General features: G+C 46.2%; 3 protein-coding genes across 10 annotated transcripts in view; 1 reads left to right on the forward strand and 2 right to left on the reverse strand.

Annotated features, from left to right (window-relative positions):
- Nucleotides 1–986, forward strand: part of bcl2b (BCL2 apoptosis regulator b) — a 19,759-nt gene extending 18,773 nt beyond the window's left edge. For both annotated transcript variants that reach the window (XM_062993746.1, XM_062993747.1), the window contains one exon: nucleotides 475–986. The gene's annotated coding sequence lies outside the window, so the exon portion shown is untranslated. The remainder of the gene's footprint in view (nucleotides 1–474) is intronic.
- Nucleotides 987–2,747: 1,761 nt separating this feature from the next.
- prkag2b (protein kinase, AMP-activated, gamma 2 non-catalytic subunit b) lies at nucleotides 2,748–23,595 on the reverse strand. 3 transcript variants are annotated; one of them, XM_062993750.1, is made up of 16 exons: nucleotides 23,353–23,594; nucleotides 19,413–19,484; nucleotides 15,645–15,894; nucleotides 13,289–13,512; nucleotides 12,406–12,460; nucleotides 12,113–12,213; nucleotides 11,860–11,941; nucleotides 11,154–11,212; nucleotides 10,419–10,464; nucleotides 10,229–10,283; nucleotides 9,665–9,791; nucleotides 9,424–9,589; nucleotides 5,723–5,760; nucleotides 5,320–5,466; nucleotides 4,408–4,501; nucleotides 2,748–4,305 (listed from the first exon to the last, which is right to left on the reverse strand). In XM_062993750.1, exons 1-16 carry the CDS (start codon nucleotides 23,440–23,442, stop codon nucleotides 4,253–4,255), a joined length of 1,659 nt encoding a protein of 552 aa, XP_062849820.1. In that variant the 5' UTR covers nucleotides 23,443–23,594; the 3' UTR covers nucleotides 2,748–4,252. The 3 variants fall into 3 exon arrangements, with proteins under 3 accessions (XP_062849820.1, XP_062849819.1, XP_062849818.1); XM_062993749.1 differs by having other exon boundaries at nucleotides 9,424–9,791; nucleotides 13,304–13,512; nucleotides 23,353–23,595; XM_062993748.1 differs by having other exon boundaries at nucleotides 9,424–9,791; nucleotides 23,353–23,595.
- Nucleotides 23,596–29,319: 5,724 nt separating this feature from the next.
- On the reverse strand, nucleotides 29,320–121,564 carry kmt2cb (lysine (K)-specific methyltransferase 2Cb). 5 transcript variants are annotated; one of them, XM_062993752.1, is made up of 61 exons: nucleotides 120,886–121,564; nucleotides 111,215–111,376; nucleotides 105,058–105,137; nucleotides 102,276–102,438; nucleotides 100,865–101,014; nucleotides 95,254–95,351; nucleotides 94,370–94,479; nucleotides 92,179–92,341; nucleotides 89,703–89,868; nucleotides 89,079–89,193; nucleotides 88,801–88,958; nucleotides 87,254–87,525; nucleotides 87,007–87,081; nucleotides 84,713–86,211; nucleotides 81,903–82,010; nucleotides 79,014–79,130; nucleotides 78,242–78,349; nucleotides 77,308–77,412; nucleotides 76,420–76,601; nucleotides 75,132–75,296; nucleotides 73,241–73,350; nucleotides 72,582–72,668; nucleotides 72,230–72,442; nucleotides 70,358–70,477; nucleotides 66,019–66,138; nucleotides 63,804–63,946; nucleotides 63,549–63,723; nucleotides 62,235–62,339; nucleotides 61,941–61,988; nucleotides 58,803–58,934; nucleotides 58,680–58,712; nucleotides 57,216–57,365; nucleotides 56,910–57,048; nucleotides 56,564–56,820; nucleotides 56,029–56,102; nucleotides 54,731–54,937; nucleotides 51,783–53,534; nucleotides 51,383–51,696; nucleotides 49,781–51,285; nucleotides 49,581–49,692; nucleotides 49,409–49,487; nucleotides 49,254–49,317; nucleotides 48,941–49,173; nucleotides 47,364–48,857; nucleotides 46,287–46,484; nucleotides 43,712–43,888; nucleotides 43,486–43,627; nucleotides 43,257–43,404; nucleotides 41,982–42,160; nucleotides 41,112–41,242; nucleotides 40,812–41,031; nucleotides 40,592–40,731; nucleotides 40,407–40,505; nucleotides 38,989–40,132; nucleotides 37,073–37,209; nucleotides 36,846–36,976; nucleotides 36,564–36,735; nucleotides 34,263–34,379; nucleotides 34,075–34,148; nucleotides 31,776–31,884; nucleotides 29,320–30,469 (listed from the first exon to the last, which is right to left on the reverse strand). In XM_062993752.1, the coding sequence occupies exons 2-61, from the start codon at nucleotides 111,373–111,375 to the stop codon at nucleotides 30,377–30,379; spliced, it is 15,072 nt and encodes a 5,023-aa protein (XP_062849822.1). In that variant the 5' UTR covers nucleotide 111,376; nucleotides 120,886–121,564; the 3' UTR covers nucleotides 29,320–30,376. The 5 variants fall into 5 exon arrangements, with proteins under 5 accessions (XP_062849822.1, XP_062849823.1, XP_062849821.1 ...); XM_062993753.1 differs by having other exon boundaries at nucleotides 40,818–41,031; nucleotides 43,712–43,891; XM_062993751.1 differs by having other exon boundaries at nucleotides 43,712–43,891.
- Between the last annotated feature and the right edge of the window lie 9,299 nt (nucleotides 121,565–130,863).

Consider the following 130,863-nt stretch of genomic DNA (forward strand, 5'->3'; position numbering starts at 1 on the left):
TTTATTATTATTTTATTATTAATTTGATTATTATTTCATAATTATATTATTAATTTCATTATTTTATTATAATTTCATAATTATTTTATTATTCATTTTAATATAAATTTATTATTATTTTATTATTAATTTTATTATAATTTCATTATTATTTTATTATTAATTTATTATTATTTTATTATTAATTTTATTATATTTCATTATTATTTTATTATTCATTTTAATATTAATTTATTATTTTATTATTATTTTATTATTAATTTTATTATAATTTCATTAATTTTATTATAATTTCATTAATTTTATTATAATTTTATTATTATTTTATTATTAATTTTATTATAATTTCATTAATTTGATTTTAATTTCATTATTAATTTTAATATACATTTTATTATTAATTTCATTATTAATTTTATCTTTTTTTAGAATGCCTTTATTTATCATATATATGTATTTTTTTGCATATTTTAGCTTGTTTTGGAAGCCGGGGTCAGAGTTCATGGTCAGCCGTTATACGGCACCCCTGGAGCAGACAGGGTTAAGGGCCTTGCTCAAGGGCCCAACAGTGGCTGCATTTCAGAGCTGGGACCCAGGCAACACAGACGAAGCATCAAAACAAAACACAAAATAAACTTAATTAATGAAATTGGTGGCGATCTGGTCTCACTGTGGTTTACAAGATGTAACATAAAGCATCTACAAGAGGGCGTCTGTGTACAAGTTTATTTAATCATTATGAATTTTCTCTGTGACCCATTTTTTTCGGCTCTGTTCTAAACTATCACTGTCTCTAAAAGATGATTTTACTGCTCCATCCCTCGTTCATTATTTTATTTATATTTTAACAGTCCACATTATTACAAACACGATGGATTCTGTTCTGTGCCGACGTATTTGTGCTGCTGTTTGTTTATTTTGTGTTAAAGTCACACGATTAAATAAAATAAAAATAAATTTAACACGAGCAGCCTGGTGCAAAAGTTTGTGGATGCCCCTGATTTCATTCTGTATCATAATACATGGACAAAAAAAACATGCTAGTTGGTGGATTGAAGCGCTTTTTCTCTGGGTGTGAGTCAGTGGAAATGAGTGTAATCGTGATGCTGTGATTGACTGGACTGTTTCTGACATTGGCTCCAAACCCACCTTGACCCTGATCAGGATGCAGAACCACATGGGTCCTGGAGAACATGCAGAAGGTGGATTGTAGGTGTGTGATCTCATTTAGCCGTGTCAGTTCCAGCTGAGTATTTTTGGATGCCCGTGGTGGTGGTGCCACGTTCCTCTGAAGATCAAAGGCGTTCCCCCGGGCGACGCCCCACTTCCCGTGTTCTCTCTTTGATCTGTCGCCATGGTGCCCTGAGGAAGGTGTGAAAAGTGCCAGAAATGTTCCCAGAGTTGCACAAACATCATCAGTCCTGCTGGGTAAAGAGTTTAGGGAAGGTCTCATCCTGTCTGTTATACAGTCCAACGTTTACATACAATCACAGATCTGAGATTCCTGCAGCACTTCTGTGGCCTTCATTCATCTATTCATCCAACCAACCAACTATATATTCATTCATCCAACCTTTTATTCATCCATTCATTCATCTATTAATCTATTCATCCAACCAACCATTCATTCATTCAACTATCTAACTATTCATTCATTCATCCATCTATTGATTTATCCATCCAACCGTTTCTTCATCCATCTGTTCATCCATCCATCCTTTTATTCACCCATCCATCTATTCATTCATTCATCCATCTATCCATCCAACCTTTTATTTACCCATTCAACCATTTATTTATTCAACTATCCATCTTTTCATTCATTTAGCCAACCTTTTATTTATTCACCCATCCATCTATTTAACTATCCAACTATTAATTTATTCATCCAACCATCAATCTATTCATCCAGTTATTCATTCATTCGTTTATTCATAAATTTTTTATTAATCCATTAATTTTTTCATACATTCATCCATCCACCCTTCTATTTATCCATTCATTCATCCATCTATTTATCTATCCAACCATTCATTAATTTATCCACTCACTTATTCATCAATCTGTTTATTTATTCATCCATTCATCTATTCATTAACGCATTAATTTATCCATACATGCATTCCTCCATACATTTATTTATTTACTCATCCATTCATATATTTATCCATCCATCCATCCATTAATTTATTTATTCATCCATTAATTTATTATTTCATTCATTTATCCATTCATATATTAATCCATTCATTTATTCATCCATCCAACCTACCTACCTAACTAAACTGAGTGGTGGACTTTCTCATTTCATTCTTCTTCTTCATTCTGGATTTCCCCCCCTTTATCTCCCAATTTAGTCATATCCAATTCCCTACTGTGAATCCACTGCTGATTACAAAACCATTAATCTGATCAAAGTGAGTCAGATCACCCCCCCAATCTGTAGCCGCTTCTCTTTACCTGCCAGCATTGGGTTCCCACACAGAGCCCGGCAGTCACATATATATCACAACGGCAGCGGAAAGAGAGCCCCGCCCGACCCTCCTCCCTCAGACACGCCCGGCCAGGTTACTTAGTGAAATTTCCTCTCTCCGTCTGTCACATTATCACATGATTACTCACTGAACTAAACTGAGTGGTGTGGTTTCTTCTTTCCTTCCTTCCTCGTCCTGTCACAGAACACGATGAAGTGGTGAGTTTTACAGCGCTGAGACGCGTTAAACAACCAGCTCACACACACACAGATGTGAGGAAAACGTTTGTTTATTTAAAGTCAAACATGGTAGAAAAATAACTTTAGGAACATTAGTGTCGCCCCGCCGGAACATAAAGAGCAGCTTCCTGATTCTCATCCCAAATCAGAGTAAAATTACAAATAGAATTAACTATAGAACAACCGTTCTGTTCACATTCAATCGTCCACCGGTCTGGATTCAGATCAACACACACAAACACTGTCTAGATTCCGATTCCACAACGTAACCAGAGCTCGATCGGAAATAAAGAAAAATAATCACATCAGAATCACATTTACATTCTCATTCAAAGCAACTTACAGTCATGACTGTATACACTGCAAGCAATCGAGGGTCAAGGGCCTTGCTCAAGGGCCCAACAGTGGGAACCTGGCAGGCGTGGGGCTTGAACCAGCGACCTTCTGAATACCACTGCCCACAACGTCACAATCGCAAAACAATCACACAGTGTCCAGGCAAAATTTAAACGAGTCAGGTGGATTCGGCCGGATTTCCCCCCCTTTTTCTCCCTAATTTAGTCATATCCAATTCCCCTGGTCCATATCTCCCCTCCAGTGCTGCAGACCCCCCATCAAAATACGTGTGACCAGAAAAACCGTCTATAACAGAACATCTTAGAGAACCGCTGGAATTCCTTGAAGTTTAGAGAACTGTCCTGACCTAGGCAGTGTGGCTGGATTTTCTCCACCTCTGAGGTATCCTCCTACATATCCAGTTCCCTCAGTTCTCTCAGATGTTCCTTTCACTTTATTTTGGAACAGATCGCTCGGAGCTCATCGATTGGTCGGTGAAGACGATTGGCAGCCGTGTTACCAAAAGTATGTGGACACCCCGTTCCAAAACCACGAGCACTAATATGAAGTTTAGAACCCTCGCCCCCCTCCTCTAGGTGGCAGCCTCACGTCATCTTAGGGTGTTCCGATTCACCCTAACGTTGGTCAGTTATGGACACGGCTTTATTCCTTCTAGGAACGTGGTCATTAGGAGGGTGTCCACATACTTTTGGCTATAGTGTTAGCGCACATATTACCTCTGCTCAACAGCCATACATAGAAGTACGCGACAGGATACGATTGGCTGTTGTTTTATGGTTCAGAAATAGGCTTACTGTTTGATTCGGTTCTCTCTGAGCTGTTTCTGAGGGATATCAGCGCAAACCCGTGTGTCTAACACCCACCGGCCGGTCGGGCGCCTACACACAGACATGATCGGAGGAAGTCGGGATTAGAAAAAAAGACCCTGATCAGGATTGATTACATTCATGGTCGTGGCAAGCAGACGTTGTTTACACAGCACAGGTGAGGATTCTGTCAAGCTGAAACAGTTTCTCCACCGGGGGGCGCTGTGGTCACGTCCGAAAACTGTTATAATAAAGTCGGACCCCAGAAGCGCCTGATTAGGTTCTGAGCGGCGACCCGGTCCGTAAATCAGAGCAGCGTTCAGTCCCGGAGTAACGTCCTTCACCCTGAGCACTCAGAGCGGTGTGCTGACCTTCACTACGTGGTGGTCATGGATGGCCGTTCCAGCTTCTCCTCCCTCCTGGAGATCCCTGAGAAATCAATCAACACGAGTTAAAAAAGGCTGGAGGTATTCAGGTGGTCAGGGTTCGAGTCTCGGCGGTGTTTAGCTGGGATCTGAGGAGGCTTCGTACCTGCAGGAGCGAGGACCAGAGCCTGGAGGATGTCCGACAGCGAGACGATTCCCTCGATACAGTCGTTCCCGTCCACCACCACCAACCTGTGGACCTGCACCCCACAGAGAACATCAGAGAAGATCAAAGAAGATCAGAGAACATCACAGAACATCAGATATCAGAGAACATTTCAGAACGTCAGAGAGAACACCAGACAACATCACAGAACATCAGAGAACGTCAGAGAGAACACCAGACAACATCACAGAACATCAGAGAACGTCAGAGAGAACACCAGACAACATCACAAAACAACACAGAAGATCACAGGACGTCAGAGAACATCAAAGAACATCAGAAAGAACATCAAAGAAGCTCAGAGAAGATCGGAGAACATCAGAAAAGATCAGAGAACATCAGAAAAGATCAGAGAACATCTAGCACAGAACACATTTGGTTCTAGACCTGTCCGGGACTCCTCTGACCTAGGCAGTGTGGCTGGATTTTCTCTACTTAACTGAGCCCTGAGGTACCTCTGAGGAACCCTCAGTTCTTTTAGATGTTCCTTTTACTTAAAGGTAAATTTCCTCTCTGTCCTTTCAGACCTTGGTGAGAGACTACTGTTCTACGTACACTACATGACCAGATGTATGTGGACACCCCTGTTATTGAACGATTCCGGGTGCTTCAACCCACCACTGACCACAAAGCACAGAGTCCAGTTCCTGGACCCAGCGAGCAGCTTGGGGACGAATCGGAATGCTGACTGTGAGCCACGTTTTTTTTTTTTTTTATCTCACAAACGCTCTAGATGGGCACAAATTCCCCACAAACACTCCAAAATCTTTCTAGTTTTGTAATGAGGTGTCCAGCAAGCTTTAGGTCAGGTGTCCACATACTTTTGAGCGTGTAGTTTGAAACTGTCCTGACCTCGGCTTTAGCGATGCGCTCCACGATGGTCTCCAGCGTCTCGTGTCGTTTACACTTCATCACCCCCTCGAAATACTGCGAGCGGTGTCTCAGCGCCTCGGTCACCGTCACCTCCAGATTATTGTAGGTCTTCTCTGATGCCAGATTCTACACACACACACACACACACACACTCGTAAAAGCAGAAGTTATCATGATGCTCCCACCACTGTACTTCGCTGTGAGTTTTGCATTCTCGGTTCTCTGTGCTGCATGTTTTAAGCTAATGAGTTCAGATGATGGTTCTCTGTGTAACTGCTGCTCCTGCTGCTTTCAGCTCGTCCTGCGACTCCAACTTTTCAACAAATGCATCAGGTGACACAAAAAAAAAAAAACTTCAGGAGGAATAAAGTAAAGAACTTACTATGACGTCAAATTTGGAATAAATATCCACGACTTTTCCTGTGTGGAGGAAAAATAACAAACGTCAAAGTCACACTACGACCGTCTAACAACACTGAAGCACAACAATCAAATTAAAATCAATTTAAAATAAGAATTTCACACAATATTTGTGGATATTCACACAATAGACCAATGTTACACCCACGTTACACCCATATTAAACATGTTACGCCCACGTTACACCCATATTAAACATGTTACACCCACGTTACACCCATATTAAACATATTACACCCATGTTACACCCATATTAAACATGTTACACCCACATTACACCCATATTAAACATGTTACACCCATGTTACACCCATATTAAACATGTTACACCCACGTTACACCCATATTAAACATGTTACACCAATGTTACACCCATATTAAACATGTTACACCCACGTTACACCCATATTAAACATGTTACACCCATATTAAACATGTTACACCCATGTTACACCCATATTAAACATGTTACACCCACATTACACCCATATTAAACATGTTACACCATTGTTACACCCACTTTACACCAATGTTACATCCATATTAAAAATGTTACACCCACATTACACCCATATTAAACGTTACACCATTGTTACACCCACTTTACACCCATGTTACACGCATATTAAAAATGTTACACCCATGTTACACCCATATTAAACGTTACACCCACTTTACACCAATGTTACATCCATATTAAAAATGTTACACTCATGTTACACCTACGTTACACTCATGTTACACCCACTTTACACCTATATTAAATATGTTACACCCACATTACACCCATATTAAACATGTTACACCCACATTACACCCATATTAAACATGTTACACCCACATTACACCCATATTAAACATGTTACACCCACATTACACCCATATTAAACATGTTACACCATTGTTACACCCACTTTACACCAATGTTACATCCATTTAAACATGTTACACCCATGTTACACCCATATTAAACATGTTACACCCATGTTACACCCATATTAAACATGTTACACCCATGTTACACCCATATTAAACATGTTACACCCATATTAAACATGTTACACCCATGTTACACCCATATTAAACATGTTACACCCATGTTACACCCATATTAAACATGTTACACCCATGTTACACCCATATTAAACATGTTACACCCACGTTACACCCACGTTACACCCATATTAAACATGTTACACCCATGTTACACCCATATTAAACATGTTACACCCATATTACACCCATATTAAACATGTTACACCCACATTACACCCATATTAAACATGTTACACCCATGTTACACCCATATTAAACATGTTACACCCATATTACACCCATATTAAACATGCTACACCCACATTACACCCATATTAAACATGTTACACCCATGTTACACCCATATTAAACATGTTACACCCATATTACACCCATATTAAACATGTTACACCCACATTACACCCATATTAAACATGTTACACCCAGATTACACCCATATTAAACATGTTACACCCACATTACACCCATATTAAACATGTTACACCATGTTACACCCATGTTACACCCATATTAAACATGTTACACCCATGTTACACTTATTGTTACACCCATTGTTATACCCACATTACTCCAATGTTACATCCATAATAAAAATGTTACACTCATGTTACACCTACGTTACACTCATGTTACACCCATATTACACCCATTGTTACACCCACATTACATCCATATTACACCCATGTTACACGCACGTTACACCCATTGTTACACCTATTGTTACACCCATATTAAACACGTAACCTGGAACACTACAAACACAGCCACATATATCTGTGTGTAGACACCTGGCCGGGCAATAGCACTGTTGGTGATTCGAACCCCTAATTCCAGAGGTTGTGCGCCACTCAAACGCACTATGTATATTATTACAGTGTATCACAAAAGTGAGTACACCCCTCACATTTCTGCAAATATTTTATTATATCTTTTCATGGGACAACACTATAGACATGAAACTTGGATATAACTTAGAGTAGTCAGTGTACAACTTGTATAGCAGTGTAGATTTACTGTCTTCTGAAAATAACTCAACACACAGTCATTAATGTCTAAATAGCTGCAACATAAGTGAGTACACCCCACAGTGAACATGTCCAAATTGTGCCCAAAGTGTCAATATTTTGTGTGACCACCATTATTATCCAGCACTGCCTTAACCCTCCTGGGCATGGAATTCACCAGAGCTGCACAGGTTGCTACTGGAATCCTCTTCCACTCCTCCATGATGACATCACGGAGCTGGTGGATGTTAGACACCTTGAACTCCTCCACCTTCCACTTGAGGATGCGCCACAGGTGCTCAATTGGGTTTAGTCCATCACCTTTACCTTCAGCTTCCTCAGCAAGGCAGTTGTCATCTTGGAGGTTGTGTTTGGGGTCGTTATCCTGTTGGAAAACTGCCATGAGGCCCAGTTTTCGAAGGGAGGGGATCATGCTCTGTTTCAGAATGTCACAGTACATGTTGGAATTCATGTTTCCCTCAATGAACTGCAGCTCCCCAGTGCCAGCAACACTCATGCAGCCCAAGACCATGATGCTACCACCACCATGCTTGACTGTAGGCAAGATACAGTTGTCTTGGTACTTCTCACCAGGGCGCCGCCACACATGCTGGACACCATCTGAGCCAAACAAGTTTATCTTGGTCTCGTCAGACCACAGGGCATTCCAGTAATCCATGTTCTTGGACTGCTTGTTTTCAGCAAACTGTTTGCTGGCTTTCTTGTGCGTCAGCTTCCTTCTGGGATGACGACCATGCAGACCGAGTTGATGCAGTGTGCGGCGTATGGTCTGAGCACTGACAGGCTGACCTCCCACGTCTTCAACCTCTGCAGCAATGCTGGCAGCACTCATGTGTCTATTTTTTAAAGCCAACCTCTGGATATGACGCCAAACACGTGGACTCAACTTCTTTGGTCGACCCTGGCGAAGCCTGTTCCGAGTGGAACCTGTCCTGGAAAACCGCTGTATGACCTTGGCCACCATGCTGTAGCTCAGTTTCAGGGTGTTAGCAATCTTCTTATAGCCCAGGCCATCTTTGTGGAGAGCAACAATTCTATTTCTCACATCCTCAGAGAGTTCTTTGCCATGAGGTGCCATGTTGAATATCCAGTGGCCAGTATGAGAGAATTGTACCCAAAACACCAAATTTAACAGCCCTGCTCCCCATTTACACCTGGGACCTTGACACATGACACCAGGGAGGGACAACGACACATTTGGCCACAATTTGGACATGTTCACTGTGGGGTGTACTCACTTATGTTGCAGCTATTTAGACATTAATGGCTGTGTGTTGAGTTATTTTCAGAAGACAGTAAATCTACACTGCTATACAAGTTGTACACTGACTACTCTAAGTTATATCCAAGTTTCATGTCTATAGTGTTGTCCCATGAAAAGATATAATGAAATATTTGCAGAAATGTGAGGGGTGTACTCACTTTTGTGATACACTGTATATATAATCATAATAAATATATGTATGTAGTGCTCGATCAAAAGTATGTGGACACCCGTCCTAAACACTGTCAAATGTATTGTCTTTGGGATGAATCGGAATGATTGCTGTGAGACACGGGGTTATGGTCAGCCGACTTGTACCTGAATGATCCACGACGGGCAGGGCCGACACCCTCCTCTCCACGAACACACTCAGCGCTCCGCTGATGGGCGTGTCGGGCCGGATGTGGGCGATGTTGGCGTACGTGCCGACGCCCAGCTCGGCCAGCGTCTGCTCCATGAAGGCCGGTTTGGGCATCTGAGAGACCTGTCGGAGATCAGGAGAGTTCGGTGAGCCAGACGTTCCCTCTGTGAGTGGGCACTGGACATGACTAAATCTTACGTTGAGCTGGAGGAACTTGAGGATCCTCTTGTGCGTGAGGATGTACAGGACGTTTCCTGAGACCGGGTCGATCACGGGCAGCCGGTGGATCTTATTTCTGATCAGCGAGTAAACGGCGTCGAATATGCTGGAAGAACAAACACACACATTCATGCATGGCTCAGGGGTTAGGGGCCTCGCTCAAGGGCCCAACATTAGACTTGAATCAGCAACCTAAACTATATGAGCAAATTTATTTGAGTTTCAGCCACAACAGTCGCTCATAGGTGTAATAAATCAATCATATAAAGGAAATCACATGATTCCAACTTTGCAGCAACAGTTTAGGGAAGGTCCTTTCCTGTGCACTAAGCCATATACGTACAAATGCGGGCACAAATTCCTACAGACGCACTCCAAAGTCTTGTGAGAAGCTTCTCAGAGGAGCTGTTGTAGTTCTAACTGACGTTCTACACAGACACGATCGGCTACGTGTCTTAAGGGGGTGGTTTCCTGGTGGAACTGGACCCCCTGCGACCCTGACCAGGATAAAATGAGTGAACAAAGGAAGAAGCAGGTGATCACCTGGCATCAGGTGAAATGTTCACCAGCGGCCTGAAGGTCTCCTGCAGGTACAGCTCTGTTAAAGGAAGAAAATATATATAAATATAGATCTATCTATCTATCTATCTATCTATCTATCTATCTATCTATATATATATATAAACTATTTATTTATATAAGTTAATTATTAATACTAAAAATTAATACGAACCTCGCCACGTTTCAATCTTGTGCTCCTCCAGCTCATAGATCTGCACCTGTGAGAACATCACAGACATCTAATAGATCCCTCACCCTCACACGCACCATCAGATCCATATCTAATAGATCCCTCACCCTCACACGCACCATCAGATCCACATCTAATAGATCCCTCACCCTCACATGCACCATCAGATCCACATCTAATAGATCCCTCACCCTCACACGCACCATCAGATCCACATCTAATAGATCCCTCACCCTCACACGCACCATCAGATTCACATCTAATAGATCCCTCACCCTCACACACACCATCAGATCCACATCTAATAGATCCCTCACCCTCACACGCACCATCAGATCAACATCTAATAGATCCCTCACCCTCACACGCACCATCAGATCCACATCTAATAAATCCCTCACCCTCACACGCACCATCAGATTCACATCTAATAGATCCCTCACCCTCACACGCACCATCAGATCCACATCTAATAGATCCCTCACCCTCACCATCAGAACCACATCTAATAGATCCCTCACCCTCACCATCAGATCCACATCTAATAGATCCCTCACCCTCACACGCACCATCAGATCCACATCTAATAGATCCCTCACCCTCACACGCACCATCAGATCCACATCTAATAGATCCCTCACCCTCACACACACCATCAGATTCACATCTAATAGATCCCTCACCCTCCAGATGTGTGTATGTAATCTTTTGACCTACTAGAGGGGACCTGTAGTATCTGTGCAGGATCCGGATGAAGTCGGTGATGGTCAGCATCCCTACAGCAGACGTACAGAGAAACAAATCCATTTAAACATCGCTCACCACCTGCTCGCTCAAAAATATGTAGACACCCCTTCTAAGAGTAGAAATCATGGTGTAAAGCACAACACTACAGGACTCCCGAGTGGGGAAAAAAGGAATCTGGACGTCAGGCGAACAAATGTTGACGTTACAGACGTCAGGAGAACCCTAGTGCTGTTAAGTACGGTGGAGGAGGTCTAATCCTTCTTGACCTCAACCACATGTCAAGCCAGCAATGCTTTTGCGTCCGAATGCAAGTGAATCCCATCAGTCATGTTCTAAATTCTACTGAAATGCTTCGCGGAAGAGTTACCCACTGACTCCACACTTACGATGCTCATGATGTTCAAACTGCACATTGTGTTTCACCTGAACACCAGCTTGTCCATCCCACTGTATATTTTGCAGCAATAACAGCCTCTACTCTTGTGGGAAGGCTTTGTGTAAGCACCCGCTCAGTCGGAAGAGGCCTGGCTCACAGTCTACATTCCAACTCGTCCTACAGTGTTCAGGTCAGGACTTTGAGCGGAACACACTCAATAATTAGGAGGGGTGTCTACTTACTTTTGTCCTTGCATGTGTGTGTGTGTGTGTGTGTGTGTGTGTGTGTGTGTGTTCTCACCCACGAAGCTCTGAGTTTTGGATTCCCACAGGGGTGCAGCTCGTACCCCGTTAGCCACCAAAGCGAAAAATGCTTTCTTCACCTGCAGCACAGATCAGCAGTGTTACTCCTCCTCCTCTCAGCACCAATGGTATTAAATAAATCATAAATAAATAACTAATATTTTATATTATATAATGGTAAATATTCAGAAACGAGGCCCACAGGGGCCCAGGCGGGGCCCCATCATCCACAGATCAGCTGGAGTTCCCACCTGCAGCGCGGTGTCGAACACCACGAGTTTGGAGCTGGTGGGGATCAGGTCGTAGCAGCGGTGTGATCTCATGAAGCGAGTGTAAACGGTGCTGCCCAGCTCTGAAAGCACAAAAACAACCAGAACGTCACAACACGAGCGCAACAGAGCCAAAAGTATGTGGACACTGAACCGTGAACACGTTAGACATCCTGGTCAAAACCACGGAACCCCTTTACAGCTGTAAACGTCTCTTCTTCACAAGTTTTCTGGTTAAAAAGGTTCTGGTGCAGATCGGAGGTCCGGACTCTCACCATCATCATCGAGGTGAAGCTTCTCCAGCAGAGTTTCAGAGGAACCACCGACGTTCTGCAAAGAGGAACCACGAGAGGTAAGGAGAACATCTACTGATTCAGACCTGAGCATCTTCAGCCCCGTTTCTGCTCATTATTATTATTATTATTATTATTATTATTATATTTAAATAAAAACATCAAACATTAAAAGAAAAGATGTAGATAAAAAATAAAGAAAAACAAACATGAAAGAGTGTAAGAAAAATGTAAAAGCAGTCAGATAAAGAAAAACAAGGGTGAAAACAAAACCCAAAAAGAAAACAGAAGTACAATAAAAAAAAAAAAAAGAAATAAAAAAATAAAAAAGAAATAAAATTTTAAAAAAGAAAAGAAAAGTAAATAAGAAAAAAGAAATAGAAAAAAAAAAAAAAAAAAAAAAGAAATAAAAAAGAAAAAGAAATTAAAAAGAAATAAACAGTAAGGATAAAATAAAAAAAGAAATAAAAAAATATAAAGAAAAAGAATAAAGATAAAAAATTAAAAGAAAAAGAGGAAAAAAGAATTAAAAGTAAATAAAAAAAGAAATAGAAAAAAAACCAAAAAAGAAATAAACAGAAATTGAAGAGAAAAATAAATTAAAATAAAAAAAAAATTATAAATAGGAAGATAAAAATAAAAAATGAATAAATAAAGAAATAAATAACAAAAAAGAAGAGGAAAAATAAAAATAAATAAAATATGGGAAACTTGAGGAAAGCTAAATAACTAAAAAAAGAAAAGATGAGAGTAAAATGTAAAGATTATAAAAGTCCCTCTAATTAAAAACTAAATACTAAATGTTAATAAGATCAAAGAAAAACAAAATAATAAATGATCATGAAGAAGTTCCCAGAGTCCTAACCGAACGCCGCTGTACCAGGTAGGACGGCGGGCTGTAGCTGGAGGGGGCGGGGCTAAACAAAGCCGCGGTGGTGCCGGGGGCGGAGTTTGGTGATGTCACGCTGAAGCGCTGAAGGCCCGTATCAGGAGGAGAGGACAGCGAGCGGAGGCGTCGTTCATCCGGAGAGAAAACCGGAGCACCGGAGGCCGGAGTCAGGGTACCGGGCGGAGACGTGGGTCCAGAAGCTACAACACACACACACATGAGCATGCAGAAGGTGGATTAGCTGCTCTACATTTCTTCAAGAACCAAACAGTGTCCACTTATTTTTGGTCTCAGTGTTTATAACTGTAGGTTGGAGACACAGCACCACCTAGTGTTCAAAACCACACAGGCTGCACAAAAAATAAATCCTTCACTTCTACACCTGGTCAGGGGTGTGGTGGGTCCAGGACTACCCAGAAACACTAGATACAGGGCAAGAACAAAACTAGATGTACCCCTCTGTACCCCTCAGTCCTAATAATGGAGGCGTATATTTTTTCTTCTCTCCGGATGCTAGCGTGTGCTAGTGAAGTGCGTATCACGCAGCCTCATGCTAACTGTTAGTGCAGCGTGAAAAATGGCACCAAGGTACTGAAGGAGGAACAAAAAACGTCCAACCTAAAACCCAGCGACCGGGTCAGGTTCAGATCCCGGAGTTTGGAGGGAAAAGATCCGGTCCAGCCACACACACACACACACACACACACACACACACACACACACACACTCACTCACACACAAACACACACACACGCATATGTGTGTGAGTGTGTATGTGTGTTTGGGTTGTGTGTGTATGTGTGTGTGTTTGGGTTGTGTGTGTGTGTGTGTGTGTGTGTGTATGCGTGTGTGTGTGTATCAGACAGATAAATGTTAGTCTAAGCAAACTTCTCTCACACACTGTGAGACCTTGAGCAGAGCTGTGAAAACCACCACCCCATTCTGGTCAGTGTCCCAGTGGGTCTGATTTATCAGACAAAATGCAGGAACAACCCCAGACAGGTCGCCGGTTCATCACGGGTCAGTTTCTAGTAGCTTCGATTGTCCAGACAGAACGAACCCTGGACACCCAGCTTGAGAATCAAACCCATGTCCTTCATGCCTTACACACACACACAACCCAAACACACACACACACACACACACACAGTAAAAGTGTCCTTGTGCTTAATCAGCCGAGTCTGTAGTACGCTTCTTCATTCCTGTGTCGAGTGTTTCCAGACTGGGGTATAAATATGAGGCGAGTCAGAGATGAGACGCCACTGTTGGGCCCTTGAGCCACGGCCCCTGACCTTGTCGGCCCCAGGAGCGCCGTGTACCAGCCACATTTTTATCGACTTACAATTATGATTTAATACAGTTAGAGCAATTGAGGGCCTTGTTTAGGGGCCCAACAGTGCCAACTTGGCGGTGCTGAGGCTTGAACCAGCAACCTTCTGAAACCAGTACCTTAACCACTGAGCTACAAATTTGCTTCTATTTGATGTAATCTATATTTTTTTAATAATGATTTCTGTATCTGCGTTTGTCCGACCAGCTCGTGCTCAGGCGTCCACATTTTTCGAACCCCGACCCTCCTAAAAAAAGGGGGAACCGCCAAGTCGCCACTGAACGTTAAGTTCACACTCAGCACAGTTCGAGCCAGTAAACAATGGAAATCGTCCAAACCGCGAGTGATCTGTGCACTTCCTGTCGAGGGTTTCGAAAGGCTGACGCGGCACAATACGCGCTCACAGGAAGTTCCCGAACCTCAGCGCGCCGACCGGGGTCTCAGATACGCTAACCGGATCTCATACGCTAAAATGTAATCGGATTAACGCTACGGAGAAGGTACCACGAGGAAGCAGGCTGCCAACAGAGGAGCCGGCAATTCTGTGAGGAAGAGGCCGTGATAGACAGAAGCACGTCCACCTGGAGCGGATTAACGCTCAACAAGGCAACAACAGGTGACTGTCAGTTTGAAGGAACCAACACGTCTATCATCTGCGCCTCCATGCCCCATCTGATGGCCATATTTGGCAAGGCAGCAGGACACGAGTCCATAACCGAGTCACACTGCAACAAAAACGTCAACAATGTGGATAGTGGTAGGTCAGCGGTTAAGGTGATGAACTAGTAGTCATGAGGTTGCTGGTTCAAGCCCCACCATCGCCAAGTTGCCACTGTTGGGCCCCTGAGCAAGGCCCCTAACCCTCAATTGCTTGAATTGTATTCACTGATTTGCTCAAATGTCTCAAATGTAATTTACTTACCGTTTGATTCAGTTCTGCACAATCACTTACAAAAAATATCGGATTTATTTTTAGGTTCTGGGAGGGCCGCGCCCTCTTACCTTTGCGGGACCTGGAGAAGATCTTGATGCCGGCCGGGTTGGACGGCGAGCGGAAGATGCCGCTGAGGTTGAGGCGGTGAGGTGATTTCGGAGGAGAGTCTTGGTACGACGTCTGGTAGGGGAAGATGCTTTTGGAAGGACCGGTCCCGCTCCGAGGACGTACGGGGGCCGATATGGGGCTGGAGGGCCGGGGCAGAGAGGATCTCAGCGGGGACCCTTTAGTGGGGCTGGAGGAGAACGCCTCGTCCCCCTAAAATAATAAAGAAAGAAGCGAAAACGGAGCGAATTATGTTTCTCAACCGGGATCCAGGTGTTTGTAGCCACACCCACTGCGAGCAGGTATATACAGTCAGTTATATAATATTTTATAGATGTACAGTGTATCACAAAAGTGAGTACACCCCTCACATTTCTGCAGATATTTAAGTATATCTTTTCATGGGACAACACTGACAAAATGACATTTTGACACAATGAAAAGTAGTCTGTGTGCAGCTTATATAACAGTGTAAATTTATTCTTCCTTCAAAATAACTCAATATACAGCCATTAATGTCTAAACCATCGGCAACAAAAGTGAGTACACCCCTAAGAGACTACACCCCTAAATGTCCAAATTGAGCACTGCTTGTCATTTTCCCTCCAAAATGTCATGTGACTCGTAAGTGTTACTAGGTCTCAGGTGTGCATAGGAAGCAGGTGTGTTCAATTTAGTAGTACAGCTCTCACACTCTCTCATACTGGTCACTGAAAGTTCCAACATGGCACCTCATGGCAAAGAACTCTCTGAGGATCTTAAAAGACGAATTGTGGCGCTACATGAAGATGGCCAAGGCTACAAGAAGATTGCCAACACCCTGAAACTGAGCTGCAGCACAGTAGCCAAGATCATCCAGCGTTTTAAAAGAGCAGGGTCCACTCAGAACAGACCTCGCGTTGGTCGTCCAAAGAAGCTGAGTGCACGTGCTCAGCATCACATCCAACTGCTGTCTTTGAAAGATAGGCGCAGGAGTGCTGTCAGCATTGCTGCGGAGATTGAAAAGGTGGGGGGTCAGCCTGTCAGTGCTCAGACCATAAGCTGCACACTACATCAAATTGGTCTGCATGGCTGTCACCCCAGAAGGAAGCCTCTTCTGAAATCTCTACACAAGAAAGCCCGCAAACAGTTTGCTGAAGACATGTCAACAAAGGACATGGGTTACTGGAACCATGTCCTATGGTCTGATGAGACCAAGATTAATTTGTTTGGTTCAGATGGTCTCAAGCATGTGTGGCGGCAATTAGGTGAGGAGTACAAAGATAAGTGTGTCATGCCTACAGTCAAGCATGGTGGTGGGAACGCCATGGTCTGGGGCTGCATGAGTGCAGCAGGTGTTGGGGAGTTACATTTCATTGAGGGACACATGAACTCCAATATGTACTGTGAAATACTGAAGCAGAGCATGATCCCCTCCCTCCGGAAACTGGGTCGCAGGGCAGTGTTCCAGCATGATAATGACCCCAAACACACCTCTAAGACGACCACTGCTTTATTGAAGAGGCTGAGGGTAAAGGTGATGGACTGGCCAAGCATGTCTCCAGACCTAAACCCAGTAGAACATCTTTGGGGCATCCTCAAGCGGAAGGTGGAGGAGCGCAAAGTCTCGAATATCCGCCAGCTCCGTGATGTCGTCATGGAGGAGTGGAAAAGCATTCCAGTGGCAACCTGTGAAGCTCTGGTAAACTCCATGCCCAGGAGAGTTAAGGCAGTTCTGGGAAATAATGGTGGCCACACAAAATATTGATACTTCAGGAACTTTCACTAAGGGGTGTACTCACTTTTGTTGCCGGTGGTTTAGACATTAATGGCTGTATATCGAGTTATTTTGAGGGAAGAATAAATTTACACTGTTATATAAGCTGCACACAGACTACTTTTCATTGTGTTAAAGTGTCATTTTGTCAGTGTTGTCCCATGAAAAGATATACTTAAATATCTGCAGAAATGTGAGGGGTGTACTCACTTTTGTGATACACTGTATAGGGTTTCAGGCAGACCATTAGTCTCAACGATTTACGATAAGCATTAGTACCACACTAGTATCACTGAATCGTGAATCAAATGTAGTGAGTCGACTCTTTATTTTCTCTACCCAATAGGGAATCGACTCTTTTGGGAAAGTGATTCATTGAGATTCATAGTGGCGACACTCGTGCCCGATGCTGCCAGCTGATGCCACTCAGGCGCTCTACAGGCAACAAGCTGATGGATGTCTGATGGAGGGAGGGCTGGACGGGGGTGTCACCTCGTTACCGCAACAACAGCGACCCCTACTGTCTGGTCGAGGTACCACAGTGTGAAGGGGAAGGTCTCAGCGGGGTTGTGGACCAGCCTGAGGTTCTCCGCAGCCAGCATGGATTTGGCGAGTGAGAATCGGATATATCTAAATACATATTTTTAATGTTAATTAGTCAGAGGTTTGGTTCAAGTTCTCAGCCTCAGGTTCAAACCTCCGAAGCTCCCTGAATTGCACGCACACACACACACACACACACACACACACACAACCCAAACACACACACATACACACACACACACACACACGTTGTGTCCTCACAAACGTTACTGACGCCGCGTCCACCTCGCAATCGCATGGCAAATAAAACCCGAGCCAATAAAAACAACCTGCAAAAAAAACAAAACAGCAAAGCAACGATACGAGCTCTGAGCTCTCTGAACTCCCACCACTGGGTTAAAGGTCACGGCTCACGGGCGAGAATGTCCACGTCAGTTCCACCTGATCTTCTCCAGAACTCAACCGGATGACTTTTCGCCAAAACCAGGACTGTCGGGATTCACTGTCGGGGGGGGGGGGGGGACACCTTCTTTCTCACAGAAAGAAGGTTCTGGGTTCAATTCCCAGGTGTGTGTGAGCGTATCTGTCTATGAGTTTCCTCCAGCAGTCAAAAGATGTATATGCGTGTCTGTGTGAGCGTACCTATGTGTGTCTGTGTGTGTCTGGATGAGTGTATCTGTGTGCGAGTCTGAGTGTGTGTGTGTGTGTGTGTTTCCTGTGATGTACTGGCGACCTATGCAGGGTGTTTCCTGCTCTTTGCCCAGTGAACTGTACCCACCTTGACCCTGACCAGGATAAAGCGATGCTAAAACAGACGGTGAATGAATGAATGTGTAGCTCAAACACTTGAACTTAATAATAAGGGGGGTGTCCACATACTTTTGGCCATATAGTGAACCTACAGACCCGGGGTGTGAATACTTTTGCACGTGGGCGTGGCTCCTGACTCCAGTGACCCCGTGTTTTCCGCTTCGCACACGTTACGCGCCTCCGACCGGATTCGTTTTTTTCCGAAAACACGTCTGTTTATCACCCAAACACGGAACGTCATCCGGACCGACCCGAGTACGTTCAGGAGCGCGGGAGCTACTGGGAAGTGTGTACAGCGTCAACCTGAGACCGACTTCTTTACAACCAGCCAGCGGTGGATTCTCACAGAGAGCTGCACCACGTACGGAGGATCACACTACGCTCCAGGTCAGCGCCTCCACCAGACGGCAGTGAGGAGAGACCCGTTCCGACCCTCCTTCCCCAAGCCGACTGCGTTTCTTGAGTGCCCGGCCAGGCTGGTAGCACCGCACGTGAAGCAATCACGTAAATAATCGTCCTAACAAACGACTAATAACACGACAAATCACACCCACGATCTCCCGCCACGCCCCGCCCCGCCCCGCCACGCCCACCCCGGCCGAGCAGGTAGACGGGACGTTACCTTTGGAGTTCCAGTTTTATCCGGTTTCTCCTTTTCACCATCCAGAAGAGACGACGTGTACAGACTCAGATCCTGCAGGAACAACAACACAGAACACACCATCAGATCACCACCAGTATGACCAGTTAGTGACCGTTCCTGTTCCTGAGAGGGTTAGTAACGTTTATGGTAGTTATAGACCGTTCCTCAGAGAGTTAGTAACCAGATAGTGACCATTCCTGAACAGAATTAGTGACCAGTTAGTGACCGTTCCTGACAGAGTTACCGTTCCTGTTCCTGACAGTTAGTGACCAGTTAGTGTCCCATCGGCTTTTCATTCATGGTAAACCAGTTTTTAACAGTTCTTGGTTTACATCTGACAATCTGAACAATCTCAAGCTCCTACAGTTGCCGGACCTCGCTGGACCTTTCAGCTGGACCACGTTCCATGGTCAGATGAGACCAAAACAGAGCTTGAGGTGCGTTTGGAACCCACTGTGAAGCACGATGGAGAATCTGTGATGTCATGAGGTCGTTTACCTTCCAAAATCACTGTACAGCCTGTCCAGACACGTGGTATCACGGACTCATGGACAGATGACCTCACATTCATGAATCACGACCGTGTGAATCCATGTCCCGTGTGCCTCCACCGGTCAGCAGAGGTCACACTTCTGCAGTGGAGTTCCTCTGAGAGTTAGTGACTGTTCCTCAGAGAGTAGTGACCGTTCCTGTAAGAGTTAATGACCGTTCCTCAGAGTTAGTGACGTTCCTCAGAGAGTAGTGACCGTTCCTCAGAGTTAGTGACGTTCCTCAGAGAGTAGTGACCGTTCCTGTAAGAGTTAATGACCGTTCCTTAGAGTTAGTGACGTTCCTCAGAGAGTAGTGACCGTTCCTGTAAGAGTTAATGACCGTTCCTCAGAGTTAGTGACGTTCCTCAGAGAGTAGTGACCGTTCCTCAGAGTTAGTGACGTTCCTCAGAGAGTAGTGACCGTTCCTGTAAGAGTGTGACCGTTCCTCAGAGAGTTAGTGACCGTTCCTCAGAGTTAGTGACCGTTCCTGTAAGAGTTAGTGACCGTTCCTCAGAGTTAGTGACCGTTCCTGTAAGAGTTAGTGACCGTTCCTCAGAGAGTTAGTGACCGTTCCTCAGAGTTAGTGACCGTTCCTGTAAGAGTTAGTGACTGTTCCTCAGAGAGTAGTGACCGTTCCTGAGAGAGTCAGTGACCAGTTAGTGACTGTTCCTGACAGAATTAGTGACCAGTTAGTGACCGTTCCTGTTCCTAAGAGAGTTAGTGACCAGTTAGTGGCCGTTCCTGTTCCTAAGAGAGTTAGTGACCAGTTAGTGGCCGTTCCTGTCATGATTCTTGATTTTGAATGAACGGAACTGGACTAGTAATCAGAAGGACGCTGGTTCAAGCCCCATTACTGCCGAGTTGGGCCCCTAAGCGAGGCCCTTAACCCTCAAATGCTCACAATGTATTCAGTCATAAACATCAATCTGCAATTAAAAACTAAAATCTGGTATTAACAAAACTATTCAACCCCCCAGTGCGGCGCTCCAGATTCTGGTCAGGTTTAAAGATCTCAAACACTGAGAGGCTGCAGGTTAGAATCTGGACTGGAACGCAGGGCTGGACTGGAACGCAGGGCTGGTTTGGTTGGTCTAACAGAGCCGGACGATCACCCAGCGGTGCCAGACTGTAAAACATGAGCAGGACTGGAGGTACTGATACACTCTCATACACACATATTTTGGTCCTGGTCCAGCAGCTGGTCATGTGAAGCTGCTTTGGTTCTCCTCCAGCTGTTTCCCGCACTTCCTCCTCCTGCTGTGTGTAAACACCTCCACACGGACGCGGTGTTTGATCAGAGAACCTGAAGGATGGGATTAGTCTGGTGTTCAGGTCTGATACACAGACTGGGTTTGGTATTTACCCTGCTGCGGATCATAGTTTGGTCTGTGGTTTTACGGTGTTGAATAAATCAACACCTCAGTGTTTAATTACCTGTTATAGTTGAACTTGTGTTTACGATGTTATTAGTATCATTTTACAGTATTACACTTACCCCGAGTGTTGAATCAACATCTACAGACTTAAATTAACACCTACTAAACACCTACAGTGCTTACAGTCAACTAACAACTACAGTATTCTGCTAACACCCAAATTGTTGTATTAACACCCTTTGTGCTGTACTAACACCTACAGTGTTCATTAACACCCACTGTGCTTTATAAACACCTACAGTATTGTACTAACAACTGTAGTCTTTTATTAACACCCACTGAGCTGTATAAACACCTACAGTATTTTATTAACACGTACAGTGTTCATTCACACCCGCTGTACCATACTAACACCTACAGTCCTCAATCAACACCTACACTGTTCATTAACACCTGTGCTAAATCAACACCTACAGTGCTCAACCAACATTTATTGTGTTGCAGTAACACCCAATGCACTTTATAAACACCTATCGTGTTCATAAACACTGACTGTACATTATTAACACCAACTGTGCTTTATCTCCAAATAGTGCTTCACAAACACCTGTAGTTTTGAACTAACACCAACTGAGCTTTATAAACACCTACAGTGTTGCATTGACACCTCCTGTGCTTTATAAACACCTAGTGTTCATTAACACTCACTTTAAGTTATTAACACCTTGTGTTGTATAAACACCAACTGTGCTTTATCTACAACTAGTGCTTCAAAAACACCTGTAGTACTGAACTAACACCTGTACTGTTGTATAAACACCCACAGTATAGTACTATGATCTATAAGGTTGTAATAACATTTACAGTATTTAACCAACAACCAACCTTTATTTTCTAGTATTAACACCCACTGCTTTGTATTAACACCTACAGTGCTCAACCAACATTTACTGTGTTGCAGTAACTCCTAATGCACTTTATAAACACCCATAGTGTTGTATTAACACCCAGTGTGCTTTATAAACACCTACAGCGTTCATTAACACTCATTGTATGTTATTAACACCAACTACAGTGCTTTATAAACACCAGTACTTTTGAACTAACACTTATATTGTTGTATGAACGCCCACTGTGCTTTATAAACACCTATGGTGTTGTACTATCCCCAACGACAAGGCTTAACTCCTACTGTATTGCAATAAAACCTGCAGCACACCTTTCCAAACCCAACAACACTGTACCTACTGTTAAAATAGTGTCAACAGTATTGTGCTGAGGTTCCAGTAGAACCCAAAACATTTGGTTCCAGAAGCGTGTTAGTAGCCGTTTAAAGTGGCTGATTAATGTGTGATCAAAAGTATGTGGACACTTGATAATCCCATTTGAGCCCCCCTCACTTTGCAGCAATAACAGGAGAGTCCTTCCTCCTTGTTTGATCGTGTCTGTGTGAACTAGTCAAAAAAATGCATTTTTAGAGTCAGGCTCCAACGTTGAACCAGAAAGCCACGTTCCGATTCATCCCAAAGGTGTTCCATGAGATTAAGGTCAAGGTTCTGTGCAGTCCACTTGTCTTTATCGACGTGTTTGTGCACAGGAGCTGGAACTGCTGTCACTGAGGAAGTTTGGTTCAATAATTCAGTCAGAGAAACAAATCTGTAACAGTTGCACAAATCACTGCAGCCACAGAACTGTTCTGACATTCAGAGTGAGAGGAAAGTCTTTTCTCAGGAGTTTACACTTTAATGACACGTCATAAGCTGTTATTAGCTGTTATTAGATGTTATAATCAGGTGTCCTGATCTGATAATGAGTGTTTATGATTTATGTGGCTCAGAATGACCTGTAGACTGAACTGAGTTCACATTAAAGCAGAACTGCATGGTTGTGTCTCTGCACCAGTGCAGTACAGTGCAGTTCAGACCCTCCTGCATGAATAAATCTGATCATTAAGAGATTCACACTGAACTGGGAGGAAGTAAAAAGTAATGGAACCCAGGCAGCAGGACTCACAGGCATGTGGAGGCGCAGTGATCTCTTCTTCTTCAGGTTCTTCACCCTGGACGAGTCGCTCTTCTCTTTATCCGCCGCTGTGCTCCCCATCTCACCTCGCTGCTTCTTTATTTCCACCTAAACTCTAAAAAACTCTACAGAAAGTTAAAGTTGCAGCTCGTATTGGAGCTGAATTTACAGAAGCATGACTAAAATGGTGTCACTCCAGTTCCTTAATCCAGTTTGCGCTGTGCTCGGGGTTGCCAGATTGGGCAGGTTTCGACTGCACAGAGCACATGTGTGGAGAAAAAACACACCACCACGCCCTCGTACAAAGCGAACCTGAACAGGGTCGCTGAACCTGAACAGGGTCGCTGAACTAATCCAATGTAGGGAGTGCAGTAGGGTGGGTGCTACACATTAACATGAGCCCTGTGGACCTGGGTTCGATCCTGGCTTCCATTCACTACCTCTGACAGAAAGTACAGTGTGTTTGGGACATGTCCACTGTGATTATGTTATTAAGTGGACTGTTTAGTGAATTAAGACACGTCCACACTGGACTGATGGTTTGTGTGTGCTATATATGTTGAATATACTGTGATTTAGGACACGTCCACAGTACTAATAAAGTTTGTACCTGCGATTATGATCACCATACAATATTGAACGTGTTTGTATATTTTAGGACACATCAACTGTAAGATATTTTTTAATAAAACACGTTCAAAGTGGATTGCGACGCTAACAAGCTTTTAAAGTGTACGGATTCTACATCAATCTGGCAACACGGAATCCTCTTCGTTTACAAACAAGAGCAGCCACTGCCTTACCAGGTATGCTCACACCCCCGTGGTGGCCAGATTGGTTTGAATTCCTCTTCCCCCTCAAAACGTGCCTAAAAATCCCTCTTAACACATGTTGAGCAATGCCAGTGCCCAGAGAGGAACGTGTTGACTTTTGACCCCTGATATTTTGACTGTAAACAGCCTTGGAACTTGATAACCTCAATCGTTGCTTTAAAAAACGAGAGACATTTTTGGTATTTTTTAAACTTTCTTTAACTTTTCTGTGATGGAGTGATCCAAAAATCTTTCAAAACATACAGACAGCATGTTCAACATTTGGTTATATGTCCCTATATTTGTTTGTGTTTTGAGCAGTTAAGCTTCTGGCACAGCTCAGGTTGGATCTTTGACCGCTCTGCTCGGGTTGTTGCACCACTTTTCATACAGTCCAAAATGCGGCTGCTAGGGTCCTGACATTTACCCGAAAGTCTGACCACATCACCCCTGTTCTGGAAAAACTACATTGGCTGCCAATTTCCATGCGTATTAAATATAAAATTCTGGTCCTCACTTTTAAAGCACTTCTTGGTCTCGCCCCCGCCTATCTTACTAATCTTCTCACACGTCGCCCACCATCACGCAGACTAAGGTCGTCAGACACAAATCAGCTCTCTGTTCCTAGATTTAGGATGTCCACTATGGGCGGCAGATCCTTCAGCATTGCCGCCCCAACACTCTGGAACTCTCTGGCCTCGACTCTTCGCTCTATCTCTTCTCTTTCTGTTTTTAAGGTGTCTCTAAAGACCCATCTCTTCTCACAACATTTTCATTCTACTTCTCGAACCTATATTTCTAACCGATCCTCACACACTTCTGTTTGTTTTTGTTTTGTTTCCTCTCTCTATTACTGTACAGCGGCCTTGAGCTTGGTGAAAGGCGCTATAAAAGTTGAACTTATTATTTATTTGCACTCAAGCAATTAAAATCTGCAATTTTATGGTCTACAGTCATAAATAAGAATGACAAAGCACACAACTACTAAATAATAACCTTTGGTTGTCGCTGGCTATTTCTACGTACACCTACTGGCATTTACTTCTTTACTTTTCTTGAAGGCGAGAACATGACGTCACGTCTGTCGTCATCCGTGCATTTTAATTCCAATTTTTGTTCTCAAGGCATCGTTTGATGATTGCAACACTGGATTTGAAAGACATTAATATATATTTTTAATATTGCAATTTGTAAATATTAATACTGATAATGATCCCGCTTTTTCTTTGTCAGTTTACTCAGGATTGTTGTTTTTGTAAATAATTGTAAAAATATGTTTAATAAATCTTCACAATTTCTTACTTGGGATTTTTATGGCAACATCTTGGGAATTCTAAAAATGGAATGCAACACTGCTCCTGACATTCTCACCACGTGACCTTTACAGCTAAAAGTGACCGTCTTTAAAGTCGTCTCAATTGCTTCCACGAATGTGATGAGCTCACTGTACCTCCTAGTTTCCAGATCTGAATCTTTGGTATGTGGTGGAAAAGGAGGTGTGCAGCACCGACCAAGGGAATGTTTACCATGCCACAAAAGGTCGAGGCTGTTCTGAGAGCATACAGGGTTCTACCCAGTATTAGTATGGTGTTCCTAATAAACTGACCGGTGGCAGCGTGCAACCGTTATGCCACATTTCACATTTGTTAACCTACTTTACTTTAACAAAAGGTGGATTCGTTTCATGAGGGGTAAACTTTTGCATAAGATTGTAATTTCCTTCCTTTTTCTGTGGTAAATAAACAGATTTTTAAAAAACTTTTTAAACCTCAATGTTTAGCACAGTAGCAGCAGCATGGTAGCGCAGTGGTAGCTCAGTGGCTAAGGTTCAAGCACAACCACAGCCAGTTACCACTGTTGGGCCCCCAAGCAAGGCCCTTAACTCTTAATAACTTGAACTGTATTCAGTTATAACTGTAAATCGTTTGACATAAAGGCTTCCGCTAATACCTGGCTTGCTTCCTCTCCACCAATGCCGATCCCTGCTCTGATTCAGGAGAACGAAGCTAACCCACGCCCCCCTCCGACACGTGGGCAGCAGCCGTATGCATCTTATCACTTACACTTTGACGAGTGCAGTGCAGCTCAGCGTTGTGTACGGAGAGACACACCCTGAGAGAGAGCACTCTTTTCTCATCTCTGTGCAGGCACCATCAATCAGCCAGCAGAGGTCGTAATTGCACTAGTTATGAGAGAGTCCCTATCCGGCTTAATTCCGCCCATATCTGAACAACAGGCCAATCGTTGTTCATGTGGCCCAATTCCTCCTGGTGATTGATCGTGTAGTGTGTGCCCCCATCACCGATCAGTCGTGTAGTGTGAAAACCACAACTTAAAAGACTACCGATTGCAATAGATCCAGTCATGTAGTGTGAAAGTGGGAGGAAACTGCCCCAATCTGGCAACCTCTGAAGCAGACTCTGCGAAAACACGAGGAAAAAACAACAAAAAAAACATGACGAACAAAAACACACAAAATCCAAAAACTGGTGTAAAATATTTTATTTTTTCTGTAAATGTTCCTAAATTCAGTTCCTCAAATACCAAACCCTATAGTCGCTCTGTACTTCAAAAGGCTTCATTTTTCCAAAACTGTTGAGACCTACTTTACAACAGGGAGAGAAAAAAACACCACCGGGGGGCAAAATCGACGTATTTTACAAGACGAGAAAAATATTCAGCGAACAATTTAGTTACAGCTGTTCAAAATATTTACAACTGAGTCTTTAAAAAAGCATCATGCTCTGTACAATCTGTATCTGGAGAGCTGTGTACAAGAAACGCAAATATTCATATTAATAATAATAATAATAAAAAACTGATTTATCGTGTGAAGTGTGATCGCTACGACATGAACATTTCAGCTAGGCATGTACCGATAATCAGTTACATGATACATTGCGATATTTAACACACGCACAACGTTAGCAAAATCAAGCAGAGATATCACTCGGACTAAAAATAATGCAGCTTCGTTTATTTATTTATTTCTTTGTACACAAAATTGTGATTATCGTGATATTACGGTGGAATATCGGCACATGCCTGGTTCTCGACGTTTAGCTTCAGTTAGAATTCGTATGTACAGCGTTCTCGTGGTAGCTAAAGCTTATAAAACTGTAATTCCCTCGCTGCCTGGTCTGGTTCCTGATCCGGTGACACTTCATTCCAAGGCGGTTTGCGTAAGGGCTTCATAGAACGTCCATAAGCGCTGAATAATGCGTTCATACGACAATACAGGGCGACGCGTTCTTTACTTTTACATTATAAAATATTGAATTCATCGTTCCAATGTACGTTTTAAGACTCCTGGTCATGTTAACCAATCCAAAGTCCTCTTAAACTCCACCCACTGTCTGGGTATAGCCAATCAGAATCCGTATATAATGATACATACGCTTTGCGACGTAGTGTAATTGCTTATTAAGAATACATTTACATTTTCGGCATTTAGCAGACGCTTTTATCCAAAGCGACTTACAGTACAGTTACAGTGTACAGTCTGAGCAACTGAGGGTTAAGGGCCTTGCTCAAGAGCCCAACAGCAGCAACCTGGCAGTGGTGGGGCTTGAACCAGTGACCTTCTGGTTACTAGTCCAGTACCTTAACCACTAGGATATGGCATATAAGCTCAAACACAATACAATTAAGGTACTGGACTAGTAATCAAAAGGTTGCTGGTTCAAGCCCCACCACTGTCAGGTTGCTGCTGTTGGGCCCTTGAGCAAGGCCCTTAACCCTCAAGTGCTCAGACTGAACACTGTCACACTTCTGTACGTGGCTTTGGATAAAGGCGTCCGCTAAATGCCAAAAAATGTAAACGTAATCATGGCGCACTGGTGGCTCAGCGGTTAAGGTGCTGGACTAATAATCAGAAGGCTGTCGGTTCAAGTCCCTCCAACTGTGGGCCTCTGAGCAAGGCTCTTAACCTCAAACTGTATTGAGTTATAAGTTATAAGTTTAAGTCTGCTGAATGCAGCAAATGTAAATGACTGATCTTGGCAGACAACCATCGCTGTTCACTGATGCTATAACAGCAGCCCGAGGGACAAAATTCAGACGCCTTCCTTTGAGTGCAAAACGATAAATAAAAGTCGATAAAACTATCCGAGAAGCATCGAATGTATGAAGTACGTTAGTAAACAAGTATGTTAACACAATTTATTTCCACGTTGTAAGTTTGCGTCTGGGAACTTATTATTGCCAATCCAATTCCAATTAACCTGATTTTTAATACGGAAATTTATTACCCAACAACCTGGAGCTTTTACAAGCGCAGTGGGAGAATCGTATCTTGTAAATCGTCGGATTTGGGCATCCATAAACGAGGGGCCTGAGCTACACAAATATAATGAAATATTTTATTAGATTAGACTGGATTGGTATAAGAAGTACTGTAAAATACGCTAGCACACCAGAGCTGAGTTTCCGAATACATCGTATCGAATCTCAGCTCTGCCACCCGATTGGCTGTTGTTCATAGGGTTAGGGGCAAGTCGGATCACGGGTCACAGTCTGTACTGACTGTACGTGCCGGAGGGGGCGTATGTCAGTGGAGAGGCGTGCTCAGTCGGCGGTGGAGGGTTGAATCAGTGGAGGGGAGGATACAATCAGGGTGATTAGACACGACTAGATTAGCAGTATTTAGCAGACACTTTTATTAAAGCGACTTACACGATGAGCTGAACACAATGAGCGATTGAGGGTTAAGGGCCTTGCTCAGGGACCCAATTTTTCTCCCCTAATCTAGTCGTGTCCAGTAACCCTGATCTATACTGATTCGACCCTTCACCGCTGACTGAGCACGCCTCTCAACTGACATACGCCCCCTCCGGCACGTAGTCAGTACAGACGGCATTTTTCACCCGCACGAGTCGAGTTCATACACTTGACGGGCACCGTGTACGCAGGGCAACACCCCCATCAGCATTATTCCTCAGCCCTGTGCAGGCGCCATCAGTCAGCCAGCAGGGGCCGCAGTCGCACCGGTTATGACGACCTATGATCCGACTTTCTTACCCTCTAACCCTAAACAACAGCCAATCGTTGTTCATGCTGCCGCCCAGCCCAGTCGGAAAGGCAGAGCTGAGATTCGATACGATGTATTCGAGACCCCAATTCTGGTGCGCTAGCGTACTTTACCTGTGCGCCACCGGAGCGGCTCTAGTCCAGTATCTTAACCGCTGAGCTATTGCTGCACGTTATCTATTACGCCTGAACAATGAAGCGTTTTTATCCTCCTCCATTACTACAAAAGTTTTTCTAATCAAACCCTGATAAACGCTGTTCATAAACATGAAATTATACCAACGTAAAGATATGACTTCACTCTAAATAAACGTGTTCCGAAGCCCTCACGAAGACGTCCTTCGATTGGCGTGTGGACTCACGACAAAGAAGCTTCAATCACCCGAGTCGCCACAACAACCAGCCAGAAAAATACTGTAGTGAAGCGAAGCCGCGATTCTGTACAGACCGTCGTACGAAATAAACTCTGAGACGGGAAAAAAACGGGCGCGTCCGTAATTAAATAAGTGTCCAAAGCAGGAGGAAAACGAAGGAGGACGAGCACGTCTGAAACATCCACGTGAAGAAGGAAGGAAGTATTTGGTCGATCGTCGTTCGGATATTTCGCGTTATTTACAATTTATTTACATCACTGATGTAACAGAATCTCTTCAAACCTTCGCTGCTGTTTTGTTTGTTTTGTTTCGTCTTCCTCTCATTATTATCACATTAAAAATATTCACTCATTCATCACACTGTAATAAATACAAAACATTTTCTTACACACACACACACACACACGCACAAACACACACACACACACACACACGGAAACAACAACCGAGGATAAAACTGACTCACGGAATCAAGTATTCATTTTTTTTTTTTTTTCAGCGAGTTTCGTCCGTCTTCTTCGTTTTAGTGCAACTTGTTTATTTTTCCTTGATGCGGAACCGCGTCCGTACATTCTTCATTCAGTGATGTTCTACGCTACAGTCTCCGCCAATCACGGACGGCCCCGCCCACCTCCACAACCCATAAGGCATAACCGGCACAGTGATCGTTCTCGCGCGCTCTTGCTCTCTCGCATGGCGTCTCACACACGCGCGCACACACGCACACACACACGCTCGCATGGCACATGCAGGTTAATGAACCCTCCTCTGACACGCGTCCAGCCGTGCCGCCTCCCGGACTCAGTTCATCCACTTCCGACAGTTGGGCGCCCCACACAGACACGGCGTCTTGTTCTGGTTCTCCACCGCGGCCAGTCTGTAATCGTAGCACAGCTGCGAAACATTAAAGAAGAGCTCATTAAAGAAAGCACCACACTGCACACAGATATACCGCATGGCCAAAAGTATGTGGACACCAGAAGCAAATACTGAGCTCGGGCAATTAGCCCACGCCTATTCCAACAGAGCAGCGATTACATAGTGAGTAAGAATGCATTGTATTCCTTCCAACCTTGTGGCAGCAGATTGGGCCCAGAATGACAGCGAATTCCCACAGACGCACTCCAAAATCTTCATAGAAAGCCTTCCCACAAGAGTACAGGCAGTTACAGTCGCTTATGACTAACGCTTCGTTAGGGTTGAAACGATTTCTCGAGAAACTCGAGTAATTCGATGACTAAAAATCATCGATGCAAAATTTTCGCATCGAGGCGTCGTTTAATCCACACAACTATATACAGCTCACGGTGTTTCGGGTACTTTTCACGTACAGTTCGATGAATACTACGTATTTGGACACGCTCACCGCTCCTGCGTACTGTTCAGTGTGAAAGTGCGATTTGAACCGAAGCAGAGATGGAGAGAGAGAGAAAATATCGAGGGGCGAACAGAGGAGACCGGACAGAGAAAACCACAGAAGGTTTGAGATCATTTTCATCTGGAAAAAAAACGAAACTCAGAACAACATCCACACCATCAGAGCGTCGTGTTGATACGCCGACTTTTCTTTATTACAACCACCACAGGCTTTTTTGAAGGCTCAGGCAAACACACACGTACACACACGTACACACACGTACACACCAGATCTACCTCATCTAGGAGATACGATCCTGACAGAACCTCCTACAAACGCCACAAAGCCTCCCGACTAAATATTAAAGCTTTATGTTCTGCGTGAGCTGGAGCTGAAACTTTTAGTTCTACAAGTGGCACAAATTAGAGGCTCATGTTTATGTATTATTATTTATGATTTAGTTTTAGGTTGTCTGTTTACGTTTTAAAAGTAATTTGATGTATTTGTTTTTGCATTTCAGAAATGTTCTCTTTAAACTGTCCTGTACGCAGGAATAAAAATGTACAGTTTGTTTGAGAGACGCGTCTTATTGTATCTTATATGTTTTTATTTTTGCCCTTTATTAAAGCAAAAGTATTTCCTATCCGATTACTCGATTAATCGCTGGAATAATCGATAGAATACTCGATTACAAACATAATTGATAGTTGCAGCCCAACGCTTCATGTTATGCTCCAGTAAACCAGTAAGTTTTAATGGCCGGAAATTGTGTCCAAATGCACGAATATGAAAGGGTGTCCACAAACTTTTGGTGAAGCTCAGACTACGGTCGCTGTGCGTTACCTCTTCTCCTCTTTCGATGCGCCGATTGGAGCTGATGATGATCTTGTAGCCTCGCTCGAAGGTCACCACCTCCGCCACGCAGTTGGGCGAGCAGGAGTGATTGATATACCTACACACACACACACACACACACACACACACACACACACACACACACACGGGTCAAGTCTATATACAGTGTATCACAAAAGTGAGTACACCCCTCACATTTCTGCAGATATTTAAGTATATCTTTTCATGGGACAACACTGACAAAATGACACTTTGACACAATGAAAAGTAGTCTGTGTGCAGCTTATATAACAGTGTAAATTTATTCTTCCCTCAAAATAACTCAATATACAGCCATTAATGTCTAAACCACCGGCAACAAAAGTGAGTACACCCCTAAGAGACTACACCCCTAAATGTCCAAATTGAGCACTGCTCGTCATTTTCCCTCCAAAATGTCATGTGACTCGCTAGTGTTACTAGGTCTCGGGTGTGCATAGGGAGCAGGTGTGTTCAATTTAGTAGTACAGCTCTCACACTCTCTAATACTGGTCACTGAAAGTTCCAACATGGCACCTCATGGCAAAGAACTCTCTGAGGATCTTAAAAGACGAATTGTTGCGCTACATGAAGATGGCCAAGGCTACAAGAAGATTGCCAACACCCTGAAACTGAGCTGCAGCACAGTGGCCAAGATCATCCAGCGTTTTAAAAGAGCAGGGTCCACTCAGAACAGACCTCGCGTTGGTCGTCCAAAGAAGCTGAGTGCACGTGCTCAGCGTCACATCCAACTGCTGTCTTTGAAAGATAGGCGCAGGAGTGCTGTCAGCATTGCTGCAGAGATTGAAAAGGTGGGGGGTCAGCCTGTCAGTGCTCAGACCATACGCCGCACACTACATCAAATTGGTCTGCATGGCCGTCACCCCAGAAGGAAGCCTCTTCTGAAGTCTCTACACAAGAAAGCCTGCAAACAGTTTGCTGAAGACATGTCAACAAAGGACATGGATTACTGGAACCATGTCCTATGGTCTGATGAGACCAAGATTAATTTGTTTGGTTCAGATGGTCTCAAGCATGTGTGGCGGCAATCAGGTGAGGAGTACAAAGATAAGTGTGTCATGCCTACAGTCAAGCATGGTGGTGGGAATGCCATGGTCTGGGGCTGCATGAGTGCAGCAGGTGTTGGGGAGTTACATTTCATTGAGGGACACATGAACTCCAATATGTACTGTGAAATACTGAAGCAGAGCATGATCCCCTCCCTCCGGAAACTGGGTCGCAGGGCAGTGTTCCAGCATGATAATGACCCCAAACACACCTCTAAGACGACCACTGCTTTATTGAAGAGGCTGAGGGTAAAGGTGATGGACTGGCCAAGCATGTCTCCAGACCTAAACCCAATAGAACATCTTTGGGGCATCCTCAAGCGGAAGGTGGAGGAGCGCAAAGTCTCGAATATCCGCCAGCTCCGTGATGTCGTCATGGAGGAGTGGAAAAGCATTCCAGTGGCAACCTGTGAAGCTCTGGTAAACTCCATGCCCAGGAGAGTTAAGGCAGTTCTGGGAAATAATGGTGGCCACACAAAATATTGACACTTTAGGAACTTTCACTAAGGGGTGTACTCACTTTTGTTGCCGGTGGTTTAGACATTAATGGCTGTATATTGAGTTATTTTGAGGGAAGAATAAATTTACACTGTTATATAAGCTGCACACAGACTACTTTTCATTGTGTCAAAGTGTCATTTTGTCAGTGTTGTCCCATGAAAAGATATACTTCAATATCTGCAGAAATGTGAGGGGTGTACTCACTTTTGTGATACACTGTAACTACACAGTAGGCGTCTGCTGTCCACTAAATTTATCATTTATAAATAGGTGCATTTGGACCTTCCTTGGATCCCCCCCCCCTCCTCTGCTGCTTACCACACCCACCACATGCAGACAAACCCCATCCGACCTTCCCTCCTCCAAACACACCCAACTGTGTCTGAAATGCCCGCTGTGCCACCCGACCACATTGTCCCATCTTGGATATACTCGATTCCCCTGTGCACTCCGGTGGCCTGTGCTTGTTTGCGGCACCCTTGCTCTCTTTATCCAAAACTCAAAGTGTCCTGGCGCTACGCCGGACCGTGCTGTGGTCCTTGTGTAATTCATCAAGCCAACAGTAGGAGTCGCTGTTGCAGAGGTCAGGAGGTGATACCACTTTTAAACACGGCAGGTCTGATGAGAACCGGGCCGGTCTGACGGCACCTAGAATCCTGACTGGGTCGTGATGTACCAGCGCATTAGCGTTTTATTTTTACCTTGCAGGGCTTCCGGAGCAGGTGGCATCGATCCCGTACTCGCCGTCGATGCGGAACATGAACGACGTTCGGTTCTGAAACACAAAATCCCATCAGCCTGGTTAACATTAAGCTGGCGAACAGATCCGCCCCGCCTGCGGTGGTCTTAGGTTAGCTGTTTAAACTATGGTTAGTAGCTGTATAAACACCTTGGTCTTGTAGTGCAGCTCCTTCCTCATGGCTACTTCAGTACGCAGGATGCTCCCCAGATACTCGATCACCATCGTCTGCTTCTCAATGACCCGAGCAGCGAACAGTCCCAGACCCTGCACAGCAACCACAGCAGCGCGTTAACAAACTAAATCATTACAATTTTTAACTAACAGCAATTTTTATTCCTCTGCACTCTGGCGCCCCCTGCTGGTCACAAAGGAGGTTAATAGAACTTCTGGTAAATGAAGTGATTTATATCTGTATGAGGGAGTGAAGGGGAGTGAGGGGGTGATTTGTACCTGGATGAGGGAGAGAGGGGGTGATCTGTACCTGTATTCCGGAGTGAGGCGGGGCTGGGGGGGGGGGGGTGTGTCTGTACCTGTATTCGGGAGTGAGGCAGGGCTGAGGGGGGTCTGTACCTGTATTCGGGAGTGAGGCGGGGGTGAGGGGGGGTCTGTACCTGTATTTGGGAGTGAGGCGGGGCTGCGGGGGGGTCTGTACCTGTATTTGGGAGTGAGGCGGGGCTGCAGGGGGGTCTGTACCTGTATTTGGGAGTGAGGGGGGTCTATACCTGTATTTGGGAGTGAGGGGGGTCTATACCTGTATTCGGGAGTGAGGCGGGGCTGCAGGGCGGTCTGTACCTGTATTCAGGAGTGAGGGGGGTCTGTACCTGTATTCGGGAGTTAGGCGGGGCTGCAAGGGGGTCTGTACCTGTATTCAGGAGTGAGGGGGTCTGTACCTGTATTCGGGAGTGAGGCGGGGCTGCGGGGGGGTCTGTACCTGTATTCGGGAGTGAGGCGGGGCTGCGGGGGGGGTCTGTACCTGTATTCGGGAGTGAGGGGGGTTTGTACCTGTATTCGGGAGTGAGGCGGGGCTGCGGGGGGGGTCTGTACCTGTATTCGGGAGTGAGGGGGGTTTGTACCTGTATTCGGGAGTGAGGCGGGGCTGCGGGGGGGTCTGTACCTGTATTCGGGAGTGAGGGGGGTTTGTACCTGTATTCATGAGTGAGGCGGGGCTGCGGGGGGGTCTGTACCTGTATTCGGGAGTGAGGCGGGGCTGCGGGGGGGTCTGTACCTGTATTCGGGAGTGAGGCGGGGTCTGTACCTGTATTCAGGAGTGAGGGGGGTCTGTACCTGTATTCGGGAGTGAGGCGGGGGGGTCTGTACCTGTATTCAGGAGTGAGGGGGGTTTGTACCTGTATTCATGAGTGAGGCGGGGCTGCGGGGGGGTCTGTACCTGTATTCGGGAGTGAGGCGGGGGGGGGGGGGTCTGTACCTGTATTCGGGAGTGAGGGGGGTTTGTACCTGTATTCATGAGTGAGGCGGGGCTGCGGGGGGGTCTGTACCTGTATTCGGGAGTGAGGCGGGGGGGGGGGGGGGGTCTGTACCTGTATTCGGGAGTGAGGCGGGGCTGCGGGGGGGTCTGTACCTGTATTCGGGAGTGAGGCGGGGTCTGTACCTGTATTCAGGAGTGAGGGGGGTCTGTACCTGTATTCGGGAGTGAGGCGGGGGGGGGGGGTCTGTACCTGTATTCGGGAGTGAGGCGGGGCTGCGGGGGGGTCTGTACCTGTATTCGGGAGTGAGGCGGGGTCTGTACCTGTATTCAGGAGTGAGGGGGGTCTGTACCTGTATTCGGGAGTGAGGCGGGGGGGTCTGTACCTGTATTCAGGAGTGAGGGGGGTCTGTACCTGTATTCGGGAGTGAGGCGGGGGGGTCTGTACCTGTATTCGGGAGTAAGCCGGGGAGGGGGGGGGGATGGGGTCTGTACCTGTATTCGGGAGTGAGGCGGGGTCTGTACCTGTATTCAGGAGTGAGGGGGGTCTGTACCTGTATTCGGGAGTGAGGCGGGGGGGGGGGGGTCTGTACCTGTATTCGGGAGTGAGGCGGGGCTGCGGGGGGGTCTGTACCTGTATTCGGGAGTGAGGCGGGGTCTGTACCTGTATTCAGGAGTGAGGGGGGTCTGTACCTGTATTCGGGAGTGAGGCGGGGGGGGGGGGTCTGTACCTGTATTCGGGAGTGAGGCGGGGCTGCGGGGGGGTCTGTACCTGTATTCGGGAGTGAGGCGGGGTCTGTACCTGTATTCAGGAGTGAGGGGGGTCTGTACCTGTATTCGGGAGTGAGGCGGGGGGGTCTGTACCTGTATTCGGGAGTGAGCCGGGGAGGGGGGGGGGATGGGGTCTGTACCTGTATTCGGGAGTGAGGCGGGGGGGGGGGGGGGTATCTGTACCTGTATTCGGGAGTAAGGCGGGGGGGGGGGGGGTATCTGTACCTGTATTCGGGAGTGAGGGGGGTCTGTACCTGTATTCGGGAGTGAGCGAGGTAAACGTTGCTCCTCCACTCGCTGCTCAGGCGGCGGTACTGGGACGATTTGGAGTGGATGAAGTGTTTGCTGTGGGACGAGCCGCCCTCCGCCGGAGCCGAATTCTGGATCACACAGGAGACCCGGTTCCACGCGGACAGGATCTCCGACCTGTCAGAGGAACAGAAAGAACCCGATTAGAACGGAGCCGCTGAAACACAGACGAGGGCGCGGCGGGCGCAGCGGGCGCGGCGGGCGCGGCGGGCGATTTGGACACCCACCTTCGGCACTGCGGGTAGCTCCGGAGCTCGGACCGGGCACAGCCTGACGGGTTGATGGATAACGGAAGCTGCAACATGGGGTTCGGCCCGTAACGGAAGCGGTACCTGGAGCACGCCCCCACACCCGGCAGCTACGATCACAATCAGAACAGAGAGGGTTCACATCAGTGTGTAACAAGGGAGTCTGCCATGTTTGCGTTTGTGAGCAGTGGTGGGTTTGTACGTACGGATTCTGCGATGCGTGTTACTGCAGACACCGTGAATCCAAACAGATCTTCACCCTTCAGGTAGACGGGGAACAACCTGAGCATCCCTGTTTCTGCTCTCCTCTCAGCTACTGAGACTAGAACCTTCTCCCAGACTCCTACACACACACACATTATATAAGCAAAACAGTACACACATCATTTTACTTGCTAAATCATTCCTTTATTACAAAGACCTGCTGTATTCTGATCAGGGTTGTAGAGGGTCTATCTATCAAAAACCATCTACATCCTCCATCTACCCATCTACATAATCCATCCATCCATACATCAATCCATCCATCCATCTACATAATCCATCCATCTACAACATCAATCCATCTACAGAATCCATCCATCCATCTACAGAATCCATCCATCTACAGAATCCATCCATCTACAGAATCCATCCATCCATCTACAACATCCATCAATCAATACCATCAACATAATCCATCCATCTACATAATCCATCCATCTACATCCTCCATCTACCCATCTACATAATGCATCCATCCATACATCAATCCACCCATCTACATAATCCACCCATCTACATAATCCATCCATCTACATAATCCAACCATCTACAACATCCATCCATCTACAACATCCATCCATCTACATAATCCATCCATCTACAGAATCCATCCATCCATCTACATAATCCATCCATCTACATAATCCATCCATCCATCTACATAATCCATCCATCTACATAATCCATCCATCTACAACATCCATCCATCTACATAATCCATCCATCTACATAATCCATCCATCCATCTACATAATCCATCCATCTACAGAATCCATCCATCTACATAATCCATCCATCCATCTACATAATCCATCCATCCATACATCAATCCATCCAGCCATCTACATAATCCATCAATCAATACCATCAACATAATCCATCCATCAATCTATCTACATAATCCATCTATCCATACATCCATCCATCTACATAATCCATCCATCCATCTACATCCTCCATCTACCCATCTACATAATGCATCCATCCATACATCAATCCATCCATCCATCTACAACATCCATCCATCTACATAATCCATCCATCTACATAATCCATCCATCCATCCATCCATCTACATAATCCATCCATCCATCCATCTACATAATCCATCCATCCATCCATCCATCTACATAATCCATCCATCCATCTACATAATCCATCCATCTATCCATCCTACATAATCCATCCATCTATCTACATAATCCATCCATCTATCCATCCAACATAATCCATCCATCCATCCATCTACATAATCCATCCATCCATCTACATAATCCATCCATCTACATAATCCATCCATCCATCTACATAATCCATCCATCCATCCATCTACATTATCCATCCATTCATCTACATAATCCATCCATCCATCTACAGAATCCATCCATCCATCTATCTACATAATCCATCCATCCATCCATCTACAGAATCCATCCATCCAACATAATCCATCCATCTACAGAATCCATCCATCCAACATAATCCATCCATCCATCTACATAATCCATCCATCCATCTACATAATCCATCCATCCATCCATCTACATTATCCATCCATTCATCTACATAATCCATCCATCCATCTACAGAATCCATCCATCCATCTATCTACATAATCCATCCATCCATCCATCTACAGAATCCATCCATCCAACATAATCCATCCATCTACAGAATCCATCCATCCAACATAATCCATCCATCCATCTACGTAATTCATCCATCCATTCATCAATATTAATTCACATGATCCATTAATTCAACATCATCTGCATGATCCATCCATCAACATTCATTTTTACAATCCATCCATCTACACCTACATTCATCAATCTACATAATTTATGCTTTATTGTACCTTTAGCCGTGGTGTCTGTGAGCAGCAGGTCGTCGTGCCCCTGTTCCACCACCCTGATGCAGAATTCCGGGCGACCCTGGTGTTCCTCGATGGTGCAGACGTAGCGGCAGCGTTGGCGCCCGTGCCTCATGCTCCAGTACAGCCGGGTGGCTTCGTATCCGGGAGGAAAGAAGGCGTTCGATGTGTGAAAGTTGGGCATCAGCGTGGGAGGAAGCTGCCCCATGTTATGAAAGAGCAGGCTGCCCACACGGAAGGTGTGTCCGAGCTCGGGCCGCTGGACTACCGCCGTCAACAGGCGCAGCTCATCACGCTGAACGTAGACCCGGCGGAAAACCGAAAAACAGCGCAGACGCTGATCCTCCAGGTGGAACAGCGCCCCCGAGCCGGAGATCCTGGGGCGGTGCTGATGGCACAGCATGGTCTTGTCCTTGAAGAAGGTGCACCCGGCCTGCAGGGCGCACGTGAAGTGGTAGACGTTCAGGCAGCGGAGCCGGTGGCACCCGCTGGTGGCCCCCAGGCGCTGGCAGAAGGCGCAGGTCACGGTCTGACCGCGCTGGCGAGCCTGCTCCACGTTGATCAGGGCGCCCGCCTGCGTCTCGTACACCTCCGACGACCAGAGGGCGCAGTTCAGGTGCACCCAGGTGTCCAGGTCGATGTTCAGCAGGCGAGCGGCGCCGTCCGTCAGCCCGTCGCCCTCCTGGTGGCAGAAGCAGCAGCGGCGCCGGTCGCGCAGGGACGAGCAGGGCCGCAGGGACGACGTCAGCTGGAGCAGGAGATCCTCCACCGCCTTCTCCGGCGCCGGAGAGCCGGACTTCCGCGCCAGGATCTGGATGGTCCACTTGCGCCAGCGCAGACCCTTCCAGCGCTTCCCGGCGTGGTGCCACGGCTTCTCCTCGGAGACGCTCTGGAAGCGAGGCTTCACCATCACTTTCAGGTCCGGGGTCTCGGGAAGGTTCGGCTCCAGCTTGGGCTGCAGCGGCGCCGCAGGGGTCAGACCGGGGACGGTCGGGGACGAGGGTAAAACTTTGGGCTGAAGCTGAGCCAGACAGTGGACGTCCAGAGAGGACATGTTGTTGCTGTACTGGTGCTGAGCTTTGGATGGACTTTCTTTCACCGAAATACTGGACAGCAGAGCCACAGACGCCTAAAAACACAGTAACACCAGGATGTTCGGTAAATCACCCTAATAAACCATGTTTTCTCCGCCCTTCCCACCCTCAGACACACCCAACATGCTTCAAATCACCAACCAATGGTGGGTCCTCATGCTGAGCTGTCTCACGTACAGAGTCACGCTACGCCCCACGTAACCCCCAACCACTCATATCACAGCAACAGTGAGAAGTAACCCCCATTCGACCCTCCCACCCTCAGACACGGCCCACTATGTCTCACTACGGACAGACAGACAGACTGACCTTGGCGTCTCCGCTGGACTTGGACTGGCTCGAGGAGTGCAGGACGAGGCAGCTGTGGCTGCAGAACACCAGATCCCCGTCAGAACCGGGCCGAGACTCCTGCACAGAGAGGACGGAGGGCGTGAGACCCCGTCGGAGCGCCGAAAACAGAAGGTGCATCATTAATGTGAGGAATGATCTCGTACCTGTGCTTTGATTGGCTGATCTTTGCCCGGTTTCCTCACGCCGCTGCCCAGGATGACCACCTTACAGTTCCGACACCACTGCGGTTTGGGGCCCGGACTGCTCGCCCCCTCTCGGTACAGTTCTCTGCCTCCCATTGGACCTGATCCCGAGAAAAAAATCCGGTTAAAGGACCTGTTAGAGGACGATTTGTAGACCTTTGATGTTTTGGGGAGCACTCACTTTTACCGTGCTTCAGATGGACGTGCTGGTTCTGCTGCTGCGTTCCCGAGTGCGCCAGATTCAGCCGCTGAGCATGGAAAGGGCGTGGATCAACACCATGCGCCGACGCCCTATGGGCACCCGCGTTGGCGTGCAGCCACGGCCCGCCGCTCACTTCGTAACTGCTGGGGATCTTGACCTGGATCAGGTTGGCGATGGCCGCGACCACATCGGTGATGTTCTGAAAGGAAAAGCACGCGGTTAGCGCTCCCGCCGGCGTACCACGCCGACCCCTCACTGATAAACGACGGCCTCTCTCACCTCGGCCGCGGACGGTTTCAGAGTGATGGCTATGGAGACCAGGCCGGCGCCGTTCTGCCGCGCCCCGAACGCAGAGCCCAAGAACATGCCGGGAGGTTCGGTCTTGATCTTGCTCAGCTTCACCTCCGACCCTGAAAACACAGCAGTTTTACTGACACCTAGTGGCTGTACGTGTGAACTGACACTAAGATGTGGAGCATTTTTTAGATTTTTAGATGATTTATATCTATACATGCACCGTACACGCCCAGAACTATGTAGACACCCTTCGTAATCATCGAGTTCGAGCCTTTTGGCCACACCCACCAAAATAAATCATACGCTTTTACCTTCATGGTGACCGTTTTAGAAAGGGAGGTCCATAAAGACTCCGTTTGAGGGTTTTGGTGTGGAAGAACTCCAGAACCCTTCGAGGAGGGTATACTCGCCCATCTCACGCCCCCCTCCGACGTGTGCGAAGTCCCTTGACCCCTTCGTTTACACCCGTGTTTTAGTGGATGAGCCTCATTCTGCTAACCAGGGTCAGGGTCCTTGAACGGCGTTAGAAGACTCCGCCCACTAAGTCCGGTCTTCTCCAGTTGTGCCCACTAGATGGCACTCAGCCGACCGGTGGCAGAGCCGGGTGTTCATGATCTCTGCGTTTTTTTGACTGAATGGGCTCAAAGCATTCCCAGATGAGCGGAGTCTGTTAGAGCTGCACTGACCAACTCGACACACACAGCACTGATTTAAATATCGAACGTCCCAACCAGATTATACTCAGGTGTCCACATACTTTTGCAATACAGCGTTTTACTGTGATGAATGTAGGTTACCAATGGGGTAAAAATAAGGTACCGAAAACCAGTGGCACCGGTGAGGGGCGCGTACCTTTCCCCCTGGAACTGGGGAGCATGGGCATGATGGGAGAAAGGCACGGAGACAGGGGCTCCTGCTTCACCAGGCGCAGATCGGGGTAGCGGCTGATCTCCACGCCGACCACGCTCTCCGGAGACGAGGAGGGGACGAAACTGTCGGGCGTGTCCCTGTCCTCGCAGTGCTCCTGCCCCCTGCACAGGAAAAAAGCAATAGGAATAAACGTTAGAAATAACTGGTCTACCGAGTCAAGGTATCCAAAACATGTGAACCGGTCCAGACGTGCAGACATTCCTGCACCGATGAACCCCCCCGAACCCCTGCAGGCACCCAAAATTTATACTCTCTACCCCTGTGCTGGGACTGGAAGTTATTTTCACAACTCTGTTCTATGTAGTCCATATTTTTAGCTCTTTGTAACTGAGAGGCTCTTTTTTGGCCCGGGCACCACCCCCCTACCTCTTTTGCCCTCTGCCTCTTTGCCCCATAAGCCAAGTGAGAAACCCCCAGCCTCAGAGAGAGTCAACGCCCTTCCACCAATCATCCATCGTTCACACTTTCAGCATTTATCCAAAGCGACGTACAGTTATCTTTGAATACAATTTGAGCAATTGAGGGTTGAGAGTCTTGTCCAGGGGCCCAACAGTGGTGGGGCTTGAACCAGTAACCTTTTGATTACTAATCAAGTACCTTAAGCGCTGAGCTACCACATTACATTACATTTACATTTTCTGCTTTTATCCAAAGCGACTCACAGTACTGTGACAGCATACTGTCTAAGCAACTGAGGGTTAAGGGCCTCGCTCAAGGGCCCAACAGTGACAATCTGGCTGTGGTGAGGTTTGAACCAGCAACCTTATGTTTACTAGTCCAGTACCTTAACCACTAGGCTACAGCTGCCCCCGAATCATGCAATCTTGATTCCAAATCTCAGAAGTGCTATCAGCCAGGCAGGCTTCTTAACAGACACAACTGGCTGAGCCTGAGGGAGGGAGGGAGGGAGGGAGGGAGTCTGGGTTTCTGTTCATTACCGACAACTCGTGCAGTCGCCTCAATCGGACAGCAGAGGTCGCTTTTGTGCAACAGAAATGAAGAGAAACCCAGACTCCGAACCTTCCCTCCCTCCCTCAGGCGCAGCCAGTTGTGCCTGTTAGATGGTTGCCTGGTTGATAGCACTTCTAAAATTCGGAATCAAGATCACATGACCCACTGGCTCACAGCGTCCCTCAAAACGTGGGTACATTTTTGGTTATTTTTTTCTTTAAAAAAGCAGGACGGTGCCAGACTGACCTCAGCTCCTCTTGGTTGTTGTGGGGCGGCGTGGGTAGAGAAGCGGGCACGTCCACCGTTTTGGGTCCGTGGGCCAGAGCCCGCGCCAGGAGCTCCTCCTCGGTCTTGAACGGCACGTGCAGTGGCCTCGCGGGGAGGCCCTTGGTTACTACGTGGAAGGAAAACAGAGATCAGTAAACAAACAAACAGAAGAAAGCGATAAGAACTGGTCAGCGGGGAAGGTCCTCACCATCGTGGCTGCTCACGACGGCCGCTTTGGCCGCCAGCTCCTCGGTGGTGGCGAATCCGTTGAGCAGCTTCTGGCGTGCCACGGGCGGAGGGGTCGGGGGCAGCGAGGCCGGAGGGGTGGGAGGGTTACTCAGATTGTTCTGCTGTTAGAAGACAGAAGGGGTTCGTCTGGTCAGAACCTCACATAAACGATAAAGAACTGGATCCAGATGTTCCACCGCACTTACCTTGTAAATGAGCTGGGAGTAATAGTCCGACATGCCGTCCAGCGAGGCGCTCCCGAACGTCCCCGAGAGGCGGCTCTCGCCGTCCAGCTGGCTACCACCGTACGGCACAAAGTGGGCGAAGTTTACCCTGACTAAAGGCTCCATGAGGGGCAGGAGAGAGTTCTGCTGCTGCTGCTGCTGCTGGGACACAAGAAATGGGAATACGTTGAATTTTTGGTGTGGTAAAGGGATATGTGTGAGCGAGTCTTTGAGCTAGAGTCCGAGTCGAGTCACGAGTCTTTAGGCTAGAGTCAAAGTCAAGTAACAAGTATTTAGGCTAGAGTCAAAGTCAAGTCACGAGTCTTTAGGCTAGAGTCCGAGTCAAGTCACGAGTCTTTAGGCTAGAGTCCGAGTCGAGTCACGAGTCTTTAGGCTAGAGTCCGAGTCGAGTCACGAGTCTTTAGGCTAGAGTCCGAGTCGAGTCACGAGTCTTTAGGCTAGAGTCCGAGTCGAGTCACGAGTCTTTAGGCTAGAGTCCGAATCGAGTCACGAGTCTTTAGGCTAGAGTCCGAGTCGAGTCACGAGTCTTTAGGCTAGAGTCCGAGTCGAGTCACGAGTCTTTAGGCTAGAGTCCGAGTCAAGTCACGAGTCTTTAGGCTAGAGTCCGAGTCAAGTCACGAGTCTTTAGACTAGAGTCCGAGTCAAGTCATGAGTCTTTAGGCTAGAGTCCGAGTCAAGTCATGAGTCTTTGGGCTAGAGTCCGAGTCAAGTCACAAGTCTTTAGGCTAGAGTCCGAGTCAAGCCACGAGTGTTTAGGCTAGAGTCCGAGTCAAGTCACGAGTCTTTAGACTAGAGTCCGAGTCAAGTCATGAGTCTTTAGGCTAGAGTCCGAGTCAAGTCATGAGTCTTTGGGCTAGAGTCCGAGTCAAGTCACAAGTCTTTAGGCTAGAGTCCGAGTCAAGCCACGAGTGTTTAGGCTAGAGTCAAAGTCAAGTCACGAGTCTTTAGGCTAGAGTCAAAGTCAAGTCACAAGTCTTTAGGCTAGAGTCAAAGTCAAGTCACGAGTCTTTAGGCTAGAGTCAAAGTCAAGTCACGAGTCTTTAGACTAGAGTCCGAGTCAAGTCACGAGTCTTTAGGCTAGACTCAAAGTCAAGTCACGAGTCTTTAGGCTAGAGTCAAAGTCAAGTCACGAGTCTTTAGGATAGAGTCAAAGTCAAGTCATGAGTCTTTAGACTAGAGTCAAAGTCAAGTCATGAGTCTTTAGACTAGAGTCTGAGTCAAGTCACAAGTCTTTAGGTTAGAGTCGAAGTCGAGTCACGAGTCTTTAGGCTAGAGTCCGAGTCGAGTCACGAGTCTTTAGGCTAGAGTCTAAGTCAAGTCACGAGTCTTTGAGCTAGAGTCAGGAGAGAGTTCTGCTGCTGCTGCTGCTGCTGGGACACAAGAAATGGACACAAACAAATGGGAATACGTTGAATTTTTGGTGTGGTAAAGGGGTATGTGTGAGCGAGTCTTTGAGCTAGAGTCCGAGTCAAGTCACGAGTCTTTAGGCTAGAGTCCGAGTCAAGTCACGAGTCTTTAGGCTAGAGTCAAAGTCAAGTCACGAGTCTTTAGGCTAGAGTCCGAGTCGAGTCACGAGTCTTTAGGCTAGAGTCCGAGTCAAGTCACGAGTCTTTAGGCTAGAGTCCGAGTCGAGTCACGAGTCTTTAGGCTAGAGTCTGAGTCGAGTCACGAGTCTTTAGGCTAGAGTCTGAGTCAAGTCACGAGTCTTTAGGCTAGAGTCCGAGTCAAGTCACGAGTCTTTAGACTAGAGTCCGATTCAAGTCATGAGTCTTTAGGCTAGAGTCCGAGTCAAGTCATGAGTCTTTGGGCTAGAGTCCGAGTCAAGTCACGAGTCTTTAGGCTAGAGTCAAATTCAAGTCACGAGTGTTTAGGCTAGAGTCAAAGTCAAGTCACGAGTCTTTAGGCTAGAGTCAAAGTCAAGTCACAAGTCTTTAGGCTAGAGTCAAAGTCAAGTCACGAGTCTTTAGGCTAGAGTCAAAGTCAAGTCACGAGTTCCCATCTCTGCGGTGCACCTTCTTATTTTGATCAAGATCTTTGATCCAGGACTCGACTGATGCTTAAATGTACCTATTTGTCCAGAGTTACTTCCCAAAAACATGCAGAAGGTGGATTAGCCACACTAAATTTGCACCCATGTTTCCCCCACTCTGATGGGTTGGGTTGGGCTTGGTGGCGGTGGCTCTATACTCCCACCCACGCTCTTATCCACCTTGGCTTCAGCCAATGACGTAGTGACAAATCAGAAGCCATGAAATGTGTCCTTACACTATAAGACCAAAAGTATTTGGACACCCCTCTTTATTACTGTGTTCTGGTATTGTAGCCACACCCACACAAACCACCTATACCAGCTCCAGGCTATTTTGACTCATATGGCCCCAAAATCTTCATTCATATCAATATAAATTATTTAAATATTCAGATAGGATTTGTTTATCAATGTAAACACATCGTCTGGTCAAAAGTATGTGGACACCATGCCGATGTACGTACAACAACCTGCCGATGGAGGAACACCTCGAGCGATCGGCCTCACCTGTTTTAGGTTGGTCATCATGGGCTCGGCGCAGGAGGAGAACATGACGTGCCTCTCGTCCTCCTTCTTCCTCTTTTTGGAGCGAGGGGCCGGGCGGTCGCCGCCCTTCTGAGGCCTCTTGTTCTTCTGTTTCTTCTTGTCGTCGGAGAAGGTCCCGCCGAAGTCCGGATTGAAGGCGAACTCCCTGTCTGAGAAGGTCTGTGTTGAAGAGAGGAGAAGTTAGACCAGACGTTTACATACATGTGAGGAACATGTCTTGTATTTTTAATGGGATTTAGGGTTGAGTGCTCTGCCCAACAGTGGTCCTAGCAGCGGCAGAGCCGGGACACGAACCCACAACCTTTTTTTATGCATTTTCTCCCCCATTTTCCTCCTGATTTAGCTCATTCTGCTGCTGAGGGATACCCGATTGCATCCGAGGAGAGCACGCCGCTGCACAGCGCTCCTCTTCTTCTGAGCAACCACCAATCGTGCCGTTACATCGGTCGGAAAGCAGAGGTCGCATTTGTGCAATAGAAAAGAAGTGAAACCCAGACTCCGAACCTTCCCTCCCTCCCTCAGGCGCAGCCAGTTGTGACCCTCAAATCACATGACCCTCAAAACGTGGGTAAATTTTCCGTCATTTTATATTTAGCACATTAAAAAAGCAGGACGGTGCCTGACTGACCTCAGCTCGGCACTGGTGTGCTAGCGGAATATCCCGCTGCGCCACCTGGGCGCCTAACCCACAACCTTCCGACTTATAGTCCAGAGCTCTAACCAATGGGCTACCACTGTCCCCGGTAAGGTACTGGACTAGTGTTAGGAACTAGAAAGTTGCTGGTTCAAGCCCCACCACACCCAAGCTGCCAATGTTGGGCCCCAGAGCACCTTTAACCATCGACTGGTTGTACTTGTCTGACCACTTGAGGCACTGTAGAGCACCACAGGATAAAGTGGGCACATATACCATAGGGATAAGACAATAGGGGGGCTTAGTGACTGGTCTTGGCAAAAAAGGCACCAATACGTCAACGATTTATGAACGATGCATTTATCCAATCAAAAACCACATTTAATTTCTTCGAGATCTCTCACCCCGGTGCTGTCTACGGAACTCTGCCTCATCAGAGCCTTGCTGTCGGTGGACATCTCCTCCCCTGACCTCAGACTGTCCTCGGACATCCGGTGCGCCTGTCCGTGTGGCAGCGTCTTCCTGTTCTTCAGCAGATGCTTCAGGAGCTCGTTTCCTCCTTCTCCTCTCGAGCTGCCGGCCGGACTCTGCCCCGCGCGATGCGGCGAGACGCTTTCCTTAAACCCTTCCACTTTCACGATGCCCATACCCACGTCCAAATCGGCGCCCTTGTGACCGTGGCAGTCGCTGGCCTCGATCCTCTCCAGCTTGATGTTGGTGAGGATCCTGTCGTGCATCTCCTGACTCAGGTGGACCTCGGAGCCTCCGTAGCAGCTCCCCTCGGAGAGCTGGCGCTCCAGCTCGGAGTGAGGCTGGCTGCCCAGGGAGCCCGGGGTCGAGGAGCCGAGCTGAGAGGTCTCGAACAGCTCCTGATCTCCGAAGAGCAAGGGGATCCTGGTGGGCGTGGATGACGTGTCGGAGACGCAGGGGGTCAGCGGGGCGGTCAGGTCCGAATGGGGCGTGGAGGGCGCCCGGAGAGATTCCGAGTCGTCGTCGTTCTTCTTCTTGCGGGTCCGTTTCTTCTTGCCCTTTTCGTCCGGGATGATGTTGGAGTAGAGCTGGATCAGGGATTGACCAGAACCTGGGAAGTTCGGAGGCAAGGGCATGGAGGAGTCCGCTCCGAAAGGATGACCCTGCCCCGGATTCTGAAGCACCATGTTCGCTCCTGGAAATCTAAGAGGTCTGGGTTGGCCTTGAACGAAATTAGGTCCATGAGGGCCTACTTGGGTGTCTGACCCGAAACCTGGTCTGATGTCCTGAGGGAAGGGACCGTTTCCCATCATGGGTCCAATCCCAGGCTGTTGGGTAAACCCCGGCCCCTGCATCTGCTGCTGAGATCTATGCTGCATGAAGTCCTGAGGCAGGTTCTGGTTGAAGAACGGCATCTGTGAGAGGGACCTCGCGTTGCTCTCTTGGTTGAGGAGTTGATGCTGCTGCTGCTGCATTTCCATTTGCTGCTTCAAGCGCTGCCTCTCGACCTCCTTCATCAACTGCACCCGCTGCCTCTCCTGCTGCTCACGCAGCCTCTCCTTCCGTTCCCGCTCCTGGAAACCTTCGCTGAACGGGTTGGTGTCGTCAAAATTCACGTGAGGCGACTCCGCCGAGACTTGGACCTGACCGGGCCTGGCGAGGACCTGTTGAGGAGGCTGACCCGGCATCATCTGGTGGGGAACGACGGGACCCTGAGGTCCGGGGTGCCAGCCTGGCATGCTGGGAACGTTTGCTTGGCTGGGACGCACCTGTATAAGCGGTTGGTTCACGGGGGCGGCCGGAACCATGCCCGGGTGACCTTGCATGGGCATCACGCCCGGCATCACGGGAGGCTGCATGCCGCCCTGCTGCTGTTTGACCCTGTACTCTTCGATCAGCTCGGCGTGCTCCTTCTGCTGTTTACGGATCTGAGGAACAGATTAAAGAAACCCCGTCAATCGAGAAACATCTGCGGAGCGGATCCATACAGATGTTCGTACGGGTGCATCACCTGTTCCAGCTGTTTCTGCACCACGCCTTGCTGCTCCGTTATGAGCTTCAGCTGCTCGGCGTCCTCCTCGGGAAAATCCCTCCCGGCTTTCTTGGCGGTCCTCTGCTTGGCCGACAGAGCCTTCTTGGACTTCCGGTGGGCGCCGATCTTCTCCTCCAGGAACTTCTGCTGCATCTGGAGAAGCTTTTGGGTTTCCCGCAGCCAGTCTTCATACTGAACCTTCTGGGCGTCGTCTGGAGAGCGAAAAAAACAGGAAGTTAATCTCTGTACGCGCATATTCTGCGCCGGTAACGAGCGATTGAGGAGTACGTACTGGTAAACCCTTGACCGAAGCTTGGAGGACTTGGTCTTGACATGAACGCAGCCAGTTTGAGATCCTAAACAAAAGAAAAGGCATTGTGTGAGATATGAATAACGATAAACCTCACAAGCTGTCCAGTTTGAGAGAAAGCTCAATGCTGGTGGAACCTGTGGCATCGCCTGTTGGGGAGGAACACACACTTCTGCAGCCGGTGGCCCCTGCCCTGCTTGAGCAGCCATCGGTAGCCTAAAAAAAACAAGATAAACACAAGAATTCCAACCTGCTCTTGTAAAATGACTGGTTTTAATCAAATAAACTAGCAGTTAACGCAGGACTGACTTGTTCAGGACCATCTGCGACATCCCCATGTTGTTCTGCACCATGACTTTATTGATCCCTTTCAAGGCCACCATCTTCGCCTTCATGATAGGGTCCGTAATAGAATCGAAATCTTAAACAAGAGAGTAAAAAATACAACCTTATTAGACCGAAACAAAGCTTATTCGATAGAAATCTGACCCGTACTGGCGCACGTGTACCTATGTTGGGGAAGAACGTGTCGTTGGAGTGCTGCCGGATCATCGCCTGCATCTGCTTCTGCTGCTGCTGCTCCTGCCTCTCCTGATCCAGAAGGTCCTGCAAGAGCAGCGGCTGCTCCTCCAGGAGGAGCAGGCGGTTCTGCTGGCCCTGCTGGGACGACAGCGCCGCGCCGGGCTGCTCGGCCGACAGCAGGGCGTCCTTCTGGTCCAGTCCGAACACGGACGCCGAGGCCGCGTCCTCGATGGGACCTTGTTCCGAAGCATCGCGAGACGGGTCTGTAACCGGGCCAGATTCCATTTTCAGTGCGTACGTGGAGCTCTGAAGGTTCTGAAGGCTGCTCTGAGATGCTGATTGGCCGAAGCCGTCCTGTTTGTGCGATTTGTTATCTGGCGACACCAGTAAACTACAGAGTACTGGAGTGGCATCGAGGTGAACACCAGCTTGGGTGATGCTTGCGCAGTGTTCCTGATTCATCGCTGGATTTTTAGCTGTTTGGTTCTTGCACGAAGCCGCCTGCAGACACCCACTATCCACTTCGGTTTTTATATCTTCCTCGGCTTTTAACGGACCCTGGTTCTGAAAATCCTCGGTTTTGATGTCGCTAGGAGACACCTCCGGTTTCCCATCTCCGCACGGATCGGAGGAACTGCACGGCGTCTTCTCGGCGTCTTCGTTTCGGAGCTCGGGGCTCTGCCCGTGGTCGTCGATGGGATCGTTGAGGTCCAGGTCCTCGCTGAGGTCGAGGTCTGCGTCCGTGTAGGCGATGAGATCGAATTTTCCCGACGACATGAAGATCTCCTCCAGGTGGAGGTCGTTCGCCAAATCCAGGTCCTCCCCGTTCTCTAGATCCGTATCGACGAGATCCTTGACCTCGACGTCTTCCAGCTCTTTCACCGCCGAATCCTCTGGATCGATCTTCTCCTCGGGTCCTTCGCTCATCGGTAAAGCGTCTTCGTTCGACGCCGCAGAGGACATCGGCGCGGCGGAACCTCCGAAGGTTTCGTTCGAAGCCGGTTGGCTGAGCGACCTCATGAGTGGGACCTGATAATGCCCGGGTCGGATCAGCGCATTCGTTTGATGCATGTTCTCCATACCCATCGTGCCGTGCATCTCCGGCGCCACCGCTTGTCCTTGATTCATATTAGGATCCAAAGGTTTGGCCAAAAATCCCATTTCTTGTCCACCCATGAACCCCGGAGGTCTCTGCAGCTGTAACGGTGAAACCATTTGGTTCCCTTGCATGACCTGAGGTCCGAACGGGAGCCGGAACCTGCTCTCGGGGGGTCTGTGCCTGAGCTCGATGAATTGTTGGCCCATGATACTGTGCTGCTGCATGTGCATGACTTGGTGTGGCAGAGTCTGGAGTCCCATAGGGGTTCCTCCTAACGTCTTCCCAAGATCTATAGACATGGACCTTCTCATCTGTGGATGGCCTTCCATCATCGAGTCCTGCATTTGATGGGGTCTCATAGCTGGCGTTTGAACACCGGGCATAAATCCTAACCTGTGATTAAATGGAAGAATGACACAATACATATTACACAAGCTGGACAACATGTTCATTACACTAGATCCCATTATAAAGGTCCCTAAATACCCACCTTGCTCCCAGTAGCCCGACATTATTAACGTCTCCTGGTAACTGAGGTCTAGGAAATGAGCCGTCAGGTACAGGCCCTCGCTGATCCCCTTGGTACGGTCCGAGAAACCTCTGAGGGTTCCTCACAGCGCCTGGGCCAGGATACGGTGGCGGCGGACGGTTGAACAAGTCATTTTGCTGACCCCCGATGTCCTGACCCCACTGTTGAGAGGTTCCAGGGGTCATGGTGACATGCTGCTCCTGCGGGTTCTTGTCTTGACGGATGGCACTCTTCTGCTGCTGCTGTCTGAGGAGCAGGTCTCGGATACGCTGGCGCTACAATCAAAACGACGTAAATTCGGATTAGAATGCTTATAGTTAAAGGAAATCTTAATAATAATCTTAATAATAATAAATCATACCTGTTTCATCCTTTCCTCAGCCTCTGCTAGAGGGATAGTTTGAACCTCGACATTCTGCTGACCCATCGGCACGGTGCCATGCCCCAACCCTGGCTCTACGTTTTCAGCAAACTGGGGGTGAGAATTGGTAGACATCTGCTCAAACGGGTCATGGACTGGAGTCTGGCCTGGCTGACTGGACGGTGACCGGGAGACGCTGCTCTCATCGGCCGTACCAGGATGCCTCGGAGTCTGGGCGCCTGGAATCGCCGGGGTGGCGAACGCGTCCTGCATCAAGACCCGAGGTGGCGAGAAGGCGTCCTGAGTGGACAGAGATCCCGGTCTTATACCCTGGCCTGCAGGATGAGGCGTCCTTGGGGCTTGCGCGTATGGATTGGACACGACCGGCTGAGCATGAGTGACCGGGTGGAGACTTTGTGGCATGGGCATGGGGAATCGCTCAGGAATGCCGGGATGCGGCGTTCCGGGAGGCTGCGCGTACGGATCCATGGAGATGTTAGGCTGCATCCGGATGTGCGCCTGAGGTTGCTGGGAGGTTGCTTGGTTCATGCTGACAGGATGTGACGGGGCAGACTGGCGAGAGTAAGGTTCAGGGTCGTGGGGTCTCGGAGTCCCTGGCATTCGAGCGTACGGGTTCGAATACGCGGACTGACCAAAAGGATCGCACGTAGAGAAGTCTGGCCTTGCCGCCGAGGGCGCGTGTGCAAAAGTGGGCTGATTGGTCATGGTGCCAGGCTGGGCGAACGTATGGGCCTGAGGTTGGCGCGGGATTCTCGCTTGATTCTCATAGCTGTCGCTCTTGCCCGGATGCGGAGTCAGCGGAGGATGCGCGTACGGGTCATTCTGCTGAAACGCCTCCGAGGAACGAGGTGGCATCATCGGCCGCTCGAAGGGATCGCCCATCGCTCGTCTCGCCTGCACGGCTGTACCGGATTCCTGAGCTTGAGGAGGCGGCATGGGAGTTTTGAAAAGCTGGACGGACCCAGACTCGTTACTCCCCGGGATCGGAGCGAGCAGGGGGCGCGCGTAAGGATCCGAAAGAATCATCTTCCCTTGAGGCATTCGTTGATACGATTCCTTTCTTCCGCCTCCCCTGGAGAAGGGATCGTGTCCTGGAGAGCCGATGAGGTTCCTCCCGCCTTCGATGGCCTGACTAGGCCTGGGAGGGCACATGGGCTTGAGGAAGGGATCCGTCTGACCGCCAGGCCTGGGTGTGTCCGGAGGTTTAGCGTATGGGTCGACGCTGAGGGCTGGTGGTGACCCGATGCTCTTCCCACGTTCCTCCGACAGACTCCGGGGGGATTTCCCGGATTCAGAGTTCCGACGGTTAGCACCGGGGCCGCTCGGCGGTGGCCGGGGCGTCCCGACCATTTTGCAATAAGGATCCCAGGGTGAGGACGGCCTAGATCCAGAAGAACCTGGCGAGAACATCTGAGGGGATTGTGGCTGAGATCCCGACGAGGGCGGCGGAGGATGCGGGCGTAAAAAGACGTCGTCCGGTGAACCCGACGTCGGGGTTCCCGTGAGGTGTGGCTTGTCGACCCCGTTTTTAGAACCGGGCTGAACGGGAGACATGTTCTCGTTGCTGGAATGCGAGGAAGCGGGACTTTGGAGGCTGCCCGACGTGTCGAGGTCTGACTGACCCGTTTTTAACTGCTGCTGCTGTTGCTGCTGAAGCTGCTCGTTTTTTACCTGCTCGAGTTTCTGTGTGGCTTCGATCTTGGCTTGTTGTTTACTCTTCTGTCTCATTTGCTGCGTAAAAAAGGTTCATATTTACGATATATATCCATAAACCATAGCACAGAACCCATTTAGAGTAACATACTATGCTTTACCATGGGTTTACTAGTGTAAATCTTCTGGTTCTAGACCCTCATTAATCTTTACTAGCCGCTTTATCCCGCAGGTTGCCAAATATTCATTCAATCACACACACAGCGACTTCAGACTCGACTCGGACTCGTTTCAAATGACTCGTAAACAACAAGAGTCTCTAGCGTCAGCATGTGTTAACATTAGTTACGTGTGATAATTATATACACATATGATCCGACATCATTCTGATCGTATCATTTTCTGCTCTCTAATAATAATAATAATAATAAATATAATAATAATAATAATAACAATAATAACAATAATAATAATAATAATAATAAATATAATAATAATAATAACGCTCCGGCCGTCTTATCCCCCAACACACACAATGTGTAAATGTTCCATCCAGCTTCCAGCTTCCACTACTTAAAATTGTGGAATACCCTACGTAGTGCACTTCACTGGAACAGATAATGTGAACGGAACGCTCCTACAGAATCGGTGCTGATGGTTGAAAGACGCTTTCTGAACCAATCAGAGCTTCTGATTGTAATTGTTAGTAAGAAATGCTGTTATTTGCATTTATTCGGTTTGCGTCACACAGATGACGTGGTAATGAAACGCTCGATCGGCTTTCTAACGACTTCCTGTTTTACTTCACCACCGGGAAAAGTTTGGAGGTTTTTAATTATAAGCACATTTACAAAATAACGGATTCTGTTCCTAATGGGACGCGCGCTTATAAATGTAATAGCATCTGGAAGAACAGAAGCTAAGGTAAGCAGCGGTTATGATGTTTTTGCTGTGTTTGGGATTTTGGCCGCCGTGCCGTGATTTATCGAGCGCTTTTGTTCTGTAATGAAAACAAAACGTATCAGTTGAAGCTTTTAACTGGAACCTTCTTGTTACAGAAATTACATTCATTTACACAATGAGGAGGAAAGTAAAGACACGAAGTAAAACGGCTAAATACACTCGCTAATCTGTTGTTGTTTTTATCTGAACTTACAGATTATTTCTTTATTTCTACGCTACATTTATAATATATGTTTTGTGTAGATTATATTGACTCGTGACTCACTCGCTCACTTTTAACACTTTCCTCGGTGTCAGGGTGTGGGACGTACCTGTCTCATCTTCCACTCCTGCTCCTGCTCGGACTCCTTGTGCTTCAGCGGGTCTTTAAACAGGAGCTCCGGGTCCATGGGAGGAATGGCGGGGTCGAACGTCTCTATGGGCTGGGAGGCCTGGGGCTGCTGCTGCCTCTTGATGGTCTCGTTGGTCATCTGGACCTTGTTGATGCGCAGCGCGGCCCTGTTGTCTCGAGCCTTTTGCTGTAAACGATGCATTTGAATGTAAAACTCATCCAAAACGACTTACAATTATGACTGAATACAGTTTCAGGGGCCCAACAGTGGCAACTTGTTGATGGTGGGGCTTAAACTGGCAACCTTCAGATTACTGGTCCTGCACCTTAACCACCTGGGCATGTGGGCAAGACAAAACCGAACTCGTGTGGACGACGTGTGGAGCCTCAGTACGTACGGAGAACCTCACTACCTGTCGTACACCGATCAATCTAAGCTACTGAGGGTTAAGGGCCTTGCTCAAGGGCCCAACAGTGGCAACTTGTTGATGGTGGGGCTTGAACTGGCAACCTTCAGATTACTAGTCCAGCACCTTAACCACTGAGCTACCACTGCCCTTGAAACCTGGAAACCACCATGATGTGGGCATCCAAAACGACCTGACTGAACACAGTTTGAGGGTTAAGGGCCCAACAGTGGCAACTTGTCGATGGTGGGGCTTGAACTGGCAACCTTCAGATTACTAGTCCAGCACCTTAACCACCTGTGCATGTGGGCAAGACAACAAAACCGAACTCAGTTAAGAGACTTAGTAGTGACCACATCAATCATTGGGGTAGTTACACCCAATTTGGACTGCTTTCATTTTGACCCTCGCCTCCTCTGACGTACACCGATCAGGCATAACATTATGACCACCTTCGTTATATTCTGTTGGTCCCCCGTTTGCTGCCAAAACAGCCCAGCAACTGTGACGCTCTGCGTATCTTAACACCTTTCTATCAGAACCAGCATTAATCGGACCACACGTGCATCGATGAGCCTCGGCCGCCCACGACCCCGTCGCCGGTTCACCACTGTTCCTTCCTTGGACCACTTCTGAAAGATACTGACCACCGCAGACCGGGACACACCCCACAAGAGCTGCAATTCTGGAGATGCTCTGACCCGGTCGTCTAGCCGTCACAAGCCATAACAGGTGCCGTGATGAAGAGATAATCAGTGTTATTCACTTCACTTCACCTGTGGTCATAATGTTCTGCCTGATCGGTGTATCTCACACATAGTACTTTGTTATTATTATTTGTATACGTTTATGCTGATGGCGTGTATCTTACCACATACGGAGCTCTGTCCTGGGAACTTGCTTTTCTCCACAGCTTGGCGATTTGCTTCACTCGTGTCTGCCAGTCTGTAAAACCATCAAGTATCATATTTATTATTTATTTATTTATTTATTAAGATTTTAACGTCATGTTTTACACACTTGGGTTACAAACACAGTCATGGACAATTTTGTGTCTCCTCACTTGCACGTCTTTGGACTGTGGGAGGAAACCGGAGCACCCGGAGGAAACCCACACCGACACGGGGAGAACATGCAAACCCCACACAGAGAGGAATCAAACCCAGGACCTTCTTCTCTGTGAGGCGACAGTACTACAATGAAATACGGCGTCTCAGACTACACTTGCATGGTCCATAAGTATGTGGACTCTTGACCATTAACAACTCTAGAACCTTGGTCATTTAAGAAAGCATTCGTGAGGTCAGGTGAAGGTAACGCCGGACGAGAAAACTGGGGCTCAAGCGGCGTCCCGACCACGTCCTAATGGACAGACCGAGTTCCATCTTAGCCCGAATTCCACCCACCTGGGTACTCGTCTTTGAGGTTGGGGAAGTTGACGTTGGTGTAGAGGACGGGCGCCACGGTCGCCAGTTCCCCCAGCGTCTCCTCCTTCTCCCACTTCAGCATGCTCTTCTGAGCGGTGGATAAAGAGTCCGTGTCTCCCTCGGACCCCGGAGCGGGGGACGGAGCCGGGCTCGGGACTGAAACCGATCCTGGACCCGGTCCCGCGGCGGACCACGGACCCGCTGCGTCCCGTACCATCGGGGCGAACGTCCTGTCCCTGTTCGATACGGGAAATCAGAAACGTGGAGGTCAGTACAAGTAAAAGCACGGAGGGACGGACGGACGGAGCAGAATTTCAGGTCTCACCTCGGATTGTCTGAGAAAGGTGCCCGCTGCATGGGGGGGAAGTTTCTCGGCACTCCTGCGCCCGACGGAATCTGCGATGAGGGGAACTGCTGATTGGGTGGCATCATGCCGTTCATCACCGGCATTCTGGGAAACATTCCTGAGCAGAAATAAAACAAGTTAGAGAGATCAGTGGTCATACTGGTTAGTAACGATGTCCTCGCAGGTAGGTGGCCTCAGGAAGGACATCCAAACACCACCATCCAGAGTTCTCTAGATATACAACAAAGCCGAGTTATAGGAACTGAGAACGGTCCGGTACAGTACCTGAGTTGATGTGTGAGGTGTGAGGACCCTGACCAGGATGTCCATGCAGAGGGTGTGTTCCCTGGGTCTGAGGAGGAACCTGAGCCGGCTGGCTGGTGCTGGGACTCAACACGGCTGTGAACAGATCTTCGACGTCCTTCCCCTCCAGTTCTGCGCAGAGACACAGAGTTCTGTTACGTACATTTATTTATTTATTAGGATCTACACACTAGACTTTCTATTAAGACATACACCGATCGGCCATAACATTATAACCACCTCCTTGTTTCTACACTCACTGTCCATGTTATCAGCTCCACTTACCATATAGGAGCACTTTGTAGTTCTACAATTACTGACTGTAGTCCATCTGTTTCTCTACATACTTCACCCTGTTCTTCAATGGTCACTCTATTAGACGCTCCTACCTAGTCGGTCCACCTTGTAGATGTAAAGTCAGAGACGATCGCTCATCTATTGCTGCTGTTTGAGTCGCTCATCTTCTAGACCTTCATCAGTGCCCACGGGGTGCTGTCGGCTGGATATTTTTGGTCGGTGGACGATTCTCAGTCCAGCAGTGACAGTGAGGTGTTTAAAAACTCCAGCAGCGCTGCTGTGTCTGATCCACTCATACCAGCACAACACACACTAACACACCACCACCATGTCAGTGTCACCGCAGTGCTGAGAATCATCCACCACCTAAATAATACCTGCTCTGTGGTGGTCCTGTGGGAGTCCTGACTATTGAAGAACAGGGTAAAAGGACTACAGTCAGTAATTGTAGAACTACAAAGTGCTTCTATATGGTAAGTGGAGCTGATAACATGGACAGTGAGTGTAGAAACAAGGAGGTGGTTTTAATGTTATGGCTGATCGGTGTATGGCAGGGTTTTTTATCCAGGGGGTGCAAAGATATATGAAAACACAGCACTAAGGTCAACAAATGTGCTAAACATGCACATATGTAAATAGAGATGTAAATAAATGTTTAAATTGCTGTACTGCACTACTGGGGGTTTTTGCCGTGATCGTATAGCAGGACTCTGTATATAAAAATGAAGCATAAAACACAGAGAAAAAGGCGAGAACAGAGCGAGCCTCCCAACAAAACAAAGCCGATCGCTCATGTAAGCACAGAGAGAGAGTTGTGCGCTGACCAGTGGACGATCACTGAACTGCAGGTCTCGAGACGCTTCGATTTTCCAGATTCTGTCCATTAAATTAGATTGAAATCCTTTAAATGGAGGTCGGTTAAACCAAGGTTACTCTGTACAGTGGTGTACAATTAGGTTTAGCTTCTTCATGAGCACCGTACACAAGGCAAGGCCAGTAAAGACACGGTCTGGGTCAGTTTAATGTGGAGGAACATGTTAAACAAACGCGAGGTCAGGTGTCCACATACTTTCGGTCGTCTGTTATCTATCTAACTGTGTTTGAGACGAGTTAAAAGCTGCTTAATGATTGTGAGGATTACGTACGTACCTGGAATTTTGTACAGGCGGCTCAGGATGGACTCTGGAAAAGAAGAAGTGGTTTCTTTCAGCGTGGCTCTTGAAGTCAAACGAATCAGAATTTTGGGTTCGATTTTTAACCATAATTACTGACCGTCCGTGACCATCTTGTCCAGCTCGGGACTCAGGATGCCGTCCAGCGGCTCGTCCTGCGATGACGTCCGGCCATGATTGGGCTGAGAGGAAACCGAAGCCTCTTCTGTGAGAGGAGCGACGTCCAGTCCGGCTGAGAACGGAACAAACAAACATGCAGTCGGTTTGGGACAAGCAAACTATCTAAGTGGGCTAACAAATCTAGTCTAACTAGTAAGACATGCTAGTATTTTATTAGCTACCAATAACACGTGAACTAGGAGGAACCTCCATCGGCCCAACATCTATTAGACCCCTCACGCTCACGTGCACCGCTGCTACCAAAATGGCACCAACATGCACGTGGCATAATGTGCACTAATAAGATTATTTTATTATTATTTTGATTAGTCTTCTTAAACTAGGAGTGTGTGGCTCCGGTCCTGGAGGTCTGGGGTCTGGGCAGTCTGGTGCTCTCATGTTTCTGACCTCTAGGACCGGAGCTGCCCACCCTGAATATACACAAAGGCGCAGAGCTCGGGGGTTCTTGGTGATAGAAACTCGTGGTGATCAGAGATGTTGGGTTGCTGTCGTTCTGCCTCTCCTGTCCGATCACTCAGGTTTGATGATGGTGGTGGAGGTGGGCGCTGATGCCCTGTAAAGCCTTCATTACTTTGCTACCTGCTCGCTCTCCCTAGAACTGACATTTTACTCTTAACGATTTCACATTTTAACTCCATCTTCTGTTGTTTTACCCCGAGGTTAAAGACTGCACGTCGAGACTGCAGTGCCAACAATGCTGCTCCTGCTAGATGTGACGGCAACCTGGCTTGTTTGCACCAAAAATGTCAAGAACTCACTACAGACTATCACAGACAGATAATAAAGAACTCCAATTATTTTTTGCTAGTTATAACTTTTAGTTCATTTTAATTTTGTGTGTGTATGATTTGTGTAAATCCTATTTATTCAAATCACCCAAAGAGGACGGGGATCCCTGCTGGGTCTGGTTCCTCTCAAGGTTCCTTCCTGTAATTTTAAGGGAGTCTTTCCTTGCCACTGTCGCCCTCGGCTTGCTCAACAGGGGTTTTTGGTCTGTCGGTCCTGGATTCTGTATAGTTGCATTGAGACGACGCCCATTGTAAAAAGCGCTATATAAATAAATTTGACTTGACTTGATTTGAGTCGTCAGCGTGGGACGCTTCCACATGGAAACGAGGGCGGGAAAGTCAGACGCTGCTCTACTGACCCCTAGTGTCAGGCTGTCACATCAGCACAAGCAGTAGGTAACACAGAGGGAACATCGTGGTTCCTATACATGTTCAAGCTTTCTGTAAGGAATCCCGACTGTCTGGTGACAAGAAGCGGCTGGTGGATTTATGCAATGGGAAATTAAACGTAAACAAATTGGAAGAAAAAAAAACCCAGAAAGGCCTCAAGCAGCATTTATAAGATGAAACCACCAAAAACATCTTTCTTTTAAACCTCGGCTGAATCCGAGGCTGCACGCCGATCGATCGTCTCTATAAAACCTCGTTCTGCACTAAACCCAGCAGACCGAAGCGGAAAATATAAGGACGGCTCTTTTCTCTCATGTTTGCTTCACGGCTTTTAGAAATCGTCCTTGGTCACGCTGTTCACCGCGTCTTTCGGGAACGTGCTGAATGCATCAAGGCTGGATGGGTGTATCGGTATAAAAACGCGCGCGCGTGTGTGTGTGTGTGTGTGTGGGCGAGTCTGAATCCGCACCACAGAAATTCGAACCTTGAACGAACTAAGCTGATTAATTTGATGGTGTAGAAACATCCTGGTTGTGATTCTGATGAGGATCGACTGTGCCTACTTAAATAAGGCTGGTTTGATCGGAACCGTTGAGCAGTACGTGGAACAGTGGTCTCTTTGCCGGGCTCGGAAAGTAAACCCTAACCGCGAACATGGGTGGCTGCTGTACGTCAGCACAGGATTACAAGCACGTTCCATGTCAAAGCTTCGATTCACTGCCACCTAGAGTCTAGATACTTGAATTAACACCACGATGGGTCGAGTATTTAGACGTGTGACAATTATATATATATATATATGACCCAACATCATTCTGATCGTGTCATTTTCTGCTCTCTAATAATAATAATAATAATAATAATAATAATAATAATAATAATAATAACACTCCGGTCGTCTTAACCCACAACACACACAATGTGTAAATGTTCCCGCCAGCTTCCGGCGTAGTGATGAAGCGTCGCTCCCTACTCCCTCCCCTTTGGATTGGAATCTCACTTAAAATGGTGGAATACCCTACCTAGTGCACTTCACAGGAACAGCCGGGGTGAATGGAACGCTCCTACAGAATCGGCGCTAATGATTGAAAGACGCTTTCTGAACCAATCAGAGCTTCTGATTGTAATTGTTAGTAAGAAATGCTGTTATTTGCATTTATTCAGTTTGCGTCACACAGATGACGTGGTAATGAAACGCTCGATCGGCTTTCTAACCACTTCCTGTTTTACTTCACCACCGGGAAAAGTTTGGAGGTTTTTAATTATAAGCACGTTTACAAAATAACGGATTCTGTTCCTAATGGGACGCGCGCTTATAAATGTAATAGCATCTGGAAGAACAGAAGCTAAGGTAAGCAGCGGTTATGATGGTTTTTGCCGTGTTTGGGATTTTGGCCGCTGTGCCGTGATTTATCGAGCGCTTTTGTTCTGTAATGAAAACAAAACGTATCAGTTGAAGCTTTTAACTGGAACCTTCTTGTTACAGAAATTACATTCATTTACACAATGAGGAGGAAAGTAAAGGCACGAAGTAAAACGGCTAAATACACTCGCTAATCTGTCGTTGTTTTTATCTGAACTTACAGATTATTTCTTTATTTCTACTCTACATTTACAATATATGTTTTGTGTAGATTATATTGACTCGTGACTCGACTCGGACTCGTATTTTGTGACTTGTGAACATCTCTGGTAGCTGTGTGGATATTTCTTACAAAAATTCACACTCAACTATCTGACTAACTCAAGAAATCTACCAAAGGTTTCCTAAATAGATCAGAGCCAATCTAGCCAAACAAATATACTGAAATAATAGTGAGAAAAAGCAGATGCAGAGAGCAGAGAGAGAAAAATGATTTGCGAATTTTTGATGATCTTACCAAACGGTGAAGGAGAGCAGTCAACCTGGAAAGGGCAAAAATCAAGACCTACAGGAACCCAAACCAAAACAAAACACAAATGAGTGAGGAAATGAATCCAGGACGAGAGCAAAATCAACTGGAGGATAAAAAAAGGTGTTTATGTCGCGGGAAGTGAAGAGTACAGAAGCCAGAACACATCGGAGTGACCGAGCGAGAGTAAGAGAGAGAAAAGAGAGAGAGAGAGAGGAGTGAAGGGTGATCAGGTGAGTGAGTAAATGATGATGATGATGATGGTGATGATGATGGTCCTACCGGACTCGTCACTCTGTTTGCTCATGTTATCGGACAGCATTCCCAGCAGTTCTGAGTCTGACTTCAGCACCTCGGACAGATCCACCAGCGGCTCCTCACAGCTCCCTGATAATAAAATATAATAGAGCACTTACCATATAGAAGCACTTTGTAGTTCTACAATTACTGACTGTAGTCCATCTGTTTCTCTACATGCTTTGTTACCCCCTTTCATGCTGTTCTTTTAGGTATTATTTAGGTGGTGGATGATTCTCAGCACTGCAGTGACACTGACATGGTGGTGGTGTGTTAGTGTGTGTTGTGCTGGTACGAGTGGATCAGACACAGCAGCGCTGCTGGAGTTTTTAAACACCTCACTGTCACTGCTGGACTGAGAATAGTCCACCAACCAAAAATATCCACCCAACAGCGCCCCGTGGGCAGCGTCCTGTGACCACCGATGAAGGTCTAGAAGACGAGCGACTCAAACAGCAGCAATAGATGAGCGATCGTCTCTGACTTTACATCTACAAGGTGGACCGACTAGGTAGGAGCGTCTAATAGAGGGGACAGTGAGTGGACACAGTGTTTAAAACCACTCATACCAGCACAACACACACTAACACACCACCACCATGTCAGTGTCACTGCAGTGCTGAGAATCATCCACCACCTAAATAATACCTGCTCTGTGGGGGTCCTGACCATTGAACAATGAAAGGGGGGTAACAAAGCATGTAGAGAAACAGATGAACTACAGTTAGTAATTGTAGGACTACAAACTACTCTATTTACTAAGAATTTCAAAAACAAACTCCATCACTTTTCTACATCGTCGCCTTCCGATGCTTTTTTCCAGCGTCGTACCAGCTGTTTAACGCCGTCAGCAAAAAAATCACTGATGCGCCGCTGCTTTCACATCATCACATGAAAATCTTCTTCCCCTTAAAGCGTCTCTGAGCGTCCAAAAAGGTGTAAATCAGATGGAGCTGAATCCGGACTATAAGCGTCTGTCGGGCACGCCCAATTACACCTCCTCCCAACCTCACCGCTTATAACCAAAATATATATAACATTAGTGCGGAGACTTTTTGAAGATCCCTTGTACTTAGAATATACACAGTCGGCGTCACACAGACCAATCCGAAAGCATCTGGTGGTCCATCGATTCCTCGCGTTTAGATTCATTTGAGATCTGACTATTCACCGAACGTTTGGTCCACAGCTTGTTTATCCCAGCAGCAGCAGCACTACTGGACCCCCGAGCAGCTTAAATTGCCCCAAGCACAAAGTAATGTGTGTGTGTGTGTTATGCTGTGTGTGTGTGTGTCTTACGTGGCGGTGCCATTTTACTAGGCTGCGGTGTCGACGTGACGACCGGCGTGTCGGATGGCGCAGGTCTCGGGACGCCGGCGTGGTGCCTGCACTCTTTATCGTCCTCGAACATCCTGGTGGTCTCCTGCCTGCTCTGCTTACTCTTATCCAGCAGGTCCTTCCCGAAGAACGCCTCCTGCAGGACACACGTACATTCACTACCGAGCTCAACGGACGTGTTGTGGAGATGGGAGTGGACGTGAGCGCGGTTGGTACCTGTAGATAAGTAGGAAACGCTTCTTCTAGCTTGGTTTTCTTCTTCTTGTAGCGTTTGCGCACCTTCACCTCGGCGCTCTCGTTGAAATCGCACATGGCCGACTTCTCGTCCATCGGCACGTCGGGCATCGGATCGGCCCATCCTGCAGAAACACAAAAGCCCACTGATCACATCGTCAATGAGTCAGTTCAGTCCTTTGAAACAGAGTCAGCGAGTCATTGATTCAGTTCAGTCCTTTGAAACAGAGTCAGCGAGTCATTGATTCAGTTCAGTCCTTTGAAACAGAGTCAGCGAGTCATTGATTCAGTTCAGTCCTTTGAAACAGAGTCAGCGAGTCATTGATTCAGTTCAGTCCATTAAAACAGAGTCAGCGAGCCATTGATTCAGTTCAGTCCTTTGAAACAGAGTCAGCGAGTCATTGATTCAGTTCAGTCCTTTGAAACAGAGTCAGCGAGTCATTGATTCAGTTCAGTCCTTTGAAACAGAGTCAGCGAGTCATTGATTCAGTTCAGTCCATTAAAACAGAGTCAGCGAGTCATTGATTCAGTTCAGTCCATTAAAACAGAGTCAGCGAGTCATTGATTCAGTTCAGTCCTTTGAAACAGTCAGTGAGTCAGTGCAATCCATTGAGACAGTCACTGAGTCAGTTCAATCCATTGACACAGAGTCACTGAGTCATTGATTCAGTTCAGTCCTTTAAAGCAGTCAGTTCAGTCCTTTGAAACAGAGTCAGCGAGTCATTGAGTCAGTTTAGTCCTTTGAAACAGAGTCAGTTATTCAGGTTAGTCCTTTGAAACAGAGTCACTGAGTCATTGAGTCAGTTCAGTCCTTTGAAACAGAGTCACTGAGTCAGTTCAGTACATTGAGACAGTCACTGATTCAGTTCAGTCCTTTGAAACAGAGTCAGCGAGTCATTGATTCAGTTCAGTCCTTTGAAACAGAGTCAGCGAGTCATTGATTCAGTTCAGTCCTTTGAAACAGAGTCAGTGAGTCATTGATTCAGTTCAGTCCTTTGAAACAGTCAGTGAGTCAGTGCAATCCATTAAAACAGAGTCACTGAGTCATTGAGTCAGTGTAGTCCTTTAAAGCAGTCAGTTCAGTCCTTTGAAACAGAGTCAGCGAGTCATTGAGTCAGTTTAGTCCTTTGAAACAGAGTCAGTTATTCAGGTTAGTCCTTTGAAACAGAGTCACTGAGTCATTGAGTCAGTTCAGTCCTTTGAAACAGAGTCACTGAGTCAGTTCAGTCCATTGAGACAGTCACTGAGTCAGTTCAGTCCTTTGAAACAGAGTCAGCGAGTCATCGATTCAGTTCAGTCCTTTGAAACAGAGTCAGCGAGTCATTGATTCAGTTCAGTCCTTCGAAACAGAGTCAGCGAGTCACTGATTCAGTTCAGTCCTTTGAAACAGAGTCAGCGAGTCATTGATTCAGTTCAGTCCTTTGAAACAGAGTCAGCGAGTCATTGATTCAGTTCAGTCCTTTGAAACAGAGTCAGCGAGTCACTGATTCAGTTCAGTCCTTTGAAACAGAGTCAGCGAGTCATTGATTCAGTTCAGTCCTTTGAAACAGAGTCAGCGAGTCATTGATTCAGTTCAGTCCTTTGAAACAGAGTCAGCAAATCATTGATTCAGTTCAGTCCTTTGAAACAGTCAGCGAGTCATTGATTCAGTTCAGTCCTTTGAAACAGAGTCAGCGAGTCACTGATTCAGTTCAGTCCTTTGAAACAGAGTCAGCGAATCATTGATTCAGTTCAGTCCTTTGAAAGTCAGTGAGTCAGTTTAGTCCATTGAAACAGAGTCAGTGAGTCATTGATTCAGTTCAGTCCATTGAAACAGAGTCAATGAGTCATTGAGTCAGTTCAGTCCTTTGAAACAGAGTCAGTTATTCAGGTTAGTCCTTTGAAAAAGTCACTGAGTCATTGAGTCAGTGTAGTTCTTTAAAGCAGAGTCAGTGAGTCATTTTGTCAGTTCAGTCCTTTGAAACAGAGAGAAGAGGGCATGTCTAAATTCTTAGATCTTTTAAACTACAGAGGCGTCTTAATTCTGAGTGATCTGCCTTATGAGCTCCATGTGTTATTAGAATCCTCTCCACTGAGGCAGCTGATCAGGTAGGTAGTTGGGGAGCAGGGCGGGTCACTAGGTTTTCAGACAGACCCTAAATCTACAGACGGCTCGTTCCCTATAGATGACGGGGTCTCCATTATAGGCCACACTCACCTTCATCTCTGCTCTGCTGGGTTTCGGAGACCGAGCCGCTGGAGTCCTTCCTGCTCAGAGCCGGTTTGGTTTTGCTTTGGCCCAGTCGGTTCCTCTGCCTCACCATGAAGCCGCCGATTCCTGCAGATACAAACACGCTCAGTAAGTCACACTTCACAGAGAAAGAGGCCAACGAGGCAACGATCAACCAAGTCAAGGTGTTGCAAACTTTATTTCATTTTTTACATGAACCAGGCAACCAGAGACGGGGACTCGAGTCCGAGTCACACACACAGCGACTTCAGACTCGACTCTGACTCGTTTCAAATGACTCGGATTGACTCGCAATAAAATGACTTGTGGACAACAAAAGTCAGCAACATTAGTTACGTGTGACAGTTATATATATATATATATTAGGGCTGTCAAACGATTAAAAATTTTAATCGCGATTAATCTCAGAATTTCATATAGTTAATCGCGATTAATCGCATTTAAAAAAAAAAGAAGAAAACAGGGATTTTTAAGTGAAATGTTACAATTAAAATGGTGAACACATTTTATGCTAAATGTACTGATGTTAAAAACTGCTGGGACAAGAGAAAACTGTAAGGGAGTTTTATTCACTCACATACTAGGCAGTAATACTATCCAGCAGAGACCCTTGACTTCGTATAAATGTCAGATTGTAGGTTAGAATTTCTCCAAACATTGTAGATCAGCGGTGCTTTAGGTGGGATAAGGCGTAGTTATTGTAACAGACTTTTCTGTGGTTGTATCGTGACAATTGATGGACGTTTCTACACGAATTGAGTGTGTTTTGACCCTTTGGGGCTTCCATAGTTCATGGACTAGCATGCTTGGCTAACGCGATGACTCCAGCTGTCCGGTACGGTAACAGAATAAGTTAATAAAGTGTTCTGCTCCCGACAACTTGTGAATATAGCGTGTATTTATTTCTTTATTAAGCGAGTGCATCACTACCACGATCGGTTACATTATGTTAACAAACCGCAAATGAAAAACGGTGGCAAGTCTCAACATGAACTACGGATGACTCGCAGGGCCAAATAGAATTTGCGTTAACGGCACTATTTTTTTAAATCGCGTTAAATTATGATTGCGTTAATGCGTTATTATCGCGTTAACTTCGACAGCCCTAATATATACAGTGTATCACAAAAGTGAGTACAGCCCTCACATTTCTGCAGATATTTAAGTATATCTTTTCATGGGACAACACTGACAAAATGAAAATTTGACACAATGAAAAGTAGTCTGTGTGCAGCTTATATAACAGTGTACATTTATTCTTCCCTCAAAATAACTCAAAATACAGCCATTAATGTCTAAACCACCGGCAACAAAAGTGAGTACACCCCTAAGAGACTACACCCCTAAATGTCCAAATTGAGCACTGCTTGTCATTTTCCCTCCAAAATGTCATGTGATTTGTTAGTGTTACTAGGTCTCAGGTATGCATAGGGAGCAGGTGTGTTCAATTTAGTAGTACAGCTCTCACACTCTCTCATACTGGTCACTGAAAGTTCCAACATGGCACCTCATGGCAAATAACTCTCTGAGGATCTTAAAAGACGAATTGTTGCGCTACATGAAGATGGCCAAGGCTACAAGAAGATTGCCAACACCCTGAAACTGAGCTGCAGCACAGTGGCCAAGATCATCCAGCGTTTTAAAAGAGCAGGGTCCACTCAGAACAGACCTCGCGTTGGTCGTCCAAAGAAGCTGAGTGCACGTGCTCAGCGTCACATCCAACTGCTGTCTTTGAAAGATAGGCGCAGGAGTGCTGTCAGCATTGCTGCAGAGATTGAAAAGGTGGGGGGTCAGCCTGTCAGTGCTCAGACCATACGCCGCACACTACATCAAATTGGTCTGCATGGCTGTCACCCCAGAAGGAAGCCTCTTCTGAAGTCTTTACACAAGAAAGCCCGCAAACAGTTGCTGAAGACATGTCAACAAAGGACATGGATTACTGGAACCATGTCCTATGGTCTGATGAGACCAAGATTAATTTGTTTGGTTCAGATGGTCTCAAGCATGTGTGGTTGCAATCAGGTGAGAAGTACAAAGATAAGTGTGTCATGCCTACAGTCAAGCATGGTGGTGGGAATGCCATGGTCTGGGGCTGCATGAGTGCAGCAGGTGTTGGGGAGTTACATTTCATTGAGGGACACATGAACTCCAATATGTACTGTGAAATACTGAAGCAGAGCATGATCCCCTCCCTCCGGAAACTGGTTCGCAGGGCAGTGTTCCAGCATGATAATGACCCCAAACACACCTCTAAGACGACCACTGCTTTATTGAAGAGGCTGAGGGTAAAGGTGATGGACTGGCCAAGCATGTCTCCAGACCTAAACCCAATAGAACATCTTTGGGGCATCCTCAAGCGGAAGGTGGAGGAGCGCAAAGTCTCGAATATCCGCCAGCTCCGTGATGTCGTCATGGAGGAGTGGAAAAGCATTCCAGTGGCAACCTGTGAAGCTCTGGTAAACTCCATGCCCAGGAGAGTTAAGGCAGTTCTGGGAAATAATGGTGGCCACACAAAATATTGACACTTCAGGAACTTTCACTAAGGGGTGTACTCACTTTTGTTGCCGGTGGTTTAGACATTAATGGCTGTATATTGAGTTATTTTGAGGGAAGAATAAATTTACACTGTTATATAAGCTGCACACAGACTACTTTTCATTGTGTCAAAGTGTCATTTTGTCAGTGTTGTCCCATGAAAAGATATACTTAAATATCTGCAGAAATGTGAGGGGTGTACTCACTTTTGTGATACACTGTATATATGATCCGACATCATTCTGATCGTGTCATTTTCTTCTCTCCAATAACAATAATAATAATAACAATAATAATAATAATAATAATAATAATAATAGTAACACTCCGGTTGTCTTAACCCACAACACACACAATGTGTAAATGTTCCAGCCAGCTTCCGGCGTAGTGATGAAGCGTCGCTCCCTACTCCCTCTTTTGGATTGGAATCTCACTTAAAATGGTGGAATACCCTACGTAGTGCACTTCACAGGAACAGCCGGGGTGAATGGAACGCTCCTACAGAATCGGTGCTGATGGTTGAAAGACGCTTTCTGAACCAATCAGAGCTTCTGATTGTAATTGTTAGTAAGAAATGCTGTTATTTGCATTTATTCAGTTTGCGTCACACAGATGACGTGGTAATGAAACGCTCGATCGGCTTTCTAACCACTTCCTGTTTTACTTCACCACCGGGAAAAGTTTGGAGGTTTTTAATTATAAGCACGTTTACAAAATAACGGATTCTGTTCCTAATGGGACGCACGCTTATAAATGTAATAGCATCTGGAAGAACAGAAGCTCAGGTAAGCAGCGGTTATGATTGTTTTTGCTGTGTTTGGGGTTTTGGCCGCTGTGCCGTGATTTATCGAGCGCTTTTGTTCTGCAATGAAAACAAAACGTATCAGTTGAAGCTTTTAACTGGAACCTTCTTGTTACAGAAATTACATTCATTTACACAATGAGGAGGAAAGTAAAGGCACGAAGTAAAACGGCTAAATACACTCGCTAATCTGTTGTTGTTTTTATCTGAACTTACAGATTATTTCTTTATTTCTACGCTACATTTACAATATATGTTTTGTGTTTATAATATTGACTCGTGACTTGACTCAGACTCAACGCATGCTACTTCATCTGGTCTCACTGTGATTTACAAGATGTGCCATAAAGCGTTTGCATACAAGTTTATTTAATTATTATTATTATTATTATTTTTCTCTGCGACCCAATGTCTTCAGCTTGCGACTTTTAGGGTTTACAAAAACCTTGTCTCCCCCCCCCCCCCCCCCGGACAACTGTGCAGTCACCCAGGCTTCTGTACACCAGCCAGTGCTGTACACCAGCAGGTTCCTTCATCACTAGTGCCAGCGCCTCCTTCAGACAACAGGGGTCGCTACTGCAGCAGCACCGAGGAGAAACCCTATCCCACCCTCACTCCCTCAGACTCGGCCGCTGAGATAAAACAAATTAATACATGCTGTAGGACTGTATGTATATATTATATATACGTATATATACATATACACACATATTAAGGTTGCAGTTGCGCAAGCCAGCCTTCCCGGGGTAATTTTAGGTCGGGTCAGATCCCCCTAATCCATCTCCATTTAAAGCTTGTCCGACAAACTCATGGTCAGTAGTCCACACACTTTTCACAATCACACAGAAGTGTGTGTGTGTGTGTGTGTGTGTGTGTCAGAGGTAACACTGTGGTATCGCTTCTCTCTTTCAACAGTTTCAGTAAGAATCAGAAGCGTGCCGGATCTAACGCGCCGGCCGTGACTCTCACCGGGCCGATACGGCTTCCTCTTCCTCTTCTTGCAGCCGTCTCCTCCCTTGTCGTCCTCTCCGCCCGTCTCTCTCTCGGGACTGGAGTCTGACTTCCCCTCGCCGACCATCAGCTCCCCGTCTGACCGAGCACACAGACACAGCGCGTGATGTGATCATATAAACTTCAACCTATCTGACAGTTTTGAGCAATCAATCATTGATTTTGGGTTTCGGACCGCGTTCCAAACCGATACGACTGACTGAATCACAGACAGTTTGACTCACACGCTGACTAGACTGCCTGAATGACTGACTCCGACTAATTCACAGACTGAAAGAATCAAATACTGACTGACTCACTGACACGCTCTTGAATCACTGCTCACTGAATGACCGAATCACTGACTGAATTACAGACAAACTTACTCGACTGAATCACTGACTGACTCTTTGGAACAGTATACCTACTGTCTTACAGACAAAACTGCCTGAATCACTGACTGACTGACATAATGTAGTTACTGACCTGTGTGGATGAAGAACTTGCTCAATGTACTGATACAACGATTCCCGACTCACTTACTGACTGATTCACTAATCATTTAACTAATTACTAGACAGACTGATCTGACTCAGTGACTCTGTTTTAATGGACTAAACTGACTCACTGACTCTGTTTCAAAGGACTGAACTGACTCACTGACTCTGCTTTAAAGGACTGAACTGACTCACTGACTGTTTCAAAGGACTGAACTGACTTAATGACTCAGTGACTCTTTTTCAATGGACTAAACTGACTCACTGACTCTGTTTCAAAGGACTGAACTGACTCACTGACTGTTTCAAAGGACTGAACTGACTTAATGACTCAGTGACTCTTTTTCAATGGACTAAACTGACTCACTGACTCTGCTTTAAAGGACTGAACTGACTCACTGACTGTTTCAAAGGACTGAACTGACTTAATGACTCAGTGACTCTTTTTCAATGGACTAAACTGACTCACTGACTCTGCTTTAAAGGACTGAACTGACTCACGGACTGCTTTAAAGGACTGAACTGACTCACTGACTGTTTCAAAGTACTGAACTGACTCAATGACTCACTGACTGTTTCAAAGTACTGAACTGACTCACGGACTGCTTTAAAGGACTGAACTGACTCACTGACTGTTTCAAAGTACTGAACTGACTCACGGACTGCTTTAAAGGACTGAACTGACTCACTGACTCTGTTTCAAAGGACTGAACTGACTCACTGACTGCTTTAAAGGACTGAACTGACTCAATTACTCACTGACTCGGTTTCAAAGTACTGAACTGACTCACTGACTGCTTTAAAGGACTGAACTGACTCAATTACTCACTGACTCTGTTTCAAAGTACTGAACTGACTCACTGACTCTGCTTTAAAGGACTGAACTGACTCAATGACTCACTGACTCGGTCTCAATAGACTGAACTGACTCACTGTTTCAAAGAACTGAACTGACTTAATGACTCAGTGACTGTCTCAATGGACTAAACTGACTCACTGACTCTGTTTCAAAGGACTGAATGGACTGAACTGACTCGATGACTCACTGACTCTGCTTTAGGAGACTAAATTACAGCCTAACTGGATGACTGACTGACTGGACCTTCTAAACAACTCACCGTACTGACCGACTCAGTAAACCTACAGGCTCAAAAACAACTCCCTAAGCTGACTCACTGACTCTGAATCACTGACTCTGAATCACTCTGAGTCGTTAAATAACAGGACATGACGGAATAACTCTCAGTGACCCCACATGCACATCAATAAAATATCTCGAACAAAAACTCAGTCATCAAGCTACACGTAAACAAACCAAATAAACAATAAATAGATCGAATCCCAGAAGGGAAACCTCGGCTGTCGCCCACGTCCGGGTCCCTGCAGAGCCCGCCGCGCGGGTCGGGCGGCGCCTGCAGCACGGCGACGCTGTTCTGGTTGATGATCTTGAGCTTGAGTTTAGGTTTAGGCTTTCTGCGCCTGGAGGCCGCGTTGGCCAGGCTCTGGAGTTGGGACAGACCCGACTCGGTGAGACACACGCCGTCCTGAGTGTAAGTCCGCGTCAGGTCTGCAGAAACGCAAAACAGAAGCGGTCCTTAGGTTGAGCCTTGTGGGAGACCCCAAACCCCAAATCACGTGTACATTTAAAACGGAGTACATTCTGTGGTTTTGTGTAGGTGATGCTGAGTAGAGGGGCGTGTTTTTACCGAAATCCCGCGGCTTCATAGCGAAATATGGAGCGGCGGGAACCTCAGGGGGCAAATCTGCTTGCGGTTTAGCCACCGGTGCTAATGCTGTGAGGGGAAAAAAAAGCACACGTAGCAAAAAATTAGGGAACATGCAGCTACATTCGTCTACATGAGAAGGAGACTTGGCTATACTGCATGCCAAAAGTATGTGGACACCCGACCATGATGTTGGGAGTGTGTCTGTGGGGATGCGTGCCCATTCCGAGAGAGGAGCATTTGTGTGACCTTTGCCCACAAGTGGTCAGCAATAGGTGGTGTCCGCATATTTCTGGCCATATGATGTATTTCGGCCAAACCCACTACAGACCATTGAAGAAAGCAAAAGTGGTATAAAGCACACCACTGCTGGACTCCTGAACAGTAGGAATGCCATAAGTGGAGCAACAGCGAGCACAACCGGAGCTGTGAAGTGTGGTGGAGGAGGAATAAAACAGTTCTACACTGACATCATGAGAACTGTGTGCTGGTGACCTTGTTCAACGGTTCGGGGAATGCCCTTTCCTGTTACAGTACAACATCAGCTCGCTTAAGGAATGCCGGGCAAGTGCAACGATCAGGTGTCCACATACTTCCGACACTCGACATGTGAACGTGCAAACAGACAGCGGACGTGGTACCTGGAGAGCGGGAGCTGTGACCTTGGCACAGGGTGCAGTCGAAGCTGCTGTCGGCCAGTTTCTCCACCTCGTCCTCTGTGTGGACACCCTGGCATGACGCGTGCATCCACCTGCAGGGGGCGGAAAGAGACGAGTCTGAAATCAGCGACGTGAAACTGGGCGTGGCATTTATTTAAATCCTGGACCGGCACACACACTGACTGGACCTGAAATGGAATCGTTTTAGGATTTCTGGGCATTACGGCTGGACAGATAAACACTCGGCTTCTCTGGGACCTGAAACTATTTAGTCTGACGTCTGCAGTCGAACTGTCCTTATTTATATGAACACAGATGATGAACACGCCCACTATGTGTGCGACTTCAGCTGTACACAAGCAATGACTCACTGAATCTATTTCAATGGACTGAAGTGACTCAATGACTCTGTTTCAAAGGACTGAACTGACTCAATGTCTCACTGACTCTGTTTCAAAGGATTGAAGTGACTCAGTGACTCACTGACTGTTTCAAAGGATTGAAGTGACTCAGTGACTCACTGACTGTTTCAAAGGATTGAAGTGACTCAGTGACTCACTGACTGTTTCAAAAGATTGAAGTAGCTCATTGATTCACTGACTCTATTTCAAAGGATTGAAGTGACTCAGTGACTCACTGACTGTTTCAAAGGATTGAAGTGACTCAGTGACTCACTGACTGTTTCAAAAGATTGAAGTAGCTCATTGATTCACTGACTCTATTTCAAAGGATTGAAGTGACTCATTGACTCACTGACTATTTCAAAGGACTGAACTGACTTAATGACTTACTGATTCTGTTTCAATGCACTGAAGTGACTCATTGACTCACTGACTCTGTTTCAAAGAATTGAAGTGACTCATTGACTCACTGACTCTATTTCAAAGGATTGAAGTGACTCATTGACTCACTGACTATTTCAAAGGATTGAAGTGACTCATTGACTTACTGACTCTGTTTCAAAGGACTGAACTGACTCAGTAACTCACTGACTCTATTTCAAAGGACTGAAGTGACTCACTGACTCTATTTCAAAGAATTGAAGTGACTCATTGACTCACTGACTCTATTTCAAAGGATTGAAGTGACTCATTGACTTACTGACTCCGTTTCAAAGGACTGAACTGACTCAGTAACTCACTGACTCTGTTTCAAAGGATTAAAGTGACTCATTGACTCAATGACTCTGTTTCAAAGAATTGAAGTGACTCATTGATTCCCTGACTCTGTTTTCTAAGGACTGAACTGAATAAATGACTCACTGACTCTGTCTCAAAGGATTGAAGTGAATCATTTACTTACTGACTCTGTTTTAATGGACTGAACTGACTCATTGATTCACTGACCCTGTTTCAAAGGACTGACTGAATGACTGACTGGACTTACTGAACAACTCACCGTCCTGACTGACTCAGTGAACCGAGTTAGCAGGTGAACCCTGTGGCGCAGCTGGTTGTGTGTACACTATACACAATCTAATTTGTCCGGGCAACAGTTTAGGGAAGGCCCTTTCCTGTTTCCTGTGCCAACACATGGCTCAGTGCACAAGGCGAGCGCCGTAACGATGCGGTTTAATGAGTTTGGTCCGGAGGAGCCTTGAATTTAACCTTAATAAAAATCTATGGGATGAACTGGAACCTTGACTGCAAGCCAGGCTTTTAAATTCATCATAAGTGCCTGACTTCACAAAAAACATCCCGAACAGGTGGTGCGATTAATTTTGGGTGTAAAACGAGTCATTCCGAAAGGACCAGAATAGGTGGAGTGGCAATACAAAAGACGTCAGTATTTCACCCCCTACAGAGCATAATATTATCAACAGATTCAAACATTCCAGGACATTTACTGTGTGTATAAGGGAAGCGAATCGGACCTGTCGCACTGGCGGCACTGCAGGATGATCTCCTCCTCGCTGTAGGTGAGCAGACAAATGGGGCAGGAGGCCAGACTGGCACACGGGGCACACTGGGTGTAATTGTTCTGCCACTCGCACCTCTGCCCGGCCGACGTGGCACCGCACTGGGTGCAGGACACACACCTAGAGTTGGGACAGAGCACGGGTAAGCACACACACACACACACACACACATACACACAAATACAGAGTCTATATCGCTATACCATACGGACAAAAGTATATGGACGCCCCTTCTAATGACTGAATTAATGTGTAACAATTGCAGGTGTAATAAATAGTGACAGCTGTACCCTAGAGGTTAAGGTACTGGACTAGTAAGCAGATGCCACTGTTGGGCCCTTGAGCAAGGCCCCTAACACAGCGCTAAATGGTGTAAGTGTACATCAATAACATAAAGGAAATGACATGGCTCCAACTGTGCAGAAACAGTTTAGGGAAGGCCCTCCAGTGGGTGGCACAAAGCCCAACAGCTTCATCATTTGGCTGAATGGGCAAAAATTCCTGGCAAGCTCACGGTCAGGCGTCCAAATACTTTTGGTCGTACAGTGTATAAAGGATGAAATATTATTCTACATGTGTGTGTGTGTGTGTGTGTGTGAGGTCTCGTCTGGACCGCAGTGGCGTTACCATTTGCACACGTGTGTGTGTGTGTGTGTGTGTGTGTGAGGTCTGTGTGTGTGTGTGTGTGTGTGTGTGTGGGTGTGTGTGTGTATGTGTGTGTGTGTGTGTGTAAGGTCTGTGTGTGTGTGTGTGAGTGTGTGTGTGTGAGGTCTGTGTGTGTGTGTGTGTGTGTGTGAGGTCTGTGTGTGTGTGTGTGTATGTGTGTGTGAGGTCTCTGTGTGTGTGTGTGAGTGTGTGTGAGGTCTGTGTGTGTGTGTGTGTGTGTGTGTGTGAGGTCTGTGTGTGTGTGTGTGTGAGGTCTGTGTGTGTGTGTGTGGGTATGTGTGTGTGTGTGTGTGTATGTGTGTGTGTGTGTGTGAGGTCTGTGTGTGTGTGTGTGTGTGTGTGCGGTGTGTGTGTGTGTGTGGGTGTGTGTGTGAGGTCTGTGTGTGTGTGTGTGTGTGTGCGGTGTGTGTGTGTGTGTGTGTGTGTGAGGTCTGTGTGTGTGTGTGTGTGTGTGTGTGTGTATGTGTGTGTGTGTGTGTGGGTGTGTGTGTGAGGTCTGTGTGTGTGTGTGTGTGTGTGTGTGCGGTGTGTGTGTGTGTGTGTGTGTGAGGTCTCGTCCGGACCGCAGTCCCGTTACCATTTGCACTTCCAGCTGCCGTTAGGGACGTTGTGCAGCGGTGGGCTGAGGCAGTAGGTGTGGTAGCTGATGTCGCACTCGTCACACAGCAGGAGGCGACCGGGGTCACAGGCCTGCCCACACGCCTCACACACGGTGCACTCCAGACAGCGCCAACCTTTACTCAGCACCACCTTCGTGATCTAAACACACACACACACACACACACACACACACACACACACACACATGATACACACACACACACACACACACACGATACATACGCATGTTCTTGGTACTGATCTGACTCACTGATTCTGTTTCAAAGGACTGAACTGACTAAATGACTCAGTGATTCTGTTTCAAAGGACTGAACTGACTAAATGACTCAGTGACTCTGTTTCAATGGGCTGAACTGACTCAGTGACTCTGTTTCAATGGGCTGAACTGACTCAATGACTCACTGATTCTGTTTCAATGGGCTGAACTGACTCAGTGACTCTGTTTCAATGAGGTGATCTGACTAAATGACTCACTGATTCTGTTTCCAAGGACTAAACTGACTCAGTGACTCACTGACTCTGTTTCAATGGGCTGAACTGACTCAATGACTCACTGATTCTGTTTCAATGGGCTGAACTGACTCAGTGACTCTGTTTCAAAGGACTGAACTGACTCAATGACTCACTGACTCTGTTTCAAAGGACTGAACTGACTCAATGACTCACTGACTCTGTTTCAAAGGACTGAACTGACTCAATGACTCACTGACTCTGTTTCAAAGGACTGAACTGACTCAATGACCCACTGATTCTGTTGACTCACTGATTCTGAAAGAAATAAAAAGGGTGTCGGGGGCGGGGGGGGGGGGGGGGGGGTTGTTGAGGGGGCGCGGCGGGGCCTTACCTTGAGGTTGACGCAGTAGGGGTGGTAACACTGTCCACACTGAGCGCAGGCCAGCAGGCGACCCTCCACACCCTGTCCAAAACTCCCACACACCACACACATGTCCTGATACACACACACACACACACACACACACACACACACACAGAAAACAACCATCAATTTGGTGTTGGGGTGCCCGGACGGTCGACAGCACAGTGCACTGATTTACTGACTTCCACAGAGAAAATGAGATACATGTCAGGGTACTGTGACCGCCGGGGAACGGGGGTCGCCGTAAAGCTGAGGGGCAGCTGTAGCCTAGTGGTCACCACTGTTGGACCCTAGAGCAAGGCTGTTAAGTCTCAATTGCTTAGATTGTTTACTGCCACAACTGTAACTGTAAGCGTCCACTAACATGATTTGAGGGGGTTAAGGGCCTTGCTCAGGGGTCCAACTGTGGCAACGTGGCTGTGGCGAGGCTTGAACTGACAACCTTCTGATTACTAGTCCAGTACGTTAACCACTGAGCTACCACTGACCGGAGGGGGGGTGCAAACTTTTGCACAAGACAGGACACAAACAAACAAAAAGCGCTTGAAGTAAATCGCTCATCAAACACCAGCGCATTCATTCATTCATTCACCTTAACCGAGCGCATCATCCTGGTCGGCAGCCCAGTGTTTGAGTGGCACTGGACCCACCGTGATCCCTACCAGTATGATGCACTCGGTTGAGATGAATGAATTAGTGCATTATAGCTGCATGTGTCCAGTCCTGTGCACCCCGGTCAGCGGCAGCTCAGTGGTTAATGTACCGGACTAGTAATCAAAAGGTTGTAGGTTCAAGCCCCTAAGTCAAAAATGCACCCTCGGCTCGGAGCGGTCGATCCACCCTCCACTCGCGAAAGGAAACCGCGCCTAGAGAACATGCTAAACTCCGGGCTCTCTCTGACCTGCTTGAGCGTGAAGGAGTCGGCGCTGGAGAAGATCACCACGGTGCTGTGCATGGAGCTCTCCTCCTCCTCGCGGAACAGATACGCCGTCGGCTCCGCGCTGGCGACCTGCGGCATCGTGGGAAAGCCAAGCGTTAATCAGGTCTCTCGACCGCAACCAGAAGTATGTGGACGCCCACATCTTTCAGCCACACCCGTCTACCAGCTGTATTCCAGCTGTAGTAAATGAGGGACACGCTCGCAGCTTGCGATAGTTTGGGGAAGGACCTTTCCTGTCCATATGGGATGAACTGGGACTTAAACAGGGGCTAGTGGGTGAGGCTGAAACACCTGAACTCAATAATCAAAGGGTGTCCACATACTTTTGTTTATGTAATGTGTTTTTTAGACTCAAAATATTCTTTGATGTATTTTTCAGCTTTTGGGGCGGGGGGCTCTACATACACCCACCGAGCACTTTATTAGGTACACCTATCTGTACCACCTAGAACCTAATAATCCCAACAACATTGCTGCACCTGCTGCACCTCCGACATCACCGTGCTAGTGTCACTGCCGTGCTGAGCGTAACCCACCACCCACACGGGGGTCTGGGGGTCCTATTAGGTCCCGTTATGAGGCCCGTTGATAAATGAGATGTGAGGGAACAGATGGGCGACCGTACAGTCAGTGATGGTATACCCACAACGAACGTACAGGTGTACCTAACGAAGTGCTCGCTGAGTACTGCCGTATTGCGATTAATGATTGGCGATCGCCGAGGCATACGTACCCCCGGCGGAGGCGCCGGGCCAACTCCGTTCTTCATCCTGGATCGGCCACGCCCGCCTCTCCCGGTGAGCCCCGCCCCTCTGGGTCTCCTCCTGCCGGGGAAACCCGATCCTCGACCCTGCGGCGCAAAACGCACAGACAAAAGTGTGGTCAAAAGTATGTGGACACCAGACCATCACATCCCTCCGCTCCTCTGGAGAGGTGCTCCACGGGATTTTGAGACACGTCCGTGCCCACTTAGTAAGTTTTAGATGTACATTTATGTACTTTTATCCAGAGCGACTGAGGGTTAAGGGCCTTGCTCAAGGGTCCAACAGCCTGAACCAGTGACATTATGATCACTAGTCTAAATAACACTGATCCAATTATTATATTATTAAGGTCAGGTGTTCTATTCCCAATCCTAACAGGTGCATACAATTAATGACACGCTCTGTGGCAACAGTTTTGGGGAAGGCCCTTGGTGCACATTGGGATGAATTGGAACATCAACTGCAAGCCATCAGTGCCTGAATTCACGCACCGTCGCTCCTCGTTTCAGTGCAGGGGCCTAAATGCCCACAGGCACACTCCGAAATCTTAAGGTGCAAAGGCAGGATGGTTCTGGAGACGTGTCCACATACTTTTGGTCATCTACGCCTTCATGATCAGACGCAGAGCGAGGCTGGATCGACCAATCAGGTGAACGAAATGCACATCAAAGTCAAAGAAGTGTTTGATGTGATCACGTGTAAATCACGGTAAATCACTCGAGATGAAGGTGATGATGACGATGATCAGCGCTGAACAATTTTATAATCGATCCGGTGATTAAAAGTTCTGCACCGACGCCCTTCCGATCCTCAGAGGGGGAACAGAGACCGGGTTCCACTTCACGCCGAGGTCAAAAGTTTACATACAGCGCAGAAGGACGTCTGGAAGAATCGAACAAGCTCATCATCAGGTGTCCACATAGTTTTGGTCATATAACGTGTCTGGGGTAACAGTACAACAGTTGGCGACTGGACCATACAGCTGTATGCCAAAGTTTGTGCACCCCGGGTCAGGTCAAATCGGCTTTCACCTCCCACATGGAGCCTAAACGTACTGAACCAAGGTTAGAATAGTTTTGGATTTTTCATTATAGTTTAGTTTTATTTCGTTGTGACTTTTTTTCTCTAATTCAGTTCGTTTTAATTCGTTCTTAGAGTGGGTTTGCTAGTTTTTATTATTTTTTTAATGCTTAGTTTTAGTTTAGTTCTCATTAGTTCTAGTATTAGTTTTAGTTTTTTCATACTTTGGATTATTTTTCAGGTGCAGGATTCCAAAAAGGTCAGAGTAAGTATTGTGTAATAAAAACTCAACAAAAGATGTAAACTGTGACAGTCCACAAGATAGCCGCCTTAAGTGCAAAATGTGTGTAACACTGCTGTGTAACTGCTGCTGAAAATAATCAATAGACTAAGAACACACATGAGCATAATAATTAGGGCTGTCACGCGATAAAAAATGTTGGGCCCCCTCAACAGATTGCAGATGCTGACAGCTGTATGAAGTTACACTTCAAGTTCAAATTCCTGCCTCTGGTATTTTTAATGCACAGTTTTAGTTCTTTTAATTTTACTTAAGGAAAAGATTGTAATATGATAATGACGACCTGGCGAGTGCAGCCAGTGTGTGGGGGGGGCGGTGAGGTGAGTGCTTGAGTTCACGTTGTGCACCTTTTGTATCTGCCGTAGTTTTTCCTGCCCTTGTAATTCACACAAGAACTATTTTTCCTTAAAAAAAAAAAGGGCTATTCTAAGAAAAAGAATGTTGTTTTCTAACGTCACACCTGTCATGTAATGTGAATTACAAATATATTGTCTGGCCCTTTAAGAATGTTAAGTGCACTATAGGGGCAAAGGGAGCGAGTGTGTAGGGAAGATATAAAAAATGACACAGTGCCGTCAGGGAGCACGAGGTACCGTACGGTGCCGGCAGCTGACGTAAAACTGCTCGAGTGGAAAAAACTCGATCTCATATCAGTTCACAGGGCTCAGAAATAAATTGAAAAAACATTTTCGTTATTTCCTTCGTTTTCGTTAACGATAATAACCCTGTACTGAACACACTGTGCTCGCTGTATTCCATCAAGCGATACAGGAACACAGTGAGAGCATAGCGTGTTCCTCAGTATGTACACCAGGGGTCGCTGTTGCACCAACAAGCAGGTCATTCCCCCATCCAGAAGGCATTTACGCCCGGTTCACACTACACGACTTTCGCCCAGATTTTCGCTCGCCGGCTGGTCGGCGCTGGATTTGCCGCCTCGGGAGCAACTCGGCTCTCACTCGATCGAGCGCTCGGTGACCGAAGCGAGATTTCTAGCATGTCAGATATCTGGATCCGAGTTGCCCGACTGGCAGTGAGCGCTATGAGGCGAAACGCAGGAGAGGAGTGTAAACAGGTGATGCAGGGGCGTCATATAGTTTATATCAGAATACATCAGCGCACACACAAGCTTTACAGTATTTCTGACCTTATCGATCTCTACAAAACACCCACGCTGCATTGCAAACAATATTTATTAACCTCCGACTCACTACAGAACAATCCATGCTGCTCGTGTTGCCAAATCCACTCAGATTCATTTATTTTTCCGCTTTGATATTACGCTGCACATCAGCGTGCATTTTTGGACGTGGCGTCATTAAACCCCTCGTCACTTCTCGCGTGTGTTCTCGTGACTAAACGTAGTTTGGGAGAGCAGAGAAGCTCGTCCGTGATTCCAGTTGGTGATAGATGGTGTAGTGTGAAATACACACCGACTTATACGACTCCCGATTACTAGAGATCCAGTCGTGTAGTGTGAACTTGGCATAAGCTGGATATTACTTGCGGATGAAATGAAACGTGTAGCTGTAGTTACCGCGCGGACGCTCCAGACGGCCATGCTGGGGATCTGCATGCTTTTTGGGGCGTCCCACACCGGGGAGGGTGAGGGCGAGCTCAGTCTGGGAGAGGTGCTCCATCCTCCCTGGGAATGAGGCGGGTGAGAGAGAAAGAGATGAGGGTGAGAATCGTGCAAGAACTTAAAAATAATGCATCAAAATGTTCATGGTTTACTGATGTAGTCTGGTTTAGTCCTGGTCTCTTCAGCCTACAGCGGTTTAGTCCTGGTCTCTTCAGCCTACAGAGGTTTAGTCCTGGTCTCTTCAGCCTACAGAGGTTTAGTCCTGGTCTCTTCAACCTACAGCAGTTTAGTCCTGGTCTCTTTAACCTACAGCGGTTTAGTCCTGGTCTCTTCAGCCTACAGCGGTTTAGTCCTGGTCTCTTCAGCCTACAGCGGTTTAGTCCTGGTCTCTTTAACCTACAGCGGTTTAGTCCTGGTCTCTTTAACCTACAGCGGTTTAGTCCTGGTCTCTTTAACCTACAGCGGTTTAGTCCTGGTCTCTTTAACCTACAGCGGTTTAGTCCTGGTCTCTTTAACCTACAGCGGTTTAGTCATGGTCTCTTCAGCCTACAGCGGTTTAGTCCTGGTCTCTTCAGCCTACAGAGGTTTAGTCCTGGACTCTTCAGCCTACAGCAGTTTAATCTGGTCTCTTTAACCTACAGCGGTTTAGTCCTGGTCTCTTTAACCTACAGCGGTTTAGTCCTGGTCTCTTTAACCTACAGCGGTTTAGTCCTGGTCTCTTTAACCTACAGCGGTTTAGTCATGGTCTCTTCAGCCTACAGCGGTTTAGTCCTGGTCTCTTCAGCCTACAGAGGTTTAGTCCTGGACTCTTCAGCCTACAGCAGTTTAATCTGGTCTCTTTAACCTACAGCGGTTTAGTCCTGGTCTCTTCAGCCTACAGCGGTTTAGTCCTGGTCTCTTTAACCTACAGCGGTTTAGTCCTGGTCTCTTCAGCCTACAGCGGTTTAGTCCTGGTCTCTTTAGCCTACAGCGGTTTAGTCCTGGTCTCTTTAACCTACAGCGGTTTAGTCCTGGTCTCTTCAGCCTACAGCAGTTTAATCTGGTCTCTTTAACATACAGCGGTTTAGTCCTGGTCTCTTCAGTCTACAGCAGTTTAATCTGGTCTCTTTAACGTACAGCGGTTTAGTCCTGGTCTCTTTAACCTACAGCGGTTTAGTCATGGTCTCTTCAGCCTACAGCGGTTTAGTCCTGGTCTCTTCAGCCTACAGAGGTTTAGTCCTGGTCTCTTTAACCTACAGCGGTTTAGTCCTGGTCTCTTTAACCTACAGCGGTTTAGTCCTGGTCTCTTTAACCTACAGCGGTTTAGTCCTGGTCTCTTTAACCTACAGCGGTTTAGTCCTGGTCTCTTTAACCTACAGCGGTTTAGTCCTGGTCTCTTTAACCTACAGCGGTTTAGTCATGGTCTCTTCAGCCTACAGCGGTTTAGTCCTGGTCTCTTCAGCCTACAGAGGTTTAGTCCTGGACTCTTCAGCCTACAGCAGTTTAATCTGGTCTCTTTAACCTACAGCGGTTTAGTCCTGGTCTCTTCAGCCTACAGCGGTTTAGTCCTGGTCTCTTTAACCTACAGCGGTTTAGTCCTGGTCTCTTCAGCCTACAGCGGTTTAGTCCTGGTCTCTTTAGCCTACAGCGGTTTAGTCCTGGTCTCTTTAACCTACAGCGGTTTAGTCCTGGTCTCTTCAGCCTACAGCAGTTTAATCTGGTCTCTTTAACGTACAGCGGTTTAGTCCTGGTCTCTTCAGCCTACAGCGGTTTAATCTGGTCTCTTTAACGTACAGCAGTTTAGTCCTAGTGTCTTTAACCTACAGCGGTTTAATCTGGTCTCTTTAACGTACAGCAGTTTAGTCCTAGTGTCTTTAACCTACAGCGGTTTAGTCCTGGTCTCTTCAGCCTACAGCAGTTTAATCTGGTCTCTTTAACGTACAGCAGTTTAGTCCTGGTGTCTTTAGCCTACAGCGGTTTAGTCTGGTCTCTTCAGCCTACAGCAGTTTAATCTGGTCTCTTTAACCTACAGCAGTTTAGTCCTGGTCTCTTCAGCCTACAGCAGTTTAATCTGGTCTCTTTAACGTACAGCAGTTTAGTCCTGGTGTCTTTAGCCTACAGCGGTTTAGTCTGGTCTCTTCAGCCTACAGCAGTTTAATCTGGTCTCTTTAACGTACAGCAGTTTAGTCCTGGTGTCTTTAGCCTACAGCGGTTTAGTCTGGTCTCTTCAGCCTACAGCAGTTTAATCTGGTCTCTTTAACGTACAGCAGTTTAGTCCTGGTGTCTTTAACCTACAGCGGTTTAGTCTGGTCTCTTCAGCCTACAGCGGTTTAGTCTGGTCTCTTCAGCCTACAGCAGTTTAGTCCTGGTCTCTTCAACCTACAGCGGTTTAGTCCTGGTCTCTTCAGCCTACAGCAGTTTAGTCCTGGTCTCTTCAACCTACAGCGGTTTAGTCCTGGTCCTATGACCATGAATGATAAAATCTGATAGCTCATGGCATGTATGAACTGATGTATGTAGATGGCACAAAACAGGCTGGGCGTGTCCCTACTCTCATCAAAATTCCCTTAAATTCCAGAAGATCCCAGTCAAACCAGAACATGGATTTATGTTCACTAGGAAAACATCAACACTGTGGCACCATCTTCACCACCAAGTTTCTTCAGATACTTGAAGAAATTTCCCCTCTGGAAAGGTCAAACCAAATCATATCACACTGGACACCAAGGGTTCCACCAACCAACCAACCCACCCACCAGCATCCCAGCACAACATCAAGGTCTAACCTGTTTAACTCTGGGCCTCCCTGGCGAGAACTTCCTCTTGGAGATGGCGGGTTTTCCCATCCCGATTTTGGGCATCAGAGGGAAGAAGGTGGTTGAAGGCACATGGCTGCTGGGCTCCCCGTGTCCACAGAAGGTCTGGGGGCTGATTAGAGACGGAGGGAAGCTCTCCGGCTGTTTCATCTGTAATGGCTTTAACGAGGTTCTTTCTTCCACCAGAGAGCTCAGCTTCGCCAGGCTGCGCTCACCGTCCATGCTGATGTCCATCTCCTCATAGAGAACGTCAGGACGTCCAGGAGCCTCCGAGTTCTCCACAGTGAGTTCTGTAGATCTTCCAGACGCTGCTGACGCTTTTACATGTTGATCCATGGTAGGACATTGAGATGATCCTTTATGTTCCTCCACTGTGAGGTCTTCATGAGGTTGCTCCACCTTAAGACCTTCAGAAGATCTTACAGACGTCTCCACTGTCAGACCTTCAGAAGATCCTGGTTCCTTCACCACGAGACCTCTGTGAGAGCTTTTACATTCCTGCATCATGAGACTTTCTCTAGTTCCCTCATGTTGCTCCAGCTCCAGGTCTCCAGTAAGAGTTTTGTGAGCAAGGTCTAGAGAACATCCTTCCTGTTTTACCTGAATGAACCTTACAGAAGAACTTTTAAATTCCTGAACTGTTGGACCTTCCAAAAATGTCTGAGAAGATGTGTTACTTTCCTCCACCCTGAGAACCTCAGAAGTTCTTTTAACCTCCTCCACCATAAGAGCTTTAGAAGTTCTTTGACTCTCCTCCACCCCAAGAGCCTCAGAAGTTCTTTTATTCTCCTCCACCCCAAGAGCCTCAGAAGTTCTTTTATTCTCCTCCATCATGAGAGCTTTAGAAGTTCTTTGACCCTCCTCCATCGTGGGAGCATCAAAAGTTCTTTGACCCTCCTCCACCCCAAGAGTCTCAGAAGTTCTTTGACCCTCCTCCACCATTGGAGCTTCAGAAGTTCTACTCTCCTCCACCGTGAGAGCTTTAGAAGTTCTACTCTTCTCCACTGTGAGAGCCTCAGAAGTTCTACTCTCCTCCACCATTGGAGCTTCAGAAGTTCTTGTACTCTCCTCCACCATGAGAGCCTCAGAGGTAATTTCCTTCACTAAGAGACCCTCTGAAACATCTCGTTCCTCCACTGTGAGCTTCTCGGCGGTTCTCTGATTGTGCTGCACTGAGGGACTCGTCTCCTCCTCCTTTGGCGCAGAACTTTCTTCAGTCTCCATTAACATTTCTGTCGTTTCAGAGACCTCCATGGGTTCCTCATCAGAAGGCTGAGACGCTCCCATATCTTTGGTGGTTGGTGTGATGGATTCCTGCTCCTCCAGGTTTGGTTTGAGCTCCTCTCGATGGAAGGCTGGTTCTGTGGATCTGCACGGTGAAGGCTTCTCCTGATGTGGATGAGGATCTGGTTCCTGCTCAGAAGGTTCTGGATCACCTGACGGCGCTGCGTCCTGAGCAGGCTGTGCGGCTATAAAGAAAAAAGTAACGTAAGTTCTACTGTTCAACAGGACCAAACCACAGGACTGAAAACACTGACATGTGGTCAAAAGTATCTGGACACCTGAGCATAAGCTTGTTAGACATCCTAGTCTAAAAACACAGACATTCATATTTTGATTATTTGTTGACATGTTCATCTGTTCACTTTGTTTTCCCCAAGGTTTCCCTTATTATTCTTATCTTTTCTTTCACCATTCCCGTTTCCCCATGCCATTCCCAGTTCCCTGCATGTTCCAGTCGTTACTGTATCTGTTCCCTTGATGTTCCCATTAACATTATTATTCCCTCTGTTTGTCTCATTATTTCCTGTTTCCCACATTACTCCCACAGTTGCCCACGGTATTCCCGTTTTCTTCATGTTTCCCGTTTCCCCACATTATTCCCACAGTTGCCCACGGTATTCCCGTTTTCTTCATGTTTCCCCACATTGTTCCCACAGTTGCCCATGTTATTCCAATTTCTCACATTATTCCCACAGTATTCCCACAGTTGCCCACGTATTCCCATTTTCTTCATGTTTCCCGTTTCCCATGTTATTCCCACAGTGGCCCATGTTATTCCCGTTTCCCACATTATTCCCACAGTATTCCTACAGTTGCCCATGTTATTCCGGTTTCCCACATTATTCCCACAGTTGCCCATGTTATTCCCGTTTTCTTCATGGTTCCCCTGTTTCCCATGTTATTCCCACAGTTTTCCCGTGTTACCGTCTCTGTTCCCATGTTATTCCCACTAACATGATCAGATCATATTGAGAAGATACCTGCAGCGGTTTCACTCGGTGACGTCTCGGTTTCTGCTGGTTGGACTTCTTCACAACCCGTATCAGCTCTCGCTTCTACAAGAGAAAACACACCGAGTGTCAGGTCCAGGTCCAGTTACAGCACTTGTGAGGCCTGGATCACTATCAACATTCCAATTCATCCCAAAGGTCCTCAGTGGGGTTGAGGTCACCGCCCCTCCTAATACGTCAAACCACGTAAATAAGAGCAAACCGATGTTGGCATTACCCGACTCTCTGTGCTCCGTCATCTCCACCTCACACCCCGCCTCACTGGAGGTCTGGACCGGCTCTGTGCTGAGACCCTGACCGGCCTCACCAGCCTGGTCTGATTGTTCCGGTTGTGCGACCGTCTCCTCCTCCGTGTGCGGCGCTTTAGAGTCTGCGCTCGCAGGAACCGGCGCAAATCCGGCGTCTTTACAGGCCGAACACGTGTACGGATCTCCAGCCTGGAGCTCCACGTGACCCTCCAGCTGCCTCTCACACTCCACGTGGATCCACCTGAGGAAGAGGAACAGACAGACAGACAGACAGACAGACAGATAAATAAATAGATAGATAAATGAATAGACAACATAGATAAATAGACAGACAGACATAGAGATAGACAGATATATAGATAAACATATAGATGTATAGGTAGATAGATAGAGAAATAGACACACAGACAGATTGATAGATAAAAAGACAGACAGATACATAGATGACAGACAGATATATAGATAGACAGGCAGATAAACAGACAGACAGACAAATAAATAGACAGGCATGCAGACAGATAAAGAGACATACAGACAGATAGACACTGATAGACAGATAGATATATAGGTAGATAGATAGACAGGTAGACAGACAGGTTGATACAGACAGACAGATTGATAGACAGACAGATAAATAAATAAACAGACAGACAGATGAATAACTAGATAGATATTTAGACAGATAAATAGACAGACGACAGACAGACAGGTAGATAGATAGACAGATATATATATAGACAGATAGATATATAGGTAGATAGATAGACAGGTATACAGACAGATTGATGGACTGACAGATAGACAGACAGATGAATAAATAGATAGATAGACAGACAGATAGATAAATAAATAGACTGACAGATGACAGACATATATAGACAGATAGGTGAGTAAATAGACAGACAGACAGACAGACAGACAGACAGACAGACAGACAGACAGACAGATAAACAAACAGACATAAAGATAGAGAGATAGACAGACATATAGATAGACAGACAGACAGATAAATAAACAGACAGACAGATATATAGATAGACAGACAGATAAATAAACAGACAGACAGATATATAGATAGACAGACAAAGACAGACAGATAAATAAACAGACAGACAAACAGATGATAGATAAACAGACAGTCAGACAGATATAAAGACAGACAGATAGACAAATAAACAGGTAGACAGGCAGACAAATAGATAGACCAACAGTCAGACAGATCGATAGACAGACAGACAGATAGATAAATAGACAGACAAATAGATGATAGATAAACAGACAGTCAGACAGATAGATAGACAGACAGACAGATAGATAGACAGACAGATAGACAGACAGATAGATAGACAGATCGATAGACAGATAGACAGACAGACAGATAGATAAATAGACAGACAAATAGATGATAGATAAACAGACAGATAGATAGATAGACAGACAGACAGATAGGTTCTGGACACAGGTGAGCAGTAAATGGGTGGGGAGAACTCCGGGTGGGGTCGGTCGGCTCTGGTACCGTTTGCAGTGGCGGCAGGAGAGCAGATCTCTGTGGAGTTCGTTATCCAGCTCTCCATCACACAGAGAGCAGATGAGAGGAGACGCCTGATGTTCAGCGCAGCCTCCACACAGCAGACCGCTGCTCCGGGTACCACACTGTACACACACCCTGCAATTCTGCAACACACACACACACACACACACACACGCATTACACACACACACACACACACACTGTGGAAGGCACGGTGAAGAGAACGTCTCCCAGGAGAACCAGTACGTGTTTACTGTGTTTACCTTGCACCTCCAGCCGTTGGTGGGGATGGAGTCCATGACAGGCTGCAGGCAGAAGGTGTGATAGCCTTTATCGCACATGTCACACACCAGCATCTTCGTGTCCTCGCCGGGGTTCCTACAACGCAACGGGACCAAATGTCAGCCAAAATAAAGGCAGGAAACACCCCGGACGGGTCGCCAGTCCAACACAGGGCACACACACACACACCCAGGTGGACTTTAGTATCTCCAGTAATCCTGGGGCACAGGGAGAACATGCAAACTCCACTCTGCTGTGACTCGACAGTGCTAAAAGGGCATGTCATGCTCTTTTGACAAAAATAGGCACAGATTCTCACAGACGCACTCCAAAATCTTGTGAATAGCCCTAAAAATGGTGCCACTCTACACTAACACACATTGTTTCTTAATGAGAGGTCCAAGAAGCTCACTGTCAGGCGTCCATATACTTTTGGATACATAGCCTATGATGGGTCATGTGTTTAACGACGCCCCTACCACCGTCACCCAGTACAACCTGGAACGTAAGTACCAGTCCATTCAGATCCCGTACTGGTGGACGTTCGATCGCGATGTGCCCGCCGGTGAGGGCGTGGTGTTCTGCGCTGTTCTGTTCCCACTTACTTGCACGTCTGGCACACTTTGCACTCGGGGCACTGCCAGCCCACCCGCTTCAGAGGAGTCACGCTGATGTCCAGACACATGCCGTGGTAGTGCAGACCACAGCTGGTACAGAACAACTGGTCCAGTAAATCTCCAGCACTCTCACACAGGACACAGGTCACCTCCGCTGCACACACACAGAGAGAGAAACGGTCAGCGGGGTCAGGGGTCACCACAGCAAGAGTGAATAATTGAATGAATGAGTGAATGAGTGAGATAATAAGTAAATGAGTAAATAAATGAGTAAGTGAAACAGTGAGTGAGTGAAGCAGTGAGTAAATACTTAAATGAATGACACAGTGAATGAATTAATGAATGAGTAAATGAGTGAGTGATACAGTAAAAGAAACAGTGAGTGAATGAGTGTACGAATAAGTGAATGAATAAATCAGTGAATGAATGAGTCAGTTAATGAATAAACAAGTGAGTAAATGAGTGAGACATAAAACAAAGTCACTGAATGAGTAAATGAATAAATTAGTAAATAAATAAGTGAATGAGTGAGTAAATAAATGACTGAATAAGTGAGTCAATGAGCACATAAACTAATGAATGAATGAGTGGATGCGCAAATGAATGAATGAGTGAAACAGTGAATGAATGACAGTAAGCAAAAATAGAAAGAATGGATAAATGAGTGAGTGAATGAATGACTAAATGAATAAATGACTGAATAAGTGAGTCAATGAGTGAGACAGTAAAAGAAACAGTGAGTGAATGACAGTAAATGAGTAAATGAATAAATGAGTACTTAGTAAATGAATAAGTGAATGAGTGAGTGAATGAATGACTAAATAAGTGAGTAAATAAGAACATGAGCAAATGAATGAATGAGTAAAAGAGTGAATGAATGGATACATGAGTGAATGAATAAGTGAATAAATGAAAAAAATGAGTAAGTGAATAAATGACTGAGTGGATGAGTGAGTGAATGAATGAGTGATTGAAACAGTAAGTAAAACAGTGAATCAATACATGAGTGAATGAACGAATGAATGAATGAATAAATGAGTAAATAAAGAAGTGACAAACAGTGAATAAATAAATGAGTGAATGAATGAAACAGAATGAATGACTGGATGAATGAATGAATAAGTGAATGAAACAGAGAATTAATGACTGGATGAATGAATGAGTGAATAAATGACACAGAGTAAGTAAATGAGTGAGTGAAACAGTGAATATATGAATGACTGAGCAAAAATAGAAAGAATGGTTAAATGAGTGAGTGAATGAATGACTAAATGAATAAATGAGTGAATAAGTGAGTAAATGAGTGAGACAGTAAAAGAAAGTGAGTGAATGACAGTAAATGAGTAAATGAATAAATGAGTAATTAGTAAATGAATAAGTGAATGAGTGAGTGAATGAATGACTAAATAAGTGAGTAAATAAGAACATGAGCAAATGAATGAATGACTAAGTAAAAGAGTGAATGAATGAATACATGAGTGAATGAATAAGTGAGTAAATGAAAAAAATGAGTGAGTGAATAAATGACTGAGTGGATGAGTGAGTGAATGAATGAGTGATTGAAACAGTGAGTAAAACAGTGAATGAATACATGAGTGAATGAACGAATGACTGAATGAATGAAGAAGTGACTGAAACAGTGAATAAATGACACAGAATGAATGACTGGATGAATGAATGAATAAGTGAATGAAACAGAGAATTAATGACTGGATGAATGAATGAGTGAATAAATGACACAGAGTAAGTAAATGAGTGAGTGAAACAGTGAATATATGAATGACTGAGCAAAAATAGAAAGAATGGTTAAATGAGTGAGTGAATGAATGACAATGAATAAATGAGTGAATAAGTGAGTAAATGAGTGAGACAGTAAAAGGAACAGTGAGTGAATGACAGTAAATGAGTAAATGAATAAATGAGTAATTAGTAAATGAATAAGTGAATGAGTGAGTGAATGAATGACTAAATAAGTGAGTAAATAAGAACATGAGAAAATGAATGAATGACTAAGTAAAAGAGTGAATGAATAAGTGAGTAAATGAAAAAAATGAGTGATTGAATAAATGACTGAGTGGATGAGTGAGTGAATGAATGAGTGATTGAAACAGTGAGTAAAACAGTGAATGAATACATGAGTGAATGAACGAATGACTGAATGAATGAAGAAGTGACTGAAACTGAATAAATGACACAGAATGAATGACTGGATGAAAGAATGAGTGAATAAATGACACAGAGTAAGTAAATGAGTGAGTGAAACAGTGAATGAATGAATGAATGAAAGTGGATGAGTGAGCGACACAGTAAGTGAGTAAATAAGTTAGTGAATGAATGATTTAATATATAAATAAATAAATAAATGGGTGACTGAAACAGTGAATGAATGAATGAATGAGCGAGTGAGTGCTGCTCTGTGATGAAGTGGTGATTATTATATGCCCCGCCCCTCTCTCTCTCTCACCTGTGCCGGTTGCCAGGTGCAGGTGTTCGGTGCAGAGGACCGAGAGCTTCCTGAAGTTCTGGAAGGTTCCTGCTCCCCCCGCACACGGATAATGGTACGAGCGGCCGCACCCCTCCTCACAGCACTTAATGGATGCTCCAAGGCGCTTGCAATATGCACAGTGCTACAGAAACAACAACAATCACACGTTCATTCAGTACAGGGGGATTATACCGGGGTATCCAAAAGTATCTGGACACCCCTGTCAGATACCACATCTGATCAGGGGGACACGGTAAATAAGAAAGGACCGGTCACCCTCGTACCAAACCCCGGTTCTGTACCTCGTCTTGATCCAACCCTCAAAACTACTCGTACCGGATGCTGTACTGTAACTATGGGGAGCTCTTCTCCCAATTTTAGCACAGCCGATCTAGCTGTCTGTACTGCCGACTGTGCCCACTTGGGGGGCGCCCAGTCGCCCGGCAGCCGAGCTGAGACGGTACCAGGGTTCCCAGAAGGGGAAGTGGGTGCGAGTGTATTAAAAACAGTACTGCCAGACGCTCCTGATGTTCCTCTCCCACAGGCACCGGTTACCATCAGCTTCCCCAAAACCATCTCCGCGTTTCCCCTCGGCGGAGCATCACGGCTGCACTGTTCCCTCTTTCAGCTCGTCTCCACGGTTTAACTTCCTTCCACTCGGAGATTAGATCGACCCTCAAAAACGTGCAGCCATAACATTAAAACCACCTCCTTGTTTCTACACTCACTGTCCATGTTATCAGCTCCACTTACCATATAGAAGCACTTTGTAGTTCTACAATTACTGACTGTAGTCCATCTGTTTCTCTACATGCTTTGTTAGCCCCCTTTCATGCTGTTCTTCAATGGTCAGGACCCCCACAGGACCACCACAGAGCAGCTATTATTTAGGTGGTGAATCAGACATAGCAGCGCTGCTGGAGTGTTTACACACCGTGTCCACTCACCGTCCACTCTATTAGACGCTCCTACCTAGTCGGTCCACCTTGTAGATGTAAAGTCAGAGACGATCGCTCATCTAGTGCTGCTGTTTGAGTCGCTCATCTTCTAGACCTTCATCGGTGGTCACAGGACGCTGCCCACGGGGCGCTGTCGGCTGTGGACTATTCTCAGTCCAGCAGTGACGGTGAGGTGTTTAAAAACTCCAGCAGCGCTGCTGTGTCTGATCCACTCATACCAGCACAACACACACTAACACACCACCACCATGTCAGTGTCACTGCAGTGCTGAGAATCATCCACCACCTAAATAATACCTGCTCTGTGGTGGTCCTGACCATTGAAGAACAGGGTGAAAGGGGGTAACAAAGCATGTAGAGAAACAGATGGACTACAGTCAGTAATTGTAGAACTACAAAGTGTTTCTATATGGTAAGTGGAGCTGATTAAATGGAGGTGGTTTTAATGTTATGGCTGATCGGTGTACCTACCAACCCCTGATAAGCACTGCGCTTATTTGTTGGGCGTCCACAAACTTTTGGCTATATGAAATAAACGTGAAAGATTGTGTTATTGTTCAATCGCAGTAGGGGAATTGGCATTGATGAAATCCTATATTTATGGACACCACGTTGTGCCTAAAGGGGCAGGTGTACCCTGGCGGCTAAGATACTGGACTAGTAATCGAAAGGTCGCTGGTTCAAACACCACCACTGCCAGATTGTCACTGTTGGGCCCTTGAGCAAGGCCCTTAACCCTCAAGCCTCAAGCTTTGGATAAAAGCGTCTGTTAAATGCAAAAAATGTAAATGCAAGTCTAAAACCCCTAAATACAATTATAAGGAACCGAAGTGTCCACATATTTATGAACCTCGCTCATTCCTACACCATGGATGCTTTTATCCAAAGCGACTCTCAGTACTGTGACAATATACAGTCTAAGCAATTGAAAGTTAAGGGCCTCGCTCAAGGGCCCAACAGTCGCAACCTGGCAATGGAAGGGCTTGAACCAGCGACCTTTCGATTACTAGTCCAGTACCTTAACGTTTAAGCCTATCTTGGATTGGTATCTCACCCAAAATAAAAAGGATGCGCGAGAGGGACGCAGGTGTGAAACCGCGACCTTTTGTGAGCGGGAACCAACCTGCGCCCCCCCCTCTCCCCCGTCCTGCCCCCGTCCTAAAAGTCAAACCGCGAGACGGCTTTTCGGGAGCTCTGATACGCGGCCTCACCTCTGTGCTCCCTGAGTGGATGGCTCTGTCCACGTAGAGCAGTGATTGGTCCTCTGCCTGGCTCACGCCGTCCGACCACAGGGCGCATTTCTGATGAGCCCAGAACTGACCTGAGCACGCACACACACACACACGCACGCACGCACACACACACACACACACACACACACACACACACACACACACACACACACCAATCAATAAATAAATAAATAAATAAAAACCAATCAGCAATTTCGGCACGGTGGCTTAGTCGGTAGCACTGTCACCTCACAGCAAGAAGGTCCTGGGTTCGATCCCCAGGCGGGGCGGTCCGGGTACCTTTCTGTGCGGAGTTTGTATGTTCTCCCCGTGTCTGTGTGGGTTTCCTCCGGGAGCTCCGGTTTCCTCCCACAGTCCAAAAGCATGCAGTCAGGTTAATTGGAGACACTGAATTGCCCTATAAGTGAATGTGTGTGTGTATAATGTAAATATTATACTTTTTATTGTTATTATTTTGCACAGTTTTTATTAATATTTTATTCTATTCTATATTTTTTGCACATGTAACTGTTTGTATATTTTTGTTCTTTCTTATTTTTATTGTTTATATTTCTCTGTAACTTGCTTTGGCAATACGAATGTCCTTATTTGTCATGCCAATAAAGCTTCTTTTGAGTTTGAGTTTGAGTGTGTATGTGTGTGTGTGTGTGTGTGTGTGTGTCTGCCCTGCGATGGACTGGCGCCTCGTCCAGGGTCTTACTGTGTGCCTTGCGCCCATTGAAAAGCTGGGATAGGCTCCAGCACCCATCACGACCATGATTGGATAAGCGGGTTAAGAAAATGAATGAGTGAATGAATGGTCGCCAGTTTAAAACGAGACTTGAAAGCACAGGAGACGATACCTGATTGGTCGAAGAGAGACCGGGCGTCCACGTCTTCGGGCAGCCCGACGCGATGGAGCTCGTCCCACAGCCCGCGCCCAGCGTCATCCGCTCCAGCGCTAACGAATACAACAGAGGGTCAAAACGCTCCTTCACTTGGTCGGATCGCTGAGCTACACAGTACAGCCGAAAGTATCTGGACGCCCCTACTTCGACCACCTGTGCACGGTGCAAATGCAGTCCAGTGATCTGGACAGTTCAGATTTCAACCCTTTTAAAACAGTGGTCCCCAACCACCGGGCCGCGGACCGGCACCGGTCCAGGGGGCATTTATTACCGGGCCACACAGAAAGAATGAATAATTAGAGAGCTTCTACTTGTGTTTATGTCTCCTATCACCTCTAGGTGGAAGCAGCGTCTCGTTGCAGCAAAAACAGCTCAGTCTGTGAGCAATATTACTAAATCCTCCCTCCCACACCAATCCGTGAAATTATATCTTATATGAAACCGGTCCGTGGTGCAAGAAAAGGTTGGGAGACGCGGCTTTAGAAGGTGGATTTATTAACCTGGCCTTACTGATACTGCTAATAGCAGGGCTCTAGACTAACTTTTTGCACTGGTTGCACTGGTGCGCCTAACTTTTTTTCTTAGGTGCACCAGCACAAAAGTTTCGCATCGCATTTAACACCTCAACTTTTTTTTAATCGCTGTCCATATAGGCAATATTGACTTAAATGATTAACTAACAATCTGGTCAACATAAAGTTCCTTATTTGAAGCACAATTCTACAAGAAATGTAACTTACTGAAAAAGTGTTGGTGCTTAAAGTGCTTCACTGAGCTGAAATTTAAACTCAAGATAAATGAAATAAAAAGAAAATCTAAATTAAAAGTGCAAGTGTTTTTAGGGCTTCAAACTGAACATCTCATTTAATGATAAGAATATTACATATAATTAATGCAGTAACGAGACGCATATTATTGACATAAGCTACATGACATGACATTATTACATTTCGAGTCAGTTTGCCGCTGATATTTTTAAAGTGCCTTAAAAAAAGATGAACTGTGTGATATGACGTGGTAAAAGTGACCCGGACAGAACAAACAACGTTTGACGTGAAGTAAATCCAGTTAAACACAGATACATGTGGAGCTGTTAGACTGGATTTGATGGTTATTTCACACAGATGTTTGTTCGTATCGTGGAACTTTAATGATGTTTTATCTCTCGAGTCGAGCGCTGAGCAAATCGGTTATTTACGTCGAGAGTCGCGGTGAGAGCGAAGCACAAAACTCTTCTCACGTCAATGAACTAAAGAAAACAACAACTGAGACGAACACGTCACGTCTTCTTATCACCGATATTTGATTGATGTTTTCACATAAAAACCAACATCTGTAACAGCAGCACAGATGCTCACACATATCTGTTGATGGCGCTGGTCCCGCCCTTCACTATCTCTGATTGGTTTAGATACAGTATATAGATATGATTAGATATGGGCCTAATGTGTGTCTAATGTGAGACTTTTTTTCCCCCTCGAACGTCTGGTCGCACCGACTTTTTTCAGTCGCACCATTGAGAAATTAGGTCGCATGTGCGACCTCTAGAGCCCTGAATAGTCAGGTGTCCACATACTTATGGCCGAAGAAACAAATCCTGCAGATTCTGGCCGTAATTCAGTGTGAAGCGAGTCACGGGAAGACGTTCCAGGATTTTCCGCACATGGAATATTCCAGGAACCCTAAAAACCCAGAGGATGAGCGCTGACGAGCTGCCCGAGGTCAGAACGCGGACGGTCCTGTAGCGTTAGCCAGGAATTAAACCGCTTTCACGAGGGCGTCCTTGAGCTTGACGCGTTTACGGACCAGAAGATCCATTAAAACGTTCATGAGGAATGAACCGGGACTGGGATCTAACACGGTGGCCCATCACTGCTGGGAAGCTTGAATCTCAGCTGTGCTATCGACCTGGCTGGACGTCCACCAGATGATCAAACGAGCTTGTGGCGTCTGGTGGCCGCCCAAGGCCACGTCAAGTCGAGTTAAACGTATTTGTTTATCGCTTATTACAAATAAATGTGATCTCAAAGCAACTTCAGGGGCGCCCAGGTGTCGCAGAGGGAGTGCGCCTCGGGCCAATACGCCCCCCTCAGGTGGCATCGGAGTCCCCAACAGCGAAGGCGATCACTCTCCGTACACTATACGGGTCTCTGTGGGACCCTCTGGTGTCCCTGGCTGGTGAAAAGAAGTGGTGGCATAGAGCTGTAGATGATGTTACGACTTGACTAACAGGAATAAAGGAGGAAATCAGGACCGGGACGCTTAACGCTGAGATCTGACCACAGGGGGGGCGAAGCAGATTCGGGGAGGAACGAACCCTAAGAGCAGACAGCCAGGTGAACACCGGGCGCACGGGCGGAGACGCGACCTTTCCGGCGGACGTGAGTGGGACTTGACATTCAGCAGCTGGAGGCAGTGACTCACGACCACCCTCGTTTAGCTTCTCTTCAGCGTCGCGTCACGTCACGCATTAATTAGCAGAGGAAATGACTCACGGCGGATGGATGGCAGCGTTAGATGCTACGCTAACTCTGCATCTCATCAGCCCGTCTGCTTCGGTGTGACTGACAGGTCTGATTCACTCACTCACTCACTCACTAACTCACTCGCTCGCTCACTCACTCACTCACTCAACCACTCGCTCACTCACTCGCTCACTCACTCGCTCACTCACTCACTCGATCAGTCACTCACTCACTCGCTCACTCGCTCACTCGCTCACTCACTCACTAACTCGATCACTTGTTTGCTCACTCACTCACTCACTCGATCACTCACTCGCTCACTCACTCACTCGATCACTCACTCACTCACTCGATCACTCACTCGCTCACTCGATCACTCACTCACTCAATCACTCACTCAATCGCTCACTCGCTCACTCACTCACTCACTCGATCACTCACTCACTCGCTCACTCACTCACTCGATCACTCACTCACTCAATCACTCACTCAATCGCTCACTCGCTCACTCACTCACTCACTCGATCACTCACTCACTCGCTCACTCACTCACTCGATCACTCACTCACTCACTCGATCACTCACTCGCTCACTCGATCACTCACTCACTCACTCGATCACTCACTCACTCGCTCACTCACTCACTCGATCACTCACTCACTCACTCGATCACTCACTCGCTCACTCGATCACTCACTCGCTCACTCGATCACTCACTCACTCGATCACTCACTCACTCGCTCACTCACTCACTCGATCACTCACTCACTCACTCGATCACTCACTCGCTCACTCGATCACTCACTCACTCGATCACTCACTCACTCGCTCACTCACTCACTCGATCACTCACTCGATCACTCACTCGCTCACTCACTCACTCACTCACTCGCTCACTCACTCGCTCACTCACTCACTCGATCACTCACTCACTCACTCGCTCACTCACTCACTCGATCACTCACTCACTCGATCACTCACTCAATCGCTCACTCACTCACTCGATCAGTCACTCACTCACTCACTCACTCGCTCACTCACTCACTCACTCGATCGCTCAATCGCTCACTCGCTCACTCACTCACTCGATCACTCACTCACTCGATCACTCGCTCACTCACTCACTCGATCACTCACTCGCTCACTTACTCACTAACTCGATCACTCACTCGCTCACTCACTCGATCACTCACTCGATCACTCGCTCACTCACTCGCTCACTCGATCGCTCACTCGATCGCTCACTCACTCGCTCACTCGATCACTCGATTGCTCACTCGATCGCTTACTCGCTCACTCACTCACTCGATCACTCACTCGCTCACTCACTCACTAACTCGATCACTCACTCGCTCACTCACTCAATCACTCGATCACTCACTCGCTCACTCACTCACTAACTCGATCACTCGCTCGATCACTCGCTCACTCACTCGATCGCTCACTCACTCACTCGATCGATCACTCGCTCACTCACTCGATCGATCACTCGCTCACTCACTCGATCACTCGATTGCTCACTCGATCGCTTACTCGCTCACTCACTCACTCGATCACTCGCTCGATCACTCACTCACTCACTCGCTCCCTCACTCGATCACTCACTCGCTCACTCACTCACTCGCTCGCTCACTCCCTCACTCGATCACTCACTCACTCGATCACTCACTCGATCGCTCACTCGATCGCTCACTCGATCGCTTACTCGCTCACTCGATCACTCACTCGCTCACTTACTCGCTCGATCACTCGCTCACTCACTCACTCACTCGCTCACTCGCTCACTCACTCGATCACTCGCTCACTCACTCGATCGCTCACTCGATCGCTCACTTACTCCCTCGCTCGATCACTAGATCACTCACTCGCTCACTTACTCACTCGCTCGATCACTCGCTCACTCCCTCACTCACTCGATCACTCGATCACTCACTCGCTCACTTACTCGCTCGATCACTCGCTCACTCACTCACTCGCTCACTCACTCGATCACTCGCTCACTCACTCGATCGCTCACTCGATCGCTTACTCGCTCACTCACTCACTCGATCACTCACTCGCTCACTTACTCACTCGCTCGATCACTAGATCACTCACTCGCTCACTTACTCACTCGCTCGATCACTCGCTCACTCCCTCACTCACTCGCTCATTCGCTCACTCACTCGCTCACTCACTCACTCGATCACTCGCTCGCTCACTCGATCACTCACTCACTCACTCGATCACTCGCTCGCTCACTCGATCACTCGCTCGCTCACTCGATCACTCACTCACTCACTCGATCACTCGCTCGCTCACTCACTCACTCACTCAACATGCAGAAGGTGGAGTGGCTGAACTAAATAGCTCATTCACGATTACTCACAGCTAGAGAAAATGAAGCAGCTAATCCACCTTCTGCACGTTTCAAGAGTGGAATGAGTTCAGATTAGCTGGAGGAAACGCTCACAAGACATGATGCGGTCATGCCAAACACCCACTAACCAAGCGAACAAGCGGAGCTTTAAAAGGTTCGAACCCAGCCTGCTGGAGCTGTGCGGCACCAACGCCACTTGCCACGTCAGGCCGTTGCCCTGGCAACCTAAATAGACAGCGAGTCCCCACAGACACACTCCTCTGCTCTCCGTCTGGGTTTCCTTCACTCCCCCGAGCAGGCGGGCACGCGCGGGCGCTCCGCCAGCCTCGTGCTCCCGCCGCGTGACATCGCCGCGCCCCTCCACCGGCTCTGGAGCGCCGAGACGAATCGGGCAGCCGTCCAGCCGAGGCCAAATCCTGATCTGCCCCGACTGCCAGGCTCACGCTGGGGCACCGACAGGCTAACGGCCAACCCGCTAGCACAAACGTCGGCCGGGTTAGCGGCTCTCGCTGTCGTTCACTTTAGGCTTTTAGGCTTCGAGGACGTCCGGCAGTCAGAAACGGGATGGGCGCGGCCTAATATTCTGATAAGTTCTAATAAGCGGCTGTGCCGTGGACCGCCCGGGCGCCCGCGCACAGCTCAAAGTGTGACGCGCAGCCAGCAGGGGTCGCCACAATTCACGATTAGATTTAGATACACCCGAATCACAACCAGACACAAAAACAGCACCAAGACCGCTTACCTCTCCGGACCACGGGGCCTCCCTGATTGGCTGTCGTCATGGTTCCGGTGGGGCGGAGGCTGGTAGCCGGGCGTCGGCTTGAAGAGCTTGAGTTCCCCCTGACCGAGCAGGCTGCGGGCGCCGCGGTAACAAAAGGCACAGAGCCGCTCACTGCGGGAACACACACACACACACACACACACACACAGGAATCAGAGAAACAAACCACGGACGCCGGAGTCGTGCTTGAGCTCAATCCCACCGGACACCTTCAGGATGAACTGGAGCGCAGACTGTGAGCCGAGCCTCTGCATACGACGTCAGTGACTGACCTCAAGGCAGCTGTAGCCTACGGGTTAAGGTACTGGACTAATAATCAAAAGGTTGCGGGTTCAAGTCCCACCACTGCCACCACTTGAATGCAGAACGAGCAGAAATCCCCACAGTCACACTCCAAAACGCTGAGGAAAAGCTCTCCATAAGAATGAAGGGGTTAAGAGAACATGGTTGTGCCAACACACCTACTGTCAGGTGGCGGTGCAGTGCAGGGGAATTCTGTGGCAATCCGCTGCTGTCTGGGGAAAAGAAGCGGTCTGGGCCAGCCAGCAAAGTAGCTGGTGCCACGGTGGGGAACTGGACACTGCTAAATATTTGAAGTGTGGAGGTTCATAAAGAAGTCCCTTGACGTACGACCTTTCTTCCACGAGGCAGCGTAATCTTGAGGCAACTAACCAAGTTCCAAAGGGGACAAATAGTGGGGGCCCGGATATAAGAATCGTACTGTAATTGATGGTGAATCTGTTGCTGCTTGCACAGTCCCTGATCTGATCAACACAGATTCTGGACTAGTAAGCAGAAGGTTGCTGGTTCAAATCCCACCACTTTCCTCCGACACGTGTCTGATCCTGCGCCACTTCTCATCAGGATCGCAGTGGCTGTGGAGCCCACTGTGTCTGTGTGGATGCCCGGCCAGGTCGTCCACACAGATAGCTGCGCCACCTGAGAGCATGGACTCTATTTTTCCTTTCAAAGGTGGAACAGTGGTCGTCTGGCTCTTGACAGGGTCGTTACCAAACATCCCAAAAGCAGCACAGCCCCGGAAATATATCCGGACGTGAAGGAGGACCTCTGTGACCCAAAAATGTGCTCCACAAAGCTGAAATTAACGCTGTGCACACATGGTGTAAAGAGTACACACCCTGGACCCCTGAGCAACCTCCAATTTTAACATCCAGAGGCTTTAACCCACAATTGGTGCAACCAGAGTGAAACCAGGTCCACCCCCGAGGCTGAGCAGTACTCTTCTGACTGAACGAGCACAGATTCCCACAGGCACACTTCAAGACAGATTTCAGACAGGCTCATGCTCAGGGGTCCAGATACTTTAGACCATGTAGTGCAGTAGCAGCTCCGGTGTCAGTATACAGCTCACCTGCTTTTAGCTTCTCCCGAGGCCGCCGGCGTTCCCGCCTCCGCCGTCTCCTCGCGACCCGGAGAGAGCGCCGGCGCAGGGCGCTCCTCCTCCTCGCCGTCGGCTGAGGGAGACGCCGCGGCCGCGCCTCCGCCGTCGCCCTCCTCCGGCTGGACGTTACCGTCTGACACACAGAGCAGAAAAGAAAATGAGAAGATGAGAAGGTGAGAAGGTAAAGTGAGAGCATTAATCCAAACATACATTACAAATAAACTGACGTTCCGGTTCCACCTTAAGAGAGCCTGATCACGCCCTGCTACCTTAAATCAGATAGAACGACTTGTAGGATAATCTGCCTTCACTAACAGCTTTATTCATCCTGGTGCGCACCCTATGGTGCAGACACTATTTCACGAATGACGCCTCCACATGGTCCAGGATGAAGTCTCGTTCCTCCACGTTCTCCACAATCAGCTGGATCGATCCTATCTGAAGCTTTCTAGAAGATCTTAATAAGGTCCCTTGATGTACCCAGAGGAGCATCACATGACCAGAGAGCGTAATCTTGAGGCAACTAACCAAGTTCCAAAGAGGACAAATAGTGGGGACACGGATATATTGGTGCAGATATTATTTCACGAAAGACGCCTCCACATGGTCCAGGATGAAGTCTCGTTCCTCCACGTTCTCCACAATCAGCTGGATCGATCCTATCTGAAGCTTTCTAGAAGATCTTAATAAGGTCCCTTGATGTACGACCTTTCTTCCACACGGCAGAACCTGCACCAGAGGAGTATCACATGACCAGTGAGCGTAATCTTGAGGCAACTAACCAAGTTCCAAAGAGGACAAATAAGTGGGGCCTTCACAGTGTCCAGGATGAAGTCTCGTTCCTCCACGTTCTCCACAATCAGCTGGTCTGATCCTATCTGAAGCTTTCTAGAAGATCTGAATAAGGTCCCTTGATGTACCCAGAGGAGCATCACATGACCAGTGAGCGTAATCTTGAGGCAACTAACCAAGATCCAAAGAAGACAAATAGTGGGGGCCCGGATATAATGGTGCAGACACTATTTCACGAAAGACGCCTCCACACATGGTCCAGGATGAAGTCTCGTTCCTTCCACGTTCTCCACAATCAGCTGGTCTGATCATATCTGAAGCTTTCTAGAAGATCTTAATAAGGTCCCTTGATGTACGACCTTTCTTCCACACGGCAGAACCTGCACCAGAGGAGCATCACATGACCAGAGGGCGTAATCTTGAGGCAACTAAGTTCCAAAGAGGACAAATAAGTAAGGCCTCCACATGGTCCAGGATAAAGTCTCGTTCCTCCACGTTCTCCACAATCAGCTGGTCTGATCATATCTGAAGCTTTCTAGAAGATCTTAATAAGGTCCCTTGATGTACGACCTTTCTTCCACACGGCAGAACCTGCACCAGAGGAGCATCACATGACCAGTGAGCGTAATCTTGAGGCAACTAACCAAGTTCCAAAGAGGACAAATAAGTGGGGCCTTCACAGTGTCCAGGATGAAGTCTCGTTCCTTCCACGTTCTCCACAATCAGCTGGTCTGATCCTATCTGAAGCTTTCTAGAAGATCTTAATAAGGTCCCTTGATGTACCCAGAGGAGCATCACATGACCAGAGAGCGTAATCTTGAGACAACTAACCAAGTTCCAAAGAGGACAAATAGTGGGGACACGGATATATTGGTGCAGATACTATTTCACGAAAGACGCCTCCACATGGTCCAGGATGAAGTCTCGTTCCTCCACGTTCTCCACAATCAGCTGGTCTGATCCTATCTGAAGCTTTCTAGAAGATCTTAATAAGGTCCCTTGATGTACGACCTTTCTTCCACATGAAGAATCTGCACCAGAGGAGCATCACATGACCAGAGAGCGTAATCTTGAGACAACTAACCAAGATCCAAAGAAGACAAATAGTGGGGGCCCGGATATAATGGTGCAGACACTATTTCACGAAAGACGCCTCCACATGGTCCAGGATGAAGTCTCGTTCCTTCCACGTTCTCCACAATCAGCTGGATCGATCCTATCTTAAGCTTTCTAGAAGATTCCGGAGTGCAGACTGTGAGGTAGATCTCCACCGCCTCTATCCTACTCATCCATCACATAAACGAGGCGTGTACTTCCTAACGGAGCTTCAACTTCCGACTACGCACCACTTAAGGACTCACGTGAGAGGAATCCGAGCTTATTCAACGCATATAAACAAACAAGCTGCTCCTGAGATAAGGGGCCACGTTCAATGGGGTTGAGGTCACGGCCCAGTTGCACCTGAGGAGGGTATATCCACCTGTCCCACCCTCCGTCTGCACCCCTTCTTACCCGCCCGTACTTCGGTGGATCGGCGCATGAGGTCGGTCTCGCGCAGGGAGAGTCACGCGCTGATCTCCACGTTCCTCCACTTCTGTACAGGCTCCTTACACGGCGCCAAAGACCACGCCGCATATTCTTTTAGTCCCGCCTTCTCCCACCCGGCAGACTAGTGGATGATTTGAGTAGACTAGTGGAGAGCTGAGACTCAAACTCAATAACGAGGAAGGATGTCCGGATACTTCTGACCACATGGTGGGGGGTTAGCGGGATCTCGGGCACCGCCTGATGGTTGGAAAGGCCTGGGTGGTTCACAGCTTTGGGGGAAAGGAGACGCCGGCGAAGGACATGAACGTGGGTGGGTTGGGGTGAGGTGTATTGGTGGGGGGTAACAGACGCGAGAAGAGAAGCCTGTGTAGGAGGAGAGAAGATGGAGGAGAAACGAGGAACGATGTCTCACCGGGTTCCTGCGCGCCCGCTGCGTCCATCCCGTCAGCGCTGTCCTCATCCTCCAGCGCCAGCTTACCCCGACCCCGACTCCTGAGGACACACGTGAACACGACGCATAAACAACAACAACCGAAATAAAAACCACCTCCTCCGACGAGCTCTGTGAGGTCTGGGACGTGGACGAGGATGTACGGACGGCGTGACCATGTGGAGAAGATTCATCAGAGTAAATAAACCCCATTCACCCCGAGCTGGAGCGCCGGCGTTCGCCTCGTTGCTATGGAACACGCGCCAGCGACGGGCGCACGAAGAGAATTAAAAAAAACAATCGTACGCCGAACCAGGATACGAAGACGGTCGCGGTGACGCACCACAATAGAGCTTCCATCATACACCGATCAGCCATAACATTACTGTCTACACTCACTGTCCATTACATCAGCTCCACTTACCATATAGAAGCACTTTGTAGTTCTACAATTACTGACTGTAGTCCATCTGTTTCTCTGCATGCTTTGTTAGCCCCCTTTCATGCTGTTCTTCTATGGTCAGGACCCCCACAGGACCACCACAGAGCAGGTATTATTTAGGTGCTGGATGATTCTCAGCACTGCAGTGACACTGACATGGTGGTGGTGTGTTAGTGTGTGTTGTGCTGGTATGAGTGGTTTTAAACACCGTGTCCACTCACTGTCCACTCTATTAGACACTCCTACCTAGTCGGTCCACCTTGTAGATGTAAAGTCAGAGACGATCGCTCATCTATTGCTGCTGTTTGAGTCGCTCATCTTCTAGACCTTCATCAGTGGTCACAGGGCGCTACCCACGGGGCGCTGTTGGCTGGATGTTTTTGGTTGGTGGACAATTCTCAGTCCAGCAGTGACAGTGAGGTGTTTAAAAACTCCAGCAGCGCTGCTACCAGCACAACACACACTAACACACCAGCACCATGTCAGTGTCACTGCAGTGCTGAGAATCATCCACCACCTAAATAATACCTGCTCTGTGGGGGTCCTGTGGTGGTCCTGACCATTGAAGAACAGCATGAAAGGGGGCTAACAAAGCATGCAGAGAAACAGATGGACTACAGTCAGTAATTGTAGAACTACAAAGTGCTTCTATATGGTAAGTGGAGCTGTGTGTAGAAACAAGGAGGTGGTTTTAATGTTATGGCTGATTGAGGAATCAACGCTGGTACACCAAATGTACCGTCATACCGCCCAGCACTAACAAGGGCTGTCCATATACTTCTGGCCATTTCCAGATCTCAGTACAGGTCTGGAAGATATTAAGGATGGACCGACCCAACCGAAGAACCGAAGAATATATTTGTGTGGTTTAAATTGTTCACAGCTGGCGCAGGTGGCACGGCAGGCTTGTACGCTAACCCGACACCTCCAAGGTTCGAACCTCGACCTACGAGTCTGACCTTGCCGGACGCTCAAAAGACACAACCAGACACGACCGGAGAGAGGAAAGGCCAGCATGGGTAACATTTTCTGGCCTCGACTGGCACCAGGGTGGCACTGAAGTCTCATGGGCTAACCCGACACCTCTGAAGATCACAGGCGCCCCCTGCTGTCTAGTGATGGAACATCTGCAGAAAGCTACACCACGCGGCTCCCTGTGAGACTCCATCGCTGGCTGGCCGACGTTCAGCTATCCTGATCCAGCATGGGGGGCACAAATAGAGGAACCGGCTATGATTAAATTGGGAAAGAATGGTGAGGGGGGCCAGCAAGGCTGCGGTGTAGCAGATAGGGGTCGCCAGAGTGCACAGGGGAAATTAGGAACATCCAAATTGGGTTCACAGGGTACAAATCTGAATAGAATGGAACTGCTCACAGCGGTTTGGTGGAATATGGCTTCTGGTATCTTCAGGATCGAGAAGGTTCAGACCCCCCCCCCCCCCCTGAACCCCCTCCCCCCCAACCCCCAATTCCCAAAAACCACACGGCTAATAAAAACGGTGTTTACGTAGAAGCGTTTTCACCACTAAAAGTTACATAATCGATTATCGCCGCCACACGTCCACACGGCGTCTCGCGATCGGGCTGACATCACTTCCCTCCGACGCGGCCGGTCGAGAGCAGGCGCGAGGCGAGAAATGTGCGGGGTGGTCACGCTCTCCTTTAGATTTGGTACCCCACCCCCCAAGCCTATAACTTATCCCTATCATCCCAGTATGGAGAGAGAGGCAGGAAAAAAAAAAAAGCTGCTGCTGGAAGTAGCGCCAGCTCACGGCTCGGAACCAAAACCTGGACCGGAGTCTCACTGGAACCGGAACTGGATTTAACACACGCGCAAATAAACAACAACAACAAGCCAATAAAATCAGATCCGTATAGCACATCGAAATACTGACATGGTGGTGGTGTGTTAGTGTGTGTTGTGCTGGTATGAGTGGATCAGACAGCAGCGCTGCTGGAGTTTTTAAACACCTCACTGTCACTGCTGGACTGAGAATAGTCCACCAACCAAAGACATCCAGCCGACAGCGCCCCGTGGGCAGCGTCCTGTGACCACCGATGAAGGTCTAGAAGATGAGCGACTCAAACAGCAGCAATAGACGAGCGATCGTCTCTGACTTTACATCTACAAGGTGGACCGACTAGGTAGGAGTGTCTAATAGAGTGGACAGTGAGTGGACACGGTGTTTAAAAACTCCAGCAGCGCTGCTGTGTCTCATACCAGCACAACACACTCTAACACACCACCACCATGTCAGTGTCACTGCAGTGCTGAGAATCATCCACCACCTAAATAATACCTGCTCTGTGGTGGTCCTGTGGGCGTCCTGACCATTGAAGAACAGCATGAAAGGACTACAGTCAGTAATTGTAGAACTACAAAGTGCTTCTATATGGTAAGTGGAGCTGATAAAATGGACAGTGAGTGTAGAAACAAGGAGGTGCTTTTAATGTTATGGCTGATCGGTGTATATTTATATATTAAGTCGGTTAAGACCAGTTTGACCAGTTTGGTGTGAATGACCTCCTACAGCTTCATTAAAAATGTTCGGGGGCGCCACCCAGTTCGAGTCTCGGCTCTGGGTGCGAATTGGCCACCGAGTCTGCTGGGTGGGGAAAAGGCTGGACTAAGTGGGCGTGGTCTTTAAATGCTGTTCAAGGACCCTGGTCAGCAGCTTGAGGCGCCAGTACAGAGGTGTACGAGAAGAAGGGGTCGAGGGACTGCACACATGCCGGAGGGGGCGTGACTTGTGATGTCAATCCCGTTCTAACAGACACTGTATTAGTATAAAACTCATGGTCAGGTGTCCACATACTTTTGGACATATAGTGAAGCTGTAGTGGCACTCAGGTGGATCATTCATAGCATAATAACACGACTAGTTATACAGTTAACATGCATTTAAAATGAAGAAACAGGGGTCAGCAGTGCAGGGGTGGGGTGGGGCGGATTTCAGGGGGTAAAATCTGCTGAGTAAGATGTTCGGCACAACACTGGTTTCCTCTACATGTTCCTAACGTGTAATAAATGCACTATTAGCCTAATTAGCAATCCCTGGTGCTGGAGACGACCTTTTTTAATTGGTAGCATTAATCAAGCGATCGACCCACGTCGGCAGCGGCGGCCTGCGAGCTGCGGCCAGCGGTGGACACGTCCAAAGGATGACCCTACGCTCGCTGTACTCCTCCACCAGACACTAGGAAAAAGAAGCCGGCCTTCCAACCTCAGACACGCCGACTGTGTCTGTTGAGCAATTCGCCAGGCTGCTAGCACCACCGAGACTTTACTCTGGTTAAACTGTGATGGACTGGCATCCTGGATCATAAAAATCTTCCCTGACTCCACCTGCATCAAGAATAGGGGTGGGTTTATAAAATCGATTTTTCGATTCGAATCGATCTTTATTCGAACGATCCGATATCGATTCACATAAACGCGAGATCGATCTTTTAAACACGCCCCTTTTTACGGTGCACACGGAAATCTGTTACCCCCTTTAATCTCGCCTGACCAGCCAGTGTTTTTTCATGCTACGAGATCTGACCTGCACATCAGTCCAGCATGGCAGAAGCTCAGGTTATGACCACTACACAACTTTCTGCACTGATTTTCGCTCGGCGACGGGTCGGTGCTGGATTCTGGAGGAACTCGGTGTTCGCTCTGCGATCAAAACTCGACTCTCGATCGGTGTGAGGAACAGCGAGGGGAAACACGCGGGCGAGGTTGTAAACAGGTGGTGGAGCGCAATATAGTTTCTATCAGAATACATCAGCACACACACGAGTTTTACAGTATTTCTGACCTGATCGTTCTCTACAAAACAAAATATTTATTAACCTCCAACTCACTATAGAACAAGCCATGCTGCTCGTGTTGCCAGATCCACTCAGATTCATTTATTTCATCAGCGCACAAACTTTCATCTCTGGCTACTTGTTGATGTGCATGTTTGGACGTGGTATCATTAAACCTCTCATCACTTCTCACGTGTGTTTTCGTGACAGAACGTAGTTTTGGAGAGCAGAGAAGCTCGCCTGTGATTCCCCCTGGTGATAGATGGTGTAAAAAACCCCCCATCGCCGATCAGTCGTGTAGTGTGAACATTACAGCGACCCGGTGTTAATCAGAGTGTCGTGTAAACTTGGCATAAGCTGTTCAACAGCCAGGTGTATGTTTACATTTACACTGTTGTAGCGTGTCAGACATATAAAATAATAATAAAAAATAAATGTTAATGTTTTCTGTTTTGTATTAATTATTTATGTAAACAAAATACACAAATATATTTAATAATAAATGTTCTTTGTACAATTATCACATTCGTTCTCTGAACATCTGCACATATTTAAACAAAACCTGTTAATGTAACTCAAATATGCCTAAATGTGTTGAATCGAATCGAATTGATCCAGGAAATTAGTGGCGATACCCAGCCCTAATCAAGACGACCCAACATGGTGTCCGACTCTTACACTGAGAGCCAAAATCAAGCAACAAAATCAAGCGCTACCAAGACGGAAACAATAAAAGAAACTATTAACGACATAATGACTTATTATTGATGGATAATCTGTAAACCTAGAGGTTGTGGATGCTGTAGGACGAGCGCTGTGTTACCAGGGTGTTACCAAGTGCTTTCGGTTGCCTAAATGGTGGATTAAGGATGATAACGATCCAGAATCTATTTACTAACGTCACATTCTTCGAGTTATACAGTCCTAAACCTTAATTCTTTATAATATTTTAGATATTGTTAAGGTTAGAAGGGGATCAGTGGAGAGATGAAGGAACGGTGAAAGAAACCTGACTGATCGTGTGGTTAGAATCGTGGTAGATATCGTCAAACTGCCAACCCAAAAACAACCAATCTTCAGTTATCAACGTTTAGCAGAGGAAGCTCAAATAGACCAGATTTACAATTACTACAATCACTGACTGTAGTCCATCTGTTTCTCTACATACTTTGTACAGAGCAGGTATTATTTAGGTGGTGGATGATTCTCAGCACTGCAGTGACACCGACATGGTGGTGGTGTGTTAGTGTGTGTTGTGCTGGTATGAGTGGATCAGACACAGCAGCGCTGCTGGAGTTTTTAAACACCTCACTGTCCCTGCTGGACTGAGAATCGTCCACCAACCAAAAACATCCAGCCGACAGCGCCCCGTGGGCAGCGTCCTGTGTCCACTGATGAAGGTCTAGAAGACGAGCGACTCAAACAGCAGCAATAGATGAGCGATCGTCTCTGACCTTACATCTACAAGGTGGACCGACTAGGTAGGAGTGTCTAATAGAGTGGACAGTGAGTGGACACGGTGTTTAAAAACTCCAGCAGCGCTGCTGTGTCTGATCCACTCGTACCAGCACAACACACACTAACACACCACCACCATGTCAGTGTCACTGCAGTGCTGAGAATCATCCACCACCTAAATAATACCTGCTCTGTGGGGGTCCTGTGGGGGTCCTGACCATTGCTGAACAGGGTGAAAGGGGGTAACAAAGCATGCAGAGAAACAGACGGACTACAGTCAGTAATTGTAGAACTACAAAGTGCTTCTATATGGTAAGTGGGGCTGAGTGTAGAAACAAGGAGGTGGTTTTGATGTTATGGCTGATCAGCGTACATGATTTATTTGCCATAAACGTTTAGTTCAGGATCATCAGGATTCAGGATCAAGAAACCAGTCTGACTTACTTTCTCCTCGGCCTGGGCGCTGATACGACATCCTTCCGAGGCCTGCCTCGGGGCCGTCTATCATTGCTGGCGGGGCTTCCACCGGGCGTGGTCACAGCTCCGCCCACAGATGTCGAGGGTTCTTTATCAGAGGAATCGACAATGTTCTCCTCTGATGACATTCTGATAAAAGGAGAGAAAGAACGATGAGCGTCGAGTGTTGTGCAACATGGCAGCATGACAGAACTTACTGACACAATAACATGGGTTTGATTTAAGAATGTATTTTGCTCTAACAATGATAAAACAATAAATAAATAAAATACACGGTGGATAAAGTAACAAAACGTTCCACACACGTCAACAACCTGCTATTATTTGCTTTACTAACAGGGCGGCCACTAAGGACTATTTTTCTATGGATTAATCTATAGACTATTTTATCAATTAGTCGATTAATCTAAATCATTAATTTTCCTCCAAATAATTTAATTCAGCTTCTTTTATTTTAACCACAAACTGTACAGCACAATAATCTAACACAGAACTCAATGTAAACAGGGTTTGTGTCCATATCATCACATTCTCAAGAGCTCCATATTAAACAGAGTGCAGCACGTGTTTATGGTGTTCTGTACACACAGCAACGTGCTTCAACTTATAGCAGAGATAAAATAGTTAGATGTAGCCACGTCTCATTAAGTCCGAAGTACAGTAACGACAGAACGAGCCCCGATTCTAACCTCCACATTCACTCAACACTTACTGCACATTCTAAACCATGTAAACACAGTGGTGAGTGCTCCAGCGCATTCACATGAGAAGCTTTTTACACTTCCCCAAAAATCGCCCAACGCAGCAAAGTGCGCAGCGGTCTGACTGAACTCGCTAAGAAAAACTCCAAGTGTTCCAAGATCTCCTCGATTAAGAAGCGTAATGAAACAATATAGACGTGCAGCACGGCGCCGGTGCTGCTGCGGTACCATCGAAGCTTTACACAGTGAACAAACCAGCTTTTAGTTTTGTGCCAGTTTTAAGTATCACCAAACTTTGGATGATTTGGGTCGTGGAAAACTTTGATGTTTTCTTTGAAAGCTCTACAATCGTCCTCTGACTGCTGCAGACGGGTCAACTGAGGTCCTGCACACGGCAGGTAGTGCTGAGGGAATCATATGAACGCTTATATGAATGCAAAGGATCATTTATAAACATAGTTTTAAAAACCATGCATCCACTTAAAATATTAAGACTTTAAGTAACCAATCGCGGCAGCCCTATTTTCTACATTCAAATAAGCCTTTAAAAATGCATTCCAACCGAACTTCATACCACAAAACTGATAAACCTACATTTTTATCCAGGTTGCTTGTTAGCAAGTTAGTTTGCAAGTCAGGATTGGTATTAACTACTGCATCCTGCTGTGTGGCGGGTCCCTCAACTTACCTACACCATCACTTATCACCTGAACTAACAGCATCTGGGTCTCAGGAGAGATGGATGTAATAATAGGACGATGAAGATAATCCAGGAGGTAACAACAACCGCTCATTTCCACAAAGCCAAAAAGGTTCACAGGTAAAGATAAGAATCTAAAGCTGTATAAAATCAGTGATACGCTTTTAACGTTGTGTCACCAGTTTGGGTCACGTCCTTCTGTACTCCAGTACGGTGGACCGGGATCATAAAGACTTGGTGGCCTGCACAAGGCTCTGACCCTAAACCCATGAAACATCTACGGAACTTTAATTACAATCAAGACGTTCTCATCATGAGTGCCTAACCTTCCCAGACTCGCACAACACATCTAGTCCAAAGACTTTTTACATACAGATAAAGCCGCTAACGGTGGTCTGACCTCAGATGCTCAGGGTTTTGGAATGAGATGTTCATCAAGCCGATAATTACTCTCCACATGAGTAAAATATACGAGGGATCTTCAAAAAGTTATCTGTCGTGTCTGAGAGACTGAGAGGCGCGTATAGTCCGGATTTAGCCCCAAAAACATTTTTTACTGGCGGCATTAAAAAGTCGGTACAACGCTGGGAAACTGCATCGGAAGGTGAACAGAAGAACCCTCGTACATCCTCAAACATGGACGGTGCTGGACACAGCAACATTTGGAAATGCTTCTTCATTTTGACCAACATGAAGGCTCTGCTATAAAGAAAGAGTTTCTACGTTAATGATCCTACACCTGAATTGAAGGCCTAAGAGGTTTGAGACATTGACAAGAACAGTCTTCACTCAATTGTGCACCGGAAAACCAAAATTAACAACAAACGTGACACGGTACAACAACGCGTGTGTATTTTCTAATGCCAATGATAGTTTAACTGAGCCAACAAGTCCTTCATAGTGAGTACAAGCAAAAACTGCCCACTTGCTAATCACTAGCTACAAAGAAACCGTCGTGTCTTAACGTTTGTTCTCTGGATATCAACTACAGACGAATCCAACAGGAATAAGAGGCCGTTAAAGAGCCTTCAACAAGCGAACACCAATAGAGGCAACTCGAAAAATTTATAACGCTAGTTTATTACCTCCAAAATGGCTGTCATTGTTCCTTCACCTAACTTAAGGAACAAGGTGGTTCAGGTATGAACAACAGATTACACCAATCTGTGCACCACTGGGGATATACGGTCCATTTTCAGAGCCGGTTGGTAGTAGTAATAGTGGCTTGGATAACAGCCTCCTGGATCAAAAGATCTGAACTGAAACACAAAGGTTCTCTGGACATCAACACAAGTCGTTTCACGATGCATCGCGATGCAAAAATGCAGCGATGTGCATCGTGGAGATCGACGATTGCACGCGCGTTCTGTTATTTACGGCATTTAATTAAATTGCGTTGTTTTAACACCAGGGGGCGCCCATTGATTCTACCCCTACAAGCACGTCACACGTCATGCTCCCATATGCTTACAGCTTCTTCCGTCTTGCAATGGAAACTGGAGAAGGTGAACCTGAGATTGAGGATGCTCCGTCCTGTTTCAAATCCGAGGTGTGGCATCACTTTGGTTTCCCTTTTTCCCGAAACAAACACGGCGAAAGGGTAACTGACGAAAGCAAAACGATTTGCAAATACTGCAAGAAAAGCAAGCGCAATCGTAGTGAAAAGCTCCGTCCACTGCCTGCGAGGAAGAAAGTACTCAAAGTACTCAAAAAAATATATATATATACAGTCGAATCCGGTTAATTGGACCACCGGTTAATCGGACCAGCCGCTTATTCGGACCGAATCCTAAAGTACCGAAACAAATCCTATTATGTACGTGTAATGTTATTCGCTTATTTGGACCAAAATTCCGTTTAATCGGACCAAAGGACGTGAGAGCGAATAAGAAAAAGAAGCCACAAGTCGCCACTTAGAGCGGATGCAAAGCGGGTCAGCGAGATATGGGAGGATTCCTGGGCTCCCCGGGAGAATTTATGCTTTTATCAGAGGTCAGGAAATCCCAAAAGTTGTGTTGACAAGAGCAAAACCAGCGGGAGGTGAACACGCCCATCACTTTCTTTCCCACAACGAAGCACCCAGTAGCCAACAGCGTGGTTATTGGATCCATCTGCATCTTTAGTAAGAACTTTTTTTTGATTATGCCAAATATTTATTTAGTACCAAATTTATTTTTCAATGAACAAAGTTCGTAAGCAACAGTAGTTCTTGTTTGTACGTTCGCTATACGTGTACAGTATATCGCACAATAAAGGTTTAATAAACATTTAATATGTTACATAAATTATAGCACGTCCCGTCTTGTAACGTAGGGCGTGTTCGTGTAATCGGACCAGCCGGTTATTAGGACCAAAACGATCGCGTCCCGATGTGGTCCGATTAACCGGATTCGACTGTATAATGTTTTCACTCACAAGATAGTGAAGCCACGATAGAGCATTTATTTACAATGTTTAAACCTCTGTTCTTGGTAATTACCTTTAATTGCAGGGGACTGAAGTTTATTTTGTTTAAAAAATGTACAAGAAAATGTGCGATGTTTTGCACTGTTTACACTTCAGAACAAATAAAATCATTTTCTTCATTCACATTTGTTTAAAATATTGTTAAAAAAATCGAATCGTGAGCAGAGCGTATCATTACACCCCTAACGTTTTACCATCTTTACAGCACATAAGGCCAGAAATAAGTGATTAAAATAACTTTTATAACAAGACGATAACGACCAACTCAACAAGCAGCAGGCTGCAGAGCTGCTCTGTTTACATGGGCCGCCGCACGCTGTGAGAGAGTTAGCACCGAAAGCTAATAAATTCCAGCATTTTTTGGAACAAACACTAAAGGCAAGTTCACAAAAATAAGGTTTAAACCAGAAAAATGTTGAGATCCATACAAGCGTCCTAACATATACGGAGCACAGATCTGAACCTACTGCCATGAGTCAGCGTGAAAGGTTACTGGTCGTTTCTGGGTGGTTACTGGTTTAAATGTGATGAGGAAAGTCAGCGATTAAAACAATTAAATCTGCCAAATTACCAGACTGCTGATCCAGACTTCACTTTTTCCTCATTTTCTAGATTTAAGAACCAGTTTTTAATCTCAATAACTTAAGAATCACGTTTCATTCAGGAGTTTGCAGGTACATTTACATTTTCGGCATTTAGCAGACGCCTTTATCCAAAGCGACTTACACTACAGTTACAGTACACAGTCTGAGCAATTGAGGGTTAAGGGCCTTGCTCAAGGGCCCAACAGTAGCAACCTGGCAGTGGTGGGGCTTAAAACAGCGACCTTCTGGTTACTAGTCCGGTACCTTAACCACTAGGCTACGGTCACTGACATGGTGGTGGTGTGTTAGTGTGTGTTGTGCTGGTATGAGTGGAGGTACATCTAATCTAAACTAAACGCCAACATTTCATTCATTTGTTTCGGTTCCCTCCCACAGACACAGCATCGTCTGTTTAGTGTTCAGCAGGAGCGCTCGGACTTTGAGATATCGGCCCAGAATATGAGAATATGAGAATATGAGACCCCTGCACCGGCCGAGCACCCTGCGTTTACCTATTTTACTCTTCTCCATAACGTAAACATACCTCTTACATAACAGACGATCAGGCTGCATAGATGCCAGGTGATGCTGGGCATAAGATGAGCCATATTCCCAAGGCCTGCGTAAACACTTGTGTTCCTCACCTGACATAAATATCATATATATGGGTATGAAGGAGTGATTTAGCATTGCACACATGACGTCCATCTGTAGATGAGACAATTAGAAACCAGAGCAGAAGAGGTAGCAAAAGTAGGATATCCTAGCGCAGCAAGAAAGAGTAACATGACAATCCAACAACGGTGTGGCTGCTTTCACACTGAAGAGTCAATTATACACCGATCAGCCATAACATTAAAACCACCTCCTTGTTTCTACACTCACTGTCCATGTTATCAGCTCCACTTACCATATAGAAGCACTTTGTAGTTCTACAATTACTGACTGTAGTCCTTTCATGCTGTTCAGAGCAGGTATTATTTAGGCGGTGGATGATTCTCAGCACTGCAGTGACACTGACACGGTGCTGGTGTGTTAGTGTGTGTTGTGCTGGTATGAGTGGATCAGGAGTTTTTAAACACCTCACTGTCACTGCTGGACTGAGAATCGTCCACCAACCAAAAATATATCCAGCCGACAGCGCCCCGTGGGCAGCGTCCTGTGCCCACTGATGAAGGTCTAGAAGATGAGCGACTCAAACAGCAGCAATAGACGAGCGATCGTCTCTGACTTTACATCTACAAGGTGGACCGACTAGGTAGGCGTGTCTAATAGAGTGGACAGTGAGTGGACACGGTGTTTAAAAACTCCAGCAGCGCTGCTGTGTCTGATCCACTCATACCAGCACAACACACACTAACACACCACCACCATGTCAGTGTCACTGCAGTGCTGAGAATCATCCACCACCTAAATAATACCTGCTCTGTGGGGGTCCTGTGGGGGTCCTGATCATTGAAGAACAGCATGAAAGGACTACAGTCAGTAATTGTAGAACTACAAAGTGCTTCTATATGGTAAGTGGAGCTGATAACATGGACAGTGAGTGTAGAAACAAGGAGGTGGTTATAATGTTATGGCTGATCGACATCGGACGCACCCTCGATATTCAGTCAGATCATCACTGTTATGCTAGACAGAGTTTACAACCGGCTACCTACGAGTCTTACAGCGATGATCATGAGCCAAAAAATGACACCCTTTACCTGTCCCAGTAATATGTTCCCTACAAATGGGAAACAAACAACCGAAAGTGACCAGATCCCGATCAGATCACTTGGACACCAGAGAAAGGCGCCGGCCGTTCTAAAAGTTTACATCTCTGGTTCTTTGTGATTCAACCTAAATTAGGGATGCATCGAAACCATTTTTTCCCAACCGAGTACGAGTACGAGTGCATGTATTTTTGTACTCGACGATACCGATACCTATTTAGAATACCGGTTTGTTTTTTTTAACAAAAACACACGTGAGAAGTGACGAGAAGTTTAATGATACCACGTCCAAAAATTCACGTCAACAAGTGGCGAGCGATCAAAGTGTTTGTGCGCTGATGTGATGAAATCAAGGAGGAAAAATAAATGAATCTGAGTGGATTTGGCAACACGAGCAGCACGGATCGTTCTGTAGTGAGTTGGAGGTTAATAAATATTTTTGCAATGTAGGTGTTTTGTAGAGAACGATCAGATCAGAAATACTGTAAGACGTGTGTGTGTGTGCTGATGTATTCTGATATAAACTATATTATCCCCCCGTCCCACCTGTTTACACTCCTCTCCTGCGTTTCCCCTCACACCGTATCCTGCGTTCTCATTGGCTGTTCGACATGTCACTCATTCCCAGTCGCACATCTCGGATCAGATATCTGACGCGCTAGAAAACTCGAGCGAACGCCGAGTCGCTCCCGAGCCGGAGAATCTGGCGCCGACCGGCCGCCGAGCGAAAATCAGGGCAAGAATCGTGTAGTGTGAACCGGGCGTAACGCAGCGACGTGCACTAGGCTCACGGTATCGGAGGTTTAGTATCGGAGCCTCGTTTGCGAGTACGAGTACGAGTTAATGAGCGCGGTGTCGGGCCAATACCCGACACCAGTATCGGTACTCGTGCATCTCTAACCAAAACATTAAACATTTGAAATCCTCCTCTCGTGTGATAAACAAGATCCCTTCTATAAAAATGCTTCTTGTTTTGGTTCGAAATAATCCAGCACGCAAGAACAAGGGTTAAAACTGAGGGCCTTTTGTTTGAGCCCTGAACACAAAGCCAGTGGTTCCCATGAGGGGGGCATGTCCAGCGTCTTATGCCTTTGTTCATCTGATCCAGACACTTGGTGCACAGAAAGAAACGACCTCTGAGAACGAGAAATCTGTGTGCTGTCTAAAACAACATCTTCATATTAATACAACAATAGTGTGGACCATAAAAACACCTCACTGTCACTGCTGGACTGAGAATCGTCCACCAACCAAAAACATCCAGCCGACAGCGCCCCGTGAGCAGCGTCCTGTGAGCACCGATGAAGGTCTAGAAGATGAGCGACTCAAACAGCAGCAATAGATGAGCGATCGTCTCTGACTTTACATCTACAAGGTGGACCGACTAGGTAGGAGCGTCTAATAGAGTGGACGGTGAGTGGACACGGTGTTTAAAAACTCCAGCAGTATGTAGAGAAACAGATGGACTACAGTCAGTAATTGTAGAACTACAAAGTGCTTCTATATGGTAAGTGGAGCTGATAAATTCTATAAAAGCAGGGTAATACCCAAACCAACACACGTGAGTGACAGGGGCTTTAGATGGAGTTACAGCTAATACAAAAGATGCGGCTATATCCAAGCTTTGCTTAAGATCACGCACACTTACACACAATAACCAGAGTTTAGGGCGACAGTGGATGTTTTGAGAGCGTCTGCGGAAACTCCGCGTTAGAAATAAAAACTAAATATGAAGGTATGAAAGCAAAACGACGATTTATAAACGATAATAAAGGTTAGAAATGTTTTAACAGTGTTGGAAATTGTGATTTAAATACAAAATAAAGATGTAGGTGCTCTGACCTTGTACACAACCCACACCACGTCTAAATTAGCATGTTTATACATTAAAAATAAGGATGAGAATAAAAACCAAAGGCTTTAAACCAGAATAAGGGTGTAGGTGATGTGTTAGCTGAGCTAGTTTAATTTTTGATCTTCTAGGCTAACTAAATGTTAAAAACATGTTTATAAAGTGTTAATGAAACGTATATAGACGGAAATTATAGATTTTAAAGCTAAACTCAATCAGCTTGACATTAGACACCAAACCAGACTTAATAAGATGCAGCAAAATGCTTTAAAACAGTTTGAGGAAATTATGTCTTCAAATAAAGATAAAAGCTCAAGGTTTTAAAGCAAAATAAAGATGTAGGTGATGTGTTAGCTCAATATCTGAGAGGAAATCCCAATGAAAACTGGGTAAATCAACTCCTTAAGGGTTTAAAACATGTTTATAAAGTGTTAATAAAGCGTATGTAGTTTTTAAAGCAAAATAAAGATGTATGTGATGTGTTAGTCAGGTTAGTTCGATATTAACCTCATATATATAGTCCACAGCTTGTCTAAATGAACATGTTTATACAGAAACAGAAGGTTTTAAAGCTAAATAAGGATGTATGTGATGTGTCAGCTCGATATTTGAGAGGAAATCCCAACAAAAACTGGGCAAATCAACTCTCTACACATTTAAAACATGTTAATAGAGTGTTAATAAAGCGTGTGTAGTTTTTAAAGCAAAATAAATAGATGTAGGTGATGTGTTAGTCACGTTAGCTCAGAAATCCCACCAAAAACTGGGCAAATCGACTCTCTAAATGTTTAAAAGTGTTAATAAAAGAATGGAAAAGAACAGAAGATGGAAAATAAAGATTTTTAAAGCAAAATAAAGATGTGCTCAATTAGTTTGACGTTAGACACCAAACTAGACTTTATAAGATGCAGCAAAATGCTTTAAAACAAATTCTGTGTAAAAATAAAGATAAAAACTCAATGTTACAAAGCAAAATAAAGATGTAGGTGATGTGTTAGCTCAATATCTGAGAGGAAATACCAACAAAAACTGGGAAAATCGACTCTCTAAATGTTTAAAACATGTTTATAAAGTGTTAATAAAAGAATGTAGAAGAAATGAAGATGGATTTTTTAAAGCAAAATAAAGATGTGCTTAATTAGCTTGACATCAAACCAGACTTTATAAGATGCAGCAAAATGTTTTAAAACAGTTTGTGGATGTTTGGTGTAAAAATAAAAATAGAAACTCAAGGTTTTGAGGCAAAATAAAGATGTAGGTGATGTGTTAGTCAGGTTAGCTCAATATCTGAGAGGAAATGCCACCAAAATCTGGGGAAATCGACTCTCTAAAGGTTTAAAACATGTTTATAAAGTGTTAATAAGAAGTATGTAGTTTTTAAAGCAAAATAAAGATGTATGTGATGTGTTAGTCAGGTTAGTTCAATGTTTACCTCATGTATCATCCATATCTTGTCTAAATGAACATGTTTATACATTAAAAATAAGGATGAGAACAGAAACAAAAGGTTTTAAAGCTAAATAAAGATGTAGGTGATGTGTTAGCTCAGAATTTGAGAGGAAATGCCACCAAAAACTGGGCAAATCGACTCTCTAAACGTTGTAAATCGTTTATTCTTACCTTTAAGACTAGAAATGTTTAGCTATGTCCGTCATGTCAGTAATAATGGAGTTTTTAAGGACATTTGTTAGGAGTTACTGTGTTGTTTAGAGCTTCTCAGGAGGAGGGGGTTGGGTAAATAGACCCACTATACAGACTCCCAAACCCAGAAAGAAAATCCAGTTTATAATCCAATTCGCGGTGAAATATTTGATGTCGATAATCCAAATATCCCAGACTTAATCTATTTTTAATTCCACTTGGTGTGAACTTGAGTAGTTTTGATTTTATTCCTCTTTTTCATCCCCACATCTTGAGCTCCATCAGGGTTTTACATCCCGGCTCAGTCGGGCTATTCTTTCCAACGATGCTCGACCAAAAACCGACTCATACCGACCGCTTTTCTGTCCAAAATAATCCCACGAGTTTTAAAAACCCTCTTTTCCATGGAAAGCGAATCAAAACAGCCAAACTAAATGGTTATAATCCAGAATTATCCCGCTGCTCGACCTGGCAACATTTTTTGAACAAAAAAAATAGCCACCGGTGTTATACAAACATCCAAACTATGTACATTCCCCTTTGGTTCTCGGTTCCCGTCCGCTTGAGAATCGAAAGAATCCCTCTTGAGATTTATATTCCGTGTAAACAAACCATTTCCATCCAAATTTTCTATTCAGATATTAAACTTATCGCTAGCACTTCAACGGTAGCCATATTTCACTCAGGTCGCGTCACGTCTCTGCTCCCTGCGCCACAGCGCAGCAAAGTAGTTCCACAGTTCGAGCCAAAAAGAAGTCCCGTGTGCCACACCGATGCCGACACTCTACGTGAACGAATTCATCTTTTTTGTTCGTCGATTATGTTAAAACTCAAGAAAAGCTTTTTTATTTACCACATAAAGTAAATATCGAGAGCAAGTTAGAAATATAGCAGGAAAATAAACTGACCCCGCGTACGGATATGTTGGACCGCTCGGCGGGTGAGACGGCCATTTTTTCACAGCGGATTGGAAGATGCGGTCCGGATCCTCAGGAACGGATTCATTCCGCTACACAGTAAACGTTCATTCATTCATTCATTCATTCACCCATCTATATATATATATATACATTTATTTATTCATTATCAACTCCTCAATCTATGTCTTTATGGAGCTTACACCGATCAGCCATAACATTAAAACCACCTCCTTGTTTCTACACTCACTGTCCTTTTTATCAGCTCCACTTTGTAGTTCTACAATTACTGACTGTAGTCCATCTGATTCTCTGAAGGCTTTGTTAGCCCCCTTTCATGCTGCTCTTCAATGGTCAGGACCCCCACAGGACCACCACAGAGCAGGTATTATTTAGGTGGTGGATCATTCTCAGCACTGCAGTGACACTGACATGGTGGTGGTGTGTTAGTGTGTGTTGTGCTGGTATGAGTGGATCAGACACAGCAGCGCTGCTGGAGTTTTTAAACACCGTGTCCACTCACTGTTCACTCTATTAGACACTCCTACCTAGTCGGTCCACCTTGTAGATGTAAAGTCAGAGACGATCGCTCATCTATTGCTGCTGTTTGAGTCGGTCATCTTCTAGACCTTTCATCAGTGGTCACAGGACGCTGCCCACGGGGCGCTGTCGGGTGGATATTTTTGGTTGGTGGACGATTCTCAGTCAAGCAGGGACAGTGAGGTGTTTAAAAACTCCAGCAGCGCTGCTGTGTCTGATCCACTCATACCAGCACAACACACACTAACACACCACCACCATGTCAGTGTCACTGCAGTGCTGAGAATCATCCACCACCTAAATAATACCTGCTCTGTGGGGGTCCTGACCATTGAAGAACAGCATGAAAGGGGGCTAACAAAGCATACAGTCAGTAATTGTAACTGATAAATTGAACAGTGAGTGTAGAAACAAAGAGGTGGTTTTAATGTTATGGCTGATCGGTGTATTTTAAGGCACAGTCATGCTGGAACAGGAAGGGACTTTCCTAAACTGTTGCCATGATGTTAAAACATTTATTTAAGGTCCAGCAAGCCAAACTTTGAAGTAAACTTGGTTAGAGACGTTAGGATGAAAGCTTGTCGCCACAGAGATCCACATCAAAGAACCGTGTCTTGGATCCTTACTTGTGGATCCTCTTTAGCTCCACTCACAGCTTTTTAACAGGGTTTAGGTCAGCTATATATCTGATGTCATTAATCACTGTCCATTCAGTTATGACCCACATTTAGCTTTTTATTTAAACATCAGAGTAATTCATCAAGTCCTTAATGCCCTGTATACTAGCATGTTCCCAAGGACCCTTGGACTTCCAGATCTCCAATCGTCATCCTTGGAAAAAAATTTGCCACTTTAACCATCCTAATACTCAGCGCTGGAGCAAAAGACACACGTGCCCTCCTTCAAGCAAGATCATTACATGTCCAGTTCTTTTGAAACAGTGTAAATTAACAAAACACATTAGCACATTTTTGTCCATTGCTTAAATCAACTCACTTTTGTCTTTTTTTTATTCGTGTATTAAGATAAGATTCCTTTATTGATCCCCATGAGGGAAATTTGAGTGTAAAATAAAAATAAAAATTATAACAAAAATATTAACTATGAAATGCAATTACTATTATACAGCATTATGACAATTACAACTATATAATAAAAAAAATATGTATATATATTCTGTATGTAAATATATACATATGTGTGTAGAATGAAATGTAGAGTCCAGTACTGGGAAAAGGGTGTGTGTGTGTGTGTGGGGGGGGGGGGATCTTGAGTTATTGTATAGGGGGCAAATCCAGCCCCTTACACAATAACTCAAAACCCCCACATCCTTTTTATTGTCTTATTATATACACTGAACCGCTGCCACATGATTGGAGGTATGGTTAGTGTGTGTAAACCTCTATATGTGCAGTAGAAAAGACACTTGTAGCCCAAAAAGTGTAAAAATCCACCTCCATGCCTTCAAATTTATTTCAATAACATCAACAGCGGTCTACAATGCCGAATGTGTCATTTGCGTGTAGTAAGTGGATGAAATAAAACTTCATTTTTTATCTTTGTTCAGCACTGAAACTAGTAACACACACACTTAACCACTCAGAACGTGTTTGGGTCGAATCTCGGGCACCTTTGTTTCATTACAAGGTTTTTAAGTGGAAGATGAAGCTGTACATGAGTAACAGGACTGAGAGACTTTAACCTAGAATTAGTAAATATATGAAATATAGCAGCATGGAGAACATGCTAAAGCACCAGAACACCGGGCACAGTCTAGCGATTTATCACAAAATGTTCTTTCTAAAATAAAGAATAAATGTGGGTAACAGGAATGAACGTGGAGACGAATCTTCTCAGTCAGAGTCACTTCTTTTATATATATTATCAAACATACAGGGGAAAAACAGGGGAGAACCTACTAATGCTCTTCCTGTGTGCTTTAGTAGATACAGATAATGAACATTTCTGTACTAAATGTGACCTGATTGATGAGAATATTCTCACATGTTTATGATCAGAAGGATGAATATGTGAGGGTAACAGGACTGAGGGGATTTTAACCACATTATTCTACATTTCTGATGGAAAATAAAGATGAAAAACATGGATGTGATCTGGAGTCACCGAACACTGCAGGAGAAAAGCATTTCTGACACATTTTACTCTGTTATATTATATTTCACTGTAAAATGTTGTGTTAGAGAGAGGGGACGTGAACTATTACTATTGTTTAGTGTTATAGGGAGTTTTTATGAACGTTTTAAATTATATCTCCTACATTTGTAGTTAGATCAATGTGCAGGACACTTTACTCAATTAAAAATGCATTTTGAAGTTAATTTACATCTACATTTATACATATAACGTGCTGGGGACGGAAATGGCACCGATTCTGCAGAAGAACTGAAGAAGATTCAGACTGGACCTTTAATCAGAGGAGCTGGATGTAATTACTGATGTATGTACCAGGGGGCAGTGTAACACTACATCACTGACACACTCCTGAGAACTTCCAGGCTGAAAAGGTTCAAGTGATGTAGCTCATATATCAGAAGAAAACACCCAGATTCCATTCCAAACTCACAGCCCATAGAAGAACAGTTATTTAAACTGCTTCATTTGCTTTGATGTTTAAGTGTTTACATTTCATAAACAGCTCAGATTTCAGTCCGGGCGTTGATGTTATGTTCCTATTACAGTGTAGAACGGATTAACAATCTAAAAGTCAAGTCCAGCTTTGCTCATGCACATTTGTGAATGTGAGCTAGGCGTTACCTCGAGCTGTTTTGAGCAGAACAAAGTCACATCCTGCAGTGAAAGTCACTCATCGGCCCAAAGTGGATTTGAGGGTGATTGGAGGTCTAATAACTCTGTAATTAGTTAGTCAGCATGACATGAGCTTAATAGACATCCCATCTTTGGATGCATTTTGGATTCTTTATATAGGTCAACACATGCAGTAGGTAGATTTGCCACTTGGGCTTGTAATGAAACTGGTGACCTAGTAGAAACAACTACTAATAATAGACAGATGGATGGATAGACAGATAGACGGACATACGGATAGACAGATGGATAGATAGATAGATAGATAGATAGATAGATAGATAGATAGATAGATAGATAGATAGATAGATAGATAGACAGACATATGGACAGACAGATGGATAGACAGACTGACAGACAGACAGATAGATAGATAGATGAATGAATGGATGGATGGATGGATAGACAGACAGACAGACGGACAGACAGACAGAAAGGTAGGTAGGTAGATAGATAGATAGACAGACAGACAGACAGAAAGGCAGATAGATAGACAGACGGACGGACGGACAGACAGACAGACAGACAGACAGATGAATTGATTGATGGACGGACGGACAGACGGATAGATAGACAGACGGACGGACGGACGGACAGATAGATAAATAGATAGCTAGATAGATGAATTGATTGATGGATGGACGGACAGAAAGATAGACAGATGAATGAATGGATAGATGGATGAATGGACAGACAGACGGATGTCTAATGTTGGCCCAACAGAATCCCTGGATGTCAAGTACACAAAAAGACAAAATGTCCCTCAGTAACAGGATGGATTTAATGATGGATGTCTGACATGTTTGTAATCAGATGGTTGCTTGAGTTTGAGCCCTACAGAATTGCACAGTTGCTGATGCTGGCCCAACTTTTCAAGAATAGATGATTATTAAACTCTCCGAGTTCGACCCTCAGCTCTGCTACCAGTTGGCTGGGCGCCCTCTTAGCGGGCATAATTGGCAGTGTGCCTGCAGTAGACAAAAATTGTACATTAAGTCTGCCGGGTGGGAAAAGACCAGAAACCTCTGACTGGTAGTTTGAGGCGTCTGTACAGGAACTGGAGGGGACCTGAGAGATTCAGGTGTTGCTTGAGGACCCCATATTGTCTTTCTGACCGTCCCTGGATTTAAAACGCATCTAATAAACAGAGACGGAGGGACGTGTGATGTGATGTGATGTGAGGCTATTTATGGAAAAGTTTTATGACGGCCGAGTTTATTGTGTGGAGTCAGCGCTTATTATACACCAGCCAGGACAAAAGGATATGACGTGTCAGTGAGTGTGTGTGTGTGTGTGTGTGTGTGTGTGTGTGATATATAGATGAAAGCTAGTAAGATGAAAGAGACTGATGTGAGTGATTATCACAGATCTGATATTCAGCGTTACTGTCACTAAAACAAATGATCAAAGAGAAAGAAAAACAGAAGAAGAAAGAAAACGTCGAGATACGAACGAGAAATTTAACCACGCTGCAGATAAATGTTGGTGTTAGCGTACAAGCTAAAAACAAAGTAAAATACATCACACGCTTGTTTCTACGCTCACTGTCCATTTGATCAGCTCCACTTACCATATAGAAGCACTTTGTAGTTCTACAATTACTGACTGTAGTCCATCTGTTTCTCTACATGCTTTATTAGCCCCCTTTCACCCTATTCTTCAATGGTCAGGACCCCCACAAGACCACCACAGAGCAGGTATTATTTAGGTGGTGGATCATTCTCCTCAGCACTGCAGTGACACTGACATGGTGGTGGTGTGTTAGTGTGTGTTGTGCTGGTATGAGTGGATTAGACACACAGCAAGACCGTGTTCACTCACTGTCCACTCTATTAGACACTCCTACCTAGTCGGTCCACCTTGTAGATGTAAAGTCAGAGACGATCGCTCGTCTATTGCTGCTGTTTGAGTCGCTCATCTTCTAGACCTTCATCAGTGGTCACAGGACGCTGCCCACGGGGCGCTGTTGGGTGGATATTTTTGGTCGGTGGACGATTCTCAGTCCAGCAGTGACAGTGAGGTGTTTAAAAACTCCAGCAGCGCTGCTGTGTCTGATCCACTCATACCAGCACAACACACACTAACACACCACCACCATGTCAGTGTCACTGCAGTGCTGAGAATGATCCACCACCTAAATAATACCTGCTCTGTGGGGGTCCTGACCATTGAAGAACAGCATGAAAGGGGGTTAAAAAATATGTAGAGAAACAGATGGACTACAGTCAGTAATTGTAAAACTACAAAGTGCTTCTATATGGTAAGTGGAGCTGATGAAGCCGCTGAAGTCCAAGGAATCGTCTGTAGACCTCAGAGACAGGATCGTATCGAGACACAGATCTGGGGAAGGGTACAGAAACATTTCTGCAGCGGAAGAAGTTCGGAACCACCAGGACTCTTCCTAGAGCTGGCCGCTTGGCCAAACTGACAGAGCTCCAGCATATCCTTGTGGAGATGGGAGAACCTACCAGTAGATCAACCATCCAGGCAGCACGCCACAATTCACAGAAGCCACTGCTCAGTAAAAGGCACATGACAGTCCGCACCTAGAGGACTCTCAAACCATGAGTTTGTGTACTGTAAACTGTAAAAACATCAACTTCTGTGGTAAAACATCTAACTTTTGTTGTCAACATGCAGACATAACGAAATGTCTCAATGTTTACTTCCATCTACAGATAGTGATCTAAAAGGCTGCAGCATGTCCAGACTTAAACGATGTTGAATTCTCTACCTTCACATCAAAACGCCGCTTTGGATGGATCGATCCAAATAACGATATTATCGATATCAACGTTGATATTGGTATTGGATCGATACTAGTGTGATGGGATCAATACTTCAGTTTTACTTTTTCTCCACTAAAAAAGCACGTTTCTCCTGTTTCATCAGAAAGTAAAGATCATGTGTGTACAGACTCCACCGCTCCTCTCACATCTTACATGCTCTCACCTCGCTCCTCTCCTCCTGCTCTGCTGGGTTTTGCTGTGGTAGCGTCATGTTGTTATGTTGTTATAATCCTAACACACATTGGTCAGCATTGGAAGATTGTACGTTTTTGAATACTTTGCAGATACAGAAATAGGGGCGATTTTATGGAAATAATAGTGTAAACTATACGTACTTAAAGTACGGACGCACCTTACGCACTTTGTGCTCCTTACGGACATGAATCGGAGCATGCGTAGTGCGGCTCTTATTCCGTGTTTTGGTGAATGAGAGCTCTTTTCTTTTGACTTTGTGCTTATAAATGTAAACAGAATAGTATCGATTTTTTATTTTAAATGAACAAGGACACGTGTATTCGGTCACTATTAAAAATTTACAAATGTATTCACCCAGCAGACACAACTATGTGTTGTGAGTTAGCCGCTTGGTGGTGATACGCCATGATTGTAACGTTTTGAGAAAGTAAAGCACCAGAAACAAGAAATCAGACCACTTTTAAACACTACACAATACTTTGGAACGTCAAAGCACTTACATTCAGTAAAAAAAAAACACCCAGGATCTCAAAACGGCCAGTTCTGTTCGTAAAAACGTTGTATAGATTTTATGTTATATTTAATGTTGTTAGAATTCTTACAGTTGATAAATTGGAGACTGTGGGGTGAAAATGTTGAATTTTTATAAAGCTGAGTGTGCAGGATTCTCAGTGTTTATTAGATTAGTAAAACTCACTCGGCGTGCTCAGCTCTGGAGATTAGAATAATAAATGTTTTATAAATTAATGAGGTAAATCCCTTCAGTTCCTGTATGAAATCTGTTGGGCACTGTGAATAAAAAACCCAGATACACTGAATTTTACTTTCTCTAACTTTCTATAACTTCATTATGTTTTCTATATCCTGTGAATAATATATATATATATATATAAACACTGTATCTTAAAGAAGTGTGTGTTCAGCATCAGCATCAGCACTGAATTTAATTTAATCACTTATGTGAAGGACACACACACACACACACACAGATTATACACTGATCAGCCATAACATTAAAACCACCGCCTTGTTTCTACACTCACTGTCTATTTTATTATCAGCTCCACTTACCATATAGAAGCACTTTGTAGTTCTACAATTACTGACTGTAGTCCATCTGTTTCTCTACATGCTTTGTTACCCCCTTTCATGCTGTTCTTCAATGGTCAGGACCCCCACAGGACCACCACAGAGCAGGTATTATTTAGGTGGTGGATCATTCTCAGCACTGCAGTGACACTGACATGGTGGTGGTGTGTTAGTGTGTGTTGTGCTGGTATGAGTGGATCAGAACACAGCAGTGCTGCTGGAGTTTTTAAACACCTCACCATCACTGCTGGACTGAGAATCATCCACCAACCAAAAACATCCAGCCAACAGCGCCCCGTGGGCAGCGTCCTGTGACCACTGATGAAGGTCTAGAAGATGACCGACTCAAACAGCAGCAATAGATGAGCGATCGTCTCTGACTTTACATCTACAAGGTGGACCGACTAGGTAGGAGTGTCTAATAGAGTGGACAGTGAGTGGACTGAGTGTCTGTTCCACTCATACCAGCACAACACACACTAACACACCACCACCATGTCAGTGTCACTGCTGTGCTGAGAATGATCCACCACCTAAATAATACCTGCTCTGTGGTGGTCCTGTGGGGGTCCTGACCATTGAAGAACAGGGTAAGAGCTGGGTAAAAAAGTATGTAGAGAAATAGATGGACTACAGTCAGTAATTGTAGAACTACAAAGTGCTTCTATATGGTAAGTGGAGCTGATAAAATGGACAGTGAGTGTAGAAACAAGGAGGTGGTTTTAATGTTATGGCTGATCGGTGTATATATATATATTTTTTGACTTTGGAATGTAACTAGTGGAAAAACTGCTCCTGGACTTGATCATCAAGCTAATGAGAGACGTCCAACCAAAAGAAGTTAAACACCAAAACTGTAAGCGGCTGCCCCCCTCAGACACGTACCAAATGAGCCAGTGAAGGTGGTAGAAGGTGGTTCATTAGTCAAAGATTTCGGCATGTTGAAGATGTTCTTATTTTAGAGTGAAGAGTAAAGTGAAGAACGATTTTACTGCAGTACATACTGGTTCATTTTAAATGCTGTACCACACAGGATCCAGTCTCTGTACTGTGATCAACTCATTCTGAGATCCATTATTATTTACTGAGATCTACTCTCCCTACTGATATCCACTGTCTTTATCTTATTACTATTTCTACCTTAGATCCATTCTCCATTCTACCATCCGGTCTACATCTCTCTCTCTCTACATCTCTCTCTCTCTCTCTCTCTCTCTCTCTCTCTCTCCTGAGAAATGCATGTAAATTTATAACCTTGTTCTTTTCCCCAGTCAGTGGTGGATTCCTACATAGAACCAAAGTATATCACACATACAGCAACATGCTGGACTGAAATATTCTTGCACCACTTGTGCAGGGGCCTTAACCAGATACCCTACCCACTCTTCCCACACCCAACTGTGTATTTAGAGCACCCAGCCAGGCCTGTGGCACCACTGAGACATGAACCCGGGATTTAGGAGCTGTGGGCTGGCATGATAGCAAGCTGTTTCTTCTGAGAACTTTCAGAACAACAACATTAATAATAATAATAACAATAATAATAATAATAATAATAATAATTGATAATAATAATAATCATTAATAATAATAATAATCAT

Source organism: Trichomycterus rosablanca, chromosome 4 (assembly GCF_030014385.1).
Source record: "Trichomycterus rosablanca isolate fTriRos1 chromosome 4, fTriRos1.hap1, whole genome shotgun sequence".
Classification (NCBI taxonomy): domain Eukaryota; kingdom Metazoa; phylum Chordata; class Actinopteri; order Siluriformes; family Trichomycteridae; genus Trichomycterus; species Trichomycterus rosablanca.

Bases quoted from the DNA above. Each gene is read 5' to 3' on its own strand.
- kmt2cb (XM_062993751.1), bottom strand. From the start codon at position 111,375: ATGTCATCAGAGGAGAACATTGTCGATTCCTCTGATAAAGAACCCTCG. The intron at 95,352-100,864 runs GTAAGCGGTCTT...TGTATTCGTTAG, and splicing joins AGGCCCCGTGGTCCGGAGAG to CGCTGGAGCGGATGACGCTG. The intron at 87,526-88,800 runs GTACCAGAGCCG...CCTCTTCCTCAG, and splicing joins TCCTGCCGCCACTGCAAACG to GTGGATCCACGTGGAGTGTG.
- prkag2b (XM_062993748.1), bottom strand. From the start codon at position 23,442: ATGGGGAGCACAGCGGCGGATAAAGAGAAGAGCGACTCGTCCAGGGTG. The intron at 13,513-15,644 runs GTAAGAGGGCGC...TGTGTGTTGTAG, and splicing joins CTTCTCCAGGTCCCGCAAAG to CTTCTGGACCCACGTCTCCG. The intron at 5,761-9,423 runs GTACAAGTCGGC...TCCTCCACACAG, and splicing joins GCCCGTCGTGGATCATTCAG to GAAAAGTCGTGGATATTTAT.